Here is a 144,179-nt window from a genome sequence, read left to right as displayed (position 1 = left end):
TCCCCAGGTGGGATGCCTGAGTGGCTCAGTGGTTGAGATTAAGCATTTGCCTCTGGCTTGGGATATGATCCTAGAGTCCCAGGATGGAGTCCCCCACTGGGCTCCCTGTGGGAGACCCTCTGCCTGTGTCTCTGCCTCTCTCTCTCTCTCTGTCTCTCATGAATAAATAAAATCTTTTGTAAAAAAAAAAAAAAAAAAAAAAAAGAGAGAGAGAGAGAAAGAAAGAAAGTTCCCCAGGTGATTCTAATGTTCAGCAAAGTTTAAGAACCAATGCTCTGGTTCTATAGAAACCAGGCATTTGGCATGTCTTTCCTCAAAGCTGGTGTGTGAGCAAGCACCAAAAGTATGAGGTTAGACGTGTAAAAAAGATCAGCTACACCTCAGACCTATTGGAGCAGCTTGCCTTTAATAAAATCCCCAGATCTCACATTAAATCTCATTTTAAAAACCTCATGTTAAAAAAAAATCCCGTATTAGAAGTGTAAGTAACCCGGGTTCAAAGAGCATTTCTCTGATTTAAGGGGAGAGAAAGAGGAATTTTAAGGCAACCATTTCTAAAACTTTGTTTCCATTACCCTTCACCATTATCTGACCTGAGTGACACAGAAACCAAAAGAAATCTGAAAAACTTATAATACTCATTTCCGAAGTGTAAGTTTGTCTCTAGTCAACGTGAAATTTCAAACTATAGCTCATTACAGGAGCCTAACTAAATTGTTTTTTGCTTCCATTATTTAGAAACAAAGAGAAAAAGGATGATCCTACACATTACTATCTATTGAGTATTAGCACTGGTATCATCTCATTTCAGAAACAGTCTGTTAATCACATTCCATCTACCTTGGCTAAAGAGATTACTGGCTTCTATATATTTTTTTTTAATAGCCAGAGTTTTTCTGAATAATTCCAAGGGTCAAAGAGATAAAGATTCAAATATTAGAAATAGACGAGTACCTCATCTAAGAAAGCAGTTACATGTCCAAAGGAGGAAGTAGTTAACTCTCCAAATAAAACCGTTTGAGAAAAATCATTTACTCCGATGTTTTCGGTAATCTTCTTGGTAATATAAACAAGTTTATGTTTTGCATCTTTTGGAATCTGAAACAAGAGCAAGATAATTGAAGTTCACAGCGTAGTTTCCATGCTAACAAATAGGATTTGCTTTATCTAACTTATAGCTGGATTGCTAGGAAAAGAAAAAACTTGGCATCTTACCTACCTTTATAAATAAAGTAGTTCCGCTGCTCTTTCACACACCCCTTTTTCTGCAAAATGTATACAGTTTCCTTTGTTCTTTTATAATGCTAATTTCACAGCATTATTGGTGTGGAAATATTACCTTTAAAGGGCAGGTCAATTACCCAAGACCATTACATACCATAACATCTCGTAATTAAAAACAAATAAATATAAGGAGAATTTAGAATTTTCCTAGCTCAGGAAAGACTCATTCCTTTTTATAATTTTTTTGTTGTTGTTTGGAAATAATCCAAACTGAAACGAAGACCAGGCAGAGAAGTTTAATTTTTATTTCTATTCTCAAGAGAAAGTGTTTAATGAAGATATTCCAACATTTCCACAACTACTGAGTTATTTCTTCAGATATAATCATTTAACTTAGGTAATACTAGAGTTATGTGTCCTACCTCCTTGCTTGACAAATTTTTTAATTAGTGATAATCGGGAAAGTAGCAAAACAAAGAATTTCAAAACTGAAAACACTAAGGCAAACTCTCGTTAGTCTCTTTCTTCTCTGGGATTCCAGTTCTCAACTATTAAAGTGACCACATCTAATGATTTAAACACACACACACACACACACACACAAACGAACACTTTTACATACACACACTGAGGCACTGTGCAACACTTAAGCCTGTAAATCTTGTTCCTAACTTCTCACACTTAAAAAAAAAAAAGAATGAATACAAATGCTGTACTTGTGATGCCTTAACCTTCAAGTGGAGGAGCAGTCTAAATTTTTAAAAATCAAAAAAAAAAAAAAAAAGGATGGAAGGAAGGGCAAAGAAAAAGGGGAAAAGGTGGAACAAAAAGGCTTGTCCCCCTCCACGGCTGGTAAATACCTTGGGTGTGCAGATTGCCCGGGCACCCCCTTTTTAAGAACTAAGTATTTCACCTCTGAGATGAACTGTGACAAGCGGTCACACCGAGCGCATGGCAAATTATTCAGGCTCTGTGATACATTTTTTCAAGACGCGTCCCGGACTGACCCAAGAGCGACTGAGACGAGACCCAGCGCGCCCCTAACGCCCAGCCTGGGCAGCTGCTGAAAGCGCAGCTTGCCCCGCTTCCTGCAGGTCCAGCAGGCCCACCTTCTGGAAAACTAAAGCGCAGCTGCTCCACTGCAGAGTGGCGCCCGTGCGGGGTTCTGCAGACTCCAGGGCGAGAGCTCCAAAGAAAGTTTTTCCAGGGGCCGGAGCGCGTGCCCCCCGGGAACCCTAGGAGGCGCGGCCGGCCTGTCCCCGCCCAGCCGGGCCGGGGCGACACCGGGTCCCTGGGCCGGTCTCCCCTTACCTCCCTGGAGACCGCGAGCGGCCCCGGGGGGGCGACGCTGAACGCAAGGCAGGCGGGGCTGGGGCTCGGGCTCCCCAGGAACTCCCCCAGGACCTGCCGGTGGTCCTCGCTCTCCAAATACTGGCTCCACTTCTCCGCCGGGATGCCCAGCATCAGCTGCAGGCGACTGCCGAGAAAGCGCACCCGCGCGTCCCGAGCGAAACTCCGCGCTCTTCTGGCCGCCGCCGCCGCCGCCTCCTCCTCCTCCTCCTCCTCCTCCTCCTCCTCCTCCTCCTCCTCCTCCTCCTCCTCCTCCTCCTCCAGCTCCACCACGCCCGCCACCTCCAGGCGAGCGCCCGGGGTTCGGCGAGGGGCCGGAACCCCTAGCAAGTCGCGCGCTTCCCGGGCTGCCATCCAGCACGTCCGAGAGGATGCGGGAACGGTCGGCTCCGCCCCGGGCGGGCGAGGACACCGCTCCCCTCCCGCACGCGCCGCGAGGGGCGCCCACCTCCTCGGGCGAGGGCGAGCAGCCGGGCCGACCGCCCCCACCCGCTGCTACTCGGCTGCGAGGGATGCTCGCGGCGCGGGTCCCGCGGGCGGAAGCGCCGGCGGGTCCCGAGCGGCGCGTCCCGTTTCCCGGGAGACGGCGCTGTGGGCGGGGCCAGCGCGGGGGGCGGGGCCTGCGCGCCCGGCTCGGAGCCCGGCGGGAGGAAGGGCGCGTCCTCGGCAATTCCGAGCCGCCAGGTGGGCTGCCCTCCTGGCCTCCGCTGCTTGGCCTTCTGGAAGTTTCCTGGGGCTCCCAGCGAGCAAGAGTAACAGTCCAGCTCCGATTAATCATGATTTAAGTAGTGCTGTCTGGTGCAGAGCTGTATCCTGCACCTTGATTATTTCATATAATCCCTAAAAAGTCAGGGCTCCGAGTGCTCAGTTTGTTTTATGGGCAAGGGAACTGAGTCACAAAGTGGCTGAGCAACGAGGAGAAAGTGGAACAGGTATTCAGGCCCAGGGCTGCAGGCTTTTATTCACCTTGTTGAAGGTAGTCCAGATATTACCAGGAAAGAGCTAACCTGGCAATGCAACTTCCCTAGTTGTGGAAATACAAAATCTAGGTATCCGAAATCCTGATTCTGATCCTCACCTGCCACTTAGTAGAATGTTAATACACCCAATAAGAAAATGCATAGTGCTCTTTGTACACTACGAAGTAGTACTTAGAATCATCACGCAATCCAAGAGTGCGAGGTCTGGGGAGAAAAGTTTCAGATTAAAGACAGTCTCCATGATATTGCAATGGGATTTCAGTACAGCCCATTAATGACATCTGTTGAGACTCTTAAGGAAGCTCTGAATCCTGAAGTAGCCAGAATTTGGAGGGAGGATTTCTTGAACTAAACTTTTTTTAATGGGTCCTCATTCCTTGTTCATTTCAAAATAAAAACTTCAATCCTCTCATAGTAGTTCTGAAGAAGTGTTGCCCTTGATAATCCATCATAATAACTGATTATTGATAAATAGATGTTTTTAGCAAAATTAGGACCTTCAATAATTTCTCTTTTGGGGATTTGAGTCTGATGACAATCTGTAAGCTTTTCTAGTTGACATGATCAGATTCTTGAATTAACACAGACTCCTGGAAAGCTTTTATAGAGTTCAGGCCATCAAGGGTGCTGGGTATGGGCCACAGCAATCTTTGATCCTCCAGTGGTTGGTGTGCAAGTCTAGGAATCACTGCAAACACCTTACAGAGGGCTTCTTCCTCTCTTCTCTCACCCCTATATTCCAGAGAAACAAATTCTGTAAATAAGAATTGACTTAAAAGTGAAAAAGCACTTTCAGATGCAGGAAACAAAACAAAACAAAAAACAAAACTAGATAATAGTGCTAATATTAAAGTAGAATTTTTAAAAAATTAAATATGTAACTCAAAATATAGAATGAAGACATATCAAAGATCCATTCACTCATTGCTGAGGAAACAAAATGATGAAGTTGTTCACAGGGAATTAGAGGAAAAGATTTCTTGTCAGTGGAGGAAGACTGCAGGTTCGATACAATACTCCTTAATGTCCTTCAGAATACTTTAACATTAACTTTTGTTTGAGCGGCTTTTCTTAAATAATTTGATTTTAGAAATAATTTAAGTCTGTAATGAGCAAAAATCTATAAATAAAAATATAACTTCATAAAGTTCAGATCTGTAATCAGTAGTAAATAATGAGTCAATGATCCCAGGGTCCTGAGATTGAGCCCTGCCAGGCTCCACGAGTCTACTTAAGATTCTCTCTCCCTCTCCCTCTGCCCCTACACCTCAAATTAACAAATAAATCCTTTAAAAAAAAAAAGGAGTCAAAAGAGGTACATTTCCCTAGATAATTAAGTAATCTCTTGGTTAAATGATGTTAAATGACACTGAAAAGACATGCTGCCTTTCATTTACCTTTTTCCCAAGTTTTGAACAATTTTTCTTAATAACAGTTAACATTTATCTATTGCCAACCAGCCAAGGGCTGTGTACTGTGCTGAGTTCATTTATTTGCTCCACAAGTATTTACTGAATGCCTTCTAAGTGCTAAGCACAGTACTGGATGCTGAGAATACAACAGACTAAGTTCTTACTCTCATATCACTGGCAAAAACTAGAGTTATGTAGGCTAGACTAGAGCTTTACCAACTCAGTGTGCCTTCACTTCTACCAGTACTGATAATGTGACCTTGACCAGCTATTGACCTTCTAGGGGCCTCAGTTTTATCATCTTAAATAGGTATAATAATATGGCAGATTTGATTATTTTTTCTGCAAATATTCCCTCTCCCCCACCTTCATGATTGAGTATCTTTTCTGTTCCTTTCAAGTGGCATTTGGCCAAATGACCTGCTTTGGTCAATGGGATGTTAGCAGACATGACACAAAGGCTTGAAATGCATTTGCATGGTGGAGCTTGCCCTCTTGTGCCCCTGCCATTATCATGAGCAGAACATCCTCAGCTAGGCTCTCTGGTGCAAGGAACCAGCCTGGACCCAACTTGAGCTTAGAGGCAAGTCCAGCTACACCTGCTCTAAATCAGTTTGTCCTTGGTCAACCTACAGATGCGAGCACAATAATAAATGATCACTGTTTGAAATCTCATAAATGTGGTAGTTTTGTTATGCAGCAATTCCATGGCAATAGTCAATGAAAGGGTTGTCCCCAGAATTAACTCAGTTCAAATATATAGAAAGCATGAGCACTTAGGTCAGTGCCTGGTACACTTAAGCATTACAAAGAGTTTATCATTAGTTAGGGAGTGCAAAACATGAGAAACTGAAAAAGCAAAGGTGCGATATGTTTATTATGTCAGATAATGATAGATTCTAAGAGGAAAAGCAAAGGAGAGTCAAGAGTTGGAAAGGACAATGTTAATTAATGTCAATGCTCAAGAAAACTTCACTTTTGAGCAGAAATTTAAGTGAGGAAGTGAGCCATGGATTCTGGGAGAAGACTATTCTGGGTAGAGGAAAAAGCAAATAGACCCAGAGAGATGATGCTTGGTTTTTGGAGAAACAGCAAGCCCAGTAAGAAGGAATATAGTAGGAGATGAAAATAAAAAGAAACATGTTGTGGTACCTGGATGGCTCAGTCAGTTGTGCCCAACTCTTGATTTCAGCTCAAGTCACAATCTCAAGGTTGTGATATTGAGCCCTCTGGCACCCAGCGTCAGGCGCCACATCCAGCCTGGAGCCTGTGTAAGAGTTTCTCTCTCCCTCTGCCCTTCTACCCCACCCCCTCATTCCACCCCTGCTCCCTCTCTAAAAAAAAAATTAAGGGATCCCTGGGTGGCGCAGCGGTTTGGCGCCTGCCTTTGGCTCAGGGCGCGATCCTGGAGACCCGGGATCGAGTCCCATATCGGGCTCCCGGTGCATGGAGCCTGCTTCTCCCTCTGCCTATGTCTCTGCCTCTCTCTCTCTCTCTGTGTGACTATCATAAATAAATAAATTTAAAAAAAAAAAATTAAAAGAAGAAGAAGAAAAAAAAAAAAACCATGTGACCAAATCACATAGGGCAATGGTAATGGCTGGGTTTTTCTTAAAATGAGATGGTGTTAGTAGAAACTGCTAACTGTCCCCACTGTTTACTCACCCTTTATTCCTTCAGGTATAGAACACTTAACCCATTCCAGGTTTTAATGGAACTCATGGTCACTCAACTGGAAATTTCATTTCCTAGTTTCTCTTGTAACTAATGGAAAGTCAAAGTTATGAGGTACAACTCATGTGTCATGTTTTTAAAAAGTATCTGCCAACCTCCATTTCTTTTGTCTTTCCAGCTTGCTCACTAGTATATGAACATGGTTTCCTGAGTCATATTCATTCATACAAATGATCCTTAAGCATATGAAAAGATGCTCAACTTCCCTCACAAAAGAAAAATACAACTTCAAACTATAGTACAATACTTTTTTTTTTAACTTATTAGCTTTAAGATTGACGTATTCTTGGTATGAGTAGGGCAACAGGCACACATCACTGCTAGGAATTCAAAATGCTGTAATTCCAGAGAATATAGTCAATTCAAAAAACAAAACAAAACAAAACAAAAACCAATGCATTTTGCCCTTTGACCCAGCAATCTTTACACAAGGAATCTATACACAAAGCTGGTTATCACAGCACTACTTATAAGTAGAAAAGACTGGAAGCTACCTAAATGCTCAGGAACAGTTGACTTGTTAAATAAACTACAGAACATCCATATAAAGGGGTAATATGCAGCTACAAAAAGAATAAGGATACCTCTATATGCTTTTTTTTTTCTATATATATGCTTTAGTGGAATGATTTCCAAGATATATTTTCTTTTTTAAAAAAGATTTATTTACTTATTTGAGAGAGAGAGAGCATGAGTGGGAAGGGCAGAAGGAGAGAGAGAGAGAGAGAGAGAGAGAGAGAGAAGCTCAGACTCCCCACTGAACATGCAGCCTGACTCAGGGTTCCATCTCACAATCCTGAGATCATGACCTGAGCCAAAACCAAGAGAGTCAGAGGCTTAACTGACTGAGCCACCCAGGTGCCCCTCCAAGATATATTTTCAAGTGAAAAATGTGTATGCTTTGCTACCATTCATCTATGAAAGTGGAGATGGGGTACCCCTGCCCTCCCCCACAGTATTTAGTTATGTGAAAATGTAATTACCACAATGAAAGAATAAGCCAAGAAGTTTTAAAAATGTTTACACATGAGAAAGGATGGAGAAAACGGAGATAGAAGCTAGACTCCTGAAAATATTCATCATTTTCTGTAGTTGATAGGAATCATGTAAATATTTTACATAATTAAAAAATAAGTTTAAACTTTAACCTCTAAAAATAAAAAATACAATGAACCAAATGAACTTACCTGTATATTGAGTTACTGGCATAACTGTACAGAGAAGAACTATTTCAAGTAATTTTAAAATAGTAATTAGTGTATCCCTAAAAGATAAAACCTAAGAACAAAAAGAAGTGCACAAAACAAAATAAAAATGATATAAACAAATAATTTTACATTGTAGTACATTGCTGGTAACAATGTGGGTAATATTGTAAACATGATTATGTATTGTGAATACAAAGCTGTCATAGATTGGATTCTTAGATAAATAGATTCTAAGACTGTGGAGTTCACATGCAAACTAATTAGGGACTGTGCTCAGGAAAAAAAAATATATCTTTAAGGGAATAGAAGTAAGACTGGGCAGAGAGAGCAGTTGAATTGTCAGGCAGCTGCAAGAGAAGCTTTGGTTGATCCCATGGGGAGCTCTTTTAAAAAAAAAAAAAAAAACAGATTTATTTATTTATTTGAAAGAGAGAGAGCAGAGGGTGGGGGCCAGAGAGAAAGAAAAGCAGACTCCCTGCTGAGCACGGAGCCTGATGTGCAGCTCAATCCAAGAAGCCTAAGATCATGACTTGAGCCAAAATCAAGACTTGGACACTTAAACTGAGTCACCCAGGCACCCACCATGGGGAGCTCTTAAACTGTGATGCCCCTTTAGAGATGTCCCAAAGTAAGGAAAGAGAACCACACCTTTGTAGCTTCATACTGCACCAGGGGAGGAGGTATAATCTTGGCCAAGTGAGGATCCATTGGCCTAGGGCAATTCTGGGGAAAGTCTCAGCAGGAGGCCTCAATAAGCAATATTTCCAGCAGATGGGGCAATGAGCTCCTTATTCTCGAGAGAAAAGATCTGGGAAGCATGAACCATAAAAGCAAGTGGATGATAATTTCTGGTGTCCTTGGTTTCCAAGGAATTTGGGCATAGTGAAACAGACATAAAATAGATGAGGCTAAGTAAAAACACTTTACACTTGATTTTAAAATTCAAGTTTCAATGTATAGTCATGATTTCTTTTGTCTTCAATAAATATTTATTACCTAGTTTTGCTCACAGAAGAGTCTGAAACAAAAGTAACCCTGTGCAATGAATATCCCTAGTGTTTAGACGTTGGTCTCTAAATACCATTTTCCACTCATACAAACAGGGAAATTTGGAGAAATGCCTGATTCCAGCTATGGGGAAGAAAAAGTACAAGTTGGTCTTGGAACATGCAAAAAGCAGAAAAGCTATCAAATACTCATGACAACATGACAAAATTTTTCAGGAGTCAACTTGAAGAGGCTTCCACTACCTTAAATTTGAGTCTCAATAAAAATAAAAACTACAATAGCTTGAAATATTTCAGGCATATGGCAGTCTATGAATGTGTGATGGAAGTATGCCCCTGCTTATGATACAGAAATTTGAGAAGAGCTTTGCTCTCACTCTCACTACAACAATAACAAAATATGTTGAGAAATCTGCAAAATCACAACTTTGCTTGAACTCAATTAAACACCTGTGACCAGGTGAACTTGCTGACCAAATGAACTTACTCTGAAGCCTTTGAAGAGATGGGCCATGAGCCCTTGATTACCTAGAGGTGATTCCTCTAGGCTGGTGTCTGGGTGGCTTAGTCAGTTGAGCATCTAACCTGTGATTTCAGCTCAGGTCATGATCTCACGGGTCATGAGATGGAGCGCCATGTTGGGTCCTATACTTAGCAGAGAGTCTGCTTGAGATTCTCTCCCTCTACCCCTCCCTCCAGTCATGCACATGTGTGTTCTCTCTCATTATCCCCCCTAAACACAAACTACTGTTACAGATATTTGAAGCTTGAGGTGCCCTAAGCATAACCATAGCAATAAATCTCAAACCAGGTCAATTACACATACCATAACAGAGATGAAGAACGCTTATAAGTGCATTAGAAGACTCAACACATCTGAGCAAAGAATCAGTAAACTTGAAGATAGGTCAATATAAATTATCCAAAATAAAACATGAACAGAAAAGAGTATAAAAAGGAGGACTGGGTGGCTCAGTTGGTCAAGTGTCTGGCTCTTCTTGATTTCAGCTCAGGTCATATCTCAGGATTCTGGGACCAAGCCCAATATTGGGCTCTGCACTCAGTGAAAGTCTGCTTAAGGATTTTCTTTCTCTCCCTCTACCCCTCCTTTGACTCATGTGCATGCACGCTCTCTCTCTCCCTCTCTCAAATACATACATACATACATACATACACACATAAGTAAATAAATAAATAAATAAATAAATAAATAAATAAATAAATAAATCTTAACCAAAAAAAATAAAGATGAATATAGATCATCCAAAAGCTGTGGGACATTATCAGTCTGAATGTGTAGTTAGAATCTCAGAAATAAGAGAGAGAGTGAGGCCAATGAAATATTTTTAAAATCATGGCTGAGACTTATTTTTCAAAAGTAATGAACCATACTAACCATAGTTCTAGGAAACTCAGAGAACACCAAGCAGGAAGGTTACCAAACAAAGCAAAACAAAACAAACAAAATCCCACATACACACCTAGGCACATCCTATTCAAACTGTTTTAAACAAAAGATAAATAAAATAAAATAAAATAAAAAAGTAAAAAAAAATAAACAAAAGATAAAAAGAAAAATCTTAGAGGCACCCAGAGAGGGAAAAAGAAAAAGTTGTATAAAGGAAAAAAGTACCACAGATTTATTTTTAACCCACAAGATAGTGGAGCAACATCTTTAAAGTACACGGGAGGAAATAAAGGAATTAAATGAGAATTCTATAGTGGGCAACAATATCTTTCTAAAATGAAGGACTAATAAAGAAACTTTCTCCAATAAACAAAAACCAAGAGAATTTCATTGTCAGCAGAATTGCACTATAGGGAGGTGGCAGAAAAAGATAGAGGAAACCTGGCTTTCAGGACAAATTGAGGGAGCAGTGCTGCTTATCCTTCTATACTTCCTTCATGGTTTTGAACTTCTGCGTAAGAGAAATAACTATTGTTGTTTTCATGTGTGTGTGCACGCGTGTTTTTTTTTTTACTGTATTTTCAGTCTCTGTGTTATAGCATTTTAGCTAGTATTCTAATTTGTACAGATGACAGCCAATCAGGGTTCCTTAAGCAAAATAATGACATGATCTCACTAAGGTTTTACAAGAATGATTCTAGCTGTTTGCTGTGACTAGACAATAAAGAATCAAAGATTATAGTAATAACCCAGATGAGGGATATTGATGGTGGTATTTAGTAGTGGAAGTGGTGAGTAGTTATGAGAAGTGGTTAGATTTTGGATATGTTTTCAAGGTAAAATGAACAGGATTTTCTGAAAGTTGTGGAATATATGAAAATAAATAATTATGGATTAATAGAATTTTCTTTTTTTTCTGAAAAGATGAGAGATGGCTTTGAGATGTGCTAAGATAAAGGAGCTTGGAGATAGAACACATTTGAGGAAGGAAACCAGAAGACTGATTTTGGACATGTTACATGTGAGATATCTAATAAATGTCTAGCTGGAGATATTGAAATGTCAGTTGGATATATAGTTTTGGTTCAGGGGAGAGATGAAACTTGAGAATCATTGCCATAGAGATAATATTCAAAATTATGAGACTAAGGGCACCTGGGTGGGCCTTAGTTGAGCATCCGACTGTTGGTTTTGGTTTAGGTCATAATCTCAGGATTGTGGGATCGAGCCCAGGATTGGGCTCCAAGCTCAGCAGGCAGTCTGCTTCAGATTCTTTCCCTCTGCCTCTCCCCACACTTGCTCTTATGCTCTCTTTCTTTCTCTCTAAAATAAATAAATAAATCATTGAAAAATTAAATTAAGGTATGAGACTAGAGATTACCTGAGATAATCCGAGGACCAAACCCTGGGACTGAGGAGGAACTCGCAAAGGAGACTGAGAAGGAGAATCTAACGATGTAGGAGGAAAAAAAGGGGAAAGCAGAGTTCTAGGAGCCAAGGTGGAAAAAATGTTTCCAGAGAAAGGGAGTAGGCAACTGGACCAAATGCTTCTGAGATGTCAACTGAGGTAAAGACTGAGAATCAGCTGTTGGACTTAGTCACACAAAGTGGTAATTAACAACCTTGAAAAAAGGTTTGTCAAAAGAGTGGTAAAGTAAAAAACCTGATTGGAATGAGTTTAAAAGAGAATGGAAAAAGAAAATTTGGACACTGTAAGTATGGAAACCTCTGTTTAGGAGGAGCAGAAAAATGGAGTAGGAAGTAGGTGTGGGAAGAATTTTCTTTTTCTAGATGTGTTTTTTGTTTTCTAAATATATAAATGCATTTTTTTTCTGATGAGAATGGTTTAATAGTGAGGGAAAATGTTGCTGATGCTAGAGAGAAAGAGAAAGGATTGCTGTCTGTAAGCAGGTAAGAAAAGGATAGAATCCAGCTTTAAAGAGGGGTTTGCCTTAAATAGGAACACAGATTTCATCCACAGAAGCAGAAGAAAAGGCAGAAGTAGCTTGTTACATGTAGGGATGGGAATTTACAGAGATTCTCTTCTGATTGTGCTTATCTTCTGATGAAGTAGGAACAAAGTCGTCATTGGAGAATTCCAATTAGGGACGAGGTGTTCAAAATTTGACATTAGTGAAGGTGGTAAAGAGTGGCTCAGGAGACTGGAAAAGTGAATAAACTATGGAAGTAGAGGTTTGCAGAGCTGCACTAAAGGCCCACTTGAGTTTAACTGGTATGAATTTGGGTGTTTTTCTTCAAGCCATATTCAACTGCATGGTTTTTGGAGCTAAGTTGGCTGGATTTAATCTTGGTTGGTTGGTTTTTGCCAGGGTAGTTTGATGAAGGGAGACTGGAGTGGGAGAGTTCAGGTTGTATGGAAATTAGTCATTAATATATATATACATATATATACACACATTAATATTTTACTACAGATGCAGTATCACCTTATACCTGTTAGAAAGTCTATTATAAAAAAAGATAACAAGTATCGGGGAGAATGTGTAGGAAATCTTTGGACACTGTTGATGGATGGGAATGTAAATTGAAACAGTCACTATGGAAAACAGTATGGAAGTTACCTGAGAAAATTAAAAATAGAACGACGATATGATCCTGAAATCCTACTTCTGGGTATGTATCTGAAGAAATACAATCACTGTCTAACTATCTTGCAGAGATATCTGCACCCCCATGTGCACTGCAGAATTATTCACAGTAGCCAAGATGGGGAAATAACCTAAATGTCCATCTATGGATGAATGGATAAAAAAAAATTGAGATGTATTTAAACATACACACACATATATAAACACACACACACACACACTCATACACATATAAAGAAGGAAATCCTGCCTTTTGAGAAAACATGAATAGAACTTGAGGGCATTATGCTGAAATAAGTCAGACAAAGAAGGATAAATATTACATAATATCACTTAAATGTAGAATCTAAAAAAGCTGAACCTATAGAAATAGAGAGTAGAATAGTGATTACCAGGGCCGGGGTTCAGGAAAAATGACAAGATGTGGTCAAAGGGTATAAATTCCCACTTATAAGATGAATCAATTCTTAACCAGCATGATGAGCATGGTTAACAATGCTGTATTGTAATCCGGAAAGTGGCTAAGAGAGTAGATCTTAAGCGTTCTCCCCACACCTAAAACAGCAACAACAAAAAAAGGTAATTATGTGAGATGACGGAGGTGTTAATTAATCTTGTTGTGGTAATCATTTCACAATATATATCTGTATCAAATCATGACATTTTTATCTTAAACGTACACAATGTTACCTGTAAATAAAGCTGGAAAAATTTTTTTTACTATGGTACCTAAACTGAGTATGGAGAGAAATGAGGGGTGAAGGGACAGTAAAAAGGTAATAGAACCAATGGATTCTGACAGGGAGAAAGGTGAATAACTTGCCTGGAGTATGTAAATATTCAATTTCCCCCCTGGAAAGTAGGATTTCTGCTAAATACATCCAAGGATGAATTTAGACTTAGCCTTCAGGACCAGCCTCATAGATAATAGTATGTGACTACTTTCACTGTCCGAAAAAGGTCTCCTCCTCTGTTTGCTAATGTCCAAAGTCCCCTCAATGTGTTTGCTCCAATCACACAATTATTCTGTGAGGATAAGTGATCCAATTTCACAACTTTTCTCAAATGTGATGAATAAAGTATTTAAAAGAGCAGGAGGAGACCCAACAAATGAAGGAAAAAGGAGTGTTCTGAGGAGAAAAGTAGAAGCGAACAACAGTAGAAATGAAAAATAATTTAACAATCCCGCCAAGAGGGATACGTCAGGAAGGATGCTTCACTTTCAACTGCAGTTAACCAAAAACCCAACTGGGAGTGCAGTGTAATAAGGACATTTATAACCTTACAGAACTCTCATTGTAGTGAAGTCATGGATTGGTTATTTCAATGACTCAGGGATGAGACTTTGTTCATCTCTCTTTTCTGTGGTCTACAATACGTCAGTGATTCTCCTATCCTGGCTGCTAGGTGCCAACCATGCTTTCTAGCGTTCCGTGTAGGTTCTTGTCCAGAGGCAAGAAAAAGGAACATCTTCATTTCTGAGTAAAGAAAACTTCCAAAGCCTTCCTGAAGTCTTCCCCTTACATCTAATCAGCATGAGAACTCCTTGGTTAGTTTAGCTAATTAAGACCCAACTCTAACCTCCTCTTAAGGATATAACCACTAGCAGGAGTCTGAGAAAATCTGGGTTCTGTTAGTGAGAAAAAAGGGAAAAATAAGCCTCCATTTAGTAGTTAACCAAGAGAGATATTGAAGGTGTTTTTTTTCTCAGATGTCATTAATAACATAAAATATCACAGGAAATACCACCTTGTGTTAACATAATTGCCCATGAATTACAAAGACTTTATCATTTTTTGGGGGGATGCCTGGGTGTCTCAGTGGTTGAATGTCTGCTTTTAGCTCAGGTCGTGGTCCTGGAATCCCCAGAGTCTCACATTGGGCTCCCTGTGGGGAGCCTGCTTCTCCCTCTGCCTGTGTCTCTGCCTCTCTCTCTGTGTCTCTCATGAATAAAATAAATAAATTCTTTTTTTTTTATTTTTTTTTAATTCTTTTTTAAAAAAGACTATCACTTTTTTTTTTTTTTAAGTGTAGCTAAACATTTAAGGGAATTTATTCTTGTGGAAGTCCTTGATGGAGGCCATCTTAAGATTTTGAAAGGAGAAAAAGAAAAATGGTAAAACTGTGAAAACCATGCAATTTGAAGAATTCAGTTATCTGGATTTCCAGAGAAATGATGCCATTAAAACAAGTTGGTGAAAGACAACTATAATAGGAAGCTGCTCTCTCAGCCCCTAAGATACATGGGTATCCAGAAGAGTGACATGCCAGTGAAGATACATATGCAAATCAGACAGGAATGTCAACTCATAAGGTCAAGATCATTCAAAGTAGATAGAAAACAATAGTTATTTTTTCTTACCACTGTTTGATTTGATTTAAAAAAAAAATTCCTTCCAGAAAATAAGCATGAGTTTAAGAGTTAAAGGCAGAAATACAGTAGACAATTAAAAGATTTGCAGAAAGAATAATTTCATAATACTTAGAAAATACTTAGTTGTACTGGCAGTGACTGACAAAAGCAAGCAAGAAAGCAAACATAACCACAATACTCTCAGGACAGGAAATCCTCACCCACTATTTGGTGTAATCTCTTCCTGTACGAGTGTCATGCGCTCCTCTTGACATTATAGTTATCTATGGAGTTTTCTTATTTTTTTCTTATTAGCACCTAAGCCCTTTGAGGGCAGGAACCATCAGAGACTTGGCCATTTATTAATTTTATTTTATCCCCTACAGCATCTAGCATAGACCTTATAGCACTACTATTGTTCAAATATTTGTTGACTTGAAATAAACCCTTTGAAAAAAAATGCCAGCCAAGGGAGGACTTCTGTTCCCTCAGAAATTCTAGTCAGGGAAAACGTCAAAAGTCTCTGAAGGAAGAAGAAAAAAGTAAATCTGTAAAAAGAGATTAAATTATAGGTGATCAGAACAAGAAAGCAGCTTTATTTTTAAAGCACTTGTTCCAGAGGAGAAAGACGATTCAGAAATTTAAATAAATCCATCAAAAGAATATGAGAGGCAGTTAAGTTGTAGAGGGTATAAACACAATTATTTCTGAATGTCTTCTAAATCATATTAAACATTATTATTTCTATTCCTATTTGTTAAACCTTTCCTTGAAATCAGCAATGAGGAGAAAGCCTGAGGGAAGTACTCAGCATCATGCGCAGGTGGGAATTAAATGAAGATTAGTGATCCCTCCCAGCGTGGAGGCAGCAGACGTGTTTGGAATTAAGTCTTAGGCTCAAGTTTAGCATTCAACAGTTGGCAAAGCCCTCTCATATAAGATGTCCTATTTAGTGGAGAGAGATTTAAGGAGGAGAGCAGTGTGCTTAGGTCAGATAAATCTTTTTCCTCTCATACTTACATTGCTGATATACCCATTGTAATGTTGCTAAGGTTTCTTTCTGAACCAGTAAGAAACCTTGCTGTTTCTCCCTAAACAGTGTTTGCTGTTCTCCCTAAATATGTTTGCTGTTCTCCCTAAATATGTATTTATATTCCCAATAGATTGGTAGTGAATAGTTCCAGGATATAGAATTCCTCATAAAACTAGAATATTCTCAAATCTCCAAGGATGAGCACGCCCTTTTATAATGCCCAGCACCAAAAAAACCTACCACTTTCCCAGCAATGCCAGCCCCTTACAAATAGGGCATCCTATTGACTCTCCAAGGGCTGTGTGGGCTGGAGAGGTTAAAGTTTATAAAATGTTCTTTCAGTTCACACCAGCAGACTCTCTCAGTCGTCCAAGCCCTTTGTTTCCCATGTAAACAATGGTGCAAATGCAGCTATCCTCCTCCCATGAACCTCGGTACTTTTGTCCCAAAATGGTCAATAAAATTGCCATTGGCAAGATCAAGGACTTCGAGAAGAAAGAGGGTAGATGAGAACAGAAGAGAAATCACAAACACAGCTGAAAGTATATTTCATCAATTCTATGGTGCACATTTTTTCACATCTCTGAAGTTGGGGTGTGTGTTCTATTTGTGGTCTGCCAAGAACCATGGCTGTTATTAGTGCTCCTACCATACACATCTGCAGCAAAGATTGCTAAGAAATTCCTGGAGATAAGAGTCAAGCATTCTTTTATGAAATGTTGCATTATGAATGCTGTTAATGTCATAGAAAATAATATTGGTTGACTATTCATGACTTCTGGTTTATTAATTATCTATTGCTGCAAAACAACTCCACAAATGTAGCAGCTTGAAACAACATTCATTTGTTGACTCACCAGTTCCTGTTGGTCAAGAATCTGCAAGGGGTTTAGCTGGGTGCTGTGGCTCAGAGTTTCTCATGAGGTTGTAGTAAAGATGGCGCCTGAGGTGATAGTCATCTGAATGCTTGACTGGCCTGGAAGGCCCACTTCAAGCTCACTTAGGTGGTGGTTGTCCAGAGGTCTCAGTTACCATGTGGGCCTCTCCATAGGGCTGCTTACTACATGGGAGCTGGTTTCCTCTGAAGTGAGTAATCCAAGAGAACAACTAAGAAGGAAGCCACAGTGACTTTCTACGTCCTAGTCTTGGAAGTCCCACACTGTCATTGCCACTTTATTCTGTTCATTGGAAGCAAGTCACAAAGCCCAGCCCACACTCAAGAGGAGGGAATCAGGCTCCATTTACGGAGTATCAAAGGAAGGAAGGAGTATCAAAGAATTCATGGACATAGTTTTAAAACTACCACTGTTGGGCACAAACATGATTGAAAAGTGAGTCACTGCATATGAACTAACTTTCATTTGGATTATTTACATTCCTTTTTTTTAAAAGATTTTATTTTTTAAAGTAATTTTTACACCGAATATGGGGCTCGAACTTATAACCCTGACAACGGGAGTCACACGCTCCACAGACTGAACCTGCCAGGAGCCCCTCATCCAGATTCCTAATGTATGTACAGGAGTGATATATGAGAAAATATATGTCTAAATAAGAGTTCTTTCATAAATGTAAAATAAAATTTCTAAGTAATATTAAAGCCTTGTGCTGTACTGTTATTGGCAGGTGTTTTTTTTTTTGCCATATATAAATAACATATATATATATATATATCAATTGTGTCTCAGATTCAATAAATACAGTTAATAGGCTTTTAAAAACCAGTGAAAATAAAGTTTAGGAAGCAATCACCTTAAAAAAAAAGGAAGCAATCACCTTTGTTGATGTAACAAACCCTTTCTCTGATTTGCTTTTTTAAATTATTAAGTCATCATAATCCTCAGAAACTATCTCACACAATTACAGAAAAATTTTAAATCAGTCCTATTTTTAAGTGAAATTACTTTTCCACTTGCATTTTTCTTTGATTTTTATATGTCCTAGTAAAATGCTTATGTAACTGCTTGAGCTTTTTCATAAATCCAACAATTAAAAAGATAATTTCAGGACTGGGTTTTACTACCCATATATTGAAAGTTTGGAGTAAAAACGTGCTGTCTAGGGCCCGTAATCTGCTGTATAGCCACAATGGTTATTATGATATTAAGATAATTCCATACTAAGAAGCATATAGGCACTATGGCTCCTGATTGCTCTCCTACCATCCCATGACCTCTCCAGGATCCAGCAATAGAAACAGTACTGCGTGGCAGTACCTTGGAACTTTTTCTCTACTACTATACCTAGCATCTTTTCTGACTGATGCAAACTGTGCTGTTATAAGTACTTTGACTATCACACCTGTATCTATGATAATGAGAACCAATAATTTTTGTATTTTTAAGGGTAATGAGCTAAACTTGTCACAGAGTAACTGTTAGTTTGATATTTAAACATGTCTGATTTTTTATTGGGTATTGTAGGTTCCTGAAAACAAAGCACTATCCTCTGGATTCATGAGCTCAGCTACAAAAAATTAAAGCAGGAAGCTTACTTCCAATTATTCTGGAAGTATTCTGAACAAAGCCAGAGTTAAAAAACATCTTGGGAATCCCTGGGTGGCTCAGCGGTTCAGCGCCTGCCTTTGGCCCAGGGTGCAGTCCTGGAGTCCTGGGATCAAGTCCTGCGTCGGACTCCCAGCATGGAGCCTGCTTCTCCCTCCTCCTGTGTCTCTGCCTCTCTCTCTCTCTCTCTCTCTCTCTCCCTATCACAAATAAATAATCTTTTTTAAAAAAAGAAAACATTTTATAAACAAGGTAATCCTTCTCCTAAAAATATAGAAAGGCTATTTTATACCTGCAAAATGATCAATTTAATAAAATTCTTTAGGTAGGTTTCCTGTTTTTCCTTCCTCCCTCCCTTTAATAGATTTTATCCATAAGTAATCTCTACATCCAATGTGGGGCTTGAACCCACAACGGTAAGATTAAAAGTTGCATACTCCAATGACTGAGCCAGCCAGGTGCCCCCTTTTCCTTCTTTTATGTCAAAGTTTACATTTACAATTTCATGCAAGAATAAAAGTAAAATAAAGGACTTGGTGGACATACTTACAAAGACTTTTAATACAAATCGACATCCCCACTGTTCTGAAAAACAAAGCAAACGAGAAAACATATGAAGAACAGAGGCTCTTTCCATAGGTTCCAAAACTCCATTCTAGTCATGATTTATTCCATAAAAATGAGAATTAGAGGCACCTGGGTGGCTCAGTGGTTGAGCATCTGCCTTTGGCTCAGGTTGTGATCCCAGGGTCCTGGGATTGAGTCCTGCATCAGGCTCCTCAGGGGGAGCCTGTTTCTCCCTTGGCCTATGCCTCTGCCTCTCTCTCTGTATGTCTCTCATGAATAAATAAAGTCTTTTTTAAAAAATGAGAATTAAAATAAGGTTATATATTACCATCAGAATAGGGCTTATTTTTCTCACAATCTTTTTGTCCACATAATTATAGAAAGTGAGAAGAAGCAACTATAATAAAAACCACAGTAACTTATAAACTTACTTCTGACTTATGAACTGTATTTAGAAATAGACATGGTGCTTCACCAAACATGCATGCACACACACACATTTCATATATACATATATAAATTTGACAAAGAATAAGCTGACACAGAGAGCTTCAAAGATGTCAAACAGTTAAGTTAAAGTTGTAACCATTTATAATTTCCTGAACTGAGTTGGAATCTTTTTTCCAGTTAGCTTATTGCTTGCCTTTAAATTTTTCCTCTATAGTGTTTTCAGACTTGTTAGTGGGACCAAACTCTTGGAAGCTATGATGCCCTTTACATAGCACCATGAATTACTGACATATTTAATTCTAGCATAAAATTATACAAGCTAGGAACGATTTTACCAGCAGATGTAACCTTTATTATGGCTCCCACATCTCAAAAATAATACTACTATCAATAAAATAGTTATTAAACCACATTTCATAGCAAAATAATAAATAACACAACTTGAGCCAAGCCAACCATCTAGAAATGCATGATTCAAAGACGGATGTGTGACTGAGACAACTGCTTACGTTCCATTTCCTCCTCTTCCCTGTGATTTGCTTTTGTCTGATCTTTGCTCCCAGGGTCTGACTTCTTGGCCTACTCTGACTTGAAACCTGTTCATCTTAACTTAGCCCAACATGATTTGAGCCTTGGCTCCTCCCTGTAGATGCAGGCTGTTTTAACACACTCCCACCTCTCAAGTGCTGGCCTGCCGGTACCTTGGATTGTAGCTCTGGGAATCTAGCTGAGGTATGGATCCAAGGAGACAGGGTTAATGCAGGAAAGAGGAATAGCGTCCCTTGTGCCTGAACTTGGCATACAATAGGCGCTCAATAATGTACTGACCGATTGGAAAAAGTATCTTCAAAAGTCAGCTTGGGAATGAAAGGGGTAAGTCAGAATAAAGGACAGTATCTGAAGCCAAGTAAAAGGATAAGGTGGCTGAAAGTGGAGAGTGGGAACTAGCTTGAGGTGCTCCTGAGCCTGGAGGACACTAAGCCAGTTTGGACAATTTATTTACTTACATCCTATCTTATTCCACAAAGAATCTGAACAGCTAAGTCAAAGTAGCTTGGAGCTCATAAATGTGGAGCAATCTATTATTCTTTTTCTGAATCGAGTTTGAAAGGTGGTTGTCTATGATAAGAAAGCCGTTTGGACACCAAATGGCACATTTTCTTTTCGTGGCTATAATTTGGCAGGGAGCTGAAAACACAGGAGTACTTTTGCCCTGTAAGCTCAGATTAATTTTGTCTATTTAATAAATATAGAGAATGTTTTAAATACAAAACATTTCCCATACATGTCCACAAAAAAGGTTATCAAATAAGTGGGCAGCTGTTTTTTTCACTAATTGGTTTGTTTCTGTTTATCTGGTTGTCTGCTATCACCTTGAGGTAGACAAATTGTATTTGGAATTAACATTTTAAAATTAGGTAAAAACTAGAGGCATCCAACTCTTAATTTCAGCTCAGGTCACAGTCTGAGAGTCGTGGGATTGAGCCCATCAGGCTCTGTGCTCAGCAGGGAGCCTAGTATTCTCCCTCTCTCTGCCTCTCTCTCTGCTTGCTTTTTATCTCAAATAAATCTTAAAGTTATGAAAAAAAATGACTTGAAGCTTTAATTTTTACACTGGAAAACATAACTATCCTCTAATTTTGAAATAGAGCAACCCAAACTCCATCATAAGCACATAGTTTGAGAAAAATATACAATTAAATCAAGAAATTCCTACCGAATTTTGCCCTCTTTTCCCTTTATGGGACATTGAGAATTAACTTTTCAATGTATTTGTGTCCACTTTCAAAGCTTTTCAGCATTGGTCCAACTGAGCAGTATTCCATGCCTCTCCCCTTACTGTTTGGATTAATTCATAGTTAACGGTAACTGCAATCGAGCACTCTTGTATCAGGAGCTTATCTTATTTATCATATTTGATCCTCTTAACAGACCTGTGAGGCATAGTGCAAAGGAGGAAAAGAGGATGCAGAAAGGTTAATACGCCCAAGGTTGTGTGGCTAGTAAGCAGCCCAACCAGGAATGAAGCCCACACCCTTCTGGCTCTCAGTTGGTGATCTCTGGATCACAGGGCTGTGCTAGCACTGGGAAATCCACCTACTTCATTGTCAACAGGCCTTGACACTCCAGTGGCAAAGCATATAGGTCCTTCTGGGTGTTGCTGTACTGCTATGTCTTCTCTCTCTCCTGTTGCCTTTTGCCCCCTCTGGACTGCCGTGCTTCAGCCACAGTCCAATCTCAGGTCTCATCCCTCTTGCTGGAGTCCTCTTCTTCCAACTGCTCCTCAGGTGCCAATTTGCAAGGTTCGCCCTTTACTCCAAGTTTTGCTCAGACATCACCCTCATTAAAACTGCAGCCTTGGCACTCATCACCAGTACTCCGCTTGCCCTCCCTCGCCCTTACCACTCTGTAGTATGTGTGACCTCTGTGAGAACAGCAATAGGTCTTCTTGTTGTTCCCGGTCTCTCTGCCTTCCAGATTAATGCCTGGCACAAAGTAAACAGTAGGTTCATGGAGTGGAGACTCAAAAAAATTTAACCTATTAGCTTTTGCTATTGTCAAGTCCTATAGCAAATTAGTGTCCAGAAACTGATGGAGAGGGAGTTAGGTAACAAGGTAGTTTCATGACAACTGTCAGTACAAATTTTCATATAGTATTTTAGTCCATGTGTGTATGTTTAGGCCTATCTGTAAATTTCTTACTTTTTTCCTTTAAGCATCTTTAAAAAGTTGTATTTTGAAATTTTAACTTCTTATCCAATGCAAATGTTGTATGTATCTGTAATATTATACATAGCATATACATTATATAAATGTACTTTTTATTAAAATATAGGGAACATTGGGGCATCTGGGTGGCACATTTAAGCATCTGACTCCTGGTTTCCACTCAGGTCATCTCAGGGTGGTGGGATCGAGCCCCAGGTCGGATTCCCTGCTCAGTGTGGAGTCCACTTAAGTTTCTCTCTCCCTCCCTCTGCCCCCCCAACCCCTGCTCAATCTCTAATATATAAATCTTGAAAAAAAATATAGAGGTAACAAAAAACCCCTATGGATTATATTTACATTGAACAAAAATTTAAACAGTGCCAGCTATGCAAGGGGAGTATTGTTAATTGGGGGAAATGCAGATGTTTCCCTGAATAAAATTCTTTATTATGGTATTTTGATTTTATGGAATATTTCAGATATAAGCTTATATGAAAATTTGGCTGGACTGTCATCCAATTTTCCTGGGTGACTTTACTAGGCAATGTACAATGTATGTAAGTCTTCAGTATCTGTGCTTAATTGTGGACAAAATAGTGATACATGATTTATTGTAAAAATACTTTTTTTAAGGAGAACGGATTTTTATGTCAGTATGGTCTAACACGTGTACTGCTAATTTAAAACCTTATTACGTACATGCATACATAAATTGCTTTTCTGGGCCGAAGTACTACAAGCAGCACTTTTTTTTTTTTAAATACATGACCACTTGGGATTATTATTAAAATTCTGAAATCTAGGAACCTAATTGGAACGTTTTTTCTTCCAGGAGAAATTATCCAAGCACTATCCAAACAATTACCTTAGACAAAATAGAAGTTTACAAGATCTTCTTTCCTCTCTTCTGCTCTCCTCCTATTTGTACTTGAGATTACTTGCAGGTATCCAAAAATAAATTATTTCATTGCCACCTGCTACTAGGAGGAACACAGCCAAAGATGCTAATTAGTAAATCTGAAAAGAATGAAAACACATACCTTAAAAATCCTGCTACACAATTACAAGTTGGTTGTGTGTATATTAAACATATTATTGCCTGGCAATAAATACAGTTAACACGATTCAGATGTATTGAATAAACTAGTTTGCATTTCTTGCACATACCTTCTCTGAACCCCTTAAGCATCTGAACTTTTAAATAGAAATACTAAACAAATGATATTTTTTTTGACTTGTGGTCATCCTTACCAACAGCACTGTGAACCACACCACATTATATTACAGTCTTGCTCTTAGCACTGCTTCAACCTTCCCAGTTTATACCAATGGTTTCATGTCCACAATCTAGGAAAATGTAAAAAGTATCATTTTTTTCTTCCATCCAGTCTTGTTCCTAGACATGGTTGTTCCTAGAAGTCTCAAGAATCAAGCTAGTACTATCATACTAAAAGAGGACAAAATCTTTATTTTCTAATTTATCATCTTTTATGTGGTATCATCCTGAGGCTTCCAAACATGAATTTTTCTGTTAATTCTATCATCTTTCATTTTGATACAATTTTTTTGAAAATTATCTTGCTGGTTTTGTTTGGAAGAATAGCCTACATTTAACGGTTTCTTGGTTTGGTCATTGTTATGAACACATTACCCTAAACCCCAGTGTGACATACACATACCTTTACCTTAGGGCTTTCCTGTACAAGACAATCTATCCACACACTCTTTAGCTCCCATTACCATAGATGTAAAAAGACTCTTTGTGGAGAGTCTTCTGTCAGCGGGTCAGTATCCCCTGCTGCCTAATATCCCCTGCCCCTCACTTGGCTGTATCATCTAATCTGGCCTGGGCTTGGAAATCTGATAACTGAAGTTGTTACAATAACATATTCATTATGTGAGTAAGGTTCTTCATGAGATTTGCTGGGCTCTCCCCAGAGGAAAAGACAACAGCTTTTGCTTACAGATTTTGTGGCATTTATGTGGCACACTCTGCTTCTTAGTGTTTCTGTGAGCTTAAATAATATTTTAATTATTTATGTTTTCGTTTTTAGCTCTTCCTACAATTTCCTAACATTTATTGCTTAAAAATATTTAAGTAAAAAATGTCCCTAAATCAAATTTTAATTTCCATAAATGTCTAGAGCAATGGCTACAAATTAACATGAAATCTGCATTGGTGTTCTTTGGCAGTATGTTCAGAGAAATGGTGACCAGATCTTAATACCAGGAATTATGAAGAGTTGCCAATACGTTTTCTAGTGAGAAGCATTTACTTGCCAGTGTTCATCGTGATAAGAAGGTTGATACTTCAAATAATTTATTGCTGCTTTATAGTATACATAATTAAATGAAGAAACATGTTAAACTCAAGGGAATTTTTAATAGTTACTTGCAATTGTTATTGCAGGCAACAACTTGTACATGATTTTATTTCCAAATCCACAAAAAACAAATTTTATACAAATCAGCACTGTAAAAATGTCAATTACAGCCCCAGAGGCTTTGCTGGCAGAATAATTGTCTAAATTCTAGGATATGGGAAACAGGTTTTTTTCTGGATTCATCTTTTTTTTTTCATTTTCTTTCTTTTTTTTTTTTTACAAAAAAAAATTTACAAGTGAAATGTTACTACAAAACTTTTTATAAGGAATTTTTGCAAAACATTTACATTTTACCATCAACTATTTCTGTTTTAAAATCATTATGTAGATTTAATACCCTATGCTGCACATCAATTTATGTGGGATGACAACTTAGTGACATGCATAAAAAAACACCACAAGGCATTAAAATGAAGACTTAAATACAAATATTGTTGCAATAAAACAGTTATAAAATTGAAAAATAGGACCTAAACATCATGCTTATCTAAGTTTGACAAATTAACTTTTTCTCCTAGATTACACACTTTTATTACTGCTCTCATGAGAGTGTGATAAATAATGACTTAACATCAAGTTCTAATGTAATCAGCAACACATACACAAACCTAACCAAAGAAAGTATACTGTAAGAAAAAACTATTCTAACACTGGAGTTCTACCATGATAAATACATAGCTTTGCACTGATAATTACAATAAAGAAAAGTTTTATAATGGTGGCAAAGGGAATGAACAGTGAAATGCCATTAAATATGACTCTACTGCACATCTGTGCCCTATTACTTATAACAGCTATATCCCACTGAGTCAAATAAAGGACATTGAAATTTACGATTCTTATAAGACAGAAAAGTGGATTCAGAATGGTATGCAGAACAGACTGTCAAAATATTTCTAATTTCAGTGGTGAAATGTGCACCTGCTAACACAAATTAATGTATTTTATATGCCATAAAGCTATCCAGATTCCGTTTGTTAAATTTATAATAGGCCTCATTGTTGATTAAAAACAACTTCCATTTCTGATGATCATACCCAGGTATGTGTTAAAACCGGTTCATGGAATAATGGTGCAGAGAGCTCATACTTGGTATTAACAACAACAAAAAGTGTCACTTTGAGGAAACATGATTCAAACATTAGGAAAGTTTCTTTGCATAAAAAAATTTATAGCACTGATTGTGTAGCATAATGATAGATAAAATATATATTTGATGTTTCAGCTCCTATATAATAAAATTAAAATTAACACTACCAAATGCTCCTCTGTACCAAACAAAACAACAAACTGATTCTGATGTTTTAAAGCCAGATACATCAGTTGTTAAGAGTACATTAAATAAAATATACAAAACAATTTACAAAATCCAACTAAAATTTAAAGACTTTGTTACAAGTCTACAAAAGCTTTAAGAAACTTGAAATTTATAACCACAGTGTAAAAATTTTTTTTTCCTTTAATCTCAAAGCTTTTTTATACAAACTGAAAGCACAAAAGACCTTCAGTTTTATATAACGCTACAAAGGGCTGGCCTAAAGTGTACATAGTGTAAACAGTGATCATTACAGTATTTCTCCTTCATCAAAAATACAAGAAACATCACAATTTTGGAAGAGAATTCGCAAGAGTAGTACTTTTCCTGAAATAAAATAGAGAATGCACAAGAAAACACGTACCTTTATTTAAACGGTCCCCAAACGAATAATGTTAATAAACCAGGCAGTGAAAAATTTTAGTTTTTAAATGGTCAATTCCAATTCCATTATGTTTTCACATAAGTACATTTTTAAAGTAAGAAATATCTTACTAAATACTTAAGCTGTTGGTATAATCCAAATTTTTTTTTCAAGACTTTTTGGCCATCTTTCCTATAAGACCCTTGCATAAACAATAAAATACAATGGTTTCCTTTAGTCACTTATTTGAAAATCATTCTGATTTTTAAAAAATAACCTGCTTCATAATATCACATTATTATAAATCTGTTAGGCTGTCTTTTTAGGGAAAATTCAGTTATTGGCATAACATAAAGACATTTCTATGCTATAAATTCGTAACCAGCCTTCTAACACAGTACTAGAAATAAATGAGATTGGCTAAATTTTAGTAGAGAGGAAAACAGAAATTGAAATGTGGTTAAAATAATTTTCTGCCGGCCTTAAAAAAAAAGTGTGATAATTCCTTCTTTGGCTACCAAGTCAAAGCATAAAGAATTCTGCACATTGTCAACATAACTCATATTTACAGAATATGAAACTACAGAATGATTTATACTCTATGCAAATATTTCCAATATAAACATTTAAAATGAATTTTGTGGTTCAACCTAGGGTTAGGAATATAATCAAATCCTAACTTCAAAACTTTACATGTTAAGTTGCCTCATTTTATTTTTCTGAAGCTATTATGAGTTTTGTTTTAACACCCTCCCCACCCCAGTATTTTCCTAAGGTTTCAATCTAAAATTTAACCTAAAGTTTAGCTCTAAGTTCCTCTTGTGTCTCCAAATGGAGAAAGTAATTGGACTTCACTGATTGTCTGCATACACACTACTATAATGTAGTGGTAATAAAGATCTGAGCTGCATCTCAGATTACTTTTTTGGAACTTACCTAATTCAACTGTTGAAGATTTTCTAACATTTAGAAAAGACGGCCAAAACTATTTTCAGTTGATTTTCCAAAAACAAGCTAAGGAAATAAAGTATTATCCCTATCATCAGTTAACTATCTGTTTTCTGTGCTATAGGAAAAAAAAAAAAAACTACATAAAATTATTACTGACTGAATTTATAACAAAGTACTTCCAAAGAAAACAAGTCTAATTAATTAAGGTCCAGCCTGCAAACTACTGAGGTCTGTCTTTTTAAACAGGTTAACACATGATGTTAAGAGAGGGGGAAGATTCAGATTAAGGATTATGTGATTTATTTCCAAATAACTACAACTTATAGTATGGAGGAAATACTTTTCTGTTTCCAGTACATCAGTTTGATTTTTGTATTTTTAAAAATTCGACACTTCACGTGTTGACCCAAAATCTTGGAATACTTAAAGAAGCCAAGAATGAAAACATGATTTCCTACTCTAATCCACTCGACCAGCCCATTTCCAGATTTTCAAAGGTGTGTAAACTTAAGTGCAGCACTAGAGGTCTCTGTTATAAATAACTTTTCAGAATTCTTCCATGTTGGTTGAAACATTGGGAGTTGCTGGGTTTGAATCTTGAGAAATGGCTGCAACTGTGACAATTCTTGGAGAGCCAAGCACCTCTGTAACAGATGAGTCCAGTTCTCCCGAGGTAACAATGGCAAGAGCTGTCCCACCACCTTTCTTATTCTGGTGCGTTTTGACATGTTTGGAGAGGTGATCACTCCGCATAAACCTTTTGGAACATTCTGGGCATTCAAATCTCTTTTCACCTGAACAAAAAAATAGTAAATGAAGTCATATACATTTTATTTAAACGAAATTATAATTTTAAATAATTTCTCTTTTGATCATACTGTACTTTTGTTTAATTTCTGACTGATTGCAAAATAGTTTTTTCCTGTTTTTATTTTAAAATGCCATCAAACAAGAGGTGCCTGGTGGTGCAGTCGCTAAGTGTCCACTCTTGGTTTGAGCTCAGATCATGATTTCAGGGTCATGAGATCAAGCAGCGTATTGGAGTCTGTTTAAGCTTCTCTCTCTCTCTCCACCCCCCTCCCCTGACCACTCTCTCAAATAAATGAATCTTTAAATAAAAATTAAAATAAAATGCTATCAAACAAGCAGGGCTGTATAGGAGAAAGAGCATGTGATTGGGAATCAATGACCTGAGTTAATGTCCTGATTCTACTAAGGCCTGGAAGTAGAGCTGGAGCAAATTCAATAACTACTCTGTTTACCCATCTATGAAATAAGAGGATTTCTAACAGATAATCTCAAAAAACTCTTTCAGGTATAATATATAATGTTCAAGGCTTATGTCTACTCTTCCTTAAAAACTGTCTCCGTTTTAATTATAATGCCAAGAGACATAAACTATCTTAGAACTACTTAAAATAAAGCCAGTTAATAATTTAATAGTGTACTGAGTTTCTTCATAAGGCAAAAATGAGAGTCAGGCAAATACTCCATTTAGAATTTGAGTTTTGAGGTCTTACAGAGTAAGGCTGTTAGGTTCTTGCATACAAAGTGATCTTAAATATGCTCTCCTCAAGACGTAAGACAGTTGAGAGGAACTAACTACTTCTCTGTTTTGGAATAAAAACTAGATAGATGTTAACTAAAGAGAAAAATGTAGGACCCCTGGGTGGCTCAGTGGTTGAGTGTCTACCTTTGGCTCAGGTCGTGATCCCAGGGTCCTGGAATCAAGTCCCACACGGGCTCCCTGTAGGGAAGCCTGCTTCTCCCTCTGCCTATGTCTCTGCCTCTCTCTGTGTCTCTCATGAATGAATAAAATCTTTGAAGAAAAAAATAAAGAGAAAAAACGCATTTCACTTCTGTGTGTAATGAGTGTAGTGAACAAAAATTTGGTGAAGTGGTATAACATCATGTTCACCATGGATCAACTATTCGCTTTAGTCTTTCCCTCTAAAAATTGTTACAGGAAAGAAATGTTTTCCAAGTCTGATACTAGAATTTGAATCCTAAGAAAATTCAGTTTGGCTGACTTCTTTACTTAGCCCTACTTTTAACTTATCAGTAGAAAATCTGTAGGCTCAACTTGCTCTATATCAGATAATCTCCCCTCTTTGTGTTTGCTTTTATTTTTTTAAAAAAATTACACTAACAGTAATTCATTGAACTTTTCTCTTTCAGTCTTGGAAAATTAAATGAAAGGATAAATACACGGTTTAGATGAAATTCTCAAAAAAAATTTGGATTTTCTGAACACTGATACTTAGACAAGGGCAAAACATGATTAAATGCAGGTTTTAGGTTAAGATCAATCTTGAATTCTACCTTCAAGTCTCTCTTTTTATTTTATTTTATTTTTTTTAAATCCTTTTTTTATTTTTATTTATGATAGTCACACACAGAGAGAGAGAGAGGCAGAGACACAGGCAGAGGGAGAAGCAGGCTCCATGCACCGGGAGCCCGATATGGGATTCGATCCCGGGTCCCCAGGATCGCGCCCTGAGCCAAAGGCAGGCGCCAAACCGCTGCGCCACCCAGGGATCCCTCTCTTTTTATTTTAAAAGAAAATTCACAGCTTACAAATTTTAAAGCTGGAAAAAAATCTTAAAGATCTTATTTTACATTTTTCATCTTATAAATGAGTAAGCTGAGGATCAGAAATTAATTAATCTTCTTGGGAATCATACAACTTATTAATATCACAGCAGGATTCAAGGCACTGTAATTCTGGTTTGGGCTTTTTATGCTAATCATCAAAGTGCAATTAGAGACCTCCATTCTTTTACAGCAACAATGGCCAAGAATAGAAAGAAATCAGGTGGATCACCTGATCAGGTGGATCTTGTGTTTTGCTTGAAGACACAAGATCATTTAGTAAGTACTGACTCAACTGGCTGGATCAAGCTGTACATAGTAGCTGTTTAGTCTTTGCTAAGCTGTAATGTTCATGAACTCAATCATTTTGAACAAATATTTGTGCAACATCTATAATGTGCCAGGCACTAGTGATACAAAAGTGAACAAGAAGAGACTGACACTTTAAGAAGTTCTATTATTTTGAGACAGTCATTTGCAATCACGTGGAGCTCTTAATATCAACTGAGAAATAAATTCAAGTCCCAGCTACTATAGTGGCAAACTGCATGGGATATCATGGTGACATGGTTTGTTTGTATGGGGACCTTTTAGTCTGTCTACTTCTAACTGGTGTGGGTGTCAATTAATTTTAAGTAATAGAAGTTGGCTAGAATCTCAAGTTTAATAAATTATGTTGCACAATTTAACATTAGGGAAATGACATTTCAGTTTGCTACTCCTTTTCACAAAGAAGTGTGTTTTCTGTAGTGGCAGACAATTTCAAAATTTCTTACTGTTAGCAAACATTATCAATATACTTTATCTCAAGGAGGTCAGAGTTCTGGTACTAATATAATACAGTGTCTCTTCCTTATATTTATGATTGTCTTAAATATTTTATAATTATTCTTGAGTTTATTACTTTTATGATTAGTGCAACAAATTACTGCAACTTGGTATTAATTACTTATAATAAGCAGAAATGGCCTCCAAAGATGTCTATGACTTAATCCTTGGAATTTGTGAATGTTTTATTAGATGGCAGAAAGGATGATATAACTATTACAGAGATTAGTACAGAAAGATTATTCTGACTTATCTGAGTGGGCCCAATCTAATCACACGAGATCTTAAAAGCTGAGTTTTTTTCAGCTGGAGTCAGAGTTGCAACAGGAAAAATCAGAAACATTAGAAGTGGAAGGGACTTGACTTGCTATTGGTGGAGGGTACCACATGGAGAATATGACAAAGAATGTGGACAGCCTCCAGAAGCCAACAGCAGCCTCCAGCTGAAAGAGCCCAGATAACACCTTGATTTTTGACTTTGTGAGATGCTAAGTGGAGGACCCAAGCCCAAACATACTCAGATTTCTGACTTAAAGAAATTGTGACATAAAAAAAAAAAAAATACGTGTTCTTTTACACTGTTAAATTTGAGACGGTTTGTTATGGCAGCAATAGAAAACTAAGAGTTACATAAGTTATAATCTTGAAAAAATTAAGGCCTAATAAGGAAATAAATGATAGCTGATCTACTATAGGATTCAAAATCTGTGAATATCTTCATTACAAGTATCCAAAGGTGATATAGGATCATTCCCAAATTTTAGTTCTATAAGAAAATATCAAGAACATAACCCAAACAATTCTGGTTTAATAAACTGAGTACAGAAAGAAAGAATTGCTTGGGGCACCTGGGTGGTACAACGATTTAAGCATCTGACTTGGTTTTGGCTCAAGTCGTGATCTCAGGGTCCTAAGATTGAGCCCCAAGTCAGACTCTGTGCTCAGCGTGGAGTGTGCTTGAGATTCTCTCTTCCCTCTTCCTCTGTCCCTTCCACTCATGCTCTCTAAAATAAATAAATCTTAAAAAAAAAAAAAAAGAATTGCTTCTTTGACCTAGATTTAGAGAATGCCATGTTATATTACATGATTGTTAAAATATAGTAGTCTTTTACAAGAGAACTTAAGTAGAAAATTCATATTTAGAAACTACATTAGATTACTTCCTAGCGTAATATTCCTAACAGTAATTTTTCTCAAAAAAAGCTGCTGAGGGGTACCTGGGTGGCTCAGTCAGTTAAGCAACTGCCTTCAGCTTAGGTCATGATCTCAGGGTCCTGGGATCAAGCCCCAGGTCAGGCTCTCTGCTCAGGAGCCTGCTTCTCCCTGCCCCTGTGCCCCTTCCCCTGCTTGTGCTCTCTCTCAAATAAAATCTTAAAAAAAAAAAAAAAAGCTGAGATTTTCAATGGAATCACAGGTTTGAATGAATGCAATAAACGAGATCTTTTAAGTTTAATTTATTTGAAGTACCATCAAGAGCCAACTATCTTGCTGTCATAGTTCTGCCTGTAATCTGGTTTTCAACATGCTGCCTCAAATCTAAGCTAATACAATGTATAAAACATACTATATGAATTAATGTTATTTCTGTTTGTAATGGTAACATATAGACTAAAATTAATTTTTAATATTAATATTTATAAATTAAAATTTACAAATTAAAATTAATTTCAGGAACAAACTGACTGTATTGGTTTCCCCGGGCTTTTGTAAGAAAATAACACAACCTGAGTGGCTTCAAACGATAGATATTGATGTCTCTCACAGTTCTGGATGGTTAGATGTCCAAAATGAAGGTGTCAGTAAAGCAATGCTCCCACCAAAGACTCTAGAGAAGAATCTTTCCATGCCTCATCCTAGCTTTAGTGACTTCTAGCAATCCTTGGCCTTTATTGGCTTGTAGCTGTATCTCTCTAATCTCTGCCTCTGTCTTCACGCAGCCTTTCCCCGTGTCTCTGCATCTTCTCCCTTCTTACAAAGATACCAGTTTATTTACGCCCGCTAGGTCCTAAATCTTAGGTACATGGTATGACTTCATCTTTATTTAATCTGCAAAAAACTTATTTCCAAATAAAGTCACATTCATCACGGATTAGGATTTGAATATCTCTAAGACACACAATTCAACCCACTAGAGAGATTCTTTTAAATGTCTGGCATTTGTTTATAACTAGGTAAAAAACATACCCCTTAGCTCATGAATTACTTTCACCAAATATTCACAGGTAGCATATACAGTTGATCTTTGAACAAGGGGTTAGAAACACTGACCCCCTATATCTACAAGTTGAAAATTTGTACATAATTTTTCACTACCCCAAAACTTAGCTACTAATAAAGGCCTATAAATACTGACTAGAAGCCTTACCAATAGCACGAACATATTTTGTGTTAATTATATATTGTATCCTAACAATAAAGTAAAGAAAGGAAAACATTACTAAGAAAATCGTAAGGAAGAGAAAATGCACTTGCAGTACTTTAGGGTATTTAAAAAAAATCTACATATAAGTGGACCCATATAGTTCAAACCTGTGCTATTCAAGGGTCAACTATATACAATTTTTTAGTATATAGTATATAGCTCTGCACAACTTTTATAATCTACAGTAAAGAAGTATTTTTTTTATTTGTTCTAAGAAGCCTAGTTATTCAAACTGGGAGGCTTTTTGGATCCCTTCAACTCTCTCCTCCAATACATTCAACTTAACAGTCCCTCTTAGACACATTTTTTTTTTTTTTACCTACCCAGCCTAAAGTATCTAAACAAATCTCTTCATGAGTACCCTCAATTCTATCATTACTTGGGGATAAAAGTAAATTAAAAGGGGGGGGATCTATAATAATTTCAGAGAAATCATGTGGCTTAAATTTTCTTGAGGTAGAATAATTAAGAGTAAAGAGAAGCTGAGTGGGAAAGACAATGGAAATAAGACTTAAATATTTTTAAGTCATCTCTGCCCAACACAAGGCTCAAACTCACAACTCTGAAATCAAAAGTCTCACACTCCACCAACAGATCCAGCCAGATGCCCCAGTAAGATTTGGATAATTATTAAAATAATGAGGAATCTGACCAAAAACAAATAGGAATCCAAATGCTATTCTGATTGATGAGCTGACATTTGAGACTGACTTTATAGGGACATCAATTTACATAATGAATAACTTCATTTCCTCCTTCAGCAATTATTCATTTGAATACAGAAATCATTTGGTCAATTTTATTACAAATGCTTATTTATTTATTTATTTATTTAAAAGATTTTATTTATTTATTCATGAGAGAGAGGGAGGGAGGGAGGGAGGGAGGGAGGGAGGGAAGGGCAGAAACACTGGCAGAGGGAGAAGCAGGCTCCACGCAGGAAGCCCGACGTGGGACTGGGTCCGGGGTCTCCAGGACCACACCCCAGGCTGCAGGTGGCGCTAAACTGCTGCGCCGCCGGGGCTGCTGTCTCTCTCTCTCTCTCTCTCTCCTTCTGCCCCTAAACCCTGAGCTTGCTCTCTGTCATATATATACATAAATAAATATTTAAAAGAGAGGAAGAAAAACTCACATTCCCAGATTAATAAAAACTGAAGAATGTATTGCTAGCAGATTTGCAGCTTATTTTAAAATGTGAATTGTAATCCTAAAAGCAGGTGGGCACTAAGAAAATATATTAATACTATAGAGAAATGACAAGGGTATTAAAAAATAACACACAAGGAATATTTAATACCAAATGCTAATAATAGAGGAATACAAGAACAAAAAAGACAAAAGACATGTAGAAAACAAATACCAAAATGACAGAAGTCCTCATCAGTAATTGTTATCACTTGTGAAAGTATTAAAGGTTCTGATTAAAAGGCAGAGGTTTCCAGAATGAACTAAAGAAAAACATGGTCCAACTATATGCTAAAAGAGGCTCACTTTATTTATTTTTTTAAGATTTTATTTATTCATGAGAGACATAGAGAGACAGAGAGAGGGGCAGAGACACAGGCAGAGGGAGAAGCAGGCCCCATGCCAGGAGCCCAACGCGGGACTCGATCCCGGGACTCCAGGATCGCGCCCTGGACCAAAGGCAGGTGCCAAACTGCTGAGCCACGCAGAGATCCCAGAGGCTCACTTTAAACCCAGACATGCATAGGCTAAAAGTAAAAGGATGGAAAAAAGATGTATCATGCAAAAGAGAGCTGAAATAATTATATTAATAACACTGCAACATGATAAAAATAGTTACTACTGACAAGAATCCTTTATAATGATAAAAGACTCACTCCCTCAAGAAGATATAGCTACTATAAATATATATGCACCTAAGAACAGAGCCCTAAAACAAACTATGAGAAACAAAACAGAATTGAAGGGAGGTAGACAATTCTACAATATACTTATCCTTCTCCAATAAGCCTCTTTTTAACTGGTAGCAATTATCACTATTATCTCTTTTCTCACATTTAATAATCACCAAGTCCTGTCAATTTTATTACACTATTAATTTTTGATCTGGCCTCACATATTCTTACAAATTCTGTTCTAGTTAAGATCTTGTCAACAATCCCTATCGTCTTCACTAAGTGGTCTCAAAATTATTCCATATAAGTCTCTTCTCCCTACAAATACCAAATGTCTAAAATAAAAAGATGACCCTCTGATTAACTGCTGAAAACTTTTAGTGGTTCCTCATTTCCTAAGGCTGTGGGAAAAACAAAATTAAATAGTGTATAACATACTATGATAACCTATCTCTGTCTACCATTAAAAAAAAAAAATCTACTGTCATAAATATTACTGTTCCAAACACTGAACTGCCTGCAGGTCCTGACATATGATACTTTCTTTTTTTTTGTAGGAATTGGGATTCTAGTTCAGGCTAAAAATTTTGACTCTGCTCTACCTACTTACTAGCCATGTAATTTTGGGCAACTTCTCTCTTCAATTGTTTCATTTTTTTAATTTTTTTTAATTTTATTTATGATAGTCACACAGAGAGAGAGAGAGGCAGAGACACAGGCAGAGGGAGAAGCAGGCTCCATGCACCGGGAGCCCGATGTGGGATTCGATCCTGGGTCTCCAGGACCGCGCCCTGGGCCAAAGGCAGGCGCCAAACCCCTGCGCCACCCAGGGATCCTGTTTCTTCATTTTTAACTAGGAATAACAGAGATACCTATTTTATGTTACTGTTCAAAGGATTAAAAGAGAAAATGAATGAAAAAAAAAAGCATTTAGAAAACTCCCTGGGCACTGAAAGGACTCAGAAATATTAGTTGTTGCTGTTGCTGCCTGAGTTTGTTTACTGTTCCCATGGCTCCTTCTTACTCGTCAATAATCACTTAACTTGGCTCAAGGAATGAAGTTTGGGCCTTAGTAAAGAAATCAACCTCATAAGACTTAAGTTCAGTCTGTATTTATAAAATGATAGGGTTGCATGAAATCATTTTTACGAGCTCCTCTAGCTGTAAATCTTATTATCCTTGGAAGAGTTAAGAGAAGTGCTGTATGATTGATACTGAGGCATATGTATGAGGCTGAAAAGAAAATGGTTTCGGATTTTTAAAAAGAGACAAAGAAGAAGAAAAAGAAGAATCATAATCTCTCCCTTTTTACAATTTCTCAAAAAGGAGTTTGTCTCCCACTTCAAAACCTTATGTTTTCATTTATACAGAGTAAAATCACTCTTTTTTGGTATACGGCTCTATGAATTTTGACAAATGTATTAAATCACTTAGTCATCATCAAAATAAAAATATGGAAGTTGGTATCACTTCCAAAAATTCCTTCATGATGCCTCCTTATAGTTGGGTTCTTTTCTCCCTTATGCCCTAGAAAACAATAATCTGTTCTCTGTCTCTGGAGTTTTTAATTTCCATATTATGTCATATATAAATGAAATCATACAATAGGTAGTCTTTTGATGGTGGGATCGCTCACTTAACACAAAGCATCTGAATTTCATCATTGTGGTTGTATTAATAATTCATTCCTCTCTGTTGGAGGCAGTACTCTGTTGTTTTTCTACATGTGGCTGGTCAATTCTGACAAATGGTCAAACCATTTCTTGAAGATTGTTCTTTCTCCATAGAATTATTGTTACATAATATGTGTGTGGGTCAATTTCTGAATTCTCTTTTTGGTCTTATCTATGTGTCCTTCTTTTTCACCAAAACCTCACAGCATTGAAATACTGTAGCTTTATAAGAAAATTTAAAATCATTTAATGTCAATCAGCTAACTTTTTCTTTTTTTTTAAATTTATTTATTTATTTATTTATTTATTTATTTATTTATTTATGATATGATAGTCACAGGGAGAGAGAGAGAGGCGCAGAGACACAGGCAGAGGGAGAAGCAGGCTCCATGCACCGGGAGCCCGACGTGGGACTCGATCCCGGGTCTCCAGGACCGCGCCCTGGGCCAAAGGCAGGCGCCAAACCGCTGTGCCACCCAGGGATCCCTAACTTTGTTTTCTAAAAACTGTTTTGACTATCCTAATTGTTTTGCCTTTCATATAAATTTTAGAATCAACTTGTTAAGATCTACAAAATACTCCTGCAATTTTAAGAAGGAATGCACTGAATCTGTGTATGTGTGTATATATATATATATATATATATATATATATATATATATATATGGAGAACTGATATCAAAACAATATGGGCCATGGAATCCACTAAATGGTATATGTCTACATGAATAAATCATCTTTAATTCTTTCATCAATGTTTAGTTTTCAATATAGATATCTTGCATATATTTTGTTAGACTTACAACAAAGTATTTTATTCTTTTCACCCTATTAAAAATGACACTATTAAGCTACTTGTATCTAGTTGTTCATTGCTAGTATGTAGTTAACACAATTCATCATATATATTTTTTATATAAATTTATTTTTTATTGGTGTTCAATTTGCCAGCACATAGAATAACACCCAGTGCTCATCCCGTCAAGTGCCCATCACCCAGTCACCCCCACCTCCTGCCCACCTCCCCTTCCACCACCCCTTGTTCATTTCCCAGAGTTAGGAGTCTTTCATGTTCTGTCTCCCTTTCTGATATTTTCCACTTATTTTTTCTCCTTTCCCCTTTATTCCCTTTCACTATTTTTTATATTCCCCAAATTAATGAGACCATATAATGTTTGTCCTTCTCCGATTGACTTATTTCACTCAGCCTAATAACTTCCATGTCGAAGCAAATGGCAGGTATATTAACCTTGTATCTTGCAATCTTGCCAAACACACTTATTAGTACAAACAGCTTTTTTGTAGATGCCAAGGTATATCTAAATAGACACTTATTGTTGTCTGCAAATAAAGACACTTATTTTATTAGAATCTGTGTGGGTTTTTTTTTCCTGCTTATTGCACTAGGTAGGACTTCTAGTACTAGAGTGAAGAGAGTGATAAATATCAGTCATCTTGGGGCACCTGAGTGGCTCAGCCGGTTAAGTGTCCAACTTTAGATCTCAGCTCAGGTCTTGATCTCAGGGTTATGAGTTCAAGGCCTGTAATGGGCTCCATGCCAACTTAAAAAAAAAAAAATCAGATATCGTTTCCTCGTTCCTGATTCTATATATAAGTATTAGGTCCTTCATCAGTAAGTATGATATTAACTATAGCTTTTTTTATAGGGACGCCCAAGTGGCTCAGTGTTTGAGTGTCTACCTTTGGCTCAGGGCGTGATCCCCAGGGTTCTGGGATCGAGTCCTGCATCGGGCTCTCTGTGAGGAGCCTGCTTTTCCCTCTGCCTAGGTCTCTGCCTCTCTCTCTTTCGTGAATAAATAAAATCTTAAAATATGTATATATATATATAATTGTTTATAAATGTCCTCTACTTAAGAATATAACCTTAAATTCTTAGTATGCTGAGAATTTTTATCAAACTGAATGCAGATATTACCAAATACTTTTTGTATATATATTTAAGTAATCATGTGATTTTTTTTTCCTTCTGTTAATATGGTAAATTATTTTAACTAATTGACTTTAAAATGTTCACTCAGCCTTTCATTCCTGAGTCATGATACATTATTCTTTTAATATATTACTGGACTTGGTTTGATATTTTATTGAGGATTCTGACATTTGTATTTATGATGCTACTGGTCTGTTTTTTCCCCCCTAGTAATGTCTTTGTCTGGCTTTGGCATCGTGGTAATGAAGGCCTCATAAAATAGTTAAGAAGTGTTCCCTCATTTAGTCTCTAAAAAAGATTGTGCAGAACTAGTATCATTTATTACTTAATATAGAATTTTTCAATAAAACCATCTGAACCTAGGATTTTTCTTTGTCAAAAGTTTTCCCTAAAACTCAATTTCTTTAATAGATATGGTACTATTCATGTTATCTATTTCTTCTTGAGCAAGTATTGGTCATTTATGTCTTTTAAGGAGTTGGTCCATTTCATCTAAGTTCTCTAATTCAGAGTATAGAATTATTCACAGCATTCCTCTATTATTATATTGTCTATAGGGGCTCTCCTCTTCCATTCCTGGCATTGATAAATTTTCTTTGTCAGTCTAGCTAAAGACTCACCAATTTTATCTTTTCAAAGAAAACTAATTTTCGATGACTAATTTTCTCTATTAGATCATTTTTCTATTTTCAATTCCATTTATTTTATCCTATTTATTACTCCCTAACTTCCTGTTTTGGGTTTAATTCATTTGTTTTTTTCTTAGTTAAGATAGAAACTTATTCTACTGAAGAATTATTGATTAATGATTGTTATTTTGTTACCCTTTGTTACTAATAAAAGCACTCACTGCCATAAATGCCCTCCAAATACTGTTATATCTACATCCCACACATCTTGATATGTCTTTTCATTCAGTTGAGAGTATTTTCTAATCTCCCTTGAGATATCCCCTTGACCTACAGGGTTAATCAGAAATGTGTTGGTTAGTTTCCCAAATTTGGATTTCTCAGATGTTTTTGTTACTGACCTCTAGTTTAATTCTCTTATGATCTGAGCATACTTTGCATAATCTCTATTCTTTTAAGTTGTTAAGGTATAACTTATGGCACAGAATATGGTTTATCTTCCAGAATGTTCTATGTACTTATGAATAAATTTAAGTATTGTTGCAATTGGCTTGAGTACTCTATGAATGTCAATTAGGGCAAACTGACTGATAATGTTCTATACTCTTTCTACTTTTCTACTTGTATCAATTATTATGAAAAGAGTATCAACTCTACAAGAGTAATTTGTGGATTGCTCTAGTTTACCTTTTAGTTTTATCAGGTCTTGCTTTATAGATTTTAGAACTGTTATTAGGTGCGTATTACAATTTGAATTGTTATCCCTTCATGTAAAACGAGCCATTCCATCATTATAGAATGTCTTGTCATACCTAGTAATTTTCACTGTTTTATGAAGTCTATTTGCTATATTAATATAGAACTTAAGTTTTCTTTTAGTCTTTGCATGGCATGTATGTTTTTCCTATACTTTTAAATTTATCCATATTATGATCTTTTAAGTGGGTTTTTTGGTACACAATATTTAATTTTAATTTTTAATTTTTAATGCAATCCAACAACCTCTATCTTCTGTTAGGTTTAGACCACTAACATTGTATATAATCACTTATTTGATTAGATTTAAGTCCATAATTTTGTTCTTTTCCATTTCTATCCTGTTTTTCATTTTTGTTTTTCCTTTCTCTTTTTGATTATGTGAATATTGTTTAGCATCCTATTTTAACTTATTACCCTATCACCCCAGAATCTCTGTATTTTTGGTAATTGATAAAGGAATTGCAATATATATAGCTAACTTTTCACAATATATATACTGTGTTCTATATTTTCACACTAAAACAAAGAAGCTTTTCAATCATACAGGTTTCTTTACCCTCCCCACTTTCCATTATATTTACCAAATATATTATATTCACATATATTAAAGACTCACCACTACTAAAATTTTTCCTTTAAACAAACACATTCTTTAAAAATTTAAGCAGAGGAATAATAGACTGCTTTATGTATTTTGCTCTTTTGTGTTAAATTCCCAATTCTCCTCTGGTATCCTTTCCCTTCAGTCTAAAAAAACTTTAAGTACTTCTTTTGGAGTAGATCTGATGACAACAAATTCTTAGATTCTCTTCATCTGAAAATATTTTTGTCTTTCTTATTGAGGACACTTTCGCTGGGTATAAAATGCTAAGTTGGCAATTCTTTTTTTCTTTTTTTTTTTTTAAGTCCTCCAGTTTCTTAAGATCATCATCCATCACTCAAATTTCTATTCCTCTATACATTACATGTCATTTGCTTTAGGTTCCTTTCAGATTTTTTTCCTTATCTTTAATTTTTAGCAGATTATCATGTATCGGGCAGGATTCCTGTCAATTCCGGTTTGATATTCAATGAGCTTCATAAACCCATAATTTAGACCTAATATAAGAAATCTCAATCATTATTTTGTTAAATATTTTTCTATATCAATCTTTCCCTCTTCTCCTTCTGGGACTCCAATGACACTAATTTTGTAAGTTTCACAGTTCCCTTAGACCCAGTTAATGTTTTCCACCTGATCTTTTTCTTCTGTTCTTCAGACTGTGTAATTTCTAATGATCTGTTTTCAACTTCAATGATTCTTCCCTGTTATCTGTGTTGTTAAGCACATATAAGGAATTTTTAACTTTGCATAATGCATTTTATTTCAGTTCCAAAATTACCATTTAGTTCTTTTTTAGAGCTTCAATTTTGCTTCTGGAAACTTCTGCCTTTTTATTTCAAACATATTTACCTTTACTCTATGGCTGATAGTTCTAACAGCTTCTTTATAGTCACTGTCTGATAATTCCAACATGTGGATCATCTTGACACAGTGAGATTTACTTAGGTTCACAGTATGTCCAATAACTTTGGGTTGTATCCTAGACATATTGGATATTATGTTGTAGTCACTCTGAGTCCTGTGGGGAATGTAAGTTTTCGTTTTAGTAGGTAACTGACCCATTCAGTTTCAGACTAATTCTATCTTGCCTTCTTTGGGCATGAGTTTCAATATTAATTTGTTTTCAAAGACTGTTATGTTTAGGTCTGCTCAGCACATGCTGGCAATCAGGTGATGGTTTATAAGATAGTTCAGTTCTTGAAGCCTTTATTATGGTTCTTTGGATCTGTTCTGTGCATTTACAGCTCAGGGGTGAGCACAGAATTTTTGTTCCGTTAATGAAATCAGGGATCACCTTTTACAGATCTCTGCAAAATTGCCCTCATGCCTTCTCAAACCCCAGGTGTCCTTCTTGGTTCCTCTGGCCAGAAAGCCAGAATTCTTAGGGCTTCCTATACTATTCTGTATATACATATGATTGCCATAACCTTCAGAGTAAAATGGCAAGAGAGAAAAATAATAGTGATTCCCTCACATTCAATGTAAAACAAGGTTCTGGGGTCCTTTGGTCAGAGATACGAGTATTTTCTCAGGTTTTTTAGGTGTCTCTGCTGCCTCTACTGCAGTGCAACCTACAAACAGGGCTGGCTTCAGAGCACAAGGGCCTCTTTTCTCAGTCCTCTGGGTGGATATATATATGGTGTTTGCTGTGACACTTGCTATTCAGTGCCCACAGGGTCGATGATAGGAGACAAAGGAGGGAAAAAATCCTATGAAACTCACTTGTGTTATGGAAAGTTATACAAGTTTTGATTGCATCAAATTTCTGAAGACTAGAATAGAGATTATTAAGGAAGAGGATATATCTAGAAGAGAGCCAATCTATCTTCTGTAGAATTATGTAAAAGTTTCAGACTCAAAATGGGAAGAAGAGGATATAAAATATATAATAGTAAATTAAAGTCTGTACATGGACTATTAATCCTACTATCAAAAAATTGGGTCAGAATATTTGATGGTTTGTATCTACTAAAATCTGGTCCCACAGTATATTACTGAATTTTGGTAATTGGGTATCTTGCAGTATAACTCACAGTGTCCCTATCCAATTGCCTAGAATGAAAGTCACCAGTTGATAAAACTTTTTCCTTTACTTAAACATAGTGATCACAATCATCAACTTGAATAAAAGCAAAGGACCCTGGATAATTGAGGAAAGCCTACAACATCAGAAAAAGGCAAGGTACAGACAAAAAAAAATTACCTTGGAGAAAACAGAAGTATTAAAAAATATATATCTAGCTGGAAAACTCCGAGATTTTCAGTAAGCTCCTGCATTTCTATAATAAGAAGAGTATGCTATAAAAAATAATAGAAAGCACTCTTGGAAATTAAGAAAATATTCAAAATAAATATCTGAATATAAAGTTAAGAAATCTCATAGAAACTAAAAGGTAAAAAGACAAAAAAATAAGTTGTAAGATATTAAAAAGAAATCAATATAGGGAGTCCAACTTACACGAAGTAAGACTGCAAAAAGAATAGAGAATAAAAAAGGGTGAATGAAAGAGGGTAGGAAGGGGATGAGGGAGAACCCAAAGTTGAAGAGTCCAACCAGTCTGCCCAATAAATGAAAAACTATGCAACATACATAATTAGGAAATTAATTAGAACATAAAAATTATTAACAGAAGCTCTTACAGTCAAAAGAAAACCAGAATGGGAGTATGTCAAAAGCACAAGGAGGTAATCTAAAACAACTTCTAAAGTGGCCAAAGATGGAACAATTTGAGCAAGAAAATAATGACAATATTGGATTATAACCCCAAAATAAAATAAATACTCATGGGTCCATATAAATGAATGATTAAATAAGCAAATAACTGGGGAAAAAGGTATAAATCTTCCTTGCACAAGAAACAAAACTGAAAATTGTACAAGGAAAGAGCAAAACAGAAACGACTTTTAAAACAGCAAAGTAATTGCTGTAGGCCAGAAATAATGAGGAATGCTAAAAGGGAAACATTAGAATTTTCTTTACAGAGAAATATGATATTTGCATAGACTCAAAGAATCCTCCTTCCCTAACCCACCTCACACATTTACTAAAACTAGTTTTAATAAATTCTTTGCCACTTCTCCCTCCACAAGGTGAAGCTTACTTCACTGTCCCTTCAGTGTAGAATGGACTTAGTGCCTTGCTTCTAATAAAGAGTATAGAAAGTACCATAGGGGGAAAAAAAAAAAAGAGTATAGAAAGAAAAAAAAACAACAAATTCACAGTGGAGATACCTGGCATACACTATCTTAATGAATTCACCTGCAGTAAGACACACTGACATCGTATACTTCTTGATGAGATGAAAAAGCACAATGATGTCTATGATATACTTCTCAACAGTTCATAATCTCAGTCTAATCATGAGAAAATAAACCCAAATTGGAGGGTAGCCTACAAAGTACCTAATTTTCGAAACTGCCAAGGTAAGAAAAAACAACAACAAAAAAAGAGTAAGGAAATTTCAGATTACAGGAGACTAAATAACCATAAGAAATGCAATGTGGTATTCTGGACTGAATCCTGGAACAGAAAAAGTATTATTTGTGGAAAGGTCTGTAATTTAATAACTAATATTATACCAATGTTAGCTTCTTAGTTTTCATAAGTTATGTAGATTATGTAGTATTAGACGAAGCTGCATAAAGGGTACATATGAACTCTCCATACTATTTTTACAACTTCTTCTGTAAGTGTAGAATTATTTCAAAGTAAAAATACAAATAAATAAGTAAATACGCTCTTAAAAGTTGACAGGAAAATCAGATCATCTACAAAAAAGTAAGAAAAGAGTAACAATGGACTTCATACTAGTAAAACAGATGTAAGAAAAGGATAGAGCACTGCCACTAATGTTTCAAGTATCTTTACAACCTAAAATTCTGTATTAGCCAAGCCATCTATTAAGTTGGAAAGCAATATAAAAACATTTTCAGACAAGTTACTTCCTAGAGCTGTACTGTAGAAAGCATTTCAGAATGTTTTACAGAATGAAGTAAACCAAGAAAAATGAAGGCAGAAGATCTTGAGAACACTTTATCAAAACGAATACAGCAGGGAAGAGAAGTCTCAAGATTATACCTATGCAAACTTATTAGAAAGCTGGAACCTCTGAAGAAAAGGAAAAATTGGATGGAGCTGATATTTTTCTTGAAAAGGTGAAGTAACAAAAGGAGGTGATAAAGTTAGCCAATGCAAGGGGGGAAAGGCAAAAAGAAACTTCAAGAAAAAACAGGAAAGGATATATAATCACTTATCACATCACACAGTATAAACATAATTATTGTTTATTTTATTTATTGGTGTTTCACTTTAAGAACTAAACTAAGGGATCCTTGGGTGGCGCAGCAGTTTGGCGCCTGCCTTTGGCCCAGGGCGTGATCCTGGAGACCCGGGATCGAATCCCATATCGGGCTCCCGGTGCATGGAGCCTGCTTCTCCATCTGCCTATGTCTCTGCCTCTCTCTCTTTCTCTCTCTGTGACTATCATAAATAAATAAAAAAAAAATTAAAAAAAAAAAAGGAACTAAACTAAGCTAGATGCCTGGTGACTAAACTAACTAGGGATGCCTGGGTGGCTCAGTCAGTTAAGGGTCTGCCTTGGGCTCTGGTTATGATATCCGGAACAGGCCAGGGATCAAGCCCCAAGTTGCGCTACTTGCTCAGTGAGGTGTCTGCTTCTCCCTCTCCCTTTGCCCCACTCATGTTCTCTCTCAAATTAGTAAATAAAATCTTACCAAAAAAAAAGGAACTAATAAGCTACTGAACAAAGGAACAGTGCTTATTGGAAAAAAGTAAACATTTTAACATCAAGAGAAAGAGAAGACGTAAAATTTTAATGTAAGAGAGGTTAAGAGGTAAAACAATGGGGAATGAATGAAAGACATACATGCTAACATCTGTACCACAGAGTGGTGAGTCAAGTGATAGCATGAGGCCTGCACTTTTAAAAAAATTTGAACATCATCAGATGGTGTAAAGTGAGGTAAATTCTGAATTCTCAATGCAAGAAGGGTTAGTGTCTAATACTGACATGGGTAACAATAAGAGTATTATTTAGATATATGACAATTATCACAGGGAGAATAAAAATGCAAAAAATAGTTACTAAATTAAAAATGGTTCTCTTAGGGATTAGAACATGGGATAGGGCAAGGAATCCCCTTAAATATTTGTTGTTTTTTTTTTTTAAGATTTTATTTATTCATGAGAAACAGAGAGAGAGAGAGAGAGGCAGAGACACAGGCAGAGGGAGAAGCAGGCTCCATGCAGAGAGCCTGACATGGGACTCGATCCTGCGTCTCCAGGATCACGCCCTGGGCTGAAGGCAGCGCTAAACCGCTGAGCCACTCGGGCTGCCCCCCCCTACATATTTGTAAACAATATATCGAATAAGGGATTAATATCTAAAATATATAAAGAATTCAGACAACACAAAAAAAAAAATCTGATTTAAAATGGGCAGAGGACTAGAATAGACATTTTCCCAAAGATGATGTACAAGTGACCAATAGATACATGAAAAGATGCTCAACATCCCTAATTATCAAGGAAATGCAAATCAGAACTCCAATGAGCTATCACCTCACAACTGTCAGAACGACTGGTATCAAAAAAACAAAAAATAATTGTTGGTGAAGATGCAGAAAAAGGAATCTGCATGTACTGTTGGCAGGAATGTACTGTGGAAGCCACTATGGAATATAATATGGAAATTCCTTAACAAATTAGAATAAAAATTCCATACAATTCAGTAATTCCTCTTCTGAGAAGAAAGGAGCACTAATTTGAAAAGCCCTATGTATCCCTATGTTTACTGCAGTGTTATTTACAATAGCCAAGATCTGGAAGCAACCCCAGTATCCTCTGACAGATAAATGGATAGAGAAGATGTGGTATATACTGACAGTGGAGTATCACTAAGCCATTAAAAAAAGAATGAAATCTTGCCTTCTTGCAAAAGATGGATGATAGGAGGCATTATGCTAAGTGAAGTAAGTTACATCAAAGACAAATACCATAGGATTTCACTTAAATGTGGAATCTAAAGAACAAAACAACAAACTAACACAAAACAAAAAGTGACTCATAAATCCAGAGAACAAACTGGTTGTTGCCAGAAGGAAGTGGGGTGGAGAGATGGGCAAAATAGATGAAGGGAATTAAAAGGCACAAACTTATGGTTATAAAATGAGTATGTCACAGGGATGTAAAGTACAGCACAAAGAATACAGTCGTAACCTTGTACAGTGACAGATACAACTATTTATTGTGGTGAGCATTTCATAATGTATATAGAATGTCAAATCACTGTGTTGTACACCTAAAACTAACATATGTCAACTAAAATTTAAAATAAACTAATTTTAAAAAGCAATCCCCTTAGCATTGTAACCACTTTATGATTTAATTTTTTTGGTAGATTTTATTTATTTTTTGAAGTAAGCTCAACGTGAGGCTTAAACTCACAACCCTAAGATTAAGAGTTGTGTGCTCTACTGACTGAGCTAGCCAGGTGCCCCTATGATTATGCGTTCATTTGGAAACTAAAAAAAAAATTTTTCCAAAAAGCAAAAAAACAAAAAAACAACAACAAAAAAAAACCACACTATTTTCAGTAATCAATAAAAGTAACTCATATATTCATTCATATTAAGGTACTGAGTTTCTACTTAGCATAGTGGTTGGCCTTTAAATAAAACATCGTTCTTAAAATGAATGGCCAAGGCTTTCAACTTAACATATTAAATGCTTAATCAATACATATTCATTTCAAAAGATATTGTTTCATATTCTCTTCAAAAACTTTAATACTTAGAAGTTACTATAATCGTCACTAAAAGTAACAGCAGCATACTGATTTAAGCTTAACAGTTTTCAATGTAACGTTTAATAACAAAATTTTGTGTATAATGTATTCAAGAGGTCTGGAACACTGAAAGTAAGCTTAAAATACATTAAATTCTGAATTATTCAGGCTAGATTATAATGATGTGAATCTTTTTTTAAAAAAAGAAAATATGCCTCCAAACCATTAATAATTTGGTTTTGAAGTATATGAGTATATAAACCCTTAGATAAATTTGTTTTTATATATCTCTTGGATTGTGGATATGTGATAAGAGAGGCTTTAGAGACTCATATTTCTCAAATAAAATGATAAAATCACAATGTGAGGTTCCAAATCAAAGAAAGTGGCAATTTTTCTTGGCTTCCCTAACTTGTCCCACTGCTAATCCAGAGCAGAAATACTGTATCCTATCATACTGATATAAACAGCAGAGCATTTTTTTAAAACAGACATCAACACAGTTATGGGATTAATCACACTATGTATGTATGTATGCCAGTATCAATGGTGAGGTGGCATTATTAGAAACTCCAATGCAATAATACCATATGGGAACCTTTTAAAAAATTTTTTAACTAAAATTCTTAGTTTTAGCATTATGCTAACTAAGGGATTCAGCCAGTATACTAAGACTCATCTGCCTACTAATTTATGTACATATCAAACTAAACTTTTAATAAATTTAACAACTATTTTTTGTTCTCTGAGACTTTTCTAATCTGTAAAATGGAGCTAATATCTATCTCACACAGTGTTAGAATCAAAGGAGATATTTTATTTGAAACATGTGATGTATGGTAGCTGATCAATACACATCGATTCTATTTCCTCTTCTCTCCCCCATGTACCTTGGTATAAGTTCAGGGGTAAAGTCTAATTTGAAAGATTATCCCAACTATTAATTTATTCAACAATTAAATACTGAAACTCAAATGTGTATCAGACATATTCTAAGTAGAGAGGGTAGTGTAAAACTTAGAAAAAGGGACAAAACCCACAAAAAAACCCACTTTAAAGCATTAGAAGAAAATGTTTTTAAAAACTTTATGATCTTGAGGAGTGCCTAGGTGGCTGGCTCACCCAGTTAAGCATCTACCTTTGGTCAGGTCATAATCTCAAGATTTTAGGATTGAGCTCTGTGTCGGGCTCCCTGCTCAGCAAGGAGTCTGCTTCTCCCTCTCCCTCTGCCTCCCTCAACACCCTGCTTGTGCTCTCTCCCATATACTTGCGCTCGCTCGCTCTCTCTCGCTCTCAAATAAATAAAATCTTAACAAAAACAATTTTATGATCTTAGGATAGGAGAGTATTTCATTAAAAATAAGAAAAGCAGGGATCCCTGGGTGGCACAGCGGTTTGGCACCTGCCTTTGGCCCAGGGCGCGATCCTGGAGACCCGGGATCGAATCCCACGTCGGGCTCCCGGTGCATGGAGCCTGCTTCTCCCTCTGCCTGTGTCTCTGCCTCTCTCTCTCTCTCTCTCTCTGTATGACTATTGTAAATAAATAAATAAATAATTTAAAAAAAAAGAAAAGCAAAGGACAAAAGAAAAAAACATATCTGACTAAATAAAAATGTAAAATATCCATGTGACAAAAAATAGCAAAAAGATAAAGACTAGCGATATAGGAAGAAATTTTAACATATAAATCAGTAAGAAAAAGGAAAACAACCCAAAAGAAAACTGAGCAAGGAAATAATCAACAGAAAAAGAAATATAAGTAACCAACAAACATAAAAAGATGCTTAATCTCATGGATAGCCAGGAAAACGACTACTTAAAAAAAATGAGAAACCATTTTAGATTTACAAAAATGTTTTTTCTTTTAAGAAGTAAGAGTATTTATCTATTTTTTAAAGTAGGCTCCACACCCAAAGTGGGGCTTGAACTCATCACCCTGAGATCTGGTTACATGCTCTACTGACTGAGCCAACTGGGTGCCCCACACCGACAATTTTCAAAAGCTAACACTACTGAATATTGGTGAATATATGGCAAAATGGAAACTCTCAGTTACTGCTAGTGAAGCAGAGATGGTAACAGCAACTCTTTAGAATTCTCCATGGTCCAATAATTCTACTTCACATACATGTTCACTGTATTTTCACAGTAACAAAGTTTGTGACAGCAAAAAATCTAATGATGATTTAAGCAGAAGGAATGGATTAATACAGTATGGCAGAGTCATATTAACAGAATACTAAGTAAGTAGCAGTTAAAAGTACTACAAACATATATACATATACTTATATGTACACATATATACTCGATACATCTTAAAACAATGATAACTGAATTATGGTATTATATCATTTAAGTAAAATTTCTAAACATGTAAAACCAATATTTTACATATACATCCATGAACAGTATATATAAGAGTATTAAAGCTGTACTAACAACTTACAGTGTAAATTCATGGTAGCTATTGTCTTTGAGAGGACAAAGATGATGTCAAATTTATATAATTTGTCTTAAAAAATAACAAATATATTAACAGCTGTAAACTCTAAATGAGAAGTATATATTTGTTACATTATTCCTTACACTTTAGTCTTTTTTCTAAATTGTAAAAAACCCCAAAAACTAACAAAGGTCACCAATAACATCATAATTATACTCTCTTCACCTATTTAAATACTGCAAAAACTAATATACATGAATTCAACAACCTAATACAAAATAATCAAATGGAATGAATATATTTCATGTTACGTACTTATGCTGATAAACCTTACAAAAAGTAGAATAAAATATATCTCGGAAATGAGGTAAAAAATTTTTATCTTAAACATCTCATAAAATCACTAAAGTGAATTGTCTTTAATTTGCATATTTCCAATTTCATAGCTAAACTATCCTACAATTTTCAAGTGAACACTAAAAAATTAGTAAAATGTACAAGCCCTAAAATAAGCCAACTAACCTGTATGAGTTCTTCTATGTCTCTGAAGCTCATCACTCCTTGTGAATCTTTTGCCACAAAACATCCAGTTGCATACAAAAGGTCTTTCTCCAGTATGCCAGCGAAGATGTGCTCGGAGGTGAGATGTTTTGCCATAAACTTTTCCACATCCTTCAATATGACAGATATGCTGTTTCTTTTTTCCTGGTTCATTACTGCCTCTAACAAAAACAAAAGCCAAACATTAATTACATCCCAAACACCAAGCTTATAATTATGAAAAAAAAAAGGGGGTAGGGATGAGGATCAAGGTTCTTAAAGGATGCATTTCTAAATAGGTTTTAAAACTCATGATGCCACAACTGTAGTTAAGAATCAGAAAATTTTCAATTAAAAAAAGAGTTATGTACTAAACTCAAAACTAATATGAAAACATGTTTATCTCACAAAATTCATGTTCTACCATGGACTTCATGTTCCTTCCCTAATAGGCTCTCTTCCCTTGGGGAAAAAAAGTCTCTAAGCTTTTCAAGACACTTGAAATTCTTCTCTAAAGAGCCAAAGAATGATAATCCCCATTTAAAAGAGTAAGGTTCAGAGTTTCACTTCCAGCAAAACAGCATGAAGAGCTCCATGGGTCCACTCCCCAGTGAAAATTATAAAACAAAAAAACAAACAAATGCCATCTACAGTCTCTGGAAACGGTTCTATGAGCACACAGCACATAAATAAATAGATACTCAATAAAATAAGTGTAAAAATAGTGAAAGTCTATGGTATTTGAACTAAAACCCAACCCTCTATCCCTCTGCCTCGTCACCTCCCTTGACATAGAAACACTCTGGAGTGATACAGCCAAGGAAAGGGTTCCCTTTTCTCACCTCCCAATTGGAGGGATAATCTCCCCAGGACTGGGGAAGATGTCAGCATTTTTCATTCTACCCCCACTTATCTGTTGCTGAGGCTAAATTCCAGGCAAGTATGGCTAACAGGTAGGGAACTCTCTTCTATCCAAATCCAACTCAGAGACTCCAGCTCTACCTTGGATAGGGCACGATGAGAATACTGCAGGACAGATCATCCTTGACTCAGCTCATTTGCCGGGCATACATCAGAACTTCTAAGCCAGCAGAAGCAAGCCAAGAAAACCTGAGGCTACTGCTGCTCCCCTGCCACCAAAACTCAGCTCCTAGAACAAGGATGCTCCTCAAAGAATGAACCAGTATCCCAACCCCAAGTTCAAGAGCCATGACAAAGAGATCTTGGCCAGTGAGGAAGCACAGCATAAAAGAGAACTCCAAATCTCTTCCCAAAGGAATCAAATTCATTTGCAAACACAGTGTGAAAAAGTTTGAGCCTAAGGGCACTCTGCACTCTTAAAAACAGTGGAGTCTACTGCAAAACACAATTGGGAGGAGACTAACAGATATACTGGAGAAACAGGCAAAACTATAGGCTGACTAGGTTGTCAGAAAGACCCGAGGAAAGAGGCAACTGGAGTAGCTCTCCAAAATCAGAATAAATCTCAAACACAGACCTGTAGATCTCGTCCTTAGGAAGAATCTGATTAGATCAGTCTGTAATACAGGTTACAGGGCATTTTGCAAACAATGAAACAATCAGCTGACAATTAGGAGAGTTTAACAGCTGGGTGTGGTCAGGGACAGGACAAAGATCCCTGCACAAACCACTGTCATCCAGGGTCACTAAGCATACCCAATTCTACAACCACTGAGGAGCAACATGCTTCACGCTGGAGTTCACCAAAATAACCCAGTCAGTCACTACATAAGCAAGCAAACAATAAGTCAGGAGTGGGGAAAGGCAGGGGAGCAGTACTAAGTGTTGCTACAATACATTAAACCATCCAGTTTCCAACAAAAAATATGAAACATGCCAAAAATAAAATAGGGGAGTATGACCCATACACTCAAAAACAAACAAAAGAAAACAAGTAAAACTGTGAGAGCAAAGAGATTAACAAGACTTCAAAGTAGCCATTAATAAACATGTTTAAAGAACTAAAGGACACCATGATTAAAGAAGCAAAGTATAATAACAATGTCACATCAAACAGAAAATATCGGTGAAGAGTTACAAGTGATTAAAAAAAAACAATAGGCAATTGTGGAGACAGAAGTACAAGTGAAATGGAAAATTCACTAGGGGGAATCAAGAGAAGAAAGAAATAGCAAAATTCAAGATAGATCAACAGAGATTATGCAATCCAAAAACAGACAAGAACAAGAACAAAGGAAAATGAACAAGGTGCCTGAGAAATGTGGGACACCAAAGTCTGAGTGAGGGAAGCAGAGAGATGAGGGAATAAAGGAGGAGAAAAGGCAGTGGAAAAAATATTAACTTATTGAAAAACATGGATCTATACATACAATATTGCAAGCAGTATAACTTCACAGATCCACAAACACCTCATATACTGAAAATCCTGAAACCCAAAGACAAAGTCTTGAAAGCTGCAAAGGAAAAATAACTTGTCACTTACAAGGGAACTGCGGTAAAAGAACTACTTCTCAGCAGAACAATGGAGGTCAAAAGACAGAATGAAAACATGTGCAAAGTACTCAAGAGAAAAAAACTGAAACAACACAACTCTATCCAGCAAAACTGCCTTTCAAAAATAAAGGTGAAATACAGATATTCCCAGATAAACAAACACAGAGAATTTGTTTTGAGCAGACCTGCTTTGCAAGAAACTAGACTAAAGAAGTTCTTCAGGTTGCATCAACTGAACCCAGAAAGTAATTCAAATGCACACAAAGAAACAAAAGAGCACTAGCGAGGGTAATTACAGAGGACAGTGTAAGTGCATATTTCTTGTCTTACATGATTTAAAAAATAATTTTATAAAACAGTAAGTGTAAAATGTATTGTCAAGCCCATAATATTATAGAAATGTAATCTATTTAACATATTTGCAGTAAGAGCACAAAGCAGGGAGGTGGGAGCAAAGTTGTAGTGGGATAAGAAAATGATGCCAGAAAGGAACTGAAATATGAGGAACAAATACAGAGAACTAGGATAAAATTAACATAGCAAAAGTTATATATACTTGTTCATCTTCTCTCAACCCCCCCCCCACCTCAAACATCAGACGTGAAAACACTTTAAAACGAGGCCCTGGCAACCTCCAAATTATTCTTGGTGACCCTGAAATCCCTCTGGTCTCTCAATCTCTTTAAATGACAACATTATATAAAGCAATAATTTATAACAATGTACTGTTGGATCTGTAACACTTGCAGACATAATATGTATTATAACAATTTATATAATATGCAATAACATCACAAAAGGAAGCAAAAGGAAACAGACCTATAAAAAATAACATTTCACTGGAATTAAGTTAATAAACTTTAAGCTGATTATGATAAGATATATATGGTAAGGCCAAGAACAGTTACTAAAGAAGTAACTCAAAAATAATACAGTGAAAAAATCATTAACAAAATTAAAATGCTACTTTACAAATTACAGTGCTATATTTGCTTAATGCAAAAGAGAGCAGTAAAGGAAGAGAGAAACAAAAAGACATGAGACACAAAAAACAAAAAGCAAAATGAAACACACAAATTCAACTATATCAATATCAATATCAAATGTAAATGGATCATACAATCCAATCAAAAGACAGATTTTGTCAGATTAGATTTGAAAAAAAAAAAAAAAAACAAGAGGGGCATCTGAATGGCTCAGTCGTCAAACATCCAGCTGACTCTTGGTTTTGGCTAAGGTCATGATCTCATGGGTCATGGGACTGAACCAGCATCAAGCCCTGTACTCAGCAGGGATGCAGGGAGTCTGCTTGAAGATTATCTCCCTCTGCTCCTCCCCCTACTCTCTTTCTAATAAACCAATCTCAAGAAAAATACAACAAACAAAAAACCCCAATATCCAACTACATGCTGTCTACAGGTGACACAGTTGACATTCAAAGACAGAAAGATACAGGGAGATTAAAGCCAACCAATTAGGCAAAAAAGCAACAAGGAAACAAGACTTGATAAACTTGACCTAACAGACAACCACAAAATACTCCACCCAACGGTAGCAAAATATACATTCTTCTTAAATGCACATAAAATGTTCTCCAAGATAAGCCACACACTAGGCCATGAAACAAACCTCAATGAAAAACAAAGACATGAGACTAGAAATCAATTATAGAGGAAAGTGTAAAATTCACAGATACCTAGAAATTAAACAATACCCTCTTAAATAACCAGTGGGTCAAAAAAGAAAACCAAACAGAAAGCAGAGAAGAATGAAGATACAACATACCAAAATTTAAGGGATACATAGAAATAAGCAATACCTACAGAGAAATTTTTAGCTCTAAAAGCCTACATTAATAAAGATCTTAAATCAATAACCTAACCTTCCATCTTAAGACAATGGAAAAAGCAAATTAAATCTAAAATAAAGCAAACAGAAGGAAGGAAATAATAAAGAACAGAGCAGGAACTAATGAAATAGAGAATACAGAAACAACAGAGAAAAATCAATGAAACCAAAAGCTGATGTGACTTGATTTTTGAGAAGGTCAACAAAATTGAACAAGCCTTTAGGTAGACTGACCAAGAAAAAAAGAGAAGAAAAAAATTACTAGATTCTGAAATGAAAGAAGACTCATTACCAACCTTACAGAAATAAAAAAAAATTATAAAAGTATACCAAGAATAATTGTATGCCAATTACTTAAATAACTTAGATGAGGTGGATAAATTCCTCAAAAGATAATAAGTATCAAAATGGACTCAAGAACAATCAGAAAAAAAACCTTAACAGTAAAGAGACTGAGTTAGTAGCCAAAAATATTCCAGAAGAAAAAGCCCAGGCACTAGACAGTTTCACTGGTGAATTCCACAAAACATTTAAAGAATTATTATCAGTTCTTCACAAACTTTTTCAAAAAATAAAACTGGAGGGAGCACTTCCCAACTCATCCTATGAGGCCAAATTACCCTTACCAAAAGCAAACAGACGTAAGAAAACTGAACAGTTCTCTCTCATGAACAGAGGTGCAAAAATCCTTTACAAAATATTAGCAAATTGAATATAGCAACATATTTAAAGAATTATATGCCACGACTAAGTCAGATTTATTCCACAAATGCAAAAGTACTTTAACATCTGACAAGTAATTAATATAACACATCATACTGATAAAGAACAGAAACTATGTGATCACCTCAACAGATGCAGAAAACCATTTGAAACAATCCAACACCCTTTCATGACAAAAACACAATGAAGGAAGAATAGAAGGGAGCTTTCTTATTTAAGGGCATATGTGAAAAGCTCAGAGCTAATATACTTAATGGTGGAAGATTGGGCATTTTTCCCTAAGATCAGAAACAAAACAAGGATTTGTCCACTTTTGCCACTTCTATTCAATGTTACACTATAGGTTCTGGACAGAACAACTAGGTTAAATAGAGATAAAAGTCATCCAGAGTAGAGAGGATGAAGTAAAACTATCTCTATCTGACATGATCTTACATATATAAAAACCCTAATGAATCCATTAAAAAAAAAAAAGAGTTCAGTAAGGCTGCAGGATACAAGATCAATAAACAAAAGTTAACTGTATTTCTATGCACTTGCAATGAACAATAAAAAAAAGGTTCCATTTACAAGAGGATCAAAAAGAATAAAATACTTAGGAACAAATTAACAAAAGTGTAAAACTTATACTCTGAAAACTACAAAAGTGTCAAAAGAAATCAGATCTCTAAATAAACAGAAAAACACATACCATGAATAAGGATCAGAACACAATACTGTTGTCAATATTTCCTAAGCTGATCTAAAGATTCCGTACACCCCCATCAGAATCCCACCTGTCTTCTTTGTAGAAACTGACAAGCTAATTCTAAAATTCACAAAGAATTGCAAGTGTCTCTGTCATTATCAAGAAAGTAAAAAGATAACTCTCAGAATTGGAGAAAATATTAGCAAATTGTGTATCTGATAAGGAACTTCTATCCAGAATATATAAAGAGCTATTACAATTTAACTTTAAAAACTAATTTAAAATGGGCAAAAGATCTTAAAAAAAAGACACCTGGGTGCCTCAGCAGTTGAGCATCTGCCTTCGGCCCAGGGCATGATCACCTGAAGTCCTGGGATCAAGTCCTACATCAGGCTCCCTGCGTGGAACCTGCTTCTCTCTCTGCCTGCGTCTCTGCCTCTCTCTCTGTGTGTCTCACGAATGGATAAATAAAATCTTAAAAAAAAAAAAATTCATTCACTCATTTTAGAGACAGCAAGCAGGCGGAGGAGCAGAGGGAGAGAAATCTTCAAGCAGACTCCCTCGCTGAGTGTGGAGCTCTACATGGGGCTCAATCCCAGGACTCTTGAGATCATGACCTGAACAGAAATTAAGAGTTGCCTGCTAAACCAAATAAACTACCCAGGTGCCTCTCTCTTTTTTTTTTTTTTTATTTTAAGATAAATGGGCAAAAGATCTCCATAGACATTTGTCCAAAAAAGATATATGAATGGTCAATAAGCACATGAAAACACACTTCACTAATGAAGTCATCAAGAAAATGCAAATTAAAACCATACTGAGATACACTTCACACACATTAAAAAAGCTATAAACAGAAAGCCGAATTATAACAAGTGTTGGCAACAAGTGGAACTTTCTCATACACTACTGGTGGTAATGTAAAATGGTATAGCTATGGAAAATAAGCAGTTCCTTAAATGGTTAGACTTAAAGTTACTATATGAATCATTAATTCCATTCCTAGGTATACATTCAATAGAAATGAAAACCTGTGTCCACACCAAAATCTGTACAAAAATGTTTATAAGCAGCAGAGTAGCCAAAAGGTGGAAAAATTCCAAGTATCCACCAACTGATAAATAAATGGATAAGTAAAATACTGTGTTATCCATATAATGGAATGATATTTATTCATTTAAAAGAATGAAGTACCAATACCTAATACATGGATAAACCTTAAAAACATTATGTTACATAAATGAAACCAGGTGCAAAAAAATCACATAATTGCACGAGTCCATTTATATGCATGTCCAGAATGGCAAATGCATAATGACAGAAATGTGTTCAATGGTTGCCTAGAGCTAGGAGGACTGGAGGACAAAAGGGTGATGACTAAAAAATATAGGTGTTTCTTTTGGAGGTGATGAAAACGTTCTAAAATTGTGATGACAGATGCACAACTATGTGAATATACTAAAAACCAAGGAAAAGTACAATGAGTGAATTGTATGGAATGTGAATTTTGCATCAATAAAATTAAAGTTTTTACATAATAAATGAAACATGGAAACCATTTTTTTAAAAAGTATAAGCTATGTTAGTAAACCATTAAAACTTCATTCTTTGACTAGCTCAATTTAATCCCTGTCATAACAATATTGTATCTCCACTTCTGTGCTACAAAGCTAGTGACATTCTAGTGATCAAAGTACCAACCAATGACTTGGTTTTAACTATTTTATGCCATCCAGAGAGATAAAGTTGGTAACAGAGCATTTACCTTCCTTCTCCTTCCCTACAATTAGGACAGGAACAGGCAACTCTTCGAAGCCTCTTGCCAGGTTGTACCTCTTGATCAGAAGCTTGCTGGCCTTGCTGCAAATGCACTTGTGTGAGTTGGTCAGGACTAACAGCACCTATCGTTGCGTTAGCAATTCCTCCAACTGCTACAGTTACAGGAGCTATCGTGGCTTGTTGGACCTTTACTCCATCTTGTCCTTGCTGCTGACCTAAAAATTGGGGAGGGGGAAAAGAGTATTATATTTTCTATTTCTAAAGAAAGGATTAAAAAAAATTCCATATGGACATTTTAAAGCTACCATATTTGTTCTGATAGTTAATCTGTGTCAAATAAAATAGCAAAGGGACAATGATTTAATGATTTTTACTATGCAAATCCTCCTAAAATACAGTATTCTCATATAAGTAGCTCAGGCTGCCTCTATATCAGGTTGGTGGGACTACACATAAATCATTTAACCCTGTGGTGGCTTTAATTTCTTCATCTGTAAAATGAAGATAATAATACTTGCCACCTACCTACCTCACCAAAGTGCTGTGAGGATTCATGAGACATTATCTGAAAAGCACTGAGACCCTCAGATGAAAGATGCTATATCCATTTCCACAGTAAGCAATAGGTCTCATTCACTCTAGAAAATACAGGAATGAAAACTAAACAAATGATTAAGTTTTATAGATATTTCTCATTCGTCCATACTTTAAAATTAAGCAAACATCTCTTTATTGAGGAATCTTTTTTTAAGTATACTGAGTTAAATAGTTTTTTAAAAAGTAAAACCATGATAATTATGTACTATCACTATAATCATAAAACAGACGTTTAGGCAATTACTACTTTATTCACTCATGTTACGTAGCTTAGACTTACTTCACTTTTCAGGTTACACATACACCAACTTGGTTTCTTCACTTAGAGAAAACTATGATAAATAATATATAATATGACCCAAAAAAACCATCTACTTTATCTATGGTTTAAATTGATCCTGAAGTGCATGTGAATATACCTTATAATGATCCTTTCTTTCAACATAGTACTTTCTCCACATCAGGTTTGGAATAGCAGAAAACACCAATTTATAAAGGAATGCTCCTACCACCAAGAATTGATGTAAGAATTAAACAAGTTAATTTACCCCTTACCACAGTGCCTGTCACAGAATTGTTCACTATTTGTTAGCTATTATTGCTATAAGTCTCCCCTGAGTTGGGTGGCAACACAAGAATAAAATATGGTAGCAGAAATAAACATGTGAGTATTGGGTGTAAAATAAAAGGGCTTATTTCAAAGCTGCATATATAGTACTTTAAACACGCAGAGCTACCAAGAAAAGAATAAAAATTAGCGAGTGAGGAAAGAGTACACATTTTCCAAAGAAAACTAAGCCTCTGATTCTCTCAGCCAACGTCAATCTCATTCTCCTCTGTGTATTCAAAACACAGTAAATATAATACAAATGAAAAACATGTCTTTTGTATTGTTTTAATAAGAACACATATTTTAGTTTTTTCTGCTAAAATTTAAATTTCTGATCACCTCTGAATAAACATGCTGTGATAGGCAAAGCAATGCAAGTAAAGTCAGATGTAGTTAATTCATGTGCCATTCAATGACCATGCACTTAAATATCCTCAAGTTTCCTCATCTCTTAATAATTCTGACCTCCCTAAAATTCCTTTCCTCTATCTACTTCAGAGAGTTCTTTATCAAGATCAAGTAGATTTCCTAAAGGGTAGACTTTGTAAACTGTAAAACAATATGTATAGGCAAAGTATATTTCTTATGCCTTTATGTATCTTCTGAATGCTTAATTTTTCCAGCTGTTGTTCATACAACACTAGGTCTTTCCTTTCAGGCTGCAATGGTATTTAAGAGGTCCTTCACTACGTTAAAGTACTAGGAATTCCCAATCACTGGCTGATCATTCTCAGATCCCTTGACCACTTCCTAGATAGATTTTTAAACTCTTCACATTATGAACATTTGTCAATGCCTAAACAACTTGGCAAGTTATTTCCATGAAAAATATCAAGCCAATCATATTTGAATTTATATATTTAAGCCTGACAACTCTCTTGACTTCTTTACCTAGCTATCCTAGACAGTTCGACATAGCTCAGTATTACTTTTCTTTCTTTTCCACTGCTACCAGTCAAGTATAAGCCACTAAATTCCTTACCAAGGCTTCCAGGCCCTGCTCAAGTTTAACCCTACCCTCTCAGACCTCATCATGTATTATCAATCTCTCCTCTGTTTACTCCTGACACACCGGCCTTTTTTTTTTTTTTTTTTAGCCCTCAGACATATCATGCTCATTCCCTTCTTTGGGCCTCTGCGCATCCTCTCCAGTCTGGGTGGCAAGGTCTTGGCACTCAAATCTTTGCACAGCTGACTCCATAGTAATATTCAATTATTTTTTTTAAAGATTTTATTTATTCATGAGAGACACAGAGAGAGGTAGAGACATGTGCAGAGGGAGAAGCAGGCTCTCTGCAGGGAACCTGATCTGAGACTAGATCCCAGGACCCTGGGATCATGACCTGAGTCGAAAGCAGCTACTCAACCACTGAGCCCCCTAGGTGACAGTAATATTCCTATCTAAATTTAAAACTCTCCTCTTTACAAATACCATTCCTGATCACATCATCTAAAATGGTACCCTTTAGTGTATTTCTTGTATCATCACCAAGTTTTGTCTTACTGGGATTAAATTATCTTGTCCTTTTTAACTTTTTTCTGTCTTCGCCTCACTTTTGAATGTTAAGTGCCATGAGAACAGGGATCTTGCCTGTCATGTTCACTGCGGTCTCCAGGATGTGGAACACTACTCAACACACAGCAACCACTCCATAACATAAGCTTAATAAAGGCATGTTTAAAAATTAATTCATCTTCAAAACCTGCTCCTACTAAATGTTTTTGTTTTGGCAAATACTAAGTACCACTCTCCTTATTAGCTACACTAAAACTTTAAAACATCAACTTTGAGGCTACTTTTCTTTTACCCATTAATTACATCCATATGATAGCCAAATTAAAGAGTGCATAAAAGCATAATAGCTCTTGCAGTCATCTTATCTTTCTGTTACAAGATAAAAAAAAAAAAAACTTTATTGTGTCCTGTTCTTTTTTACTTATTTAACAATAGAAGTGCTTCAAAAATATTACAAATTCTTTTATAATAGTATGATTGTTTAATATTCCATTATACACATATACTATGACTTACAAAACCATTACCCTAGTATTACACATTAACGTTCTTTTGAAACACTACAAGTAATCCATAAGCAACATAAATATGAACAACCTGAACAAAATATTTGTTCTTATTATTTCCAGGAGATGGAGGCCTAGTGATCAATATAAGTAATACATACAACAGAAAGCGAATAGCTTTTGGAGTTAGCTAGACCTGAATTCAAATACTAGCTCCGGGGAATCCCTGGGTGGCGCAGCGGTTTGGCGCCTGCCTTTAGCCCAGGGCGCGATCCTGGAGACCCGGGATCGAATCCCACATCGGGCTCCCGGTGCATGGAGCCTGCTTCTCCCTCTGCCTATGCCTATGTCTCTGCCTCTCTCTCTCTCTCTCTGACTATCATAAATAAATAAAAATTAAAAAAAAAAAAACAAATACTAGCTCCGTCACTTAGGTGTTTTGTGACTTTGGGTATTTTATGTACAACTCAAGAATTGATCCCAGGACCCGGGACAACCTGAGCTGAAGGCATATACCCAACTGAGTGAGCCACCCAGGCGTCCTCAGAACTTTAGTTTTCTTAACTTAAAATTGGGACAGCAGTACTTAGTGCAGGGGGGTGTAAAGAGTAGGTAAAATAACAGATATAAGACATCCAGTAAATATAAAATGATAGCTGCTATTGTGGAGGATAAAGGAAATGGAAGAGTTAAGAATGGCTTCAGGTTTTCAGTTTGGGCAGTGAAAAGGAGCTGGGTTAAGAGTGTGGGATAACCAGTCTGATTCCTAGAAAAACTGTCTGTGAGATCTTTTGGACATGTCTCTTGCACAAGAGCTGCATTCACTTATACTTCCACTAGAAGTATACATGAGTACTTTTGCATTTCATGCACAAGAGAAATTCAGTAAGATTAAAAAAAAATTAACAGACAAAAAAATTGGTATCCCACTGTGGTTTCTAACAGAACCCCTACTCCTTTGATATTCTATGTATCATGAAGGTATAAGTCAATGCAATAAGATAAAGAAGTAACACTTCTATATGAGAAAAGAAATTCGAGAATATCAACAAATTATTAGAACTAAGACATTTATAGACAAGATCAACATAAAAATTAACAGCTTTTTTCTAGATCAGCAATTAACTAATTCAAAGAAATAAAAGAAAGAATATTACAGTTACAACAGCAATAATAACCATGAATACCCAAGAATCAATTAATTAGAAATGTGCAGGGACACCTGGGTGGCTCAGCGGTTGAGTGTCTGCCTTCGGCTCAGGGTGTGATCCTGGATCTGGGATCAAGTCCCATATCTGGCTCCCTGTGAGGAGCCTGCTTCTCCCTCTGCCTGTGTCTCTGCCTCTCTCTGTCTCTCATGAATAAATAAATAAATCTTTAAAAAAAAATAAGAAATCTGCAAGTCTCATGTGGAGAAAGGGGAACCCTCTTACACTGCTGGTGGGACTGCAAGCTGGTACAGCCACTCTGGAAAACGGTACAGAGGTTACTTCAAGAAGTTAAAAATAGAGCTATCCAATGACCCAGCAATTGCACTACTAGGTATTTACCCCAAAGATACAAACATAATGATCTAAGGGGCACCTGCACCCCAATCTTTATAGCAGTAATGTCCATAACAAACTATGGGAAAAGCCCAGGTGTCCATTAACAGATGAATGGATAAAGAAGATGTGGTGTGTGTGTTTTATATATATATATATATATATATATAAAACACACACACACACAAAATGGGAGTATTACTCAGCTGTCAAAAAAAAATGAAATCTTGCCATTTGCAACATGGATGGAACCAGTCGTATTATACTAAGCAAAGTAAGTCAATCAGAGAAGGACAATTACCACATGATTTCACTCATATGTAGATTTAAGAAACAAAACAGGAGCATAGGAGAAGGGAGGGGAACAATAAAACAAGACAAAATCAGAGCGGGAGACAAAAATAAGAGACCCTTAATCACAGGAAACAAATTAAGGGTTGCTGGAGGGTGGGGTGGAGAGATGGGCTAACTGGGTGATGGGCATTAAGGAAAGCACGGGATGTAATAAGCACCGGGTGTTATATACAACTAATGAATCACTGACCTCTACCTCTGGAACTAATAATACACTACATGTTAATTGAATTTAAGTAAATGTAAAAAAAAAGAAATGTGCAAGTCCTGAGGAAGAAGACATGAAGGACATAAAGCAAGACATGAAAAGAAATATACGTCCTTATTATAAATGTGTTAATTTCTCTAAAATCAACCCATATAAAGTAAACACAATCGTAACAACAAATTTTCCACAAAACTCTACTAGCTGATTCAAGATGTGAAAAATCAGCCAAGACAATTCTAAAAAGGTAAAAGTAGAATAAAAATGTATTACAAATCTTAAGTAATTAAAAACAATGTAACAATGGCTCAGAAAAAGCAGAATACAGGATCTAAAATAGATGCACATCTACATGAAATTTAAATATATAATAAAAATGACATCTAAAATTAGGGGGAAAAGGAGAAAATGATTTGTTTTGGCTTGGTATGCTTTGGAGTTGGGGGTGGGGTGAGGAATTTCAGATCTTAATCTTACACTATTTACAAAAGTAAAATGCAAACAGGTATTTTTAAAAAACCCAACTAAATGTAAAATCAAAATTATAACAAAATTACAAACAAAAAATATTAGAAGAAAATGCAGAACTAAAGGGTTTTCTTAAATAAGATCCCAAAACAAAGAAAAATATTGATAAATTTGACCATTATTAGAATTTTATATTTCTTAAGACAAAGTTACAACTTCATCTATGTAACTCTACCTTTACCTAGATCAAAACCTGTGAAGTAATCCTTATTCTTGATTCCTTTCTCTCATACTTATTCCCTATCCTGCTGAGTACTCCTTCAAAACAGATTCAGGATCTGAGCATTTCTCCACCACCTCCACTATTTGCACCTTAGTCCAAGCCTTTCTCCTGCTTGATTACTACATAGTTAACTGCCACCACTGCCCTACTGTATCAATTCATTCTTAACAGAGTTCACAGAAAGTGTTGCTTCTCTCTAAACTGCTACAGTGGCATCCTACTATATTCAAAGTAAATGCCAAAGGCCTTATAATCACCTACAAGGTCCTATATATAAACTGGCCACCTATCACCTCTTCAATCTCATCCTCTAGTTCACTCAACTTCAACCATGCTAACTTCTTTACCATCCCTTGATCATAGTAGGCATAATCTCAATTTATGGCTCTTAAACTCTTTCTGCCTAGAATGGTCCTTTCTCAGCACATGTATGTTCAATTTTCTCACTTCTTTCAAATCCTTATTCTAATACCACCTTCTCAATGTGTCCTATCTACCCTCACTGTTCTATTTGTAACAGTTTTGCCCCTCCCTCCCCAGCAATCCTGTTTTGCTTAACTTAACTTTTGCCAGACTGTGAAAATGAATACATTTTATCAGTGTTTAAAATAGTAAAAAATCAGCAACTACCTAAATAGCTATGAATTGCAGAATACAGACAACAGCAATGTTGTGTAGTTAAAAAGAATGTGAAAAATCTACATACAAACCTAAGACAGACCTCTAAAACAAAGTTCCTGATGGTTACATTACAAATATTAGGTATCTTCTACAATGATATTCACATATAATAAACAAACTGGAAAAGGTCTGAAAGGACATGTAATAAATTGATTAAGAGTGCTTACTTCTAAAAGAGGATTTGAAGAATGAAATGTAATCAGCAGGAGCCTTTTTAGCTTTACTTATATCAGTTGCACTTTTTTTTTTAAACAAGGAAAGTAAAAAAATAAAAATAAAAAAATAAACAAGGAAAGTGTTTCCATGTATTACTAACATATTAAAGATCAATATTAAAAGGGAAAAAAGTTGGCAATTCATAAACCCAATATAGCATTTCATTATTACTTTTATTTGCATTTTTAAAAATTCCTAATGGAGTTGAAATGTTTAGAATTTGAATCCATTTGAATCCTCTTACGCATTCACACCTTTGCCATTTATCTACTAGGACTCAAGTCTTTCTTTTTGTGTGGTTCTATTTATTAAGGACCTTTGTCTTATGTCTTACTTGTTGAAAATATTTTATATAAGTTGCAACCACACACATTAAAGCCAAAGGAAATATGGCCTGGTTGATTCCCGTGAAGTCGGCTATAAATGACATTTTAAAAATTTAACATTTAAACATAATAGGAACATGAGGGGAAAGGATAAATAACAAAAAATGAAGGTATAATCTTCGTGTCCACTTCCTTCAAATATTACTGATTTGATTCTTTCAGCATTTCATACCAAACCTTTGAAGCAAATAGGACAGTCATTAATATTACCATATTATTGATAAGAAAACAGAGTCAAGATAATCCAACTGGCCCTTGCTTCATGTGTGGAAAACAATGTTTTACATGGTTTTTTCTTACATAGTGAGTACTAGGTAACATTATTACTGTGTAGGTAAAATAGACCCACAAATCTGAAAAACAAAGGGAACTATTTATCTTTTAAAAAATTAACCCAACTACCAATTCACTGAAAATCATCTACTTTGTAAAGCAACAGGTTCTTGATGCTATTTTAGGTATATGTGTTTCATAGTTGTACTTTTTATACATAGACTAGGAATAGCGTTTATCTCCTAGAACTGAACAGGAAAACAAAACTGTTTATTTCTATAACATAACACTTGTCATGGAGGGCCAGGGGGACTTCTCATTCTTCTGAATAATACTAAAATGAGTCTTAACTCAGCCTATTTAGGTTTATTTCCTCTAAAGATTAAACTTGACATCTCCCTAAACAGAACTAAGGGCCTCTTAGACATAGGAAAGAATATGCCTCTGTACATTTCAAATGATTTTCAATAAAAATACTATGAAATAGAAGTTGGTTTGCTTTACACTGACTTAAAACAGACAAGGAGAATGTATATTCCTAAACATAAAAAGATAACCAGGTACGTCTCAGGCTGGAGGACAAGGAGGAGAAATGGGAAGTGAATGCTAATATGCCTGGGGTTTCTTTATGAGGTTATGAAAATATCTTTAAAATTAGATTGTGGTGATGGTTGCACAACTCTGTAAACATACTAAAAACCACTGAATGTAATCTTTAACTGGCTGTACTGTATACAAATCATACCTCAATAAAACTATTCTAAAACGGAATGGGGGTGAGGGAGTATGGATAACTGGGAAAAAAAATCTACTTTTGTTGGTTCTAAATTTCCTCAAACTAGTGGTTCTCAACTAGAGGTAATTTTGTCTTCCGGGAGTATCTGGCAATGTCTGGAAATATTTTGGGTAGTCACAATTTGAGGGATAATTACTAGTATTTAGCAAGGAGAGGCCAGGGATGCTGCTCAACACCTTACAATATATAGGACAAACATCCAAATTGAATATCTGGCCTAAAATGGCAATAGAACTGAGGCTAAAAAATAACTCTGACTAAACTGAGCTCCCAAATAACTACCGTTCATGGCTCTCATATGTTCATATCATTATAAACTATAACAAAAACTGAAATTATGAAAAATTAGAATATATTTGTATGATACTCATAAAAACTATTAAAAAACTACATGAGTCTTCATAAAAAACAGAAATCACATGACTCTGAATTAAAGCCCTTGCAAAGAGAGTAATATAAATTTGGGAATGGGCTTTGACAGCTTTGACAGATAGTAACTTGGATAGATTCCATAGCACAGTGGCAATACAAAGAATAAAACACTAAGCTTGGAAATTAAGCCCATTAATTGCAAAATACTTCTTTCTTTAAGAGCTATAACAAGTGTGTTCTACAGAAGAACTATAACTTGAGAATATTAAGAAATAACTTGTTGTTCTCTACATTCTTTAAATGAAGATGAACCATATGAGCCAATGACTTCTGAGACTATTTGCACATCATGGAACACATGGAGGGGTGGGAATTAACTGATATAACAATGTATGGAACACATTAACACAATATCCCCAATATGATAAATACTCAAAGAATCTTAACTTCAATACATTTGAAATTGCATGATTTATTAAGTACAAATAACTTACTTAATAACAGCCATTCAAATTTGTGTAAATCTTAGACCTTTAAATGGGACCCCCCTAGGGTAGAAGTGAGATTTACTCATTCAACAAACATTTCCTGAGTACCTGCTATGTGCTTAAATTAACACTGCTGGGTAAATAAAAATGAGTAAGATCTAACCTGAAATTCTCACCTGTAGGGGAGACAAGTAATTATAATATGTACAATAAAAAGCATAAAATAAGTAGTACAGAAGAAAGGAATTCACTGTCCAGAAGAAACATAAAGGCTCCATGAAGAGAAAAAAAAACAATGACTGGTAAGAGTAAAGCCAAGTAGGAAGGCCATGGGAAGAGCACATTTAAAAGTATAATTCCGCATACTGCCAGAGATTAAAGTTCCAGAAATGAGGAGCTAAAAAGAAAGTTGGAAGGATAGATGAGGAAGGACCTTATTTAATTTCTTAAAACAGTGACTTTTGGGGTGCATGAGAAGTGGATTCTTATTAAGGTTATCATTCAAACAATAGATGCCATATAATACTTATGTTTACTCAATTTACAAAATGGCCAGAACTGTACTCAAATAGTTTACACTTATACTTTGTCATCTAATGCTCTCTCCTAAGGTTCTGAGGGGTTATATAAACTTCGCTATTACATAGCAAAGCCAAAGTGTGAACCTAGGTCAGTCTAAACCCGATGCCCTCTACTCCTCTTCTATAGACTAACATCCTCCGGAGGAATCCAGGATATTGTTTGGGCTCTGGAGGCAATACAGTAATAAATGGTTTTAAGTAGGACATTAATGGGTTCAAATTCACAATTAAATTATAGATACAACACTGCCAATTGTTCTGAATTGAACAGAGTATAGAAGTTCTATTCATTTTTAAATAAGACCTGAAGAGGATCTATCATATCCTCTACATTACATTATAGACGTGATTAAATCTGTGTGCTAATATGACCTTTACTCAGATTAAACAGGAAAGTTGCTTTGACCGAAAATATGCATAAATTTAAGATGTAGGGTTTTCATTATCTTTTATTAAAAAATGACTAGGTCAAACTTGGTTTACAGGCCAAATATTTCTTAAATTAAGGATCAGAAATTCAAGAATGTCTAAGACACAGTGGCTGTATTTCTAGAATAAGTATCTCAGAAGTATACATAGGCAAAACCTGACTATCAATTCCAATTCTTTTTTTTTTTTTTTCAGTTCCAATTCTTGAAAACATTGCTCTTTTTGATCCTCAAACTAGGAAGGAAAGGCAACTCTAGTCATGAGGCATAGTAGGTGGTACTTAAACTTTTTTCTATTCATTTAACGGCCTAGAGAAGTTGCCATTATTCATGAAGAGCAGATGTGGGCAATGAAAAGTATATGGGGGCATTTTTTTTTTTTATGTTAGCCTGATACCTGCCCAAATTCAAGAAAGTGTAAGGAAGAACTAACATATTCCTAACAAAATGAGTATACTTAGGAGGGACATCTAAGCAGAATTAAGCACAGAGAATACTGATTTTAAGAAAACAAACGCCAGCGGGCTCCAAACTTTATTATATAACCGCATCAGTAAAAATATCTTAACTTCACAACTTTATATATTTATTTATAACTTACATGCATAAGTGCATATCAATGCATACATTATAAGATATACAAAGATTTTGATTAGAAAAATAAACTCTAATACCTTCCTACTTTCAGTTTTGGAGATCAATGCCTTTCAAAACAACATGAATAAGACATAAACAGAGAAGTACTAAAAAACAAAACCCAGCTAGACACATACTGGCAAAGGTTCACCTATAGAAACTGCTAAAAGCTCACATCAAGTCTGCTTAAAACTCACTGTATTGATACGGTTTGAGATAGTTATGATTTGCTTTGGAGATCTATCTGAAATGCTTAAGGAAAAAAAAAAAACAGTGCACCATGAATACACAGAACAAACCTGGTGGTTGCCAGAAGGGAGGCAAGTGGAGACACTGGCAAAATAGGTGAAGGAGACTGGCAGGTACAGGCTTCTAGTTATAGAATAAGTAAGTCATGAGACTGAAAGGTAGGGCATAGGGAATATAGTCAATGGCATTGTAAAAGTGTCGCATGGTGACAGATGGTACCTAGTTGAAGTGAGCATAATGTATATACAGTTATCTAGAGAACTGTAGGAATCACCATGTTGTAACACCTGAAACTAATATAATGTTGTGTGTCAAATATACTTCAAAATATAAGTAAATAATAAAAGCAGCCCAGCCATCACAGGAGAGTGTGCATTTCCCCAAAATGTCTCATCAATATTTGAGGACACTGCTAAAAAAAACACCAGCACGTAAAATTGCTTCTGATAAGAAGAAACATTAGATTAAAACAGCAATTGTGAAAATAATTTTTACTACAGAATTTCACATGCAGCATTATAACTAAAGTTTAATTTTAAGAAGTCCCTCTTAAGGAAATCTAATGACATTTTTTAATGTTTGTTATAGAAAATGGGAAAAAGTAAACAGAAGAATTTATCACTATTTATTTAGAATGATCATATTAAAAAAAAACACTAACTGGAAGGCAACAATATCCTAGTTATTAGATGTAGAAAGATGAACTCTGTATTAATGGATACAGCTTCAATCACAAGGAAAATCATAACCACGACAGGCATCATGTTAAGCACTTTCACGTATTTCACACATAACCTGCTGAGACAGGTTATTACTCCAAAAGACTATCTACCCCCTAATGCTCCAATTCCATGCTCATCAATTATTTCTGATTATTACTTGGTTTCTCAGGTACCCTGACAACAGGAATAGAATATTAACAGCATTCCAGTAATTGGAAAGATTTATCTCTTAGCTTATATTAGAAAGAAAAAAACAGTATTCTAGTTTATAAATCAGCCTCTTATCAATCCTGATTTTATAAATCAATTTCTCTAGGATTTGTACTGAAAACCAGTTCTTGAAATTTCAAAGCTACAAACTAAATCATAGCCTCTTCTATCACAGAACACCTTAGGAAGCCATATTCTAAAAGAGGAAAAGTACCTAATCATCTTAACTACAAATAATTACACACGTACACACACATACACTCTCTTCAATAATGCAATAATAATAAATTATTTTAAAGGCAGGCTAACAACTTTTAAAGTTTATATGAGCAAGTATAAATAGTATGCAAATTATGCAAAAACATACAAAATACATATTGAGTCATAAGGATTCCATGTGCCTATATAAGAACTTTGGGAAAACAATGGTAGAGGACCCCCAAATTAATGCCCCAGGGACTGGAATATCCTAGTGTCATGAGAAAGTTAATAAAACTCCCTAACTGCCTAATATTAAAAATATGACACTGGTTTTTAAATAAGTTAAGTATTTAAGTGTGTCCCACTCATTTCCTAAAGCCCATGTTCCACAGAATCCCTTATATATTTTCTTATACTTAACTTGCTGCAGTACTGTTCCTACAATCCACCACTGATAATGATTTTTTAATGATGTAAACATCTGATGTTGCTTTGTAATAAAAATTCACATTTTCCTCTAAAATTACTCGATTACAGAATACTATTAGGCAGTTTTCAGGGTTACAAATTAATAACTGGCACATAAACCAAAGGACTCAATTTGTATTTTCCTCTTCATAATTTAGAAGGATGACACACAAATAATACAACATATAAAGCAGCTCCACTTCATGTACTCAGGTCAATTTACTATAGTAAATGTTTACTGAGTGCCTCCCATAAGTGAGGGAGTAAGCAAGGCAGGAGTTGGGGAGCAAAGCTCACTGAAAACAAAGACATACACTTGTCTTTGACTCCTAATTATTTCTATTTATTCTGGCCTTAATGCAGATTAAGGGTCAACTCTTCTTTTATATTTTTATTTTTTTAAGATTTTATTTATTTATTCACGAGAGACATGGGGGGGGGGAGAGAGAGAGAGAGAGAGAGGGGCAGAGACCCAGGCAGAGGGAGAAGCAGGCTCCATACAAGGAGCCCAACGTGGGACTCGATCCCGGGTCTCCAGGATCAGGCCCTGGGCTGAAGGCAGCGCTAAACCGCTGGGCCACCTGGGCTGCCCTTTTTTTATTAATTTTAATTTTTTTTTTAATAGGGTCAACTCTTTTCAACTCTTTGTCTACACAGGGGGGATTGTACATTATAGAAACCCTTCCCAGGAGGCAAACAAATGACCCAGAAGAATATGAAGATCTCCTTTAAAATTGCAATATTAAAAAAAAAAAATCCAATTTCCCAGCTCCCATTCATTCTTTATTGAACCATATTCACTTAAGAAAGTGGTAGAAAAAAAAAAAATCAAAGGAAAATCTGACCCCTTCTACATGGAATTTTAATAGTTTTTAAAGATTTGAAGCTTGTTTCAGTTCTTCAGAGGTAAACAGAGTTGCCATAGATTGTCATGATCTATCAAAAGCCACTGTCACAAACTTTAATCCACATCAGGCTCTCTCACTTCTTGAAAATAAGATGTATGAAAGTTTAATAACCTAAAAAGTCTACAGTTGTAAATCTTTGAAGGTTTGAGGAAGGGAAACGGAGTATACTTTCTAAATAATGAAGCCCTGAAAAAGACTGACATGAGAAAAAGAACTAGATATAATAATAATTAATAGATGCTAATAATAAATAATAATAATAATAAATAGATGCTAACACTTAGTGAAAAATCTTTCTGTGTTCTAAGCACTGTGCAAAGCACTTTACATATATTATCCCACTAAACCAACATGATTATTGCCATTTTATAGATGACACTCCTATCTAGAGAAATATCTGATCAAGATTTAAGTGGCAAAACCAGACTTCAGTCAAGCTCTAATTTTAAGATTTAGGCCTAAACCTAAAAACTTCAGTTAAAATCACTGTTATAAAGATCAAATCAGTCTCTAAGAATTCTGGTCTGGGTCACAAGGAAGAGGATGAACACTTTAACTGAGACAAAGGAACTCAGGAGGGGAAGCAGCTTTGGAAAGGAAAATCGGTTCTATGCTCTATGCTCAAGACGTCTTCCAATGTGCAGAGCCCCAGATCAAACTCTGTTACCATTTAGACCTATTCCACCTCCAAGAAGTCAAGCTCAGCACTGACTCTTCTCTGACCACTATCATTCAACCTTTTACCATCTTTTCTCCCAATACTCTTGAATTTCATCCTCACTTTGTTCTGCTATCATCTGACTGAACACACAATCCAGCAACCCTCCTGACTTTGACTTCATCTGGCATCCTCTACTAAACCCTTCCCCCTCTGGACATCTGTCATATCGGATGGCAATTCTCCTAAGAAATGCCTCAGGAAACAATACTATTTCATCTCCTACCACTACCTCAGAAAACATACTCAGTTGTTCTCTTGTCTCCACTCTCTCTCTCTAGTCCTTCTCTTTCCTCTACGTTCCTACTGAACCAACCTCCTTAAAACTAGATTAGCCTCATCCCATCCATGTCCAAATTGTGCAATCCAAAATGGAGATTCAACCATGATATTCCAGTTCTCAGGGTCCTTCAAAGGTTTCTCATTGCTTTCAGAATACCATTAAAATTCCTTATTATGGCTTGGGAAGAATCTCCCATGACATGGTGCTTGCTACCATGACTATAGCACACAAACTCTTGATCTGAACACATAAAACCATCTGTGTTCTCTTCCCTGATCACATCTTGCTACTACTTGACTCTGACCTTTTGCCTGGAATATCTTTTCTCTGCCAACCTGGATAATTTCTAGTCATCCTACCTGAGCTATCCTGTATCAATCACCTCCTCGAGGAAACCTTCTTCACAAATTCCTTCATCTGATTATACAGTACACTTGTGTTTTCCACAGAAGATAGGTAGGTCCTGCTGGTTAAGCATTATCACAGTATATCATAACTCATCTGATTTCTAACCCCCAACATTCTTTCTCCAATTATATGTCTATATAATCCATAATAACTTATGCATTGTGGTGTCCATAAACCACAGTACTTGGTAAATAATAGGACCTCACTAAGTATTTACTAAATGAATAAACATAAATCATAGACTTAAAAGACTTTATCAGCTCCCAAGATATTAGCCTCTTCCTGTTTTTATCAAACTTTTCCAAATGTATCCTATGCTTGATAGATCAGTATTTTCACCACTTATTCATGTAAATGCTTTGAGTTTTGCTGTAGTATTCCCTAAATTGTATAAAATAACTCTATCCTATAGAACTTTCAATATTCTGAATCAGCGCTGTCCAGTATGCCAGCTTCCAACCACATGTGTCTATCAGCTATTGAGATGTGATCGGTGCCACTGAGGAAATGAATTTTTCAATTATAATTAATTTTACCTTAAGTAGTCACAAATGGCTTTCATATTGAACTTTCATATTGAACATCACAGTTATCAGGTCTTTTCAAATGATCCAAACAAAATCCACCAACTTTTCCCAAATGCTCACTTTTCAACTCATCTTTCCAACATTCAACATCCTCTGAGATTCCTCTTAGCTGTTGACCTACCATCCTATTCTCTTCCTATCTCTGTGTGCAATTTTTTTTTTAAGATTTCGTTTATTTATTCATGGGAAACACAGAGAGAGAGGCAGAGACATAGGCAGAGGGAGAAGCTGGCTCCCTGCAGGGAGTCTGATGTAGGCCTTAATCCCAAGACACCAGGATCATGACTTGAGCCAACAACGGCAGACATTCAATCACAGAGCCATCCAGGTGCCCTGCTTTTCCTTCTCTTGATTCAACATTCTACTTTTGTTCCTAAATGATTGAGTATAACCCTAAGGATAGTTCTTATCCTTCTGACATCAAACCCCAAACTGATTCCCGTCACAATTTCACATAATCAGTGCCATAATTTCAATCACCACCTGTACGTACAAAACTTCCAAATCCAGATGCTCACTATGATCCCTCTTCTCAGAGTCACACTCCAAATACAAACTGGACATCTCTAATGAATGTCAAACTTAACAAATATAAAAATTCAGGGTTTTCAACTTTTTTTTTCCTCAATGTCATTTCTTTTAATGGTGGAATCACTCTCATGGTCACCTAGGCCTAAATTCTTAAGAATTACCTTTAAGTTATTTTTCTTCTCTATACTCACGAATCAAATCCTGTCTATCGTTTTCTTAGTCTCTTGAGCCACACACTTTACACCCAAGTTCAGATTTCCCATCACTGATATGTGAACTAACTCTATGGTCCCAAAATTGGCTTTCCTGTATTTCCTATGTCTGCTAGGTAATAAAATTAAAATACCACCTCATACATGAAACTTCCCTTCCTTTAATCCTCCAAAACATACACATTCACACACACCTTCAATGATCTGTCACCTGTCCTTGGTCTGACATTGTCATTCTAAAATCAGATTTTTACCAACCTTGCCAACTTCATCTTCTATCATTTCCCTCAAAGTCTCCACTAACTCAAATGGCCTACCAATTCTTTCTTAAATATGTAAAGTATATTCCAGCTTCCTTTTTTTACCCCTATTGTTTCTTGAGTCTATAATACCTTCTTTATTCTTGTTTTGGGTTGGGGGGCTGGGAGGTTTTCCTTTGCCTCAAGAATTACTTCATGCCTCCTAGGCTTTATAAAGCCTTTCATTTCTGCTCTCGCTCTCAGTGCTTCTTCCCGTTCCTAATTTCAACACTGCTACCTTTTACCACTCAGTCTGCTTTTAGCATATATCATTGCATATTATTTCTATGTACTACCTTTAATTTTAATGAATATTCTGTCTCCTCAATTAGAACAGAAGATTTTAGGAAGCAAAGACTGTTTCTTACTCATTTATTCTAGAAACTTAAGGAATAATCACAAAAAAAAAAAAAACAGATAAGATGTTGAAAGGTTGTAAATAATAAGACAAAGAGAAAATCAGCAACCAAGGACACTACTAAATGGACAAAATAGGAAATAAGAGGGGAATAAGTAATCTAACACAAGAGCGAAGAATACAGGCAAAAGCAATCACAGATTAGGATTAGTATAATAAATGCCCCAAAACAGCAAAATCTTGGAACAGTTATCATCAAAGGACTCTGAGTTTTTCTGTTTTATAGGCAGTTCACTCAAACAAGCAATGGTCAAAATAAATAGGTAAAACATAGGATTTCTGTTATGTTTTTTCCCCCTACAATAGTATGTATCTTAATGAAATCCTATATATCAAGGCAAGTTAGCAGTTTGTGCAGGTGGGTATGAGAATTCCCCAAATATTAGAATGATAGCCATAACTGCATAGAAATTTACAGCTGATCTGTCCAGCCCTGGGAATACAGAACTGGCACTCAGTGCTATGAGGGTACAATATGCCCTGTCTGTTCTTAAGGTCACAGTTTAAAATAGTTACACAGTCCAGGGCCAACAAAGGCTGGGCCAACACTGTTAGGCTGTCAGGGATCAGTCTAACCCCACAGATGTCTATTTTAAGCTACATCTCTAAACACCAAATTGAGCAACCAGGAAATACTAATTTTCTACTATCAAATGCAGGTGAACAAGTCATAGATTATCTCTAAAAATGTGCATGGGATCATTCCAACCGTGTAAGAACCATACATTGTCTACCATGCAATCCAGACCCATCTTCAGTTTTGGGGAACTCAGTTCTAGTCATCTTTTCATTTCCAATGTAGACAAGAAGTATGAGCTAATCTTTGTGGGGAAGAGAAGATATTTTAAAATTACACTTACATTCTTGAACACAAATTTTGGCATATTTGGTGGGGAGAGGTTAGAATACAAACAGAAAAAGTTTTATTCACTCACATGAATTCACAATCTGATTTAAAAGAAACCTCATTTATAGAAATAAACCTTTAGAAACAGGTAAGACAATTCTGTTCATTTGATAGAAGAGACTAACTTAAAGATGTGTGATGACAAGGAAAAAAACACAGTTCACTGTAAAATTGTAGTCAAAGCCTAATACTTTGAACAAATGATCTCTATGTTTTCTTCAAAAGTTATAAAAATTCTTGGGGCACCTGGGTTTTCAGTTGGTTAAGGGTTTGATTCTTGGTTTGAGTTCAGGTCATAGTCTCAGATACCTGAAATTGAACCCTGAATTAGGCTCTGCTTGTTCTTCTCCCTCTGCTTCTCCCCCTACCTCACACTCTCACACTCTCAAGTAAATAAATAAAAAATCTTAAAGAAAAAAAAAGTTATAAGAACTCTTCATATTAACTGTTTTGTCCTTTCAATTTCTTCATCACAACAAAACTCCAAAAGACCAGGAATTTTTAATACCTCTACTACTATTTTTTAAATTAGTGGTTTATTTCATTATGCTCACAGTTTAGGTTAGGTCTCAAGATTACATCCACATGTGAATTCAAACATGAGACATGGGAATAGACAGAAAATAAATTATATAAAGTAAAAGAAATGAAAAGGAAAAACAATGGATCACATTCATATGCCTTTCCCCTTTACATATTAGGGTACTTATTATTTTATATTTCTACTCTGCTCTCCCTTGGAAGAATTCAATGTGCTTTATCAGTTTGGGGAGGCAATAATCTATTCATTATCTAAGAATACTCTTCATGATTATCAAAAAATACCCTTGATGATTCTGAAAAGGAAAGAAACATACAAATTTCTAAACTTAGTAAATACCATATAAACTTAGAGAATAGCTTGGAAAAAAAAACAAAACTACATTTAATTATTTCTTAGAAGGCCTAAAAAGTTTCTAAGTTTTTTTTTTTCTTAAAAGATTTTATTTATTCATGAGACACACAGAGAGGCAGAGACATGGGCAGAGGGAGAAGCAGGCTCCTTGAGAGGAGCCTGATGCAGGACTCAATCCCAGGACCCCAGGATCACGACCTGAGCCAAACGCAGATGCTCAACCACTGAGCCACCCAGGCACCCCTCTAAGTTAAGTTCTTTCAAAGGCTACCAGATTTGTATCACATTAAAATTTTACTTTCAATTAATATACAAGAAATTGTGAATGATTTTAATATCCTAAACAAGGAAGTGTAAATTTTGTCTAGATTTACAGTATCTGGAGTATAGATGTCCAGGTGAATACCTAATGTTTCAGTACAAAAAGGAACTATAATATAGAACATAAGAAAAAACTTAATGTTAACTTTTCTTAGCAGTTACAAAACACAAGGTCAATTTAAAATTGATACATATCATTAAATAAAATCAGAAGATTTTACAGTAACAGAATACTGAGATTTTCATACTACCAAAGGGTTATTAAAAAAATGATTATCTCTTATTCAGTTAACAAAAAAGCAAAGCATTTCAAAAGGTGAAATCCAAAGTTTCTGTATACTACACATGAAATAAATATCAGTCCTTGAAATAACTGACAAGTTTTAAAGAATGCCCATATACTTCTGGAAAATGAAATCAAATCATTAAATATAAAGCAATTTTTCAACAGAGCTACAAATATTTACCAAGCACCAATTATATGCAAGGCACTATCTATGCACACTGGAGGAAGTGAAGATGATCACAGTACTATCAGTAGTAGTGTAGTAGGCCTTAACTTAGTTCCCATTCACAACTGTTTGTTTTCCATTACAAAAACGGAAAGCTTTGGCAGTAAGAGCATCTGGCAGTAAGAGCATCTCAGGGCCTCTAGATCAGGTAAAAACTGGCAAGAAAAGGGTACATGGGAAATCAGGCAGGGAATGGAAAATTTTTTTGAAAATTCAAATGCACCAGATTATTCTAGATCGTTCCTCTATGATTTAAGGTCATACTATAAAGAAGTTGCTAAGTACTTTAACATATGATCAAAAAAATATATAATTTCTCTCATCCAGAAAATTAGAGGATCCCTGGGCAGTAGCTGACATGCAATTCTAGAACAAGCTAGACGGCAGTTAGAATATAACAAATTTTCATGGGCATAGATTCCTCAGTAAGTTGTACGTTGTTCAATTACTTAATGTACTTATTTAATCTAAACCAAATTTCACCTTCCAACATAATTAGATTTTGTTCAGTTTTCTAAGGAAATCACTAGTATCTGTAGAGAGAACCAATTTAAAGCCACCTCTCAGGCTTTCCTTCTTGTTTCTTTGATGTGGAAAACCAAACTCAATCCAATATTTACATAAAGATCCAGCAAAACAGAACACAGCAGAAAACTATTTCAACCCAAATCTTATTTTTTTTTACAAAAAAAAAAAAAAAAAAAAAAAACACTAAGGAAAACTCACAAAAAGCCCTAACTCATTCTTTAACTATAATACACCGTTCTCAGTAATTTCTCCCCATATTATCTCATTCACAGTATGATTATTTGACCCAGTCAAATATATCAAAGAAGTACAAATACTGGGAAATATTCACAAGAAAGTAGCTAGCTTAAAGGCCATTACAAGTTTCTAAGTTTGTAACTCTAACACCAAAAAAGAAAATAAAGGGGGGAAAAAAAGAGATGAGACACAAAATAGATGAATTTTGGATATAAACATCTGGATGAGGACATAAAATATCTGAATATTTGGACATAAAATATATATTAAAATAGTTTATGAAATAAAATTTAAATCAATACATTAAGTTTTAGTTTTGCTAGATGAAAAAATTATTTCAATAGGAGCAATTACTTGGCAACCAAACCACTGCCACTTGGGAAAGGAGAAAACAATATTAACTTTAGATCTTATTCCCTTGAGAAAGAGAAGAAAAACTTGCCTATAATTTTCTTTTTAATAAAAAAAACTTATTAACACATGTCAAGTCTTGAAAGACTAAACCTAGGTTATCTGGGGTTTGCCAACAACTAAAGGTGTGAGCTGGGGTAATCTATAGATCTACTTTGGGCCTTAGTTTTTTCACTTACAAATAAAGGGAGCTAAACCAAAAACCATCTGCAAAGGTAGCTTGGAAATCAAAATTGTCATCTTTCAGTGAGGTTCAAAAAAGTTGTATACACACACACATACATAACTGTGTGTGTGTATATATGTGTGTGTATATGTATATAGGTATACATGCACACATTTAATTACACACACATACATATCTCAGTATCATCCTGAATATTCCAGTTAATTCTAAAGGAAACTTCATATTTAACGATACTTAATACTATTCCTTTTTTTTTTCTTAAAGAGAGAGAGCACGTAAGTGGGAGAGGAGGAGGCAGTGGGACAGGGAGAGAAGCTCAAGTAGGCTCCATGCTGAGCTGAAGCCCAACACATGGTTCAATCTCAGGATCCTGAGATCATGACCTCAGCTGAAATCAAGAGTCAAGATGCTTAACTAAATGAGCCACTCAGGTACCTCAATACTATTTCTTAATAAGTTCTTTGCCATAAACAGCATAAAAGAAATCAGTAGCTCATTGTTTTAAAATATATGTGTTAAAAAACGTGGGCAGCCCAGGTGGCTCAGAGGTTTAACGCCGCCTTCGGCCCAGGGCATGATCCTAGAGACCCGGGATCAAGTCCCATGTCAGGTTCCCTGAATGGAACCTGCTTCTCCCTCTGCCTGTGTCTCTGTCTCTCTGTCTCCTCTGTCTCTCTCATAAATAAATAAATAAATAAAATCTTTTTTTAAAAAAAAAAGTGGATATAGTAATACTGACAGATGAGAAGATTGCCTTGAAAAGACAATTTGTTGTTCAGTTTCCAAGAGGAAGGGGAAAGCCATGCCACAGGTGGCTATATAGAGAAGCACCAGAATTAGTAAGAAGGCAGAAGGAGGGGGAATTGTGGTAAGAGCTTTTACTATGTTTTCCACAGGAAGGAAAAGGCAAGACAGGGGAAATAAGTTTAGGATTGGCTAGTCTGAATAATTTCAGAGCCCTGGAGCATTGAGGCTGTTCCTAGGCAGGTCACCTAAACTGTCAGAGCCTATAAAGAATAGATTGGGGAGTGGGCTCTAGATTGGTTTGTACCTGAAAAAGCACACATAAGGGGGAGTTGTTTACTATCTCTAGGAAATGAGTAATCCTGAAAGGGGCAGTCCTCTCCAGGGGCAGCAAGGCCCCATATGTCAAAGCATCAGAATACAAAAAATAAAACATAGTTAAACATATGCAATTAAGCTAAGTAATAGAGAAGTCTCATTACTGCTGATATTTATTGAACAATCAGTATATACCAACACTACATATGTACTACAGATATAAAAACGACCTTGTAATAGAAATTGAGACTGAAAAATGCTCAATACACACACATCTATTAATTTAGAATTAAAATAGAAGGGTAAATTTATAACAATTAATAGTTTACCTCTATTTAGTGCTTACTCCATTTAATCCTCAGAAAAACCCTGTGCAATAGGCAGTTTAATCTTCATTTTACAGGTGCTTACTAATTGCTCAAGAAAGCTAAAGGACATCACCATATCACAGAAAGTAACTAGCAGACCGGGGGACTGAAGCCTGGTCTTGATTCTTGTCCACTGCTATTTTCACCAGCACCACAACATCTCCTTCATTTTAAAAGTTATAGTATATTGTATAGTATTATTCTATAGATTCCTAATCACTGAGGACTGACTGCTCAATGGCCTCTAACTGTAGCAACTGGGCTAACACATGGAAAAGCATGTATAATTCTTAGTAACTAATGCACACATAAATAACTTACTGCATACTTTTAATAGTATTTGAGGGCACAATCTGTGTTTTTTTTTTTTCTTTTTAACTTCTGTAGAATAGTAAAGTACTACATGCCACATAACTTAAGACATGATTTCCAAAATAGCTTTTTTACTCTTTAGGAATAAGCAGTAACTAAACACACTTTTTTTTTAAAAAAACACACTTTAAAAAAAGTGTTTCTATAAATTTAAATTAACTTACCAAATGAAATCCAAGCAAATATTTAAAAAAAGAAAAAAAAAAAAAAGAAAGAAACCCAAGCAAACATTGTTTTAAAACTCAGGTTTAAGGAAAATCACTGTTTTATCATTATGTAATAATAATAAAAAAAAAATCTTGGGGCTCCTGAGTAGCTCAGTCCATTAAGCATCTGACTCTTGACTTTAGCTCAGGTCACGATCTCAGGGTGGATAGACCCAGTCACCTGTCGGGCTCTGCACTCAGCGAGGAGTCTGAGATTCTCACTCTCCCTCTGCCTCTGCCCCTTCCCCCTTAAAAAAATCTTCACAGAAGACATTCTACAAATGCAGCTTAACATTAGTATGATTCAGCATTTAAAGTACTTTCTTTCCAAGGTGGCAAACTGGAATCTGTTATTAAACTCTAATTGTGCCAGCAGTTGTGAGGGTGAAAATGGTGTTCTTCCTGCTATAATACTTTTAAGCTTAAAATTCTAACATTCTAGCAGATGAATATACTACTACTCTCATGAGACATGTAAGGACTACAAACAGCTGTCATATCTGTCACCTTCCAGGATAGGAAGTAAAAAGTTTTCTCCTTTGAAACTGAGATACAAAGATTCACTTGATTCTTCTATATTTCTAGATTTGACTCTACTGTCCCTGGGGCCGGCTGACTAAAAGTCTAAGTTATGAGGTGGTAAGGTACTAAAACACATAGCTGAGATGATCATTGTTAGGTTGGAGAGAAAAAAAGAAGGCAACAAGGACTGTGGTAAAATCATTGGTCTGAAGATCAGGATCTAGCTTTTGGAAAAGTTAGGAGGTAATATTAAATGAGAGAGCTCTCTGTGTAGTTACTGTGGCTGCAACATTTATTCTCACAGGGCTAATCTATGCTGCCTGTTAGCTAGAGGAGCTCAGGTCTAAGCAAATATACTCCCTGGCTTAAAGGGCAGCTGGTCTCTGACTAGGCATCTTCAATGTCTATACCCAAACGCAAGAACATTTTGAGGAGTCAGAGGAGTTCCCAGATGACAATCTGAATGCCCAAAGGTATAGAGTCTTGGCCCTCATTTTTTCTGTTGCTGAAGGCTAGGCATGTGCTTAGTTGAAAAGGATGGTGGCTTGGGCCGCCCAGGTGGCTCAGGGGTTTGGCTCAGGCTTCAGCCCAGGGCATGATCCTGGAGTCCCGGGATCGCATCCCACATCGGGCTCCCTGCATGGAGCCTGCTTCTCCCTCTGCCTGTGTCTCTGCCTCTCTCTCTGTGTCTCTCATGAATAAATAAAATCTTAAAAAAAAAAAAAAAAGGATGGTGGCTTATCATTTTCTAAAAATTTTGCAAATCCTCAATAACGCCTCAAACTTAAAGACTGACCTTTTTTAAAGGAGAATAGCATTAGACTCAATATTAGGTTTGGCTTCAAAAACTTTGCCATTAACAAAAGCAAAACTTGACATATTTAGAAATACGGACATATCTCATTCACAGTTTTACTCCCAAAAGTAATAAACCTGATTTAGAAACTAGAAATGCAGTTAAATGATGTTTTTCCTGAGTTTTCCTCTTGGCTCACTGAAATAAAATCTAAGTTCAATTTGGTTTTCATATAATTGTGCTTAAAATTATAAAATATTAACACCAAAAATATCTCAAATACCTATTTTACAAAATACATATACAAACATTTCATTGTAACTAAAGGAAAAAGCCAAGACCTCCATTTCCAAAGGTGACACAACTATTTAGTGGCAGAGTTAACCTGCTACCCAGCAACAGAGCTTTTTTCTTAAATATAACATGGTTACCTCTGCTCATCAAACTGCTTATGGAATGAAACATGTTTGCCTTCCACTTTGAAAATTATACATAGTTATCATTACCTGTTCAGATAGCTATCAGAGAATCTTTTTAAAAGCACACTGAGGGATCCCTGGGTGGCTCAGCGGTTTAGTGCCTGCCTTCGGCCCAGGGCGGGATCCCAAGGACCCAGGATCGAGTCCCACATCAGGCTCCTGCATGGAGCCTGCTTCTCCCTCTGCCTGTGTCTCTGTCTCTGTGTGTCTCTCATGAATAAATAAAATCCTTAAAAAATAAATAAATAAAAATAAATAAATAAAAGCACACTGAAAGCTGTGAACATTCTGATTTCAACAATTTACTCTGTGACTTGGGGTAGGGGTGGGAGTGTGAGAAGTATGTTAAATATAGAATATAATCTCCTTTTTACTCAATGTTTATAAAGAGTACACCAAAATAGAGACAGGCAAAATGAACCCAATCTCATCTTTTCAAAATATAGAGACTGAACTAAATTTACTCCATTCTCACAGACTATAAATTTACTTTGGTGTATCAAACTCTTATAAAATGTAAACTGGTCTTCAATTTTCTTTGGTAGTTACTTTATTTTTTAAAAGATTTTATTTGAGAGAGCAGAGTGAGAAAGAGAGAGAGCATGAGCAGGGGAAGGGAAGCAGGAGTAGAACAAGCCGCTGTAGGGCTTGATCCCAGGACTTTCTGGGATCATGACCTGAGCCAAAGGCAGACACTTAAACTGAGCCACCCAGGTACCCCTGGTAGTTACTTTAAAAAGGAGAAAGAAAAAAAAACCTTTTAAAAACTTTTCACAGAAACTAATTTTCCCAGCCCTAAGGATTTATGATTAAACTGGAGTAAGATTTTTGAAGCCAGATGGAATTTGGGTTCTTTTCCCAATATGCCCATGTATTAACTCTATAAAACTGAGCAAATTATTTAACTTTTCTGAGTTGGGATTTCCTCATCTATTAAAAACAGCAATAATCTAATTATGAGATAAAATTCACCTAAAGAAAAGGACCCAAAATAATAAAATAAAATAAAATAAAATAAAATAAAATAAAATAAAATAAAATAAATAAAATAAAATAAAATAAAAAAGAACAGGACCCATGATTATAGAACATGTCTGTTTTGTTTGCCCCAGCACCTAGAACAATGTCTGGTATATTATAAGGCAGATATTCAATTTTGTTTTATTATTATTTATCCGCTAGACAACAATAATAAAGGTAAAGCACCAAGGCTGTCACCTGAACTAATGGTACACAAAAATGACAATAGAATTATCTGAAGAACCTAAGTTCTATACATATAAATCTTACTGCCTTCGGGTTTTGTCAAAGTCATTTCTTAATATTTCCTTCAGAAAGTAAATTCCTATCTACTGACTTGTCACATGCAGTTCAAGAAGTTATGAAATGTAAGCCTCATAAAGCATACACTTTTTTGCATACCTGACAATTTTATTGATTTTTGTATCAGTATAACATATAGTTAATATAACATAATATTAACTACTACATATTGATTATATTTAAGTGTTTAATATAAATATCAATGTTACATATTAAATATTAATATTACACTGAATATTAATATTACTGTATTATAAATGTTAGTGAAAATGAAATATAAGACTCTTCTATGGCTTATAGTCTTAGGATCTGTTTTTAAAAACTCATTCAAAATTGATTTATTGTACACATATATTTAATAAAGGAAAGGTTCTTGCTAACTTCAAATTCCCAATCAACATAGGATACAAAGTAATAAAATCTCTTTCTAATCCTCTCTGTGGCATTTATGCCCTATGCCCCTAAAGGTAGATAAAGAGTAGAATGCTCAGCTAAAGATATAGGAATCTATACCTTACTGAATATTCTGCATTAATTACAGTAAGTTATTTAAAATAGCATTGCTTAGCTGTAAAGATAGGTGATAGTCCTGTTCACCCAGACCAACCTTAAAAAAATTACTTTAGCTTATTAGTGCCTAATATATTGGCTGTATGATTATGGCCAAGATATTACCTCTGCTAGCCCTGGTTTCCTGTTTTATAAACTGAGGTCACCATCATTACCTTCTCCATAGAATTGCAAAAATTAAATGGGTTAATAAATATAAAATGTTTAAGCACAGAAGACGCATAAGAAACAATTTCACAAATGACCACAGGAAACATACACTATAGCACGTGGGGAGTGTATTGTGAGACAATTTAAGTACTAATGGACAAAGTGCAGCATTCTAGAGACAAAATGTGTTTATTAGATTATGTGACCTTGAGCATGTTATTTACCATTCTAGACCTTAGCTTTTTTTGCACATGACCACAATGCTTAACTTTATACAGTGTTCTGAAGAGTAAATGCAGTTTCTGGCATACTACAAATATACAATAAATGTGAGCCAAACATAAAAGTTAAAGAACTCTTTTACTTATTTCATTCATAGAAGAAAAATTAATTTCTTTCCCCATTAGAACATTATGGAAGAGGGAGTTCAGTCCCATGTATTTGACGGTATAAGGAAGACATCAAGCCTCACGAAACAGATGCTAAATATCCAGTTGCTGAATTTATAAATGTAGTCTCCCAGCAGACAGTCCACGAAATGGATGAAAGTCTATCAAGAGATTACTAAATCCATATACCTGCCCTACCATTAAAATCAACATACAGGGCAGCCCAGGTGGCTCAGCAGTTTAGTGCTGCCTTCAGCCCAGGGCCTGATCCTGTAGTCCCGGGATGGAGTCCTACGTCAGGCACACCTTTGGATTCTCCTCAAAACTCCCCTCACTGAACGGAGCCTGCTTCTCCCTCTGCCTGTGTCTCTGCCTCTTTCTCTCACCCCCTGTGTCTCTCATGAATAAATAAAAATAAAATCTTAAAAAAAAACTCCCAGCGTTATACTAAAAAAAAAAAAAAAAAAATACATACTGATATCCTGCCAATGAGAACAAAGGGTGAGAGAAATTCTAGAAACAAAAATACAGTGTGTTCTAACTTTATAAAACTGTTAAAAAAAAAATCACAATTATGGGGCAGCCACGGTGGCGCAGCGGTTTAGCACCGCCTGCAGCCCAGGGTGTGATCCTGGAGACCCAGGATCGAGTCCCACGTCGGGCTCCCTGCATGGGGCCTGCTTCTCCCTCTGCCTGTGTCTCTGCCTCTCTCTCTCTCTCTCTCTGTCTCTCATGAACAAATAAATAAAATCTTTAAAAATAAATAAATTCAATTTAGAAAAAAAAATCACAATTATGATAAAATTAATCAAATTACTGCTTCAACAAGCATACTATAATTTGTAGCATTTATGACAAATATCTGTCAAATGTTAACATCTCAAATTAGTTCATCTGTAGATTTAAATATATGGGAAAATGTACAGGATTTACAAACCACTTTAAATATAATCATTTCTCCTATATAAATTCAGTCAGTACGTGTCACCATATGCACCTACTCTTTTCTTCTTCCCTCTTCCTCAACTCCTTGGCCTAGGCACCCTCAACTACCACCAAACAAGGATTTTCCACCCCTTCTCCCACCCCCCACAGCAGGGACAGGTACCCACTTACCACAGCACAGATCACTATCTGGTTCCTATATTCCTGTGCAAAAGCAGCTCCGCTTCTGTGAACAAAAAGCTATGGTGACTTGACTCATTATTTACAGAACTATACTAAACCCTCTCTGGCCACATTATGAGGTACCTTCATAATAAATTTAGAGGGACAGAAACAACCTGTAAACTTTAAACACCTTTGGATTCTCCTCAAAACTCCCCTCACTGCTAAGATTCTCAACCTGCAGCTCCAACATATGGAACAATCAGATATAATTTCCTTTTATTTCATTTTACTAATCACTTTTCCTTTTATGATCATAAAATCTCTCATTCCTTTTTTAGTATGCACGTAGAATCTATTCCAAGGACCTATTGATCCCATTCTCCTATGAAATCAAAGTTCTCCACCTGTGTCCTTTTCCCTAGTTCAGTATCAGGATTATAATGTACCAAGCAATATTCATCAATGTGCAAGTTGAAAAAAAAAATATATATATATATATGACACAGCCCCTGCCCACAGGTTTACAATTCAACTTTAGTGTGTTAATATTTCTTGATTCCAGTGTGACTTTTGTAACATTTGTAGAAAAATTCTTAAATGAGTTCCAAACTGCATGTAAAGTCCAACATAACCATTTAAAATGGCCTTCCTCATCCTGACCTCGCAAAACTTGAGTACTCCATTAAGGTCCAGCTCAGTTATAACCCACTCCATGAAAACATTTCTGGAAGCCTAGAAACAACTGGTTTTTCTTTCCTGTGGGCTTCTAGAACACCTCACTCATAGCCTTTATAAACCAAATGTGGGCAGCCCCGGTGGCGCAGCGGTTTAGCGCCGCCTGCAGCCCAGGGTATGATCCTGGAGACCCGGGATCGAGTCCCACATCAGGCTCCCTGCATGGTGCCTGCTTCTCCCTCCACCTGTGTCTCTGCCTCTCTCTCTAGCTGTGTCTCTATGAATAAATAAATAAAAAATCTTTAAAAAAATAAAAAAATAAAAAAATAAACCAAATGCTATGTTATAATTTTAATTTAACTATATATTCATCATATTCCATGGAGTCTAAGATGCAAGTGACTGAAGACAAAAAATCTGCTAATTAAATTATGACACGCCTTTGACTATATGACGCATTTCAATTTCAAAGATGTTAAAATGTTTTTAAAAAGTACATTTTAGAAGCAAAGAAATAAAATACAGTAGGTCTCTGTAACAGATAATATATTCTATGAGAGCAGCAAGCATATCTCACTTCATCTTCAGTTTCTTAAATGCCTGTTGCTATACTTGATATGGAGTAGAGGAAAAGAACTAGCAAATTTCATGTTTTTACCTAATCCCTTACCACTTTTTTCAGGTTGACACTCAGCACTAAAGGGTACTTTGACAACCTGTTTTCTATATTAAGCAAGTTCACTGCCATAGCCTTTCTAAAGGCCATTGTGAATTCATGACTAAATTAATGAACAACATGCTTTTTACTGGCCTCCTAATTCTAACTTTTCCACACTTTTATCTATAGAAAAACACTTTAATATCACTTGCTTCACCAATCTTTCCATTAAATCTCTTCCATCCACTAGATGTTTTTCAAACTTATTTTTTTTCAAATTTATTTTTATTATTATTTTGGCAGAATCCTTTCTTCAAACAAAACATCAGGAAACAGTCCAATAAACACACAACTTCTGTGAAGCAAAGGTGGCAGGCTGCTCACTGGGTGTACCCTGAGATACTCTGAGACCGCCACACTGCTACGGCAGCACAGACGAGAGAATGTCACTCACTGTGTTAGCTACATGCTTTCACATGAGGACTTTGTGCTTTTTGTTTCAAGTTCAGCTACTTGGCTCCCTCTCTCTTTACCTTTCCATTGTCAGACTCAAACGTCCACTTTCCAAACCAATCTTTGAGACTTGTTTCAAGTCTTCACCACAGAAAACCTTTCTTGTTTACTCCAATCCACTGATCTCAGCAGTCTCTGAGTTCTCATAACTTGTTTTCCATATCTTAAAACCCAGTATTTAAGTATGAACTCTCATACGTAATTGTAGCTGCTCTGTAATTGTTTAATGCATGCAGCCTCATCTCCCCAACAGGGGCATCCTTTTAAAACAGGTAAGTACTTTCAGAGTCTAACACAGACTGAGCATGCAGCAAACACTTAGCTCTTGTGCAATGAAATACATGGCTTCTTTTCCACCAGTAGATGCACCTCTTTCTATCCTTAGTTGGACTTCAAAGGTTTCTGATATTCCTTTTGTACAACTTTCTCATTTGCATCTAATAGTTAGCTCAAACTAATATTCACAGCTAAAACCACTCATTCTCCCACTGTATCTTCTGATTTTCTTAATAACAATTTCTTTTCTCTGGTTTACTTTAAGAATACAGCATATAATACATACAACATAAAAAATGTGTTAAGTGACTTTGTAAGTCATTGCTAAGGCTTCCAGGTAACCATAAGCTATTAGTAGTTAAGTTTGGGGGGAAATTAAAAGTTACATGGGAATTTTTAATTATGTGAAGGTCATCACCTTTAACCCCATGCTGTTCAAAGGTCAACTGTAGAATTTTCTTTATAATATTCAAACATTTTTTGCATGTATTATGTCATTTGATTTTTGCAACTCTATGAGGTAAAAAGGGAAGGAATTAATACCACTATTTTACAAATGAGAAAAGGAATAAAACTCCAATTATAACATGTTTGCCCAGGATTGATAAACTAATGAAGAGCAGTACCCAAGCAAAAATTTAAGAGTTCTAATTTTCATTCCCGTTGTATTATAAAATTTAAAATGTTTTCCTGCAGGCTATACAACTTCTCAAGCAAATTGTGAGCACCCCACCCAGGCACTCAGGAGCACCAACATGATAAGGGTGGCTCCTGCAGCAGTTTCCCTTCTTACCTTCCCTAACTGTGACATAGTAATATTTAGTAAATGACATTCTCTCACTTCTTTTCTGTGTACTCCATCCTGACTTTCCCCAATTAAAAAGCATTTGCCCATGGGTTCTCGCTCTCTGCTTCCCACCTGCTTAGCTGATCCACCTCCCTTGGCATTCCCTCTCATGTGATCCCCTCTCAGTGTACAGTGACAGTCTCCCTAGGACATGTGAGTATAATATTCTTTTTCCTGTGCCTCTTTTGTTTCCTCTTTCAGCCACACCTATAACTGAGAACACAAAATACCTGTGCTCTAGAAAGCTTCTCAGTACCTATGTCTGCAGCAGTAATAAACCTACTACTTGAATACTTGAACCACACCTCTCCGATAAAGCAGATAGTCCCTACTCTTAACTTTATTACCATACCTAAAGAAAAGAGAATCTTCACGTACCTCAATTAATACTTTTTCTATTAAAAAAAGGTCTCAAGGGGTGCCTGGGTGGCTCAGTCGGGTCGTAATCCCATGGTTCTAGGATTGAGGCCCGCCATCGGGCTCACTACTCAGTGGAGAGTCTCCTTCTCCCTCTGCTGCTCCCCCTACTTAAGCACGTTTATGTGCATGCGTGCACACTCCTCTCTCTCCGTAAAATAAACTCTTAAAAAGAAAAAAAGGGTCTCAAGTCTCAAAGACTTTTTTTAAAGCCTTTCTCCTTTTAAAATAAAAAGGATTTAGCAATAAATAAAATCCATTTAGCAATGGATTCTGGAAAATTGTAATTTTATCTTGACATGAAAATACTTCAATGCACAGTGATCTTGCCTGATAGGTTTAGTATTTTCAGCATAATTTTTTTAAAAAGACCTATGTGCTAGATACTCTGAACCAAAAAGAAAGACATACTGGATCTGATTGCTCCACAGGGTAAATTAACAAATTTGAAGCTATGAGTGCTTCCAGAGTTTGAACTCTATCAGCATCCTAGATTTTCCAAATGGTCTCCAATTCTACTAAAGAAAAAGTAATCATGTTGTGCATACTAAAGTGACAGTATCAGAAACATAACTAAGAGCCACTAAGATAAAATATCCTAACTACAAATCAATGTTGGACAATGAAGTATATGTCTAAAACATTAATGCTTTGGTAGTCACCAAATAAAACTACAAATAACATAAAAAATAGCATCTAAGAGTGCAGTAAGTCTAACAAATAGTGAAGAATGGAAATCTATTTATGAATCAAACTATTACATTTATTGCTTAATAAAGTTCACCTTAATTATACTACCACTATAATAAGAAAAATGGTAAATATGACCCAATCCCTAAATATTTGGTCAGTCATTTATGTTTAAGACAGAATTCTCACCATATGCTGGATGGAAGTACCCAGAATAGGACCATATAATCAAATATTCGTAGACTCTTCTATTTTAGATTAGAAGAAGACTTGCAGTTTACCTAATCAAACTTTTGATACAAGAAATTCTTCTATATTCTGCAGGGTCTCTGACAGATGACATCCAGCCTCAAAAAAAAATCACTACTCTGAAACAAACCATTCCATTACTTTATGGCACTAGTCTCTGTAAAGATACATATTCTATTAGTTTCCTAGAGCCAAACAAAACAGATTTTTTAAAAAATGCCTTTCATATATCCAAAGATAGTGGTCACACTTCCTATTGTTTTAACAATAAAACCCTCCGCACTTCAATTATTGCTAATGTGAAATGTTTTCCCGCACTCTGTATCTCAGAAATACCTCCTGATATGCTTGCCAGTTTCATTTAAAATGTGGCACACCTAGCAATGCACGCAATACTGTATAAATGGCCTGACAAACACAAAGTAAAGGAGGAGCTTTACTCTACTTAGTTCATATTAAGCCAATAAATCCCAAATCACCTTCACATGTCCTGCTGCCAACCTAAGTTTTTCATCTGTGGGTATACAATTTCCCCTACCCCTTTAAACAGAGGATCTATTGTATTTATTTTGCTAATTCTGACCCAGCATTCCAGACCATTAAGATCACTTTGAATCTCAAGTCTATCCCCATCATAATTAATAGCAAAGTATCCCAGCTTTCCCTCATCTTTAAATTCATTTAAATAGGCCATCTTTCACTATAATATTTGTTTAAAAATATTCAACAGGACTGTGTTCCAGGATAGAATCCTATGCCATAATACCAAAGACTTCTATCGAAGGAGACAATCATTTTTCATGTAATTGAGCAATCAGGTATGAGCCTTAAAGAAATCATGACAGGTGCATTGGTGGCTCAGTGGTTGAGCATCTGCCTCTGGCTCAGGGCATGATCCCGGGGTCCTGGGATGGAGTCCTGCATCGGGGTCCCTGCAGGGAGCCTGCTTCTCCCTCTGCCTATGTCTCCACCTCTCTGTATCTCATGAATATACAAATAAAATCTTTAAGAAAAATTAACAATAAAGAAATCATGACTATCAATGCTGGAATCAAAACATATTGTGGCGACATTACTTCTTTCCTCTACTCATCTGGAAACTCTAGAGAAAGAATAAATAAACCTAGTTTCTTAGTGAACCCATATGGGTTCCCAGTGATCCCTGAAGTCCTTTTTAAATGCTCAGAAGCCAACTACTAGATAATTCATTCAGCAACTTTGTTAAAGACGTTATGAAACTCATCTGTCTGCAATATAAGATGTTTTCAAAAAGTAAGGTACTTATTCATGCTCAATTCTTCGATGCTGCACAACTTTTAAGTTATTTATACCAGCCTGAAACTGAATTTGAAAGTTCCTTCTGACCCTAAGATGGCACTTTATCTGGATCATTCTGACTTCCAGAAGGTAACTAAATGTCCCTTATCTCTTCACTTACCTTGAACAAATAATCTCAGTAAATTACAGGTCTAGTCATTTCAGCTGGAAGTGCATTTTCCTTGCTGGTTAAGAGAGGTAGAGTGGACAGCTTTGTCTTTTCTTCATACTGCACCATTATACTCAAGTAGTAAGTGTCTTTTGCTGTGATCTGAAGCCTTAAAAGTTGTTTAAAATTATTTTAAAAGCCTACTTTATTATGAGTTTCTGCTTTCCTGACATTATTCTTAAAATGTCAAGCTGCTTTGTTTTCATTCTTAATCCTGTGTCCTTTCTTCTACCTTTCATGTATTTTAAAATGTGAGTTTAACACAGAGATCTCCACGCAGCCACAATAGTTTCTACTCACCATGTCTTTTACTACCTTTAGTCATAATTGTCTGCCAGTGCCACAGGATGTTAGGACTAGAAGAAACTTTAACTGCATAATCAGCATTTCAATTTTCGAAACCATTTACTCTTTGTGGGACTTAAAGATATATCAGACACAAAAGGGTGAAAAATAGCCTTTACCTGTGAACTCATCCTTTTATCTTAGATCTCCTGAACAAAAACCTCAGAATCACAGATGACTTTAAATCATGGTTCTACCACTTACTAGAGAGCAAATTTTCTTAAATAAAGCTCACGAGGCTCTCTGTAAAACAGGCACAAGATCATCTTACAAAGATATCGTGGGTTTTAATGAGATAATATAAAATATCTAACCTAGCACCTGACACACTCTAAGGGAAACGATAAATGTTTTTCTTCCTCCACAACTCTCTTTAAAAAAAAAAAAAAGCCATTTCTAAATATAGTTTGGGAAAAGATACAGTATCTGGACAGCCTGAGAATTTGCTTACCAACATATAGAATTTATTAATCTCATTAATTCTGATTTTGCTCTTTCAAGAGAGGACAAAATACTACCACTAAGATTCCACCATTAAACTCAATAACAAGGAGACCTAGGGAATTGTGCTTTTTACCAACACTATATTCAATATACTAAAGCTGAATATCCAGTGACAACAGACACAATTCATCTGGAGAAGACAAAGTCAAGCTACTCTCCCTGTCTGGTCCCTAAACTTCAACTACATTTACTCATCTACTAGCAAAAGATTTGGATAACGAAGCCAGCGATACAGCAGAAAGACAAGTGGAGCACCATTAAAATTCTAGTCCTGGGGATCCCGGGGTGGCTCAGCGGTTTTGCACCTGCCTTCAGCCCAGGGTGTGATCCTGGGGTCCCCGGATCAAGTCCTGCATCAGGCTATTGGCATGGAGCCTGCTTCTCCCTCTGCCTGTGTCTCTGCGCCCCTCTCTCTCTCTCTCTCTCTCCCTCTCCCTCTCTCTCTCTCCCCCTCTCTCTGTCATGAATAAATAAATAAAATCTTAAAAAAAAAATTCTAGTCCTCATTCTGCCAAAAAGTACAAGACATTCAACTTTTCTGGGCTTCAGTTTCATTTCTAAAATACCACTAAGGAATGAGGGAGGGGGAGAGATGCTCAATTATCTTTAAATTACATTGGTTAACTACAGTATCATGCGTTTATCTCACCATATACATACATAAGCAATTTGTAGTTCAACAGGTTCCCCTTTGCCACAATCTGCTCATTCATTAGGTAGCAAACTGACAAGTATTATGAACTAAATCAAGAGTACAGAAGAGCCCACAGATTTTCCCTTTCATTGTCAATTCTATGTCATCCCCCAAGTACTTCATGTAGCACTGTAGAACCTCTGACCCATATTTCTGCTCTTACTTATAACAGAAAAATACAAAATTCCTTTATAAATAGACTTTAGCAGTGATACCAAAAGGCTATAACTGGTGGCAATAACCTCAAAGATACTTTCAAACTAAAATTCTATCATCCTATAAATCTGTTATTTCTCTAAGACCTATCTATGGCACTTTCCCCTATCTTCTTTCTTAATCAAGCTTCCTTTTTTTTTTTTCTCTTCAACTTGCTTTTATGCCTGCTCCAGTATTCCTCAAGTATTACTTATTTATGTTCCTTGACTCAGATTCAAAAAGCACATAATTAAAACTATTTTCCCTTGTGCCCCTCCCTATCCTGAAATCCTCCTCAAAGATGCCTTTCTAAAAATTAATGTGGCTCTACATTGGATATATTTTCATCGTCCGTGAAAAACTTAAAAAATTGTTAATGATATTGTTATGTCATCAACAAATCTTAAAGGTCATGCTATATATCATCTAATGGGTAAAAACAACTTGGTAATTCAGAACCTAAATCACTTGTACAGGGTACAAAATAGAAGTTCCTCATAACAAGTTCAATATGTAACAAACGGTACTGTAAGATTTTAGAGAAATAAAACTACAAGAGCAAACTTAATTAAAAAAAAGAAATAACTAGATATCTATATAGTTATGCACACAAATGTGTTTATATATCTAGATATATATACAACCCATGTATGCTATTTTAAGATGCCTAAGAAAATCCAAATTAACAGAATATATGTATAGTGAAGAAAAATCATATTAGCATTAAAGTTCAAGTCAATACCTACTTTTAGTAGCTCTGTAAAAAAGGTTTGGTGTAAGAGGCTGATTCTACTTCATTGTTCGGTTTCTAAATTAAATATAAACGTCAATTATTTTGCTTGGGCCCCATTTTCCCTAATTACGAAGAACTGGCCTTCCCATTCCTGATTCTGCTACATCCTCAGGTTTCATACTCTAATTCCAAAAAAAAGTAAAGTTAGACAGCTAAGTTTTTGAAGGGCCAGCAACATCTTATCTTTGAGTTTGAACTTTTGTGTAAGAATTAAACATTTTAATTGCCCCTAAAATGAAAAATAAAAAATATCCCTCCATCACAAGCAAAAACATGATGTTACCCAAAACCAAATCAAATCCTGTCAATGAAGTTAATTACAGATTTAGATATCAATGGTCCCCTAAGTGTTCTAAATTCTTTAAGCAGATGTAACTTCTAAAGTTCATTTTATTTAGGGCTCTTTGGCTACCTGAGTACACCATGCAAAATAGGTAGTTTTTTAGCGCAAATATCTTGCTTTCCTCACTTAGTTTAAACTAAAGATGTTCTTAAACCAGCAGTACGATGTTATCTTTGTTATTAAGAAGGAATTCTTTTCCTCCAAAGTCAAACTCCTAATTCTAACAAGGAACAAACAGTAAGTATGTAGAAGGAACATATACTTAGTTCCCACTACAATTCCAACTAATTAAATGCTAGATGCTCAGCCTGGAAGTCAAGATTCTGAGAGGAGACCAAACCACAGAAACACATTATGCTGAATTCATTATCAAGGAAAGAGACTCCTCCTAGGTTGTCACTAACATTCTCATTTCATAAAATCAAGTATGAAGCTCCCTAGCTTCACGAACTTCATATGATTACCTTACACAATTTTTTTCCTGTCCATATCATCCAGACCCCTTCCCATATCTCTTGAAGAGTAACATGAGGATGGATGATAACTTAGCCTGTTGTTACTGAGCTAGTCATTACAATCTGCCAAAGCCAACTATTGTTAGTAATTTTTTAAAGGCTGGTAATAGTGTCATAAATATTTACAGCAAAAATTTTCCCATGAATTAAATAAATTAAATACTACCAGTCAGGAGGAGGGGACACACAAAAAAACCAAAAAACCAAAAAGTACCAAAAGGTGGGAACACAAAGCAGAAGATCAGAACTTCAAGGACTCAGCTATAAAAGGGATCTATGGGCACTTATTGCTCATTTTCCCTCTTCTAGAGATAGTGAAGTACCTGGTGTCCCACTCTTAATGTCTTAAAAGCTCAAAGCCAAAAGAAATTAAAGAAAAAAGAGCCATTTCATCAATTTCATTAAAACTACTCCACAGCATTACTCCCAATCCCAAAGTGATATCTTCTCCATCTCCTCTACACCTTAATTTAGCAAATATTTGTCAAGCACCTACTATATTAAAAACGTAAGGTAAAAATCCGTCAACAACTAGGCCAGATTAGTTACATTGACTTGTAGAAGTTGGTAAGTTTCTAGTCTTTAAAACATGGCTATCTTCTTAAAACGACTAAGCATATCTATTAGAATATAAACTCTTCAACATCAACGAAATTTAAAATCTTTTCGTTCAGGAAAAAAAAAATCCAACTAGGTAAAGTTTAAATTTCCTGATACACTTAAGTGAAACCCAAATCATGTAAACTCCTTTAGTAAAAAAATGAAAATAAAAAAAACTAGCCCTGAAAATGAAGACTAAACGTACCTCTTGGGAATGCTCAGCATATTGCTAGTTAATACATGCTTGTAAAATTAAAACCCTAAGTTCTCTTTGCCATCAAAATCCATTCCTTGAGGCACACGTGAACTAGCTCCAACACCCAACTGCTTCGGTATTTTGCTTTATGGTTCACGACTGATGTCTAGATCCTTGGTTCTCAAATCTCAGTGAGATTTAGAATGACGTGGAAAGTTTATTTGAAAAGCAAATTCCTTGACCACACCCCCAAAGTTACAGTTCAAGAAAGTGGATCCTGCCTTCCTAATAACGTATCATTCAAATAAATATGAGTTAGGCAGTCAGAAGATCACACTTCTACTATCAACGACTTACCCTCACAATGGGTAAAGGGAAAACTATGGGTTGTAACTGATACTAATTGCAGCACAAAATCAACTATTCCTTACCTAAGTTATAAATTATTCAATTACCTTAATCATAATTCACTAATGGTTAATACGCAAATCAAAATAGAAGTGAAATAACTTTTGCTTTGATAATGCAAACTATCATTCAACCCATTAAAAACAGACATGTTTCAGAAATACTTAAGATATTGTCAGTTTTTACTAAGAGTATGAACAAAGCAAGCTATGGGTTATAATCTAGAAAAATACTTATATAATTGTGCTGTAATAGCGTTAGGGGAAAAAAGTACCACAGTCAAAATACTCTTTGATCAGGTTATTGTGCTGTCAGTACAGAAGCCACTAATCACGTGTGGCTATTTAAATTAAAAATTAAGCTAAAAATTCAGTTCTTCAGTTGCACTGTCCACATTTTAAATGCTCAATAGCCGCATGTGGCTGGCTAGTGGCTAACATATCAGATAGGATATACAACACTTCATCATCAGAGGAAATTCTACTGAATAGATTTGGTTTAGAGGTAATAGGCATCTAAATAAAACTCATAATCTCTGTTATTCTTAATCAGAGAACTCTATCTGGTAATACTCAATTATAACTATATACATCAACTTTAGGTATTAACTGTAAAACAAAAACCCTAGCATAATTTTCCTGAAGCTTGTTTCAAGAAAGGTCATTAAAAAGTGATGTGCTTATTCATTTCAGATTATCAAAATAAAAATATTTAATTAAACAGATCTGACAGTATCAAAGGCACTAAAACACAACTAGGTTTTCACCAAATCAGAATCAGTAAATGTTTAATTATGAGAAAACAAAAGCTATCAGATAAAATAAGACGAGTCGAGAAAATTTAATACTTAATAAGACTAGTTTTCCAAATAATTCAGAAGTCCCTCTTTATAGAACAAATAATTGCTTTACAATTGGTTTTAAAATGACCTTATTAGAATTCAAATTAGTGGCATTCTACTATTTTCATTTTTAACGGATTTTCAACAACTTCACACTAAAAATAATGGAACCATAAGATTTAAATATAATTTTATATGTAAATAACTATTCAAAATCCTGAGGAAAATCCTGGTTTTAGCAGAAAGCACACATAAAAATTGATTTGTAACTTAAAATTGTTCTCTCTAAACTGCATCAATATCTAGTTTAAAACAACACTGTATACTAAAATGCAAAAGGATGAGCAACAAGATGCCCGAAGCAAAATTAACTTCCAATTTAAGAAAAAGCTAGCCTTATTACAAAGTAGAATTAAAACTTCAACAAGTTCACAAATGTATTACCAAGTCAGCTTTAAACCCACTTCCTTTTAAAGAAGATATAACCATTTTTATTAGAGTTCTTTCTGAAGAGTTCAAGCGTATTCAAATATGATCTCTAAATTACAGAAGACACTCATGACTCTAATCAGGAAGTTTTGCTCCACGGAAGAGTAACTATAAAAGTGTCTAGCATAATTTAACACATAAACCCTAATAGAAAAAGGTACAGATGTGAATGGGTCACACTGATGACTATAGTTATGACAGTTAATATAATATTCCTTTGATTTTAGATTCCTTATGATTATGTTTATTTCAGATGTCTACATCAAACCTAAGAGTTAGCAAGGAAAAGCAATAACTAAGTATTATTAAAAACTGCATAAAAGGATCTTATAGAGAAAAGACCGTAGTAACTTACCTGCAACACTAGTGATTGTAACTGGAACTCCTTGCACTTGAACACCTGCAGCACCCAGGTTGGCAACACTCACTGTCTGAAGGTTAGGCACTGATGCAAGCTGGGCAGTATTCAAAGTTATTGGGGCACCAGCAACAGCCACAGGAGCAATCTGAGCAAGAGTTGTGCCACCACTTGAAGACACTGGGGTGATGGTTAATTGTTGGGATAACCCAGCATTCTGAACTTGCAAATTTGAAAGACTCTGAATATTCTGAACCTGTACAGTTTGCCAACTGATTTGCCCTGAAGGTGTTAAAGTTGGAGCCCTGATAAGCACCTGAGTCGGATTTACTGCTTGAAGTTGAACATTCTGCAAAGGCTGCTGCTGGATGGTCTGAATGGTCTGCCCTGACTGAAGTTGAAACGACTGCGGTGGAATAGCCTGAATAATCTGTTGCTGAGGCTGTTGGATCTGGATCTGCTGTAAGATAGGCTGGCCTACAATCTGCACCTGCTGAAGAGAATTTGATTGATCCTGTGTATTCTGTATTCCATTAGACTGAAGCTGACTGGAGCTCTGTGCTTCAGACTCAGTAGCAGCAGGTGTTTGAGATTCTTCAATAGTGCGTTCAGAACTACTGGCTGATGTGCTTGCATACTGGCCCGTGTCTGCTGAGCTCACTAACGTGTCACTGCTCGTCAGAGATGTTGAAGCAGTGGTTGTGCAGGTAGTGGAGGAGGAGGGAGATTCCGGCATAGTACTGGCAGAAGCAGTGGTGGTGGTGGGTGTGGAAACTAACTGACTCCCGTTGGAAGTCCCACTATCAGTAGTAGTAGCAGGCTGGCCAACCTGTCCAGTCCCTCCTCCAGCAGTCACGTTGTTTATCACTGGCAAAGCTAAAGTCACTCCTCCAATGTTAATTGGTAGGGTTGTTACAACTTGAGCCTGAGTACCAGGAAGGGTCTGTAATTGCAGTGGTATTGAGACACCAGGTCTAATTTGGACTGGAACGGTCTGATTTGCCAGGTTTTGAGCAAGAATATTCCCAGAAGCTGTCCTATTAGCAGCTGTGAGTATAGCTTGATTATTACCTGCAGAAATGAGCTGAATTTGACCCTGCAAATCCTGTAGAGATGAACTACTAGTTGGATTGATTTGAATTTGCTGGCCTTCCACTGTCTGAAGTTGAGGAATCACTTGGTACTGTACACTACCACTTGGATTTTGCACTTGTATGACTTGAAACTGACCGGGGGTGGAAGAATTACCTGATTTAGTTTTTGTAGGGGATGCACTCCCGTTATTACTGCTGGAAGAACTAGATGAACTAGAAGCTGGTTGAGAAACGTTATTTTCTTTTGAAGCAGGAGGAGTGGAGGCAACAAGTTGCCAAGTGTTTCCAGCAAGCTGTGTTGTTACCAGTTCTAGCTGTTGCGGTTGATTTTGAAGTTGCACCAATCCTTGGCTTGGATCTATAATTATTTGTTGTTGTCCAGTTGCTTGATTTTCACCAGGAGTCCCTATTTTGCTGCAAGTAGCTGCCAGTAAAGCCAGAGGAGAGGGCTGAGAGTCCTACCCAAAATGAGATGGTAAAGGAGAGGGGGGGGGGAAAAAGTGGGTGGATTTAGTGGAGGCTAGTAGTTGGAAGGGGTTTGTTTGTTTGTTTATTTGTTTATTTATTTTGACAGCTCTACACTTCAGAACTTACTCAGGAAGTGACAGAAACCAAAAAAAAAAAAAAAGAAACGAAAAAAGAAATAGCAACAAAAGCAGTAAGACAGAAGGATAAGGAAGCAGATATGTAATATAAAGTTCAAATAAAAGGAAATTTCTAACAAACTTTTCTTAAAGTATATTCTCATAAACTCAAAATGCCCTTGGGAAAACACAGACACACACACACACACACACACACACACACACACACACACACAGAGTCTTCCACTAGTCTTGAGTTCCTGATGTCATTTTAAACAACGTTACCCCTCAAACATGTGAAATCTTCATGAAATTACAATTTAACTTCCTCACTCTCAGAAAGATGCTTTGAGCGGATGGGCATTTGTATTCTGTTCTTCAGTTCTGGGCAATTAAAGGACAGAACTCCCTCTCTCCCCCTAACGTTTCGTGATGAATTTTGTTTTTTGTTTGTTTGTTTGTTTTTTATATCTATATACACATGTTTGCTTTTACCTGGGAGCCTGAGGTTTTGGGTTTTTTATTGTTATTCTCTGGCTCAGAGGTTTTCCCTCCTTCTGTAGCCATCGCCGCCGCTGCCGCCGCCGCCGCCGCCGCCGCCGCCTCCTCCTCCTCCTCCTTCTTCTGATCTGCAACAGACCCCCCCCCACGACAACAGGTTATTAGGATTATTATTATTCGCCTCCCCCCCTCCCCTCCTCTCCCCCTGCCCCGGAACATTAATCTCCATAGACCCGCGATCCACGCACACGGGCAGGGGGTGGGGGAGAAGGAGGGAAGGGAGGAGGGGGATACCACAAAACGTGGTTTGAAACCCGACCCATCCGCTCCAGAGCAACACCCAGAAGGTTGTTCTCTCTCAGACATCAAGACAAAACACAGCCCTCCTTCCCACCCCCTGATACCCTCCCTTCGTCTCCTCCTCCCCTTAAAGCATCTCAGCGGCCCCGGGGGAGGGGGGAGAACCGAGCAGGGTCCGGGGGAGGGTGGGAGGGAGGGAGGGAGGCGGCGAAGGAGACCGAGGGGGGTGGAGAATACGTACCGCTCATCCCGCATTAACAGGACAAACCCTCCGCCGGAGACACAGGGATAGAGGTGGGTGGGGGTGGGGGTGGGGGCGAGGCGGGAGGAGAGGCCGGTCCCGCCCGCCCGCCCGCGGTGGCTCGGAGGAGGCTGTAGCTGGCACAGGCTCTGCCTCTTTTTCCGCGAATGGCCGCCGCTGGGCTGTGGCGTAGCAGCTCCTCTCTCCGCCCGAGCCCGGCTGACTCGCCCTTGATTGACAGCGGCGGCGCGCGGCGCGGGCGGCGGCGCGGGCGGCGGCGCGGGCCGGGGGCGGGGCCAGGGCGGCGCGAGCCCGGCCGACTCCCCACCCCCCTCGGCCTGTCTCCGCCGCAGCCGCCGACTCTCCACCCCTTCCCCCAGCGGATTGGCCGCCGACCTGCCGGGGGCCGGGGCGCCGGGGCGCCGGGGCCGCCTCCTCCCCACCCCCTTTCCCGGGGCTGTCCCCTCAGCCGCTCCTCTCTGCCCCCCGCGGCTCCTCCGGCGCCCCTTCCCTCGGCGTTCCAGCGCCGGCCGCTGCCGGCGGGCCCTCCATGCAGCCGAACTTGTTGTCTCAGGATATCCCGCCCCCTACTCATCTCCCGGCGCCCTCCCCTCAAAAACCTGCTCCAGCATCCCTCGGAATTGCCGCCAGGGGGAAAAAAAAAAAAAAAGTAGGGCTGTCGCCCAGGGGAAGCGAGGGGGCCGGAGGAGGGGGCGCGCGGACCACCGCCGCCGCGGCGCGCCGGGCGGACTGCCCGCTGCCCCCCGCGCAGGGAGCATGGCTTTCCCGAGGCGCATCCGGACCCGGGCGCCCTTTTTCCCTGGCTCGGTCCCCATTGGCGGGGGCCCTGGTGACGCGCTCTGAGTGGTGGGAGCCAAGGGGCGGTTCGCTGCCTCAAAGGCTGTCGGGTCTTGTAGTTCCCCGCGGCCGCGGCGGCCCCCGCCGAGGCACCGCCTTCCCTCCCGCCCCCGGCCGAGGCCTGGCTGCGGAGCGGAAAGCTGCCCGAGGGGGCGGTGGCGGCAGGGCGTGGCCGGGGCCGAGTGGGAGTTGAGCGGAGCGAGGGGGAGGGGGAAGGGGAAGGGGTGTTGTTGGTCTGGGCCTATCCGCCGCGCGGGGCTGCCCGAACCACCTCTGCCACCGCCTCCTCGGCTCCAAGCCGCTCCCCGCGGGGCGCGCTCACACCCGGAGCGCTCGGCGATTGAGCGGGCGGCGGCGTGGGGAGGCGGGGTTTGCTGTCCTCCGGGTTTGAATGAACCCGGTTTCTAGGAGCAGTGCCTGCGCTTTTCCTTCCTTTGCTCACCTCCCTGGCCCAGGCCTTCCGTTCCAGATACGAGGCCTGCTTTTGTGCCACGGAGAAGCATCTCCCGTTTTATTTGTTGTCTCCGGCCGGCTCGCGGGCACAGGCCCACGACCCACCTGCCCAGGCTGCGCCGTGTTTTGCCAAATAGCCCCTGCGGTGGGCGGACCTTTCCGTCCGAACGGGTCTCCCAGGAGTTTGGAGGCCAAGAAAAAGCCCGGCCCCGTGCGAGTCCGCCCCGGTCACGGTCGAGCATAAGCTGCTGGCCAAGGTGGAATCCACATCTGGCTGCACAAAGCATTCAGATGTCAGATGCACTTGAGCAGCCTTCAGAGTCCTGAAGTCATGATGACCCCGCGGAACGGAATAGGCGCCTGATCCGAGTGTACCAGCGGTGGAAGTGAATTGCTAACGTTAAACCTTGGCCCTGGGGACAAGGCGCTCTTACACACCCAGGCTCATAGGCTCTTTCACTCCCTTTTGACCTGGGCTCCACACACACAACGCAGCCTCCAGCGGTTTTTGTCTCCCGCTTTGAGGCCTAGTACGTTGCAAGGATGAGGAGGTCCCAGGTGCTGCGCTTGACTGGCATTTCCTTTGCTTGTTAAAGTAATTGCAACATTGGCTGATGACAAAGCCAGCAGTGCAGAAAGACAAAGCACTTCAAATAAAGAATCACATAGTATTTATTGCCTGCCCCTTCTTTAAAAAAATAACCTGCTTTGTTCCCCACCCCACCCCCACCCCCGCGGTGTGCAATATGGAAGCTCAGAAGTGCTTCTTGGATTTACAGATAAACTGTCTACCCCTGAGTCTTTTTTTTTTTTTTTTTCCCTCAATCCCCTATGGTAAATGAAGGAAGACATTTTGCAGTCTTATGAGTTGGGGCATTCCTTGGCAGTTTTCTTACCTTACAAAACCTGCTTCAGAGGGAATGTATCACTGGCTCTGAACCACAGATTCAAAAAAAGAACGCTTATCCGTTCAGTATAGATCTTCAAAGTGTTTTAAATATTCTGATTAGTGGTATTGCTGGTATTCATGAAACACGTTGGAGAGGAGGAAAACCCTCTGGTTTCTTAGTAGAGACTTCTGTAATAATGGACAATAATAATAATTGACAATTCTGGCAAAAAAAAAAAAAAAACACCAGAATTTTATTTACATGTTTAACTCAAGTATGCATGAGAGAAACCCAGGAAAAAAATGATTAACTCCCCCAAATGGCTTAAAATTCAAGGTTAAATATCTTAATAGGGAAATGGGATGTAGACCTCTTAGGGGGAGGGTAAATAATTTTTAGGAAAGACAAATGGGCTGATATCCAAATAGTTGGAAGGTATGATAGTTTGTGAAAAAGTTTTCTGGGTATGGTTTGACTTCCAGTCTCTTCTGTTTGGTCTTCCCTGGTTGATGAAACTCCTTGGGAGATTGATGATAATCGAGTTCCTTTTAGGGGATCTGTCTTTAGGCAGATAAGCTAGGTTGAGAGAGCCTCTCTCTGCATTTGCTGTTTTTCAAGTGCTTACAGCTCAAAATAATCAGGATAACAAAGTGCCATATTTTGGGATGGCATATTCTGCTACTCTTCAATAGTTAACAAGCCCAGCTTTTTATGGTGAACCAAAAGCCTCTCATCCACGGCTGAGCCATAAGACCTGGGGCAGGTGACCTAGAGTAATGACTTCTCAGGTACCATCATTTTACCTAACAGAAGATTTAGCTATATGAGACAGTTCTAAAATTACAGTCATTCTTATACCACCTTACTAATTTAAACTGGGAATCACCTATACTATGATATATCTAATATTTCTCTTTTTTAATAAATTAATTTTTTATTTGTGTTCAATTTGCCAACATACAGAATAACACCCAGTGCTCATCCCGTCAAGCGCCCACCTCAGTGCCCATCACCCATTCGCCCCCCCCCCGCCCTCCTCCCCTTCCTCCACCCCTAGTTCGTTTCCCAGAGTTAGGAGTCTTTATGTTCTGTCTCCCTTTCTGATATTTCCCACACATTTCTTCTCCCTTCCCTTATACTCCCTTTCACTATTATTTATATTCCCCAAATTAATGAGAACATACACTGTTTGTCCTTCTCCGATTGACTTACTTCACTCAGCATAATACCCTCCAGTTCCATCCACGTTGAAGCAAATGGTGAATATTTCTCTTTAAATCATTTTACTTTTAGTCTTAAGGTAATTAATTTAAGAAGTTGATATCACCATGGTAAATGGAAAGCCAGTATCATTCTCTGTATAGGTAAATATAAATTCAATAAAATTCTCAGCCTTACACCTGTGAGAATGGTATCTTGGGAGGAAGTAGTTGGTTTGAAAAGTCTCCTTCCTACACTCATACTGCCCGTAGAACAGTGGCTTTCACACCTTTTTTTTTTTTAAATCGTGTCCCAACGTGTATACACACAGAGAAAAATGACCATTTCTATTCAAAATGTTTAACAACTGAGCACTGACTACTCAGATAAAACACTGCCTCCAGGATCTAATCAGTACCCACCCTGAAGGCCCCCTGCCATGCAGTACCCCTGTAGTTGCTGGGTAGAGCTCCAGAGGGTAGAGAAACAATGTTGGGCATGGGGAGGGGACCTAGACACCACCTTCCTGGAGCAGAAAGTTCATATTTACAGTTGCACTGCAGAACAAGTCTAGAATCTAGGTAGGTATCCTGTGCATTGCTCTGCATTCCTAAATTTACCCTTAGTCTACATTTGGAAAAATGCTGCTGGAAATTTTTTAACAAGTCTCTTTAAGATATAAAATATCTCCTGGTCCCCACTTTCTAGCACCTGGCATTTCTCAACTGAGCATTCAATCAACAACCCTTGGATGCTCATATGATTAACAGTGAAACCACCACCTTCTTCCACACCCTCTCCCTCGCTGCTCTCGGTATAGCTCCCAGTATAGCCCTTAGCTCTTTGAGGGCCAAGGCCAAGGCTTTAATCCCCTGCAATGCTTAGGAAACATTTAGAAAAACTTCAAAAAACATGCTTATAGGTGAATATGATAGAAGCAGCTCCAGAGGATGCTTAAATATTACAGGAAGAGAAACCAAGACCCAGACATGACAGGTGACTTGAATGACAGAGACCAATTCCAAATGTCTCCACCAGGAAGCTTCTTGTTGAAATAATTGTTAAACTGCTTCATTTTGTTTTAGGGAAGCAGAAAGCCAAAGTTTGGAGAGGCTACAAGCCAGAGAAAGGTCCAAGTTTTACATGCACCTCTGCTTCAAAGTGTATTGACTGAAAATGTAGCCAATTAGGAAACATAGATGCAATGAGCATACTTTGCTGAGAACAAGTGGCTTCATTAGTACATCTAGGAGACCATGCATACTTGCTATGGTAACAAAACCCTGGTAGTGTACAAAATAACATTTAAAAATAAATTTCTTGGGCAGCCCAGGTGGCTCAGCGGTTTAGCGCCGCCTTTGGTCCACAGACTGATCCTGGAGACCTGGGGTAGGGCTCCCTGCATGGATCCTGCTTCTCCCTCTACCTGTGTCTCTGCCTTTCTCTCTCTCTCTCTCTATGAATAAATAAATAAAATCTTTAAAAAATAAATAAATTTCTTAAGTACTAATAACAATTGTTTTCAGGAAGCAGAGAAAGTTTTGGAAATTTAATTGTAATGTAACTGAGACCTTGGATATAGAACATTTATAAGGGAATGGGTAGGCCTTTTAATTAATTCATAATAAATAATGTTTGTAAAAATAAATAAATAAATAAGTTTGTAACTAACATTGTCAAATAGTGAATAAAGAAAAATAGGCCTTCAGACTGTGTTTCCTCTAGCAAGAGGTGGATGGCATTATTGTTTCTCATATGCTCTTATAGCTGTTTCATGGATTGCTCATGTAAAACTTCAGAAGATTTAACAATTTTTAAATGTGTAATGTTTGTGATTTTAACCCAGTTACATTTATTGTTAATTTATATGAGAACATAATTAATAGCTATTGGTAGTTAATGGGTATAGTATAGAAATATAGTCAATTTTTATATCAGTTTGTATGTGTCAAGGAATATAATGAGGTTCATTGTCACCAGAAAATGAAAGATACTTGGTAAGTGTGGAAGTTAAGACAGATATATTAATTTTCTTAGGACTGTATATAGTGATTAAACATCATGGAAAGATAGAGCACAAATGCCCATTGTGCTTGCAATTTTAACTTTCTAAAGCAAGCCAAGTCCACATACTCAATTTATATTTTGTACTGTTATTATTTACTTATTTTAAGTAGGCTCCACATTCAACGTGGGGCTTGAACTCACAGCCCCAAGATCAAGAGTCAGTAGAACACCAACTGAGCCAGCCAGGTGCTCCTTGTATTTCTTATTAACAAAAAAATCTTTCATTAGATTTTTGTTTAAAGAGAATAAGCATTGCAAAAAAAAAAAACTCCTGGGATTTAAATTCTGGTCTGCCTGTTAATAAAAGTGCAGCCTTGGACAAGTGACCAACCTTTCAGAGCCTCATTCCTTTATCTACAAAATGGTGAAGACAATAATATTACCATCCTAAGAGATTAAAAGTTCTTAAAACAGTCTCTGTCACACCTTACTGTCATTTAATGTTAGCTATGATTTTTTTTTTTTAAGATTTTGGGGATCCTTGGGTGGCTCAGCAGTTTGGTGCCTGCCTTCAGCCCAGGGCGTGATCTCAGGGGCCCTGGATCAAGTTTGGCACTGGGCTCCCTGCATGGAGCCTACCTCTCCCTCTGCCTGTGTCTCTGCCTCTCTCTCTTTGTGCATCTCTCATGAATAAATAAATAAAATCTTAGATTTTATTTATTTATTCATGAGAGATACAGAGAGGGAGAGACATAAGCAGAGGGAGAAGCAGGCTCCATGCAGGGAGCCAGACATGGGACTCGATCCCTGGTCTCCAGGATCACACCCTGGGCTGAAGGCAGCACTAAACTGCTGAGCCAAATAAATAAATAAATAAAAATAAATAAATAAATAAATAAATAAATAAATAATAAATAGGGATCCCTGGGTGGCGCAGCGGTTTGGCGCCTGCCTTTGGCTCAGGGTGCGATCCTGGAGACCGGGGATCGAATCCCATATCGGGCTCCCGGTGCATGGAGCCTGCTTCTCCCTCTGCCTATGTCTCTGCCTCTCTCTCTCTCTCTCTGTGACTATCATAAATAAATAAATTTAAAAAAAATCTTTAAAAAAAAACTTTAAAATAAATAAATAAATAAATAAATAAATAAAGAAATAAAGAAATAAATAGAGAAATAAATAAATAAAAATAAACTGCTGAGCCACCCGGGCTGCCTTCTTAGCTATGATTTTTGTCATCATTCTTAACATTATTACTAAGATATATTATTTGCAAGAAGCCAAGTACAGAGTAAAACTCTTTTTCCATTCACCTCCATTCCTAACACTAAGCAGCAATAATTAATTGGCAAATGCTTTCTTGCTTTTACCTAGCTTACACGAGTTTTATATATTATACATGTATATAATGTGTGTGGTTTTCTAATGTAAAATGTCATGCATGGATGTGACATATAGATACATATATATGCAAACTTGATTTTCTTTTACCTTAATATATAATGGTCATATTTCTAGTTCAAAATATAGAAATCAAAATCACTATTTGCATAGAATTTACTGCTCCATGGTATGAATATATTTTATTCAATACAAATATCCCTACTGATAACCTCTCAAGTCATTTACTATTTTCACCCCACCATAAACAGTTTGCAATAAACTTACTTGTACTGGTACTTGCAAAGATAGTCTTTTATGTTGGCATTTTTGTTTTAGCAGAAAAATTTCTGACAATGGAAATGCTGTCACTAGGTGTTTGCATATTTAAAATACAAATACTAAAAAAAAATACAGATAGTAAGATCATTGTACAGAAAGTTATTTAAAAAAAAAAGAAGAAAGTTATTTCATTTCACAAATACACCTGGTAAGCATGAGTACTCATTTCCTTATAATTTCTTCAGCACTAACTATTCCCAGCCTTCTAAATTACTACAGATCTAGTGAATGAAGAGTATATTTACCTGACTGCTAGAGAGGTTGAGCCTCTTTGCATTTGCTTAGTGGCCATGTGCATTTTCCACTGAAGCAAATATTCCATTCCTACCCTTGCCTCTTTAATTTCCTATGGTATTGTTTGTTTTTCTGTTATCAATTTCTAGGAGCTGAATATATATGATAATATTAAGCCTTTGCTTATCATTTATATTGCTAATACATGTCTTTGGTTCTTTGCCATATATCCTATGTAATAATATATTTTGTACCCTATTTCAGAAAGGATAATACCAATCTGAATGAATACTTTTCCTAATTCATTAAAATATTCTTTATACATGGATAAGATACTTTTTTTGTACTATTTAGTAGAGTTGTTTTCTCCACTAGAGTAGCAATGGATTATCATCTCCCCACCTACCCTCTACACCTCCACGACCCACCCCTCTCCTGTCCAGTATACATAAGCCTAAATGTGCAAAATGATGCCTGGACCGCCATAAACATTCAATACATATTTATTCAGTCAGTGAATTTTAAAGTTTCAGTATATGATCTGTACAAATAAAGTGACCCTGTCACAACAAATGGCTGGAGTTATTTTATATCAAATTTGGAAGATATGTGGAATGGTCTTAATTAAAACAGACTATCCAATTCACTAGGAGTGGGGTTAGAGACATGGATACCTATGGGAGCACCCTAAATATTATAAGCACTTATTCTTTCTGGTAGCTGCAAGTATTGATTTTTTAATGATAGTTGTGGATTCTCTCAACTATCCCAAGGATTGTAATCCCAAGCTCTATTTCTTCTGTTTCATTATAACATTTTTCTTTTCACAAAGACCTGAATAATATGAAATAAAATGGTGAAACAGAAGTTGAAATTAAAACCAAGGCCAATGAAAAAGAGAAAACAAATATGATCACCAATAGAGTCAACAAATATGTTTTATCTGAGCTTTAATTTTGACACTGAGTTTCCTAGCAGCCAGAGCTTATAGAGAAACGTGATTAGTTGTACAATTCTCATCAAAACAGAGAAAAATGCCAGTGATTAGTTGTACAATTCTCTGTCATTATAAAAACAGAGAAAAATGTCAGTTTCTCAGAGAAAGTAAAGGCCTTCCTAGCTCAAAAGGTTGAGAGCTGTTTTATAAATGCCGCCAGCATGTTAGGGCTGCGAATTTGCCAATTTTGAGTATTTAAAATGCTTGGAAGGGGGTGCCTGGCTGTCTCAGTTGGTGGAGCATGAAACTCATGACCTCAGGGTTGTGATTTCAAGTCCCATGTTGGGTGTAGAGATTATTTAAAAATAAAATCTTGGGGCACCTGACTGGCTCAGCAGGTTAAGTGTCCAACTCTTGTTCTCAGCTCAGGTCTTGATCTCAAGGTTGTTAGTTAAAGCCCTGCACTGGGCTTCCCACTGGGCCCACAACCTGCTTTAAAAAAACAAACAAATACATAAATATAACCTTAAAATTAAATGCCTGGAAGAGTTAGTTATATTTAATTTAAGAATATGATCTGAAATATTTATTGAATTTAGTTTCCTATATGAGATTAGACAAATTTTATGTACTTAAAATTTATAGAACATTAATCAGAGATCAAATAAAAGTACTTATTTTATTTTATTCAAATACTTCTAGATTTAAAAATTGTCCAAAAAGACCTGAAAATTGGGCTTGAACACTTGAGAAAAAAATTTTGACTTTAATAAATTGAATGTTAATTTAAAACCCAAGAGTCGGGCAGCCCTGGTGGCGCAGCGGTTTGGTGCCGCCTGCAGCCTGGGGTGTGATCCTGGAGACCTGGGATCAAGTCCCACATCGGGCTCCCTGCATGGAGCCTGCTTCTCCCTCTGCCTGTGTCTCTGCCACTCTCTCTGTGTCAATAAATAAATAAAATCTTTAAAAATAAATAAAATAAAACCCAAGAGTCTATAACTTTATTTTTCCAAATTATCCAAAAGGCTCCCTTCAACATTAAAAAATATGCCCTTAAGATCACTAAATGAATCAACTCAGAACTAGAAATCTAAGAATTTGTGTCAATGCAAAAGATTTAAATTTTTAGATTTTAGTTTCAGTTCTTTCTATAATATCAAGAGCTGTTATTTACTGAAGCTACTCTGTGATAACACTAAATCCTTGGTCTAAGCATATTAGCCAAATAGGGCTCAGCAGTACAAATAGCCAAGTGATCTAAGAGTGAATACAAAATTTAAAGGTATGGTATAAGGAAGAGGTGAGAAATGTGAAACCTAGCATTTGTTTTAAATTGTTCAGCATTGGGATGTTTGGGTGGCTCAGTGGTTGAGAGTCTGCCTTTGGCTCAGGATATGATCCCGGGGTTCTGGGATCAAGTCCCACATTGGGCTACCTATGGGGAGCCTCCTTCTCCCTCTGCCTATGTCTCTGTGTCTCTCATAAATAAATAAATTTAAAAATCTTAAAAAAAATTGCTCAGCATTGGGGCCCCTGGTTAAGGCTCTGATTTCACCTCAGTTCATGATCTCAGCTCAGGTCATGATCTCAGGGTTGTGAAATCCAGCCCGTGGTTAGCCTCCTTGCTCAGCAAAGAGTTGGCATGAGATGCTCTCCCTCTGCCTCTCCCTTTGCTTGCTTGCTTGCTTGTGCTCTCTCTCCCTCTCTCTCTCTCTCAAATAAATAAAAATCTAAAAAAAGAAATTTCTCAGGAATGTTTTCTAGTTTGTCATGCTGCTACTCTTCCTGACTACCCAGATTTTCGTGGGGTTATAAAAATGCAGGTGTCTTAAGAACATTAATAATGGAGTTCGTGCAGCTTGGCTAATAGCCACTGTAGAGTAAGGGAGGTCAGGCAGGATAAGCATCGGCTGCTTTGGAACCTGGAGAGAAGTGCAGCCATGTGGCTCTCCTCAGGCTGGTTACTTAACCACTCTAGGTTTCCTCATCTATATGTAAAGTCTTCATAATTCTTCCTCTTATATAGGTTATTAGCAAGATTACATGAGGTAATCTCCATGACAGGCACTTAATCATTAATTTAGATATCCTTCCTTTCTGGTTCACAGCGTTTTATCTTCCACAAAAATTAAGTCTTCGGCCACCTGGGTGGCTTATTGGTTGTGCATCTGCCTTCAGCTCGAGTCGTGATCCTGGGGTCCTGGATAGAGTTCTGCATCAGGCTCACCTCAGGGAGCCTGCTTCTCCCTCTGCCTGTGTCTCTGCCGTTCTGTGTCTCTCATGAATAAATAAATAAAATCTTTTTAAAAAATTAAGTCTTCATTTTGCTATTCTTCTAGTTCTAAAATACACTGAGTAATCTAAGGGAGTGAAAAGTGATTCCCATAAGCAAATAGTAGCTTCTGGGATCATCAGTGGCCTTTTTGGGTCTCAGCATCCATATGTTTTTTAATTTTTTTTTTTTTTAAACACAGGGAAAAGGGCAGCAAGTGTACCAAAGCTGAAACCCTGCAGGGAATACATTGTTTGGCTTCCCTCCAAAAGGGCATATCACCTGAGTGTGATGTGCTTACTCAGGGTAGAAAATTCATGGGTTTGGGGAGCTTCTCTGCCCCTACAACATCAGGACAGGACAGAGGGAATCCTAAAAATAGATAACTAAATAAATGAACACACAAAAAGATGAGAGGAATTCATGTAGAAAATAATATAAGTGGCAAATGGAACAAAAAGGAAAAGAAGTAATAATTGTCTTTGTCAATGAGCCCTTTCTATGAAGATTTTTTTTTCCATATGTGATTAGTGGCTTGAGAAAACCTAGACTAGAGTGTGAACTTGGAGGGGGAACACCCACCAAGAGGTACAGACATGGTCATAGTAAATGCAGGCACAGCTATAGGTGTGCTATCTTCCCATAACATGTGTCTGGAATGTGCCACGAAGCCTTCTTGCCAAGTCTGGCTAAATCCAACTCCTGAAAGATCATGTGATACAAATAACAACACCACAGTAAAAGTAGGAAGCATCTCTGGCGAAGATGAAGCCTGGGGGTAAAAAAAAGGAAGAAGAAGAAGAAAAAGAAGACGAAGCCTGGGGAAAGAAACAAAATAAGAGTACAACACGACTGGGCAAATTACAACAAAGAGTCAAATATAACAGCAAAGATAAATTTCCACAGTGGTAAATGCAAAGTCTTCCACAAATAAGTGTAGCGAGGATGTTGCTTTGTTCCGTCAGTCCAGACAAACCTAGAATGCTCTTTAACAAGGACATCAACAACTAGAAGAGAAGGTAGACCAGGATGGTAAGCGATGAGAAACCGTTGTAAGCATTCAGGATGACGTGGGAGAGGGTATTAGAACAGACTTTAGGTACTGTCAGACCTATTAGGTGGGGAGGAATTAGATGTACTTTATGTAGTTTCAGAAGGCTGAACTAAGATCAATAAGTGTATCTTGTCAGGAGGTAGATTTTGGCACAATATAAAAAGAACTTCCAAAGAATGAGAACTGTCTGAAATGAAACAAATTCCCTATAGAGTGGTGGGCTTCTCTTAATTGGAGAAATTCAAGTACAGGTTGAACTACTACTTATTAGGAATGTTGAAAGAGATTTCTATATCTGATAGCAACAGAAGCAGATTCAGCTTTATGGGGCTCCAGCTTTTTAAAGTTTTTTTGAGAACAAAAAACAGGGCACCTAGCTGGTTCAGTTGGTAGATAATGTGACTCTTGACATCAGGGTGGTGAATTCAAGACCCATGTTGGACATGGAGCCTACTTTAGGGGGGAGGAAGAAAGAAAGAAAGAAAGAAAGAAAGAAAGAAAGAAAGAAAGAAAGAAAGAAAGAAAGAAAGAAAGAAAGAAAGAAAGAAAGAATACAAAATTGTGAATAAAAATTAGAGAGCTTTGGAAGGTACTTTTATAAGTCAGGAATCCTTGAAACTTAAGCTTCATTAGCTTTGTCATAAATTCACACCAATGGAGTCCATTGATAAATAAACATATGATTTAAATTTTTTAAAGGACAATTCTTCTTAATTGACTGTGTGCATACACTAATAATCAACAATAGGGCACCTGGGTGGCTCAGGGGGCTAAGCACCCAACTCTTGGTTTTGGTTCAGGTCACAATCTCTGGGTGACTCTGGTTGTGGGATCGAGCCCCACTTGGGACTCCAAGCTGTGCTCTCAGTGCAGAGCCTGCTCTAGGTTCTTTCTCCCTCCTCCTCTGCACCTCCCCACTCATGTTCTCTCTCTCTCAATAAATAAATAAAATCTTTTAAAAATAGTATATACGTATTTAGCACTCATGTATATTATACCATAAGCACATTATGTATATTTACCCACAGTAACCCTATAAGGTAGGTACTATCATTGTTTCCATTTTACAGAGGTGGAATCAGAGGCACTCAGAGGTTAAGTACTTTGCAAGGTCACCCAGAAAATAAGTACTAGAACTGGGATTCAAATCCAGACAACTCGAGCCAGAGGCCTTGATCTTTGTCTGCCTCTGACACACATATCTCGGGAACCCTGTAGGTAGGGCTGCCTAGTTTGGGTGTTCTCACTCCTCCTGCCAGTTACTATCCTAATCGTATTACCATTTCCTACAGAGCTCCTTTGTCAAAGCACAGCAACAGATTTTAAACCACAAAGATATGTATGACTGCAGTTGTTTGTTTAATAGACCAACCAGATTTGCAAACAAGAAAAGGAAGCAAAGTATGGACACAGAGAGACTTCTCACAGCACCAGTAGTATTAAAAAAAAAAAAAAAATGAAGGCCACATAAGATAATCAGGATAATCCAATCAAAGTGAGACAAAGAGTTACTCTTTTCCTGAAGCAAATTTTCTAAGGGTAAGTTTTTCAAAACAGAACCAATTTAATTTGTTTCCTGTTATCAACCATAGTTCCTTGCTTTGGGTAAAGCAAGCTGCTATTTAAAAAGGACTTTCACAGATGTTTACTCTTCTATCTTTATGACACCCCAAAGAGGTTGAGTGTCTTGCTTAACACACAAACTAAGTGGCAGAGTTTAGATCACAGCCTGCTGTCTCCTGAGGTAGACACTAGAGCCTTCTAGTTTCACCCCACTCTCCTTCCTTACCCATGAGACAAGAGTGGAAAGAGGTTTGAGAGACTCATATTTTAAATCTGGAAATTTCTAGTCACTCACAAAAAACAGCTAGTGCGGGCTTTATCATGCACCAATGTCAACCTAAGGATGTCACAGGGTACAATCCACTTAGTTATCTTTAAATCACAATAAATCAATGAGAAGTATATTATTATAATCCCATTTTGCAGATGAAGAAACTGAGGTGAGGAAAAGTTAATACCTTGCTCAGGCTCAACCTCCTAGCAAGTGGCAGAGCTCATAATGAAACTAGGACATCTTATTCTAGAAACTCTTATCCACCAAGCTGTCTGGTCTCTGCTGAAAAATTAAGACCAAATTGTTCAACAGAGATCCCAACAGCATCAGTCCAGAATCATCTATGAATGAAAAAGGGAGAGTACATAACACACCATGGTAAGAAAAAGTAGTATCACCATGCTGTCATGTTAAATAATCATTTTTTAAAAAGATTTTATTTATTTATTCATGAGAGACACAGTGAGAGAGAGAGAAAGGCAGAGACACAGGCAGAGGGAGAAGCAGGAAACCCGACATGGGACTCAATCCTGGGTCTCCAGGATCCTGCCCTGGGCTGAAGGCAGCACTAAACCGCTGAGCCACTGGGGCTGTCCTTAAATAATCATTTGAACGTAAACAGAACTATCCTTTGGGTGTTAGTATGGAATATTAATGATTAATAAATTAAGAGGCATCAATTTATAGGATCCAAATATCTTCTGTGTGTCGGGGTCTATGTCAGATAATACAAGGCTACAAAGACAACATAACCTGCCTTGCCTTTGAGAAGCCTACAAGGAAACTGAAGAAACAGCAAGGCACTATCACACACACATACAAACAATTTTTTTTTTTTAAGTGCAACTCAGAGGTATGAGTTTGATGCAATCAGTGAAGAGATGTCACAGGGCAGGAAGTGATTAAATGCAAACTGAATTCTACACTCAATAAATACTCTAGGAGTTCAAGGCAAGGAACAATTCTCCAGGCTTGGGTTGTAAAGGAAAACTGTCCTGGAGATAGGGTTTGAGTTAGGTCTTAAAGGATGCCAAAAATGTGGGAAATTCTAGGGGAGGAGAGGAACATTCCAGACAGAGAGAACAGTGTGAGCATAGGTGTGGAAGCAAGAAAACGCTGGAAGTGCACATTTGAGGTGGGGACAGCAAACACAAAGCCTGACAGCACTCAGCATAATTTCATTACCAACCCCTCACCTCTCAGGGCTGCTGCTGTGGAGAAGTCTTGGTAGAGTGCCCGGGTACTAACCAATTCACCTGCTTGCTGCCTGCCAGGGAGCACTTGGTAACACATCCGTCCACAGGATGGGCAACTCCTTCCAACAAATCATCCTCCCACACCCCAGTGACTGCCGTTGTCTCTCATGAAGATTTCTGAAGAAGTACAAATCAAGCCAAATGTACAATCCAAGGGCTGTTGGTTCGAAGTCTTTTGGGAACTCTAAAGCCAGTAAATATCAGCACACCTCCCATCCCTGTCATTGTCTTTGGAGACTTCCCAGAAGTCAAGTTCCTCCAATCATCCATCCTTGCTGTCTTTGTGTTTCCATAACACTCTAGGTTTTCTCTCAATGACCAGTGCCCACTGGCCCACCAAAACTTCCCAGGGGTCCCACTGTAAAGCCATTGCATGGAAACAACCCCTCACTGCCCGACATGCTTGCATGCTTCCCTCTGCACCTATGCCTGCAGCTCTCTCATATACATCCTTCTCACAACCCCCTGCCACTAAGTTCATTCAAAAAAAAAATTTGTTTATACCTCCGGCAGCATGTAACAGTGACCAAAATCCTGCTGTTGAGTAGCTTCTATTCTTGGGATAGTATTGCTAGGGGAAAAAAAGTAAATGTATGTCAAGTCAGATGATGATAAGTGCCCTGTAGGAAAATGAAGCTAAGGTGTAGAATCGAGCCTTCCTGTAGGAGTGGGCACAGGAGGAGAGCTAGAGGGCCTTGCTGAGCAAGTGACAGTTAAGAGAGAGAGGGGATAAGCAGGCCCCTGAGGAAGAACTTCTTGGGCATAACCAAGAGCAAGTGCAAAGGCTCTGAGGTGGTGATAAGTTTTATCATGTTTGGAGACAACAAAGAAGCTTGTGTGGCTGGAGCAGGATGGGCAAGTAGAAAAGTGGTAGGAGATGAAGTAAGAGAGGAAAAGATGGACAGGACCGCTAGTCAAGTCCAAGGTGGAAACACTGGAGCTGCTCAGAGGGTTGTAGGAAGCCAAGACCAACCTGATCAGAGGTGCATTGAAAAAAATCCAACCCATTGGGGCACCTGGGTGGCTCAGTCAGTTAAGCGTGCCCTCAGCTCCTGATCCCAGGATTCTAGAATCAAGCCCTGAGTTGGGCTCTCTGCTCAGAGTGGTGTCTGCTTCTCCCTCTGCCGCTCCCTATGCCTGTGCTCTTTCATTCTCTCTCTCAAATTTTAAAAATCTTTAAAAAAATTTTCAAGCCAACTGAATCATTCTTCCAATTCTTTTGCAGGAATTCTGCCTGTTTAGGGGTCACGTCACTCAATTGTAGAATCCTCTTTCCCAGATCATTACCTTTGTAACTTTTCTTCCTCCCCATCATTCCTGAGGACTTCAGCCTTTCTTTACCACCCAGTCTTCTTCTCCCTAAGACTTGCCATCAACTGGGGGAATTTAGCATACACTTGGGTGCTCCCTGGCTTCTCAATTCATTGACTTCCTTGATCCCAATTACCTTCACATTGTTTTCCCAATTAGTCACTCAGTCCCACTGCTAGGTCAAGATCTTATCATCACCTGGGTTTGATCTGCTTCTGAAGGCAGAAAACAGCACATTCCACTCTGAAATGCTAATCTTCTATCTTTGCAGTTTTCTTATTTACTCCTAGGTTAACTGGTCCTCAACTTCATGGAAAACACCAGTTTGTTTGCTGTTCATTCAATCATTCCTACTCAGTATTTCTCTAGTCATTATAGCTACTTCAAACACTCTTCACACTCTGCAAACCATCTACCTGATTTGCCCCCTCACTGACTTTGCAAATGAAATCCATCAAATTCCTGCCTCCTATTGGCCACATCCATCTTTGCCCTTCCTTCAAATCCCACACAAGGAGTCTGAAGGCTTCACCTTCTCAGCCTCTCTTCCCATAGGCATCTTGCCCAACAGCTCCTCCCTATTCCCACCCCCCACTCCTGACTCTGGCTTCTCCCCTTCAGCATTTGATCTTGCTCACATCTCTCCTATCTTAAAAACATACACACATAATGACCCCAAACACTCTCCCAAACACATACCCTCTTTTGCCTCTTGCCTTATGCTTCTCTCCCCTTTGCAGCTAAGCTTATTGGAAAAATGTTAAATCCCCCTTTCTGTCCACTTGTCAGTTCTCATTGAGTTTGACTCTTACATTATTCACTGAAACGTCTCTGTCTGCTTTCACCAGGTTTCCTCTCCAAGCCTCATCTCTGCTCAATCTTACTGAAGGGGCCCACAGGCAGGCCAAGCTCATGCCTGGGCTACTCTTCCCTTCATTACACTTTTGCTATTGGCTTCTGAAACTCTTTTGGCCTCAGAAAAGCCATTTTGAACTCTCTCTCACCTTACCCCAAATTACTGGATAAGATGCCCTATGTGCTAGCCTGGCATCTTGTGTTTGTTCTTTATTGACATTTATCACATTGTATGGAAATTTCTCATTTATTTGCGAGCTTCCCCTGCAAGACTATAAGCTAGTTGAAGTCAAGGTCTGTATCTATATCACAATTTCTCATATGTTGAATATATGCTCTTTTGAATTAAATTTACAGAGAAAGTTGAATTATGAGTAACATCATATAGAATTTGGGTTTTCATCTCTGCACATTAAAGAATAATTGAGAGTTGTCCATTAAAGGTGTGACTTGATCAAAGGGGTAATTTATTGAGTCTCTTTCATTTCCCTGTTCTCTTTGTGTTTATAAATCTTCTCATTTTATTGGGCCCTATGAAATCACTACTGTGTGCAAACCTGAGCTGATTCTCAAAGTCTTTCCCATTTTTCAAGATAGGGAGTAAAGGGTGAGAAGCTGTGTGGAGAAGGAGCAATGTGGGACATTTGCACTTTGGACATGTATGGGACAGTCAGGTGGAAATATCTAGTGGGCAGCTGAATAACCAGGGCTATGCTCAGGGGAGGTCTGAGTTGGTGACATATATTTTAGACCTAACAAAATATACGTAGCAGTTGAAACATGAGAGAGTCTGTGCTCACCAAGAGAGAGCATGCAGAGAAGAGTAGAGAGGGTTAGCATGTGGAGCCCCTGTGGCCAAAGGATACAGACATTTGAAGGATGGCAAGAGAAAGGAAACCACCATGAAAGAATGGTCAGAGAAGAAAGAAAGAACCTCAGGAAGGACATAAGCTAAAAAAATAAATAAATAAAAATAAAAATAAAAATAAACAAAAACAACAACAACAAAAAAGGGACATAAGCTAACCAAGGTCTGCACCCTGACCTTTAGCACCTTTTTGCAAGTCTTCTAGCCTGTTCTCTTTCCCTGTTCTTTAGTCTCTGGGCTGAAGAATTCTGTCTTGGCAGGCCTGACGTTACTGCACAGGCATACAATCTAATTTTAATTGGTTCTCACCAATGGACAGAAGTAGTTTATCTTTGGCCAATTCCTTTTTTATTTTTTTTTAAGATTTTATTTATTTATTCATGAGAGACACACACACACACAGAGAGGCAGAGACACAAGCAGAGGGAGACACAGGCTCTAAGCAGGGAGCCCGATGTAGGACTCGATCCCGGGACTCCAGGATCATACCCTGGGCCGATGGCAGGCACTAAACTGTTGAGCCATCCAGGAATCCCTCTTTGGCCAATTCCTACCATGCTTACCCCAATAGCTATCTTCAACCTTCACTCTCCTAAGGACTCTAGTCATTCTCTACTCTCACTTTTTTTTTTTTTAGTAACAGCTTTATTGAGATATAACTATTGAACACATCCACTGAAATATACAATTCAGTTTTTAAAAAGTATATTCACAGAGTTGTGTGACTATTACCAGAATCCATAGATCATTTTCTCACTCCAGAAGGAAACCCCAAACCCTTTGGCCATCACCACACAAATTCTACCCTTCACCCCTCCAGCCCTAAGCAACCATCAGTCTATTTTCTGTTTCTTTTTTTTTTTTTTAAAGATTTTATTTATTTATTCATGAGAGACACAGAGACACAGGCAGTTCGAGAAGCAGGGTCCATGCAGGGAGCCCAATGCGGGACTCCAGGGTTATGCCCGGAGCCAAAGGCTGACACTCAACCACTGAGCCACCCAGGCACCCCTATTTTCTGTTTCTATAGACTTGCCTGGTCTGGATATTTTATATAAATGGAATCATGTGACCTTTTGTAAGTGGATGCTTTCACTCAGCATATTGTTTTGAAGGTTCGTCCATGTTGTAGCATAAAGCAAAACATGATTCCTTTTTATGAAGACATATACCTTAATAATATTCCATTGTGTGAATATCCTACATTTTATTTATCCATTCATCAATTGACAGACATTTGGGTGTGTCTACCTTTTGTCTATTGTGAATAATGCTACTATAAACATTTGTGTGGACATGTTTCATTTCTCTTGGGTATATACTTAAGAGTGGAATTGCTAGGTGATATGGTAACTCTGTGTTTAATCATTTGAGGAACTCTGAGACTATTTTACAAAGTGACTTCCCCGTCTTCAATTTCCACCAGCAGTGTAGTGTTACGAAAGTCTCAATTTCTCTACATCTTTGCCAACCTATTTTTTTTTTTTAAGCCATCCTAGTACATGTGGAGTGGTATCTCACTATGGGCCTGATATCCCTCATCACTAGTGATATTGAACAAATTGTCATGTGTTTATTGGCCATTTGTATATCTTCCTTGGAGAAATGTTTATTCAGATCTTTTGCTCATTTTTAATCGGATTACCTTTTCATTATTGAGTTGTGTATTAGTCTGCTTTGGTTATCATAACATAGTCACAGACTGTGTGGCTTAAACAACATAAATGTATTTTCCCACAGTTCTGGAGCCTGAAAAAATACAAGATCAAGGTTCTGGCAGGTTTGGGTTCTGGTAAAACCTCCTTTCCAGCCTTGCAAATGAATACTTTCTACACACATGGCCTTTTCTCTGAGAAAAAGGTGGGAAGGGGGCAGTTCTCTGGTGTCTCTTCTTATAGGGATGCTAATCCTATTAGTTCAGGGCCCCACCCTTATGACTTCATTTAATCTTAATTACATCCTTTAGTGTCCCATCTCCAAATATAGCCACACCAGGCATTAGGCTTTCAACATAGGAATTTTGCAGGGTCACAGACATTAAGAGTTCTTTGTATATTCTAGATTTAAGCCCCTTATCAGATAAGATTTTTTTTTTTTTTTTTTTTTTTTTTTTTTAAGTAGCCTCCATGCCTAGTGCAGAGCCCAATGCAGGGCTTGAATTTATGACCCTGAGGTCAAGACCTGAGCCAACATCAAGGCACTCCTATCAAATACCATTTTTAGTATTGGGTTGTTTTTTTACTTTCTTGATGTTCTTAGCACAAGAATTTTAATTTTTATAAGGTCCAATTTATTTTATCTTATTTTTTTGGTTGCTTGTACTTTTGGTGTCATATTTAAGAAATCACTGCCTAATCTAAGGTCATAAAGTTTACTCTTGTTTTTTCATGTGTTGTTCTACTCTCATATTTTGGTAGTTAGGAGCATCTACTTCAAAGTAATGAAAGACTGGGTTTTGAGCTGTGCCTCTTTATCAGTTGCTTAACTGATAAAGGCAAAGGGTACTGAACTCACTAGCCTTGTTTCCTCTTCTCTGAAGTGGAGTGAGTGAATACAAGCATTGTAATTCATAGGCGAATTTTCAGACTCCACTGAGTTAGTATTTGTTAAAGCTCCAAACACAGTGTCTGGCACATGTAAGTGCTCTATGTCAGCTGTTAATGACCACCAACTGCAGCTTCTCAATATTTGCTCACCTGCATCTTAAACCGTCTCTGTTTTCTCTATACTTTCATATCAGAGCAAGGGTGTAATTGACTTCCAAGTTATTTATTGCTAATACTATATAATCACAATTGCATTGTTTAATGTGCATTCTATTATCTAAAACTATGATTAATACTTTCCAAGATCTAACTTTTGGGTGCATTCCTATATTTGTGTTATGCAGGATGTCACATTATATTGATCATTTTAGCATTACCATACAAGCTGTGTTTTTCATGAAATGTAATTATGGCAATTTTACATTGCATTATATAAATCAGAATGTAATACAGCTATTAATTTGGATAATAACAACAGCCTATTTATACAGAATGGAAAAGAAAAAACCCACCAAAACATTTTGTTTCCATATAATTATACAGTACATTTATTTATGGAATAAATGACCAGCTAACAGTATAATCTACACGAAAGCCATGATAATTCATGAACTTGGTTGGGAGTTATTTGGAATAATGACTCCCATTTTCTTCTGACAGATCAATAATGTGAACCATAACAAAGTGTGTTTTAAGAGTCTGGCTAGTAGTAAACAAAGGAAGTATGTGGGTGGCTCAGTTAGTTAAGTGTCCAACTCTTGGTTTCAGCTCTGGTCATGATCTCAGGGCCCTGGGATAGAGCCCCACATTGGGCCCCGTGCTCAGTGTGGAGTCTGCTTGTACTTCTCCCTTTACTCCTGTGGAGGCCAAGAAAAATTAAGGCCATTCCACCTCAAGTTTAGCATTAGCACAAGTACAGCCATCTTGGGCCCCTGTGAGTAAGAGCTGAACTTTACTGCAGAATGTCCTCAATGTCCTCGCAGGGAATCCCATATCAGAAAGGCAACAGAGTCCACACCCTGTAGAAAGTCCCATATTAGAATGAGAACAGAGCTCAATGCCCTTATGCCCCATATCAGAATGTAAACAGAACTTGAGAAATTCCTCCGCCCCTTCTGAAAATCCCCTAGACCAGCCTATAAAAAACCCAGCTGTAACCCACCTCGGGGTCCAAGTCCCTGCTCCGCTGTGTCTGGTATACTTGGTCCCAAGCTCGAGCTTGCTAATAAACCCTCGTGTGCTTGCATCGGTGTCGGCGCCTTGTGGTTTCTCGGATTCGCAATCTTGGGCACAACACTCCCTCCTTACTTGTTTGCTCTCTTTCTGGAATTAAAAAAATAAAAAAGGGCAGCCCCGGTGGCTCAGAGGTTTAGCGCGGCCTTCAGCCCAGAGTGTGATCTTGGAGACCTGGGATCGAGTCCCACGTCAGGCTCCCTGCGTGGAGCCTGCTTCTCCCTCTGCCTGTGTCTCTGAGTCTCTCTCTCTTTCTCTCTCTCTGTGTATGTGTGCCTCTCATGAATAAATAAATAAAATCTTAAGAAAAAAAAAAGAATCTTAAAAAAAAACGTCTGGCTAGTAAAGTTCATTTCCAATGTGGTCTGGATTGCTGACTGGTTCTCAAACTTCAGTTGCATTAGAATCACCTGGAATGGGGGTGCCTGGGTGGTTCAGTTGGTTAAGTGCTGGACTCTTGATCTCAGCTCAGGTTGTGATCTCAGGGTCCTGGGATAGAGCCCATGTGAGGCTCTGTGCTCAGTGGGGTATCTGCTTGAGGATTCTTTCCCTCTTTCTCTGCCTCTCTCCCTGCTTGTGATCTCTCTCCCTCTCGAATAAACAAATCTTTGAAAAAAAATGAAGGGGTGTCTAGGTGGGTTAGTCAGTTAAGTGTTTGCCTTTGGCTCAACTTATGATCCTGGAGTCCCCGGATATTGAGCCCCTCATCAGGATTCCTGCTCAGCAGGGAATCTACTTCTCCCTCTCTCTGCTCCTCCCCTGCTCATGCTCTCTCTCTTAATCACCCCTCTCAAAAAAAAAAAAAAAAAAAAAAAAAAAACTTAAAAAAAATTAAAGAATCACGTGGAAGGTTTGTTAAATACAGATGCCGGGCCATCTCCTCGGAGTTTTTGCTTCACTAATCCTGGGTAAGGGCCTGAGAGTGCAATTCTAATAAGTTCCCAGATGTTGCTGATGCTGCTAGTTAGAGCGAGACTTTGAGAACTACTACTCTCGTACATAGTTAACACATTGGGAATATCTGGTCTACAGGTCTAAATTGGCCAGTATCCATGGAATTCTATGGTTCTTGACACCATCAAATCTATTAGAGCTCCCTAGAGGATCCATGGAACAGCAGATATCTCTTTGGACTTCTAGATAAAGTTGGGAACACTTAAAAAATGTGAATTTTTAAATTTCTAGTCCCTGGAGACTATGCTGACTCCTGAGTACAGACCATAGAATTAGTCTTCAGCCTCACTAATAATGTGCTTGGTCCAGCTGATTTTGTTTTTACTTGTTCTGCACTGAAGAGGAGATGCTGTAACTGGCTTTTAGCCTCCTACCCCTGCCCAATTATTCCTTTGTAATATTATAGGTTTGTTATATACATTCCTAAATTTACAGCCATTTCCATGGATTTTATAATGATTATAATTTGCTTCCTGATCCCTCTCATATTAAATTTTTTGGTTAACAAGTTTTTCTTCCTTTCCTGTCCTTCACTGGTCATTTTGTTTTTTTCTGACAACAGAGGTAGGTATGTAACTAATACTTGGGCAATTCCCTTGGTCATATTTGGAGTTGGAGTACAACCACCCCAAGAAAAAATTAGTGGGGCAAGACTGTCTTTCCTATGGACTCCCAATGTGGAAAGGTATAATTCTGGGGCCCTCTTTAATCATTATCTCTGTACCATGGAGATTGCCAATACATAAAGAAAAGCAGACCCAAGAGAACTTGATGATATTGTTTGAACCCGGATTAAGTCATGCCTGGGAACAGAAATACTCTTGTCATTATGGATTATTTAAGCCAATATATTTCTATTTTAAATAAGCTAGTTTAAGCTGGGTTTCTGTCATTGCTAAAAACTCCTGACTATATAGATCCTGAAATTAATTGCATAGAGAGGAAAAACACTCCTGTGTTTCTCCTCTAGTCTTAATACTACACTTTACCCACAGAATACTTTACCTTTGACCCTTCTAGTCACCAAATGTGTGGGAATATTTCCCCATACCACGCAATTCTCTGATTCTCCCAACACTTCCTGGGTGTTCTACAATTTAACTCAATTCTGACACTAACTACCTGGAGTTAGTATCAGATCTCACACATTATCAGTTGTGTCCCACAAGACCGCTCCTTACCTCCCTTCAGATGCCAAACACAAGTACAGATTGTCATCTGGGCTTCTGACCTATCAATTGGTTATGAACATGGTCCCCCATCAGATTCATTTATTTTCTAGAATGGCTCATAGAACCCAGGGGGACACATAACTTACTATTAATGACTTATTACAGATGTGAAAAAAAGAAAGAAAAAGAAAGAACAGGTCTCCAATGGCATCACTTGCTCCCCAGACAGCAAACCAAGACTTAATTGAATGAATGTGACCTTTAACCGGTCAATGTGGAATTTCCTGATTAGCACTAGTGAGGTCATCTACTCTTCCCCCAAAGGAAGGTGACTTTGCCTGAAATGATCCTTTCTTTTCTTTTACTAATTACTTTCTTCTCCTGCCCTGTTTCTGCCTCCATGTTGTACAGCTCTTAGGAGCAATTTTCTGCTTGCTACATGAGAGGATGCTGGATACATGAATCATTAAATAAAGCCAATTAGATCATCAAATCTACTCAGTTGAGTTTTTGTTTTTTAACATAAAGGATATTTCAAAGGATACAAATAAGTACTTGAAGGGAAGAGATGCGTAGGGCACAGTATGGAAGAAGGGCATGAAAAAGATTCTTTGCTTGACCAAACTTAAGCTCCCCTGAACCTTCTCTCCCACAAGGGTCATCCGTTGGGCTGTACTTCCGTGTAGAATCCAGTTTCAGCAAGAATCCTTTTAAGTAAGTTTAGTAAAAATTCCCCACCCTTGATATCTAATCAAACTCTGAACACCCTGATCACTCATTCTGGCCTGCCTTCAGCAAGAATTCTATTAGGTCAGTTCACCCAGAATCTCCCAGAATTAGTGTCTACCCTTAGTAATTGCCATCTACCAATGCCCCTCCCCTCAACTAATTTCTTGGTTATAATTCTTCACTTGTTCTGGTTGTATTTGGAATAGAGCCAAGTGATCAAACATCACATATGTGTGTGTATGTGTAGGGGGATTCAGAATAGTGGGGGTTCCGAGAGGAATCCCCTGTCCTCTATCGCAATCTTTTTTTTTTTTTTTTTTTTTTTTTTAATAAAATGTATCTCTACCACTTTAACTTCTATACTTTGCTCAGGACATAGAACTCTCATGGCCTCTCCAGGCACACTACTTTCCCAATACTTCTCTGTTAGCAACAACCCAGAAGCTCTTTGAATCCCAACCTTTTGCCCTCTTACGGAGGCATCATTATATAGGCATGACTGATTAAATCTTGATGATTAATTCAAATTCCAGTCCCTTCCTCCTATCCAGAGGTTAGAGGGTGGGGCTGAAAGTTCCAATCCTATAATCATTGGATTGGTTCCCCTGGTAACCAGATCCCATCCTTAGTGGATTTCCAAAAATCATCTCATTAATATAAACTCAGGGTGTAGTTGAAAAGGTCTTGTTAGGAATAACAAAAGACACTTTCACCTTTATCACTCAAGCTATTTGAAGAGGAAAGACCACAACAAAAGATGCTCCCATTGCTCTAATCATTGAAGAAATTTCAAAGGTTTTAGGAACTTGGTACCAGGAATGAGGAAAATAGATTAAATAGATATTTATTATAAATCACAATATCACAACTACTAATCAAATATCATTTTTTCATAAGAAAAGGTTGAATTATGCACATATAATACAACCAGATTACATTCAGTCTTCACATGAAATACTGACCACCATATTTTGAGCTTTAGTTAGACTAGTATTACTAAAAGCTTTTAAAGAAATCTAAGTTGTTTGACCATGGTGACAAGAGTCATAAAGAAGGAATAAAAGATGTCAAGAGGGTTGCTGATTTATTGTTAGAATTGTTAGGCTAAAAATGAATATGACTTTCCTAATTTGCCACTGAAAATTAATAATCCCAAATGGTGTTTGTAATATGGAATTTCTCATAATTTGGGATGGCTGGGTAGCTCAGCGGTTGAGCATCTGCCTTTGTCTCAGGGCGTGATCCCAGAATCCTACATCAGGCTTCCTGCATGGAGCCTGCTTCTCTCTCTGCCTCCCTCTCTGTCTCTCATGAATAAATAAAATCTTAAAAAAAAAAAAAGAATTTCTCATAATTTGAAAAAATTGATCTCTACAAAGTTCTCAAATTTACATACCATTGTTTAATTGACCTAAGTCATACTACTGATAGAAGTGTCATTGGAATATTTATATTTACCCTCATAATAGCTAGATGCTTAACTTTATTCTGAAGAAATCAGAGTGAAGCTACTTAGAACACTTGCAACAACCAAATGGCAGCTACAGATGGTTCATTCAAGACTGATGATGACATCTACCTTTGAATTTGGCTTTTCAGGTGCTTTTGCGAATTACCAATTTCATATTTTATTCACATAGTGAACAAATCAATGCAACTAATTGTTTGTAAAGAATTTAGGCCTTAAACTGTTTTTGTTGTACGAGTGAATACTTTCCATTTTGGTCTACAGGTCCTCTCATGTTACCCAGTCCTGATCTGAGCTCAGTCTCACAGCCAGCTGCAGACAGAGCTGAGTACTTTTCATCCTCTCCATATGAGGTTGCCATAACTCTGCCATTTGCCTTTCCACCCAGCAATTCTCGTCTGTCTGTAGAAAAACTTTCTGCTTCCATAGAGCTTCTGCTATTCAGGTACCTTGATCTAGTGTAGGGTATGAAGTGGGGTTGGGGATAAGGTATGTCATAATTCCCAGACTGCTGTAAATTTATCAGAGATGGGCTTATATCTACTTGCTGGAGGAGGAACAATTGAGGAAAGTTTATCTGAACCTTAAAAATTCAATTCATATGCCTGTCTTAAAGTAATTCAACAAGGAGGCTATTAGACTGAGATGGTGTTAATATCTCAGCAGCCTACATGAGCAAACCAAAACTTAAACCAGCAAAAGCCCCAAGCTTAAGAAATAAAAAACTAAGGACAACCAATCACAAACAGCCAACTAAGCTTTTCTAAATGCTTAAAATATAGACAATTAAATTAAAATTTCCTTGTTTTGTTTCTGCCTTTTCTTTATAAAATTCTTTCCTCGGGCTCCTGCTGGTAGAGTACTCTTAACCACTTCTGGTTTGGTCCTGCCCAATTCAAACTCGTTTTTTGCTTAACGGAATTCTTAGATATTTAAAACACTACAGTTTATCCAGTTTATCTTTTAACATATGTTATCAAACCTTTTTTTTTTTTAAATTATGAGTTTTTGTTTCTTAAGAACACAAAATATAAGAATAGTAAACAGAAAATAAGAAAAAAAAAAGCAAAATGCCAACCGTCAAGACTTAGGAGGTGAACAAAATAAGGAAAAATGTCTATATAAGCTGAATTCTTTAATTATAAGATACTTAATAGTAAATGCCACAATCCATGTGCATGTCTCTTCATTCACAAAATGAACCAAAAGCCTATTTTCTCTGGTGCATGATGTATGCCTCAACAGATAGCCACCTCTGATTTTAAAGCCAAGGAGAATTTGTGATTTTAAGAATTATACACAGAGTCTCCCAGAAAGGAAAGCTAAAAACAATAGTGCTTAGAACTTGAAATAATTGAGCATTTATCCCTTTCCAACCCCACCCACTGCTTCTCACTTGCAAAGGCTTGGTGCTGAGTGAAAGGCTCAGCTTCCACAACTATTTCCCTTCTTGACTTGGCAGAAAGTTACCCAAAACCAAACCCAAACAAAAAACCAGCACTTTAAACTTCTCAGTCATTAATAAGAATTTATACCAGGAAGCTCAGAACTATAAAATATCAGATAAGGTTTGTTCATTCTTCCGCCCTAGTATCTATAGTTGTGTCCTGATCTAGTTAATTGTGGGTAGTAGACTATTTTGAAATAATCTTCTACTGAAGTACCTAGGACAAAGAGGAGAATGGAATTTTGGAGTATAAAACTTTTACTACAAGAACACTTTATCAGCAGTAAGGGGGCAGAATAGAGCACATCTTTGCTGTAGCAGAGACATGGGCCACCTGTTTAGATTATAGGAGAAAGACGTAAAAGAGTTGACTCCGAAATAAAGTATGGGCAACTCTCCTTTTAATTTACTTTTTTTTTCCCCAAAAGAATAAGGATAGCATGAAAATTTTCATGATGGATTCTTTGTCAAGGTCAAAAGAGCAAGTAAAATACTTATACTCTTGGAGAGCAATCACTTCATCAGCATTGTGTGATTCCTAAAGAGAGACGCTCCCTACAGCAGGTCAGCAAATGCCTGAGCTGTCTAAAATAGCTTTCTACTGGACTGAGAATTACCTAAGATAAAATTGAATCTTCCATAAGAAAATTTAAGATTTTTGACCTACACTTGACCAGAATGATGGTACACAAGAGTAGCTGAAATGATGTTTTGTTGTCACTTTTGTTATTGTTGTTGTTTTTTTTAAAGATTTTTATTTATTCATTCGAGAGAGAGAGAGAGAGAGAGAGAGAGAGAGAGAGAATGAGGCAGAGAGAGAAGCAGGCTCCATGCAGGGAGAGGGAGCCCAACATGGGACTTGATCCCAGGACTCCATTCTGGGACTCTAGGATCATGCCCTGGGCCGAAGGCAGGTGCTAAACCACTGAGCCACCCAGGGATCCCCTATTGTAGTTTTAAAGAACCAGATTTTATGGAAGTTTTCAAGTAAACTAAAGGTGAGGGCTACTTTCCATGTGGAATCATCACTGGAGAGACAGGGATAGTACCTCAGCTTAATTTCTTCGTTTATCAAATTTTTCAGTAGAGTCCATGAGTGGATTCTTTTTCTCTCACAAACACCTATTTAAATGAACAACTTAAATAAAAGGAATCATTTCATTATATGCAATATTGCCTTATCACAGATGCATTCATTTCTTAAATGGAAAGTCTCTGTAATGTTTTATAACTATAACACTTATTTAATTATTTTAAGAAGCCCTGCAAAATATTTTAAAACTTAATTCCTTTTGGTGTTTTATAATAGACTTACTTCCTGGTGATTCTTTTTTACATTTATTAAGATTGGGCTGCTAATTGTAATTTTGGCTTATAATAATTATTATTATTATAATTTTAAAAATCAATAATATGTGTCTAGGTGGCTACTGTTTCCTTTTTTTTTTTTACTGTTTCCTTTTTGATAATGTCTACACTGTTCCAATGTGTCCTAGTTCTAATTCCTAAATTCTAATTACATAACAAGAATAATTAGTAGGATTATCAATCAGAAAAAGAAAATGTAATACTTTAAGTTAAGTTTCTATTTATTTTTTAAGATTTACTTATTTATTTTTTAGAGGGAGATTGAGAGAGAGAGAAAGAGAGAGTGTACAAGAAGGGGTAGAGGGAGAGAAAGAAAAGAAGTAGACTCCCCACTGCGCACAGAGTCCAATGTGGGGCTTGATCTCAGGACCCCTGAGATCTTGACCTAAACCGAAATTGAGAGTCAGACCCTTACCTGACTGAGCCACCCAGGTGTCTCTAATTTTCTGACTGTTTAATAAATATATTGCTAATTTAGAGCTTTTGTGATTGTATCTAGTCAGTAATACCATCATCTAACCTGAATATTTTGAGTCTTTGTTTCAGGTGGATTATATGTTTAATTCAACTGAATTTATCCAAGCTAGTATGTGTATTATTTGTTGAAACGGATGAGTTAAAAGTTAAAGAAAGAAAGCAATCCACTCACTCATAGAAACAATAAAACCATAAAATCATTAAGGTAAGTAAAATAGGTCCAATGCAAGTAACAACAGGTAACAAGGCATAATTAGGTGCTAGGGAACCTAGTCTAAGGGAAACTAAATTCAGAGAAACTTGACTGTGTTTTGGGGACAGCCAATTGTAAATGAAATTGTGATATGTTATGGACCCATCCATACCTACGTATCAAGATGAATAAACCTCCCTACCTTGTACTTCAGGGAGTATATATCCTATAGGGATCCTGATTGGCATAATAAAAGATATTCAGAAGTTTTTTTAAGGGAAGAATAATTTTATCCCACTAAAATTTTAATCCCACTAATGAAGAGCATAAAATATTAACTCATGGGTCTGTGAAATTTCTGTGGGGAACTACTGTCATCCATGACAGATTACTGATGAATTGCCTTGTGCAGGCAAAAAGCTTTGAGAATTTAGGGCATTGATCTTTAGACATTATTGTTCATATACATCCTAAAATAATTTTGAAAAACCACATGTCCCCTTGAACATTTTTTTTAGAAGATTTTATTTATTTATTTGACAGAGAAAACAAGCAGGTGGAACGGCAGACAGAGGGAGAGCAGGGAGCCTGATGTGGGACTCGATCCCGTGAACCCAAGATCACTACCTGAGCCAAAGGCAGATGCTTAACCGACTGAGTCACCCAGGTGCCCCATCCCCTCGAACATTTTAAAATTAATATCTAAAAATTTCCATGAGAAGTTTAAAAAGTTACAAGGATGTAACTTTTGTATACTTTAACTATGGCATTTTAAAATTAAACTTTTATAGCATATTTAAAGGTTTAAAAGATAATTAAAATACCATATAGATTTGATATCGTCATTATCCCTTTAAAATTCATGAAGAAGAGATGCCTGGGTGGCTCAGCGGTTGAGCACCTTCCTTCAGCCCAGGCGTGATCCTGGAGTCCCAGATGGAGTCCCATCAGGCTCCCTGCATGGAGTCTGCTTCTCTCTCTGCCTGCGTCTCTGCCTCTGTCTCTGTGTCTCTCATGAAAAAATAAATAACATTCATGAAGGTTTTCTTCAGTAGTTAGAAATTTTACATTGTTCCTTATTAAACTTAAACTCATATTTCCATTCTGTTTCTACCACCAGTTTTTCTCTGGGTGAATTATCATTGAAATAACTTGGCCTTCAATTGACCAAAACAACTAATTACATAACACTTCTAGAAATATTTTAATTATAATTGGTAAAATGACTATCTCTCTCCATTCAAACTTTCCTTCCTGCACAGTTCCCATCGTATTGGGTATCTTTGGAGTGGTTTTGGGCATTTTTGGGGAGCCAGCTAAAAGAAAGTTGAGTTGGAGACAAGTTTGGTGTATGTGTAAGGGGTTATTTATGAGGTTGACACTTCCTTCCCTACAGTTAAGTAATAATTAGGCATCTCAGAGTACAATAAGGAACATCTATACAACCAAGGCAACTCACATAGAGTCGACACAAAGGTGCAGGGCTGGAGGGAGAATGATGATATGAATGTGTCCAGTAGCTCTAGCACCAGAAGCATGTAGGTGGTAGAAAAGAAACAGAGCTTGAAATTATTGGAGACAAAAGCTAGGCTATGGAAAAGGATTTGGTTTTCAAAAGCACCCGATCAAAATAGAAATTCCCACTTAACATAGATATAATTGAAAATGCAGCAGATATAATTACAGTTTTTCTCCTCTTTCTTTTTTGTCAGTCACGTGTCTGTAGCAATATTACAAACAGCATTTGTGTCTGTGAGTGAAGCCACATGTTTTATGCATCTAAATGTCAATAATAATTTTTAAAATTGATTAATCATATTGGGGAAATACTGGATCATATTCCTGTTCTTTCCATAATATTAGCATATTGAAATTATCATTATATGAAGAGGCTATCCAACAGTATTCAGGCAAGAAAAATGAAAAAAAAAAGAGAGAGATGTCTTAGGCACTCATATAGTCTGAATATTTGTATCCCCTTAAATTCATATGTTGAAATTCTAGTGTCCAATATGATGGTATTGAGAAGTAGGGTCTTTGGGAGGTGCTTAGATCATGAAGGTGGAGCCCTCATGAATGAATTACTATTCCTCTAAAAGAGACCCCACAGAGCTCCCCAGCCCTTTCTACTATGTGAGGATGCAGCCAGACGGTACTGGCTATGAACCAGGAGGAAGACTCTCACCAGAACATGACCACGTTAGCATCTTGATCTTGAACTTCTCAGCCTCTACACCATGAGAAGTAAATTGCTGTTGTTTAGAATCTACCCAGACTGTGTTATTTTGTTATAGAGCAATCTGAATGGACTAAGACCAGTATTTAATTCAAATATAATATTTCTAGATTTAGAAATATTTGTGTTGTTTCTTAGCACTATAAATCATTTGTAATGTTTTATAATTTTTCATTCTAAATAAATATTCACATTCAAATCTAAATTTGCATTCCTTTTCTTAATGAACACTTCCTCTCTCCCCAAATTATTTAAACCTCAAGCCTTATAAAAGCTCCTTATACTTTGATTTACGGGCTTTGGCCCCAGTGATGATCAATTGGTTTTTCTTGTTTTCAACTATTTTTTTTTATTTTTAAAATTCACATACTACAATAATATCAAAGATCTCAAGGATATAATTGTGTCTTATAGCCACCTACTCTAGAGGCAAAATCATTGCTGGCTTCTTTTTTTAAAATATTTTATTTATTTATTCATGAAAGACACAGGTAGAGAGAGAGGCAGAGACACAGGCAGAGGGAGAAGCAGGCTCCATGCAGGGAGCCCGATGTGGGACTCGATCCCAGGTGTCCAGGATCACACCCTGGGCTGAAGGCGGCGCTAAACCGCTGAGCCACCCGGGCTGCCCTGGCTTCTTTTTAACCTTCCATGATTGAATGCACATTTTGTTGACTTTTATTTATATAATAAAGTTAGTATGGATTTATTTTGTATTTGCTCATCTTTGGTCTAATTGTGTGCATTACATTTGAAATTTTTTGGTTTTCTGTAAAAAGGGCAAAAATAATCTATAATTTTGTATTGACAAAAGCACAATTGGAATTTTCTGTTAAAATCTGGATCTGCTCTTAAATTGTAGTCAGGCTACAGTAAAAGAGGCTTCTGCCCCAATCTCCAGCACATCTCAGTTTAGAATATCTCCAAATGCACCAAAACAGCCTGTTCTGATGTACAATTTTCCCTTAAAAGAAATATGATTGGGATGCCTGGGTGGCTCAGCAGTTGAGAATCTGCCTTCGGCTCAGGGTGTGATCCTGGAGTCCCGGGATCCAGTCCAGCATCTGGCTCCATGTGGGAAACCTGCTTCTCCCTCTGCCTATGTCTCTGCCTCTCTCTGTGTGTGTGTGTCTCTTATGAATAAATAAATAAAATCGTAAAAAAAAAATGATTAAGTCAAAGAATAAAGTACACTAGAGCTTTGATTAGGGATGTTTCACAGCTATCAATTGTTTGGGGCTCATGAGTTTCTCCTCCCAATTTTTTAATTTGAAAATGTTTAAATGTATGTGAAAGTTGCAAGGAGAGTACAATGACTATTGATTCATTCTTCCTAGGTTTACCAATTGTCAACATTTTACGTTTGCTTTCTCTTTTAATGAATAATAATTATTGTAATATTAGTGTACATTACTATTATTGCTGAACCATTTGAGAGTAAGTTGCAGAGGTATACCGCTTGACAAACCCTTACAATCACAGCCGTGCCCTTTACAGGCTTTGTCAGGTCATGAGGAAACGTTCTTATCTCTTATTTCCTCTCAAAAGCCATTGTATTTAAAAGTGAAAAAGCAAAGCCTTGAACTGGCTATCCATCTCTTTGCTCAGCATGCAGAAAGGAGGTTAAATATTGATCTCATTTGCAATTTTCACTACTTACCTTAATACTGAATTAAGATCTGTAGGCATATTTTTACCTTCCTGCTGTTCTTTAGTGAGAAAGCAGCCTGGATTTTGGCACTTGGGGACAGCTCACTTTTTCATGTACCAATGTCTTTTCTTGTTGCGCATGTCACAGGTACCTATCACACACTTTTTGTTACAGATCATGGTTTTCAAAGAGATCACTAAAACATAGCAAAACAAAAAATCTCTTTTCTGATAGCATGGTGAAGGAAACTTTGGATAATTCTGCCTTGCAATGACCATTTGCCACTGAATGACTTTTCTTTCATTTGGAAAAAGGTAATTTTGACAAACCACATCAAGAAGTGGAACCATAAGGCTTGGGTCATTTTAATTTTTTTAAAAAGATTTTGTTAATTTATTCATGAGAGACAGAGAGAGAGAGAGAGGCAGAGACACAGGCAGAGGGAGAAGCAGGCTCCATGCAGGGAGCCCGATGGGGGACTTGATCCCAGGTCTACGGGATCATGGCCTGAGCCAAAAGCAGACACTTCAACTGCTGAGCCACCAGGCGTCCCATGGTCATTTTAATTTGTGTATACTACAACAAGCAGATGGAAAACATGTATGAGGTGTTCTTCAGGCTTTATACCTTTTTCTATATCACAAGAAACTTTGCATACTAACTGCTTGGTAATATTTTTTCTAAAAAACACAGGGAGACTGTTGATCAGTACTCCAGTTGAGAAAGGAAAAGCTGTAACTGGTTGTCATCTATGTCAATCACCTCAGGTATAAAAGATGGAGGCAGGTCACTAAATTTGGGGAAACAAGATCTAATCAACGCCATAAGGCTTGACACAAACTACCTTCTGTCCTTTCCTCGTAAGAAAAGGCAACTCTAGTGCCAGAGGCATGAGTGATTCAAGTCAAGGACCCCACAAGCAGATAGCAAACTAACTTAGTTTATTTGAGGGAAGTTATATATATTATATATTTAAATGGAGCAAAAGCATAGAAAATTTCATGTTAGTATTTCACAGAGTTTCATTACAGGTGATGGCGTACATGAACTATCTGTACAAAAAAAATACAACATCCAGATATTCATAATGGCATTTCCCATCTGCACTTTCTTTTTCAGTTCCTTGTATAAAGCCACTCCCCTCTATATTCATTCCTGCCCAGAAAGAGCCACCCAGACACCCACTGTACATCTCCTTTTAGATGTTGATGTGTGCAGTAATCTCAGAATTGCATAAAAAAATTTCAGTATGTCCTAAACATTGTCACCCAATTTGTTTTTGACAACTATTCAGAAAATTGAGAATTACTTTAGAAATTCTTCTCTTGCCTTCATGCTTCACTTACAATCAGCCACCAGACCTTGTCAGTTCTTCCCTCTAAATATATTGAACCTGACCTCATCTCTCCACCCTACTGATACTGCTTTTCTTCAGGACTATGTAATTTCCTGCCTGTTTTACTGCAATCTCTCCTACATTGGTCTAGCCCTCTTTTCTCTCCAATTTATATTCCATTTTGACTCCATGGCTACCTTTTAAACAATGAAAATTTATTGTGTCTTAGCTCTACTTAAATTTCTGAAAAAGCTCTGCATTGTATTGTATTCAGGGAAAAAAAATCGAAGTCCTTTAGTATTACATAAAAATTTCATCATGACCTGGCTTTGGTCCACTTCTCTGTCACTTTCTCAACATTAATATTCTGAACTTTTGACATTGACATATTTTGCTATTCCAGGCCCTTATTGCTTTTGTGCACACTGTTCCCTCCAGCAACATCCTGCCTTTCTCTCAAGTCTGCTTTTCCTTGGGTGACTCCATTCTATAAGATACAGTTTAAAACTGATACCTCCTCCAAATAGCCTCCCCTGAGATGCCCCTACTTCCACAATATTTGAAGTATGATGCCCTCCTCTTCATTCAAGAGGCATACTGGGCAACTCAGGTGGTTAAGAGTCCAACTCTTGATCTCAGTTCAGGGCTTGCTTGATCTCAGGGTTGTGAGTTCAAGCCCCTTACTGAGCTCCACATTGGGTGTGGAGCCTACTTAAAAATCAATCAATCAATCTCTACATAACTTGATCATTTCATTGATTTTTATAATATCTAAGCAGTTCTTATTCCAGCTCATTTTCTTTCTTTCTTTCTTTCTTTCTTTCTTTCTTTCTTTCTTTCTTTCTTTCTTTCTTTCTTCTTTCTTTCTTTCTCTTTCTTTCTTTCAAAGATTTATTTATTTATTTGAGAGAGAGAGAGAGCAAGCATGTGTGCAAGTGGGAGAGCTTCTTCAAGCAGACTCCAAGTATAGAGCCTGACTCGGGGCTCCATCTCAAGACCCATGAGATCACGACCTGAACTAAAGCCAAGAGTTGGACGCTTAATCAACTACACCACCCATCTCATTTTCTTGTATTTCTTGATTTTATAACTTTAAAACAACTCTAGTTATGTTTTATGATTATGAAGAGGTGGAAATCAGCTTGTTTATATATTTTTTTACATTTTCTTTTTATGTGCTTTTCAACATTCAGTCATTTTAAGAAAATGCAATTAATAAGGGAATTAACTAGACTTGTAATATTTTCCCCTAAACCTAGGACTCCTGTTGTCAGGGACCTTATTACTATAAAGATTTTTATTTGTTACAATGTAAGTTAGTACAGAAATTAGAGGTACTAAACTCTTCCTTGTTGCACTAAATGCCTTTCCTTAAAGTTTTATTAGGCCTCAAATCAAACTTTTAGATATTCTAATATAGAGTTTTTAGAGCAGAAGGTAATTAAAAATAAATTGACATTTTCTGTGGCTTCAGATTTCTCCAAAAAAGAGACAGCTTGATTTTTGTATGTTGGAAAGGATCATCAGATGAATCTATTTTATAGGCAATTCTCTGATATTTCAGAATCAAAATGTTTTAAAAATTGTTGGGGATCCTGGGTGGCTCAGTGGTTTAGCGCCGCTGTCAGCCCAGGCATGATCCTGGAATTCTGGGATTGAGTCCCACGTCCGGCTCCCTGCATGGAGCCTGCTTCTCTCTGCCTGTTTCTCTGCCTCTCTCTCTCTCTCTGTCTGTCATGAATGAATATATAAAATCTTAAAAAAAATTGTTGATCACTGAATAGGGGGAATATAAACTATTAAAATAAAACAGAAGCAAGCTTGTGGGATGACAAGTAGGTCATCCATAGGAAGTTGCTGTGCCACGAGAAAGAATAAAAGGTAGAAATATTATAAGAACATATACCAGTGTGATCTGGAAGCAAAATCGAAGAAACAGAAGCACATAGGAATTTAACAATAAATGTCTATATACTTTGTTTTGTGAGGTGTTGTTTAACAGGTTTTTGAATTCACATTAATACAAGAAAAGTCACTTATTCCTATTTTGATGAAAAAAAGTAACCTCTCAACCAATTGAGTACAGAGCTAAATGTGAACCCAATTTCAGGGTTCTGCTAAAGTATTAGTCTTGGTTCTCCTTTTGAAGTACTATCTTCCATCATGTTGACAAAAGTTAAAAGAATCTTCCAATAACAACTTTGGAGAGAAAGCCACAGGTTTAGAGAAAATTTTTTATTTCTTGATTTCATATACATAAACCAGGTTATATTCCTAAAAGGAGTAATCAATATTAATGATTTTTTAAAAATATTTTATTTATTTATTTGAGAGAGAGAGAACAAGCAGGGGGAGTGGCAAAGGAAAAGGGAGAAGTAGGCTCCCCACCAAGCAGGGAGCAGGGCTCAATCCCCAAACCCTGGGATCATGACCTGAGCTGAAGGCAGATGCCTAATTGATTAAGCCACCTAGGTGTCCCTTAAATGATGTTTATAAACAGGGTGTGGAAATTGGTTTTAAAAAGTCAGAACATTTTGATTAGTGTTGAATGGTGTATCTTTAGATGTTTTCTTATTTAAAATGAGTTTCTTACAGGGGGTACAGTTGGGTCTTGCTTTTTTTATCTAATCTAACAATCCATGCCCTCTAATGTATTTAGATCATTTACATGTTAAGTATTGATAGGGTTAAGCTAAAAATGTACCATTTTGCTAATTGTTCTCTATTTGTTCTATGCAATTTTTTGGTTTCTTCTCTCTCTCTCTCCCTCCCTCTCTCTTTTTGCTTGTGTTTAGATTAGCACAATATAGTAGTCCATTTTTATTTTCACTATTGGCTTGTTATTTATAGCTCCTTAAATTATTTTTAGTATTTTTTTCCCTAGAGCTTATAGTATATGTTTTAAATTAATCACAGTCTTGGGGCACTTGGCTGGCTCAGTTGGAAGAGTGTGTGACTCTTGATCTCAGGGTTGTAAGTTTGAGCTCCACATGTATGTTGAGACTACTTAGATAAATAAAAAACTTCATAAAAATAAATTAATCACAGACTACCTTCAAATAACATTATAAAGCTTTGTGTGTGGTATAATAACTTTGCACCAATAAGCTTCCATTTCCTCTTCCATTTTTTTGTGATATTGTCCAGACATTTTGTTTTCATATGTGCTATAAACTCTAGATACAGGATCCCTGCGTGGCGCAGTGGTTTGGCGCCTGCCTTTGGCCCAGGGCGCGATCCTGGTGACTTGGGATCGAATCCCACGTCGGGCTCCCGGTGCATGGAGCCTGCTTCTCCCTCTGCCTGTGTCTCTGCCTCTCTCTCTCTCTCTCTCTCTCTCTCTGTGACTATCATAAATAAATAAAAAAAAATTAAAAAAAATAAACTCTAGATACCTTGCCACTACTATTTTTGCTTTACAATGATCTTTTTGGGTAATCAAAGGTAAGAAAAACATGACTTTTACATTTACTTTCATTTTAACTGCTTCAAAAGATTTTTGTTTCTTTTTTTTTTTCAAAGGATTTTTTTCTTAATGTAGATCCACATTACTGGCTGGCCTCATATTCTTTCACCCTGAAGAGTTTTAACATTTCCTGTAATCTAGGTCTGCTGGTAGTGAATACTCTTAAAAAATTATTTATTTATCCTTCATTCTTGAAAGATATTTTCCTCCTCAGAAACTTGGTTGACAGTTTTTTTTTTCTTTCAATACTTTAAAGGTGTCACTCCCCTGTTTCTTGGTTTGCATCAAATCCAAAGATTATGATGATAAGTCTACTATAATTCTTACCTTTTTTCCCTCTGTATGTGTTATAGACTGAATGTATCTCTCCAAAATCCATATTTTTAAATCTTAGCCTCTACTATAAGGGTATTAGGAGAAGGAGAGCTTTGAGAGATAATTAAGTTATGAGTGAGGAGCTCTCATGAGTAGGATTAGTGAAGAAGAGACATGAAAGCTTGCCATTGTTCTTTTTGCTCTCTGCCACATGAGGATACAATGTGAAGATAGTTATCTGTCAACTAGAAAGCAGGATCTCACCAGGCACCAGATGTGTCTCCAGAACTTTGAGAAATAAGTGTTCTTTAAGATACTCAGTCTATGGTATTCAGTTAGAGCAGCCCAAACTGATTAAGACATTATGTAATGTGCCTTCTTCTTACTGACAGCCTTCAAGACTTACATTTACCTTTTTTTAAAAAAAATGATTTTATTTCTTTCCTTGAGAAAGAGAGAGAGCATGAGTAAGTGGAGGAGTAGAGGGAGAGAGAGATAAGCGGACTCTGGGCTGAGTGTGAAGCCTGATGCAGGGCTCGATTTCATGACCCTGAGATCATGATCTGAGCCAAAATCAAGAGCTGAATGCTTAAATGACTGAGCCATGGAGATGCCCCTACCTTTGGTTTTCAGAAGTTTGAATATGAAGTTTCTAGGTGTGTGCTTTTATTTTGTTTTGATTTATTGATATATTATTTTTATGCCTTGGGGTTTTCTGATTCCTTTAGCATAAGGCTCTTGTCCATAGGAGAAAAGAGACTTAGTAGGGCTTCCCGTCCTTCCAACGGTGGTGACAACTTCCCTCCTCTACACCTGTTCCATGAGTGAGACTTTCACTGATTTCCTGCCATGTCTTAAATCTTTCACATGATCATCAAACAAATATCTGTAAAGAAGAGCCCATGAATGAGTGTAGATTTCCCTGTATGTGCAATTTCCATGGGTTTTATAGTATCATGCTAGCTGACACTCAGACTTGAACATTTTGTTAAAAATTGTACATAAAGGGCAGCCCAGTGGCCCAGCGGTTTAGCGCCACCTTCAGCCCAGGGTGTGATCCTGGAGACCTGGGATCGAGTCCCACGTCGGGCTCCCTGCATGGAGCCTGCTTCTTCCATTGCCTGTGTCTCAGCCTCTCTCTTTCTCTCTGTGTCTGTCGTGAATAAATAAATAGAATCTTAAAAAAAATTGTACATAAATTCTTACCTATTTATCTGGAAGTCACATATTATCATTTGTGCTCTGTCAAAGGTAAGTCAATGATTACATCCTGTCTCTTGGATTTTCTTGTCTTTCCTTTGAGTTCAGGCTAAGTGGTATACTGAGACCGCAGCTTTGTGTTTTTGAAGAATTTTTGAAAATTTTAAGAATTTTTCACCTTTTTTGGTTCTTTAGATTAAGAGTGTTACTCTTCTCATCTTCCAAAATTCATAGCAGAAACTTGAGGTCCAATAATCAAGATATTTTGAATAGACCAATTATGTATTTCAAAGAGAAAAGGATTTCATAATTTAATTAATATTCATTGAAGAGAAGAAATAAGTGTTCTACCCCAAATGTTGATTTTACAAAAGTGCTATAGATTTAATTTTCAATTTTTTTTCCTAAAGAAAAACCTAAACATTTAGTAATTATAATTATTTTTTAAGATTTCTGTGAAGGAATATTACAATTAATCCTTTTAGAAGCAAATATCCAGTTTTTGTTATCCATAATCTGACTGATCAGATCATAGTATTTATATATGCATTAGTGTGAGGTTTTCAAATAGATATCTGTGAATCACATACCAATAGTGGTTGTCAAAATAGATTGTGAGGGAAAATATGTAAAAAATCCCAGAGCAATAAAAATTAAACTTTCTAGAATTACTTAAAATTATTTTATTAAACTTCTTTCTCCATTAGAGGTCATTGCAATACTTTCTATGTGAATATCTGTCTTAAATATATTGTTATTAATGAACAAAGCAGGTAATGAATGTTCTATGACATTAGCACATAATTTCAAGGCCTATTCAATTGGGCATTTTTTCTATGATGCTACTCAATGAATATTCTATGGCTAAATATTGTATACTTTTGGGTTGAAGAAAGTTAAACAGGGTTTGTGTTTATGTTTTTAAAATAACCAGACCAAGTGAACATGCATTGTAAATCTCATAATGTAGACTAATTTTCAGTGTTTCCAAAATGTATTTAATTGCCAAACAGTTTAGGAAACACTGTATGTTTTTAAATTAAAAAAATTGATCTGTATCTGCTATGTGCCAAGCTGTGTGTTAGATAGTGGAGATTCTTTTCTTTTTTTTTTAAAGATTTCTTTTTAAATTTTTTATTTATTTATGATAGTCACACAGAGAGAGAGAGGCAGAGACACAGGCAGAGGGAGAAGCAGGCTCCATGCACCGGGAGCCCGATGTGGGATTCGATCCCTGGTCTCCAGGATCGCGCCCTGGGCCAAAGGCAGGCGCCAAACCGCTGCGCCACCCAGGGATCCCGATAGTGGAGATTCTTGCAAATAAACTAGGCATGGTCCTTGCTCTCATGGAGCAAACGTAGATTTTTAAATAGATTCTATTTCTTAAAGAGAGTTAGATAATCATTATTTAAAGATTGTTAGATTCATTGCCATAGAAATTAAAATAAATAATTTTAAGTATAAAATATAATAAAATTTAAATAGAAAAACAAATTGTAGGGACCTCTGGATGGCTCAGCGATTGAACGTCTGCCTTTGGCTCGGGTCCTGATACTGGGATCCTGGAGAGAGTCCCGCATTTGGCTCCTTGCAGGGAGCCTACTTCTCCCTCTGCCTATGTCTCTGCCTCTCTCTCTGTCTCTCTCTGTCTCTCTTGAATAAATAAAATCTTAAAAAAACCCAGATTGTATAAAATATGAGTAGTGATAGTTTAATGTAATAATATATAAAGAATTAACATAAGTTAAAGACAAATGTTGGGCAGCCCGGATGGCTCAGCGGTTGAGTGTCTGCCTTCAGCCCAGGGCCTGATCCTGGAGTCCTGGTATTGAGTCCCACATCAGGCTCCTGCATGGAGCCTGCTTCTCCCTCTGCCTGTGTCTCTGCCTCTCTCTCTCCTTCTCTGTGTCTCGAATGAATAAATAAATAAATAAAAATCTTAAAAAAAAAAAAAGACAAATGTTAAGCCCTAGTAGTAAATGAACAAAGACTATAAGCAGATAAACCACATCTACCCTAGTAGTAAATGAACAAAGACTATAAGCAGATAAGCCACATAAATGAAAATGCAAATAGCAATAAATATTAAAAAATCTATTGTCCCCAGTAATCAAAGCCAAATTTTAGTATCATTTAACATCTATGAATTTGTTCAAATTAAAGAACATCCAAACAAAACAAATAAACACAATATTGACATAATTGTAATCAAACAAGCTTTTTGGAAAGCATTAAAGGCAATTCCCATCAATATCCAAAACTAAGTCCATCTGCTCATTGAGTAATATCACTGTTGGGAATTTTCTCTAAGGAAATAATCCAACAGAATAAAACTATATTCGTGATCCAATATATGTTCACTCTGATTTTATTTATAACATTAAAAATTGGAAACAACCTCAATTATCATAATAAGCAAGGTAAATTAAATATTGTCATGCTAATTTGGCAGATGATTATAATTTCTATTATGCATCTAACTTAGACAGCTTAGACTTTCTGGAAACAATGATAAAAATGAGGTTAATTAGGTGTGCTGCAGTGGGTTTACAAAATCCTACATTTATGATGCATAATACTTCATGCTTATATGGAAAAGATTGTTATTGGATTATTAATTTGGACGGTCTATGGCTGGCCTTAGGGGTTGGTGGCCAGGGGAACTAGCTGCCCCTGAACTATAACCTAAACATAATTTTGATGAAATAACCTTGAAACAATATTATCCTGTGTTGGAGGACAGATTTAAAGCAATTTATAAGCATGTTGCATACATCTATGTAATCTGTAAGTGATCTATCATACTGTTAATAGAATGACCATCAAATAATAGTCAAAGGGATAGATAATGAATAACATATAAAAAGGATGAAGTAACTATAAAGGGAGGTAAAAAATTCAAAGAATTCTAATAATTGAAGGCAACTAGCTGCATTCCATGTGGGTGGTACAGGATTCCATCTATCTAAATCAGTCAATACAAAGTTGAAAAAATTTATATAAAGGTGAAATTTGAAATATACCCAGAGAATATATTTTAGGAAGGCATAAAACTATATTGCAGATAAAAAGGTTTTGCTTGTTTGTTTGGTTTTTTTGTGGTTTCCCCATTGATGTGGCAAGCAACATTGGATTGGAAAAAGAA

The 144,179-nt window shown here is 37.1% G+C and overlaps 1 protein-coding gene across 2 annotated transcripts; it reads right to left on the bottom strand.

The window, feature by feature from the left end:
• Positions 1–24,923: 24,923 nt before the first annotated feature.
• SP4 (Sp4 transcription factor) lies at positions 24,924–101,060 on the bottom strand. 2 transcript variants are annotated; one of them, XM_055314869.1, is made up of 5 exons: positions 100,946–101,060; positions 98,770–100,324; positions 58,168–58,396; positions 50,651–50,850; positions 24,924–28,356 (listed from the first exon to the last, which is right to left on the bottom strand). In XM_055314869.1, exons 1-5 carry the CDS (start codon positions 101,015–101,017, stop codon positions 28,109–28,111), a joined length of 2,304 nt encoding a protein of 767 aa, XP_055170844.1. In that variant the 5' UTR covers positions 101,018–101,060; the 3' UTR covers positions 24,924–28,108. The 2 variants fall into 2 exon arrangements, with proteins under 2 accessions (XP_055170844.1, XP_055170845.1); XM_055314870.1 differs by having other exon boundaries at positions 98,770–100,315; positions 100,946–100,979.
• Positions 101,061–144,179: the final 43,119 nt, after the last annotated feature.

This window comes from Nyctereutes procyonoides, unplaced genomic scaffold (assembly GCF_905146905.1).
Source record: "Nyctereutes procyonoides isolate TBG_1078 unplaced genomic scaffold, NYPRO_anot_genome, whole genome shotgun sequence".
In the NCBI taxonomy this organism is placed as follows: Eukaryota; Metazoa; Chordata; class Mammalia; order Carnivora; family Canidae; genus Nyctereutes; species Nyctereutes procyonoides.
This window is presented reverse-complemented; position numbering and strand designations above follow the sequence as displayed.

Coding starts and splice junctions, on each gene's coding strand:
- SP4 (XM_055314869.1), bottom strand. CDS start 101,017: ATGGCTACAGAAGGAGGGAAAACCTCTGAGCCAGAGAATAACAATAAA. Junction 100,325..100,945: donor CCAAAACCTCAGGCTCCCAG/GTAAAAGCAAAC, acceptor CATTTTGGGTAG/GACTCTCAGCCCTCTCCTCT. Junction 50,851..58,167: donor TGTAGGGAAGGAGAAGGAAG/GTAAATGCTCTG, acceptor TGTTTTTGTTAG/AGGCAGTAATGAACCAGGAA.